The 144179-nt window shown below is 34.9% G+C and overlaps 12 protein-coding genes and 1 long non-coding RNA gene across 21 annotated transcripts; 9 read left to right on the top strand and 4 right to left on the bottom strand.

Moving 5' to 3' along the window:
• Positions 1–13097: 13097 nt before the first annotated feature.
• Positions 13098–14140, bottom strand: NFD2 (Ribonuclease III family protein). The gene is made up of 3 exons (XM_086442263.1): positions 13974–14140; positions 13813–13886; positions 13098–13728 (listed from the first exon to the last, which is right to left on the bottom strand). Exons 1-3 carry the CDS (start codon positions 14025–14027, stop codon positions 13317–13319), a joined length of 540 nt encoding a protein of 179 aa, XP_086298389.1. The 5' UTR covers positions 14028–14140; the 3' UTR covers positions 13098–13316.
• A 3890-nt stretch (positions 14141–18030) lies between these two features.
• Positions 18031–23515, top strand: LOC147401116 (NHL domain-containing protein). The gene is given in 7 exon segments (XM_086441670.1): positions 18031–18100; positions 18205–18272; positions 18275–18377; positions 18469–18633; positions 19794–19994; positions 22721–22815; positions 22891–23515. Coding segments are annotated over 7 exon segments (1221 nt in total). The 3' UTR covers positions 23410–23515.
• Positions 23516–24741: 1226 nt separating this feature from the next.
• LOC147401115 (NHL domain-containing protein) lies at positions 24742–29011 on the bottom strand. Its single transcript, XM_086442261.1, has 7 exons — positions 28644–29011; positions 28463–28543; positions 28195–28371; positions 27394–27564; positions 26537–26749; positions 25832–25920; positions 24742–25728 (listed from the first exon to the last, which is right to left on the bottom strand). The coding sequence occupies exons 1-7, from the start codon at positions 28726–28728 to the stop codon at positions 25048–25050; spliced, it is 1497 nt and encodes a 498-aa protein (XP_086298387.1). The 5' UTR covers positions 28729–29011; the 3' UTR covers positions 24742–25047.
• Positions 29012–34507: 5496 nt separating this feature from the next.
• Positions 34508–48515, top strand: LOC147401114 (Transducin/WD40 repeat-like superfamily protein). The gene is made up of 16 exons (XM_086442259.1): positions 34508–34885; positions 34966–35151; positions 35655–35825; positions 37351–37756; positions 38513–38631; positions 38768–38845; positions 39112–39252; positions 40803–40847; positions 41266–41432; positions 41522–41600; positions 41686–41771; positions 43779–43908; positions 44268–44400; positions 46628–46794; positions 47501–47699; positions 47892–48515. Exons 1-16 carry the CDS (start codon positions 34766–34768, stop codon positions 48092–48094), a joined length of 2430 nt encoding a protein of 809 aa, XP_086298385.1. The 5' UTR covers positions 34508–34765; the 3' UTR covers positions 48095–48515.
• A 1165-nt stretch (positions 48516–49680) lies between these two features.
• On the bottom strand, positions 49681–57824 carry LOC147401113 (potassium transporter 6-like). Its single transcript, XM_086442260.1, has 8 exons — positions 57406–57824; positions 56832–57318; positions 56677–56730; positions 53384–53644; positions 53238–53290; positions 51751–51874; positions 51406–51660; positions 49681–50841 (listed from the first exon to the last, which is right to left on the bottom strand). The coding sequence occupies exons 1-8, from the start codon at positions 57442–57444 to the stop codon at positions 49787–49789; spliced, it is 2328 nt and encodes a 775-aa protein (XP_086298386.1). The 5' UTR covers positions 57445–57824; the 3' UTR covers positions 49681–49786.
• Positions 57825–69886: 12062 nt separating this feature from the next.
• On the top strand, positions 69887–76803 carry LOC147401112 (serine/arginine-rich splicing factor RSZ22A-like). Of its 4 annotated transcripts, XR_015178343.1 has the most exons (7): positions 69887–70044; positions 70235–70343; positions 72752–72840; positions 74421–74655; positions 75487–75615; positions 75760–75974; positions 76144–76803. XR_015178343.1 is itself a non-coding variant. In XM_086442258.1 (6 exons), exons 2-6 carry the CDS (start codon positions 70255–70257, stop codon positions 75779–75781), a joined length of 558 nt encoding a protein of 185 aa, XP_086298384.1. In that variant the 5' UTR covers positions 69887–70044; positions 70235–70254; the 3' UTR covers positions 75782–76803. The 4 variants fall into 4 exon arrangements, 3 of the variants coding, with proteins under 3 accessions (XP_086298384.1, XP_086298382.1, XP_086298383.1); XM_086442258.1 differs by having other exon boundaries at positions 75493–75615; positions 75760–76803; XM_086442256.1 differs by having other exon boundaries at positions 75760–76803.
• Positions 76804–78275: 1472 nt separating this feature from the next.
• Positions 78276–78854, top strand: LOC147401111 (uncharacterized). Its single transcript, XM_086441669.1, has 2 exons — positions 78276–78368; positions 78489–78854. Exons 1-2 carry the CDS (start codon positions 78276–78278, stop codon positions 78852–78854), a joined length of 459 nt encoding a protein of 152 aa, XP_086297795.1.
• Positions 78855–80946: 2092 nt separating this feature from the next.
• LOC147401110 (uncharacterized) lies at positions 80947–81687 on the top strand. The gene has a single exon (XM_086441668.1). The coding sequence runs from the start codon at positions 80947–80949 to the stop codon at positions 81685–81687; it is 741 nt and encodes a 246-aa protein (XP_086297794.1).
• A 3272-nt stretch (positions 81688–84959) lies between these two features.
• On the bottom strand, positions 84960–95017 carry LOC147401108 (uncharacterized). The gene is made up of 5 exons (XR_015178342.1): positions 94742–95017; positions 92992–93104; positions 91806–92739; positions 91498–91631; positions 84960–85404 (listed from the first exon to the last, which is right to left on the bottom strand). It is a non-coding gene; the product is annotated as an uncharacterized LOC147401108 (long non-coding RNA).
• Positions 89908–91159, top strand: LOC147401109 (uncharacterized). The gene has a single exon (XM_086442255.1). The coding sequence runs from the start codon at positions 89957–89959 to the stop codon at positions 90953–90955; it is 999 nt and encodes a 332-aa protein (XP_086298381.1). The 5' UTR covers positions 89908–89956; the 3' UTR covers positions 90956–91159.
• A 6970-nt stretch (positions 95018–101987) lies between the features above and the next one.
• Positions 101988–109088, top strand: EMB1220 (pre-mRNA processing ribonucleoprotein binding region-containing protein). Of its 6 annotated transcripts, XR_015178341.1 has the most exons (10): positions 101989–102081; positions 102599–102659; positions 102793–102858; positions 102979–103116; positions 103763–104655; positions 105171–105241; positions 105742–105844; positions 105969–106044; positions 108330–108508; positions 108598–109088. XR_015178341.1 is itself a non-coding variant. In XM_086442254.1 (9 exons), the coding sequence occupies exons 2-9, from the start codon at positions 102657–102659 to the stop codon at positions 108335–108337; spliced, it is 1377 nt and encodes a 458-aa protein (XP_086298380.1). In that variant the 5' UTR covers positions 101988–102081; positions 102599–102656; the 3' UTR covers positions 108338–108578. The 6 variants fall into 6 exon arrangements, 5 of the variants coding, with proteins under 5 accessions (XP_086298380.1, XP_086298376.1, XP_086298378.1 ...); XM_086442254.1 differs by lacking the exon at positions 108598–109088 and having other exon boundaries at positions 101988–102081; positions 105950–106044; positions 108330–108578; XM_086442250.1 differs by lacking the exon at positions 108598–109088 and having other exon boundaries at positions 108330–108578.
• Positions 109089–111188: 2100 nt separating this feature from the next.
• On the top strand, positions 111189–117873 carry LOC147401106 (ubiquitin-NEDD8-like protein RUB2). Its single transcript, XM_086442249.1, has 3 exons — positions 111189–111347; positions 114929–115188; positions 117564–117873. Exons 1-3 carry the CDS (start codon positions 111255–111257, stop codon positions 117673–117675), a joined length of 465 nt encoding a protein of 154 aa, XP_086298375.1. The 5' UTR covers positions 111189–111254; the 3' UTR covers positions 117676–117873.
• A 10567-nt stretch (positions 117874–128440) lies between these two features.
• LOC147401105 (F-box protein At1g30790-like) lies at positions 128441–132179 on the top strand. Its single transcript, XM_086442248.1, has one exon. The coding sequence runs from the start codon at positions 128774–128776 to the stop codon at positions 129668–129670; it is 897 nt and encodes a 298-aa protein (XP_086298374.1). The 5' UTR covers positions 128441–128773; the 3' UTR covers positions 129671–132179.
• The last annotated feature ends 12000 nt before the right edge of the window (positions 132180–144179 follow it).

Below are 144179 nucleotides of genomic sequence, written 5' to 3'. Positions count from 1 at the left end.
CTAGGACTAATTCGTTTGGGGCACGTGCTAAAAACAATTATTCCTAACCATTGAATTATGAAAAAAAATATATTTATCGAAATGCTCATAAGCGAAATAAAACACTGATTGCAACTTGCATTTCTTATCCGCCCGCACCATTCTCTTAATAATCAACCCCACCAACAATTCGAAGCCAAGATGCGCCCATTTCGCATCCTAGCTCAAGTTAGCATAAGCGGCGCATATAATCCAGCGGCTCATCTCTCAATCTTCTAGTTTTCAAGTGGAACTGGAATCGACGCGTATCGAGGAGAGACGTCCACCAATCGTCAAAATGTCAATTTAGCCCTGACCCTTCTTTGTAGGATTCGGATCCTCTAGTATAGGAGTTAGGCGTTACCCAACTATAGGTATCCTGGCTGTCAATGAAATGGGTCCGGATCGAATTGGGTTTTATTTGGTACCGATCCAATAAGGATCGGATCCAAGAAGTATTGGATCGGATTTATACTTGGAACTTAATATTGAGACCTAGATCCGATCCATTAACAATCAGATCAGGTCCGGATCGGGTTAAATCTGATTTTATATGCAAAATCTAAATAAATTCCATATATCTCAACAAATATATGATGTAATTTATATAGTTTCTAACATATTATCAGATGATCGGTACTTAACGGATAGGGACATGATTGATCCAGATCTGATCTAATAAGATATTGGATTGAAACCTTATTAGAATCCAAAACACCCATTCAAACCTGAAGTTATTGGATTGGAACGGACCAGATTTTGACTAGGATCTGATATATTGACAGCCCTAGGTGTCCCATTGACCCATGGACTTCAGACCTTGCATCAATGGATGTGATTGATGAATTTCAGGCATAATGAAAAAAATCACAATTTTAATAATTATCTTAGAATATAGGAAATATATTTTTTATATTAAAAAATATATATTTTTCCTGATTTAATGACCAGTTGGGCAGCTTTCCTTTGCCAAATTATTCCTAAACCCGACTTTGTCACTATGATTTTAGGCGTAAGTGTAGATTTTCTTCCAACTTCAATCTCCAATCTTTCAGTTCGATAGTGAATCCTAATTTTCAATCTATAGTTTAGCTAATCTTTTAATCGTACTTTAATGATCAAGTCCGTAAAATTTTGATTGAATAGTTAAATATCTTACAGTAAAATGTCATACATTTATCTTTATTACCCACTTTATATAATGGGAAACAGTACACTTATTTTTACGCAATCACCCAAAAGTTATTCATTTTTTTAATATTTTATGCAACACTGTTAAATATCGTTGAATCTTGTTAAATGGATGGCATCTGAGAGATGTAAAAATAGTTATCACTTGTAGGTACCCTCCTAACGAAGCAACCCTTATATAATATTTGCAAATCTTTGATAATATCATGTTTCGGCCTACTTACATCATTCTGATTGAAGATTTTAATATGTTTTTTAAAATTTTATAAAGATTCTACTTTCATGATGGATATGCGTCGATCGTTATCAAATATAATATTATTTTCTTTCAGATAATATTACAACTTATATAAAATAGAAAGACTTTAACAACTTTATCTCTTCTCTTACCTGTTTTTCGAATGTGGTTGCTATGAAATGTTTTCTTGCGGGACACTTGGTTTCGGTCCATAAAGTCAATGATAAATCACCTAATTCTTTGATAATGTGAGTCAAATATTGATGGATTCAGCATTAGTTGACTTGAAGGGAAAAATGTACACCACGTGGCATCAAGGGAGATGGGTGTCGATGTAACTGTTGCGTAATTGATGTGCTAATGGGGAACAGCTGTGGGCTAATGTCGTAAGCAGATCCATTTTTAAGGTTTTTTTTTCTTATTATTATAATAATAGTATACTTCACAATTTTATTTGATTTTGTCTATATCTTTTATTTATAGTCACTATTTGGTGGGACTGGCATATGCATTTGCAAATGAGTTATAAAAATAAAAAAAATTAATTTATGAGATTATTTTAGTAATTTTATTAAATAAAATAATTTCATTTAATAATGTTTTGTGTTATTTAATTTAGGCACATATCATTGTTAGAATTTTAAAAAAATTAAATGGATTTATAGTTCATTAGAGGGCGAGGGGGCAAAAATTGGAGCGAGACGTGGGAATAGGGATAACAAGGTCAAATCAAACATGTCAATGGTTCAAAATGCAGGGATATCTCAAATTTAAGCATAAATTCAAGAATATCTAAAATACCTAAAAAAATTGGGCGGGGACAATTGCCCTCAATGTCTCCTTACTAGCTCCACCTTGTGCTCACCCTTATTTCATTATAATAATAATAAATATCAATTGAGAAGGAAATTGTGAATTTGAAGAGTGAGAGAGAGAGAGAGAGAGAGAGAGAGAGATATTTTGATTAATTAATTTTTTATTATAATATTTGGGATCAACAATTGAACTATTATAGAAAGAGAAACATAATATGCAAATTCCACTAATATAAAGATTTTTTAATAGTACAGTAATAATCTGACACTCTTTTTTTTAGATGCCCCTTTATGCTCCCTAACGTGATAATTACATAACCATAAATCTTTTTTCTTATGTATCCTGAAGAAAAAGATTTACGATTCTGTGATGGGGTGTCTAAACAAAAAGAGCATCAAATTATCACAACTCTTTCTAAAATCATGGGTTTTTTAATCTTGAACATTTTGTTACTTAGAACATTTTTTTTTTTAAATTATATTTTATCTTATTTACTTTATTTTTTATGATGATGGGGGCCTACGAACCTGAGGCCTAAGCAAGGCAACTTGGCTCTTATTGCTTCATATCTCGTCCAAATCTTCGAAATACATACAACACCCCCACAAACCACACATACCAAATAAGGCGAGGGGGCTTGAACTCAAGACCTCTCCATTTTTTGAGGGAGGCACGGCCACTAAACCCAACACTCATTACTTTTAAATGGTTTATTTTCAATGTTCACATTTTAGAGAGATTCTATTGCCACACCAATTTTTGCTAATACCACCCTAATTTATATGTAATCAACAAAGATTAGCAAATCTTGGGTGGCGTTAGCAAAAGTTGGTCTAACAATAGAAGCTCTCATGTTTTATCCATTTTGATAATATTTTAATTTATAATAATCATTTAAGGAAAATCTCAATCAATAATACTCATTGTTCTTTGATTATGACAACATAGATAAGAAGAGAACTCGTCAATCCACTCAGTCCGTTGATGTATAGAGAACGTAATATTTTCGTTCCACTAAATCCTTGATATATATAATTTTTTTTTTGGTTAAGAAGCGTATCTAGGCTAGCTTGCGCCCACCAATTATTCCCTCCTCCCCGAACAAAGCTTTCGAAGCAGGGCTTTTAACCCTACAGTTCGTGGTCACCAAATATTAGTAATCAGTGAAAATCGAACTTGTGAGCAAAGAGGGAGCAAACCCCGAAGTGCTACCACTCAGCCACCCATCTAGTGGTTAAATCCTTGATATATATGTAGAGCGTGATCGGTTCAAATTCTAAAATACAATTCTTGCACCACAAACCGATCCTAGAAATCAATGTTACATTTGGTCCTAATTCAAAAATTGACTCAAAGTAGAGATGAGATTGAACCATTTTTCGTGTTTAGGTATATCTAATATTATATGTTTTAAGCAGGGGCGGACCTAGGATTTTGTCTTTGCTGTGGCAAAATTCAAACACGAGGCATTGTTGATATACAAAATTCAAACACGCATGGGGAAAAAGTCTTTAAAGATCCTAAAAAATATATAATTTTTAAATAGAAACTTCAAAATTTCAAAAGCATCTATGGTTATTTACACACCTCCACATCAAAAATGTAAAAATCATAGTAAATCCAATGTCACCCTCTGCACAACTCAAAAACTATTTGTATTAGAGTGCTGACTTTGTAATTCAATTTGACAGGATAACTCAAAAACTCATTGAAGTGGCAAGAGCAAGAATTGTAAATTTTTTTTGTTCAAAATACACAACTGCACATGTTTTATGTGGATGTCCAATTGTGTATCCGGAGAGGAAAAATCTACGAATCTTTTAGGGTACGCGTCAGTTGAGTTTTTTGAGTTACCCTGTCTGGTTGACTTACAAATTCATTACATTTTGTATTATAACTCTTGTAAAAAGAGGAAAATGGTGAAGTAACATTGAAAGAAACATGATTGACATTGCTGACGTGGATGTGTTTATAGAATCATAAATGATTTTCATCGAGATATGAGTGAGAAGCATCTATGGTTCTGTGCACACTAATATCTCAAACGATGTCAATTTCAATGTTACTCCAACACAATTCTATAATAATAAAAATGCCAATTAGTCACTATTCTTATTATATATGAGAACATGAAACCGTTATCAATCCTCATTCTTTTTTGAGTCAAATAATCTGACTTAGGCATGTGGCATACTCATTCGACTTACTTGACGTGATAGTCTTGGAAACCGCACCTTTTTATGGGATAATTACAGTTTTGCATCTCGAGGAGAGTAGAATTACGATTTCTGAGCCTGTCACATTAGGTAGGTTGATTGAGTATGCTACATGCCTGAGTCAGATTATCAGTAGTGTTCTTTTTTTAATAATTTATTCGAGACATTGTAGAGTAGAGTATTTTTCAATAATTTATTATTATTATTATTATTATTATTATTAAAATCTTGTAATGGTAGAAATTTATTCCAAATTTTCTTTTAATAAACCCTTAGTAGGTTGTAAGTTGAAATTGGAAAGTTATTTTTAAAAAATAAAAATATAAAATAGATGATAATATAAAATTTGTTAGTTTCTAAAATAATAACAAACTCTTTAGATGCTTAACCCATTAAAAATATCAAGTTGAAGTTCGAAAACAAAAAAATCTATAAATATAGAATATTTAAAAATACTCTAAATTTAAAATAAACTATAAAAAAAATAGATAAAAAGTTACAAAATAGAAAAATCAATTAAATTATATATATATAAAACTTTAATTGATTTTTCTTTCTTTATTGTCTATTTTAATCCCCCTAAATTCATGTGTGCGGCAATGCTAATAATGAGAAACACCTATTAAAATAAAAGAATTATTTTAGCGAAAGAAAATTAAAAAATATCCATTATTGTCATTTATAATAAAACATGCAAAGGTTTTTTTTAATTGTATATTTGGATTTTAAAATAGTTTTTTTATTTAACTAATTACTAATTTCCTTTTTAAACATCTTTTTCATTTTTAAAACTTGAATATAAAATTTTAAATTTAGTTAGTAATTTTACATCTAAAATACGAGAATTGGTAAACTAGATTGAAGGGGATCCTTAGATTTCATCTCTATAAATAGATGAAAAATCGCATTCAAAACGTACGTTTTTTTTCCCTTACTGTTACTCTGCCATTTTTTGTATTGAACCTGACTTGAACGTTAGAGAGGTTACGTTACAAGATAAAAACCTAGAAATTTAAAGTTGTAGATTTCAAGCAATTCGTAGGAATCTCGAGCTAGTGCAAATTTTTTCATCTACAATATACTATATTTGTCCCAACAAATCCCTAATATATATGTAGAAGGTGTTTAGTTCAAATTGTAAAATCCAATTCTTGCACCCACAATCTAACCCTAAAAATCGATGTTATGTTTGGTGCATGATTCGAAAATTGACTAAAATTAAAAATGAGATAGAACCATTTTCAGGTTTAGGTGCATATTGTCATGGTTTCAAATCACATCCGTGACCGAGATGTATCGCAAGAATCATATAAGTATCATTCACTAACAATACATATTCTCATCGTGTCTCAACTGAGACGACTGGGATTATATATATTTTTTACTAAAATAGTTATTTTTTATAACTTAAATATTTATTATCTAAATAAAAATATATGAAACAATGCATATTATAGTTAAAATAGATTCTAGAAATCAGTTTTCATAATCTGCTTCCCTGAATCCAAAATCAGACGCAAACTATAAAAATAAAATAAAATAAAGGAAAAAAAATATATATTCTGAGCGTCAAATAATCAAATGGAACTATTTAATTCATACTTGTGATATAAATAAGAACTTGAAAACTCCCAAGATTCAATGTTCTATAAGATACCATGAATATCATTGCCCTTTAAACTTAAAAGAACCAATACTCATTTTAATGTGCATCATTGACAATATATAAAACAACTAAATAAACAAATTTTTGGCTTCGATACAAATTGGATATCGATCACGATCATAATAATTTATGCATGTTACAAATTGGATATCGATCACGATCATAATAATTTATGCATGATGTTGGCTGGTCAATAATGGTGGGTTCATATGTTCCGCACGTCTAAATATTATGTTTGATATCAAACAAGTCATGATAATATGACTCCCCCATGTAACATACTCAATCGATTCCCCTGATGTGGGGGTGTGTCAGAACCATAGACTTTATGGTGGGTTCATATGTTCCGCACATCTAAATATTATGTTCGATATCAAACAAGAGTCATGATAATATAACTCCCCCATGTAACATACTCAATCGATTCCCTGATGTGAGGGTGTGTCAGAACCATAAACTTTATGCCTCGAGATGCACAACTCCATATACACAATTATATAGATTTATGGGGATGTGTGATTGTGTATCCCGAAGCATAAAGTCTATGGTTCTGGCACACCCCCATATCAGGGAGTCGGTTGAATATGCCAAGTGGAGGAGTCATATTATCACCACTCTATCAAACAAATTTCAATCGACATGTACGTGTGTAAAACAAGAAGAAGAAAACAACTCTTCTTCATCGTATGTGCGGATTTAGTGGCCTATTGATCTAACGTATAAGAGGAAAACAATAAATACTTATGTACTGATCCTCCTTGCAGCCTTGTTGGTTGATTCACTGTGGTGGTATCCATGAGGTCAAAGGTTCAAGGACCAGTGAGAGATGTTGGTGAGAGAAAGTAATAAGAGGTATTCTAAAATACCTCAAATTTTGTCCACTATCATTCATTAAATTTAAATGGAGATGGATACTAATTTTTAATATTTTGTGGGATCATTAGCAACTTTTACAAGTAAATGATCCTAAAAACTTTCATTATTTTATTTTGTAGTCTAAAAAATATAGATGCTATTGTCTTTTTCTTTTCTTTTTTTAATGACAGAGTGTCTGAACTTACGTCCGACTAATGAGATTAGAAGAGCCAGAGCTAAAGACTGAGCCAAGGCACATGGGTCCCTTCTCCTTTTGCTCATATCTGGATTGTATCTTCATCCAATTATATTTTATGGAATTAAATGTTGGAGGTAAAGTTTTTTTCAATTTCATAAAAAAAAATTTCTTTAAAATACTTAGGTCCTGTATGGATACACCTCTCTGCATAAGAGCAAAAGCTCAATCTCTCCCCGTAAGAGCAAAAAATATCTTCGCGAAAGAGCAGACTCTTAGAACTTCTCAACAAAGAGCAAAAACATCTTCTTACAAGAGTAAAAATCTCTCTGGACAAAAATAAAAACCTATCCAAACGTTTGCTAACTCCCCGCAGGAGCATAAATCGTCAAGAAACTCTATCCAAATGCATAATAAATTTCAGGGTTTTTCAAAAAGAATTTTCAATTTTCTAAGAGAAAAATAGATTGAGATTTCTAGGTTGAAAAAGAAAAAACCTAGATATTGAAGAGGAGAGGTATCGTTGATTCACCGACTTAATTAGCTGGTCCCTTAATTGAAGAATTTTTTCCAAATTTTTTATTATAGGCAATTGGCATGGCATGTGTTGATTACCATGAATTGGAATTACTGATAGTAATAGTATATATCCTTGAGCCACCATTCAAAGGTTGAACAGACTTTTAAGTGAGTTAAGAGGAAATATTAATGACGTGTACCAAGACCCTGGTCCAACTATTGAGGGTTGGTTGATCAACTTAATTAGAAACTTAAAACAGCTTCTTTCTTTGCTTAGTTTTAAATATTATAATATTAGTTACTGTTGTTGTCATGGTGATTACATGGTTGAAGCGTTCAATCTTTTAGATATCTAACAGCCCAACACGAGATACAGCCTCCATTGACTAAAGATCTTTCAAGTCAAAGTCAAATATTTGATCATACATAAATTTGTTGAACAGGTAGGTCGAATATATATATATATATGGAAAATGCTGAAATGATAAACGGAGACACAAAAAAATGATGTGGTGGCACACACGTAATCGTAGATATTTTTTACTCGTATCTCGTGAAAAAGTATCTACGATAATGTGCACAACACCACGAGTTTTTCTCACCCTTGTGTCTCCCTTTGTGTCACTCCATATATATATATATATATATTTTGGCAGTAATTAGTCAAGGCATGGTTTTAAAACTTGCAAGTTGAGTCAGATGACTCAAGTAAAGATATATTAATTACATAAACAGTTTAAAATTATTATTTTTATTTAAATAACATAATTTTTTATTTTTTTAGTATTTTTTTTTTCTTCACTATCATATTATAAGCAAATAACTGTGTAAAGTTTCTCATTCCACTCGATGCATTTTTTTAGTTGGCTCAGATATTTTTTGAGTTGACTCGATTTGCCGAGTTTTAAAACTATTATTTTCGTGATGATCCAATGGGGAACATTTGCTTATTAATGTTTGAGGCTCTCCATCAATCATGCTGAGATGGGAAAAAAAAACGTTTCCCCAAAAATGGGTACTTTTTTCTAAGATTCGATTTCATTGAAAAACACACAAGTTTTGTGCAACCCATTTTTCGTTTGATTTCGATTTCGATCATCAAAGAGGTGGGTCCACCAAATAAATGGTCTAGATTGACATATTAGTAAGAAGGATTGCACCATGTGCACCATAATAACCTACATAGTGTCAGCAGCACCCATGTTTTGTACATGAAGATGCAATATAAATGTGAAAACATGATAGTAAATGAAGTCCTCAAAAATGACTTAATAAAGTAGGAAAAACTGGTCAAAGAAAAATTCAAAAATGGAAAATCAAATTCCATGGTCTTTGTTCCCTCACTCTTCAAAGCTTGCATGGTAGACGACCCCAAAATTCAAAAACTATTCTCCAAGTTTCCACCCCAAAACACATTTTTTCTTTTTCTTCTCTCCACCCAAAACCTTCAAACACGGATCTCTCTCTCCAGATGAATCTCCCAGGATGGTTCATCACACTAACTCTCACGTGTTTGAACAGGCATTCTTCCTAGGTTTCATAGTCAAACAAAAACGTCATCTACTACTATAAATACAAACCCAACCCAACCATCTTTGTATCCTAACTTCTCCACAGAAAAAGAGAGCATTTTTAAGGCTACAAACCATACTATATTCATGGCTAGAGTACTCAACTCTGTCAACTTCTTACTCTTTCTTTTCTTCTTGAATTCCATCTTGTTCTTCTCATCCCTACAAGCCCGCCCGATAAATATTTTGAAGGGTGAGAGACTTTTAGGAGGAGATATTTATGAATTCGATCTATCTCTAGGAGCGATCATGAAGTCGGGACCAAGCCCCGGAGGAAAGGGTCATGGGGCCGGCCAAGTTCACACTATTGGTGGAATCAAGAACTCTGGCCCGAGCCCTGGAGAGGGACATTCAGTCATCACTGGCAATCACCACTGATGACTCTAGTCATGCTCGCCGGATTCTTTGAGATTTAGACTGCTGCCTATAGTGCAATACAAATATGTTACATGATACAATACTCAATTTTCAGGCATCCTTCTCATTGAAAAAAGTATAGAGGAAAGGATGCTTAAATGTAAATCATAAAAAAACAATTCATATAGTTCTTTGTGATGTAGATCGTCGATATTAAATTTTATATGATTCAATCGGATTATTTTTTTTGTTTTGTTAGAATTTTTTTTTTTTTTTTTTGCTCTAAACATGGTTATTTATTTTCTAATCATTGTTGTCGTTGTCATCATTAATTGTCAATTGTCAATATTTTCCTCTATGCCTTATCCCAAAGATGAAGGTTGGCAACATAAATCCAAATTGAATATCAATTTCTAACTAATTCTTGTCTTTTTAGAGCCTTCAATTTATATTAAACTGTTTCATTGTGCATTTTAAAAGTCTACTCTCATTCTTTTTCCATAAAAATTGCTTGCATTGTAATTGTGCAGTTGAAATTTAAAACTTACCTACCATTATTCCTTTATAAAAATTGACTGCAATTTAAATTTAAAACTTTGCTTGCTTTCTTTTCTTTCCTTATATTTTTTTATAATTAAAGTTTGGTAACCCAACATTTTAAGACTTATAAAAAAGGCATATTTCTTTAGCACAAAACATTAACATTTTTATAAAAATAATTTAAATCTAAAACAAGATGGCCAATCGAAATTAGATTAAACATTATCAAATGCATATCCAATAAGGCCTTCCTACCACAACCTTTCTTCTCTCTGTTCAACTAATTGATTTTATTTCCATCAATCAATCTCCTTCGGCCTTTATTTATTCTTCATCCCCTATTCTCTCATCTCCATCTTTTTTTTCTTTTTTCTTTTTTTGACGGGGTGTCCGAACTTACATCCAACTAGGGGGACCGGTGGCCTCGAGGAAATACCACTCATACTGGGTATCAAAGTCACAACCTACCGACTCTCACTGCTTATTGGATCCAAAATTACCATTGAGCCACCCCCTCGGGGTTCCTATTCTCTCCTTTAATTTCTCATATTTATCCATCTACCAAACTACAAAAGAGAAGAGAAGGTTTTGTCTATAAATTCATGGAAGAGTGACCATTCATGAAAAAAAAAATTGTAATTTTCTTGTTCAAAACAGTCCTAGCTGTCCTTCATTCACAAATGCAAGAATCAGATTCTTGTTGATGAAAGGGAGAAAGATTATGCCGTAATGGTTTTTATGGACTAAGCATTTTTGTGGATGGTTCGATTCTTGGTATTTTAAACATGGGATGAGTTCATGGTAATAACAGCAAACCAGAGGGATCTTATCATATAATTCAATTTTATAGGGTGTATTATTAGACAGTTTTTACCCAAAACTGACAATCTATATGTAGTGATTGCAAGAAAATTACATAGATCATCTAATCTACAGATGAATCATGAATGTAAATACATAATAGTTCTTCATTGAGGGTAAATATGCATAGATCATCTAATCCACAAATGAATCATGAATGTAAATGCACTTGTGAGGTAACAACCTCAGGCTTCAGGTTGGTGGGAATACTAAAAAATTTCAAATATATTGTTCGATTCATCTGTGGTTCTGTGCACACCTCTACGACAGCGCAGTGTGAATCGCAGTGTGTAACACACATTTGCCAAGTAAGACACATTACATTGTCTAATTGATAACTGACTTAATTATTGAAATGTTTTCAGGTGTCCCCTAACAGTCAATGGTCGCGTATTTCAGGGTGTGGGGAAGGACCCAATCTTCCCCACAATAAGCATTTGAAATTAAAAATATAGAAACCAATCCTCTATAAATGCCTTATTTACTTGAGTCCCATTAAATCATGAACATTTTGTCCAAGAAACATTAGATTTGAGCACCTAGCCATTGGATTTGATCACTCTTTTGATAAGGGAGGAAAAAATAAAAAACATGGGCCAATGAACCAATTAAGTTTAGAAACCAAAGCCCAACTTAGGTAGAGTTGGTCCAAGCCCAAACATTGTTCAAGTTGGTTTCTAACCTTTGGATTTGATCACTCTTCTGATAGAGGAGAATAAAAGGCCATGGGACTGCATCCTGACCCAACTCTAGAACACACAGACAACAAAGCTCAGAATTCTCATCAACCTCTACACTCGCATGTCGATTAAAGGTTGGTACATTGTTTTTATAATGTATAGTCTAACTATTAATTTGTGGGTGTGTCTAACTATCAATGGGATGAGACCATGCGTCCACTAATGCATGAGAAAAGTGAGCCAAACGAACACGTATAGTGCTAAGAGTTAGTGTAGTTCAATTGATGGATGAGTTATCCCAGCCGAGAACCCCATTTATTAGCTCCCTGAGTTCAAAATAGGACTCAAGTATAGTGACACATGGCAGTGTTAAATCACTCGGCTAAATATGGCCGAGTGATCTTTATAGTTACAGAAAGATAAAGAAATGACAATGGATTAATGCGAGAACCTTGATAGAAGAATCCCTAGTTTGATCAAGAAACTCATTACGATGGTATTCCCTGATTAAGATTGAAAGTAAAAGAAATAAAACAGAGTTACAATTCTATATGAATTAAGATGATAAAGATAGAAGGATCCTAAGGAAATTAAAATTCTCCTCACTATAAATATGGGGGGGAAAGGGGGGAAAAGGGCACAAGTAAACTACTTTTCAATTTATTCTTCCAAATTTGATCATCAGATGGTCTTGATCTGAGAAAACCTCCCAAATTTGAAACTTTTTGCAAGAATCAAAGACAGGGGTAATCTTTTTTTCCCTACATAATTATATATTAATTTTAATTTATATTTAAGAATTAGTTATAGTTATATAACAAATTAACAATGGATCCTAGATATTATATTTAATTTAGACGATGAGTTCCATGCTCCGGATTGTCCACCAAATATGCCATAATACAAAACAATTGGAAAAAAATCCAAAAAAACTCGGATTCAGTCACTCTTTTGGGTACAACCAAATGGTCACTGTAGAAGTCCATGGGCCTAACTCATCCTCACAAAACTGGCTTGTAAGGTGAGGATTGCCTCAAGTTTATATATAGCCCAAGGTCAGGATACTCAGGCGATGTGGGACTAGATGTGGTACCATCGCTCACATTCCCCCTCAAGTGTAACGTGTCTCCTACATCCCTATGGTTACCCGCTTTGATACCATGTAGAAGCCCATGGGCCTAACTCATCCTTACAAAATCAGCTTGTAGGGTGAGAATTGCCATGGGTTTATATAGAGCCCAAGGTCATGATACCCAAGTGATGTGGGACTATCGCTCACAATTACGAATCACCAATCAAGCAGATTTTTAATCTAGGATCACCAAGAGGTTAATGGATTTTACTTTGACAAGCAATGCCACATAACATGAATATACTAGTAAACAAAAATTCCAATTAGGTAGTAAATCCTATCCTGTACAAGAATGCTATTATCTGTCATAAATTTGTTCTAATTAGATGGTAAGAAAGCAAGCACCCAGAAAATAGTCTAATTAAGGACACACTAATCCATAGTTCCACACAGAATATAAACAAAACCAGTTTAAGTATCAGGAAAAAAAACCTTTCCGTGTAGCCAAACAACCACCTATTTACAGGTAAAAAGCTCTGTCCCCGCCTTTGCTGCCACCATGACTGACCTTCCAAAACACAGTTCCTGCATCATCGATTTTACCAGTATCGAGAGCAATAGCGCCAAATATTGCCCGAAAAGCACTGCAAACAACAGCTGGAGTCGTAGAATTCATCTTAGCAGAAACCCTAACAACCTTCTCCAACCCTAATCGCAACGCATCCACAGCACAGGAATCGACTTCAGAAACCTTCTTGATCCAACGGTTCAGATCTTTAGGTGAAATCTCGATGTTTTGTTCGAGACAGCTGAGGGAGACTGAAGTTTCGATTACGTTTAAGCCTAAAATGCTCAAAACTCTATTGTTCTCACCAGAAAAAGAGGAGTGAGTCATGGCGCGACGAAGAAGGCCAATGTTCTGGAAATCATAACTACAAAGAAGAAATACAAAGGGTAAGGAATTAGGGATAGGGTTAGGGATTCTATGAGATTGAGATGCAAAGAAGAAGACTTACCCGATTAGATTCTGAAGAGTTTCGAGAGCGATTGAGAACGGAGACGATGTTTTGGAGAGCTCATCGCCTAATCCCTGCACACACTCACACAAACGCGCAGAGAGAGATTAGGGCTAGGGTTTCGAGAGTGTGAAGGAGATGAGGGGATGCTATTAATTTACCTGAGAAAGAAGGGAGGCAATTGCAAAAACGAACAATAGTAACCGAAGCCTCATGTTTTTGGTTCGATATTAGAGACTAGCTATGGCGATCACCAAACTCACTCTCGAAAGTGGAGAGTGGAGAGTGGAGAGTGGAGAGTGTTAAAGAGTGAAGAAGGTAATAATGCAGTGCAGGAGACAGGAAAGATTCAACTCATCTTGTCTATTAGCGAACTCCGTGACCTATAGGGCCCACTTAGAAAAAAGTTTGATTTTGATGCATTTTCAAATCAATCCCACTTCCTAGGTTTCTTAGGGACTAAGAAACAAGGGCTTTTTAGGGTTCTGCCAACTCTAATAATAAATGAAATAGTGAGAGATTCTATTGCCACACTAACTTTTGCTAACGCTACCCCAATTGTGTGTAATTCTTTGATCATTTACACGAGAGTTGGTGAGGCAATAACTAAGGTAGGGGTGTCAATGGATAGCCGAAATCCGAATTCAATTTCGAATTCGAAAAATCGAATATTATCCGAAATTTTCGGATTCGGATGTCATTTTAACATTCGAATGAGTTTCGGATACGAATTCGGATATCGCAATATCCGAATCGATAATATCCGCTCCGATAATAATACATATATTATATATTTATGTTTTACAACAAAACCTTATATATGTAAATATATAGTCTATGTATTCGTGTTATACAACAAAACGTGTTTCAAATCTTTATCTTCTTAAAACGACATTCATCTCTAAACACCAGACGACGTTAATGGTGGTGGGTTTCCATTTGATTGAACTCCGTTAGCACAATTTTCTCCGGCCGGTGAGCATTAGGTACCTACTATCTCTCTCTCTCCCCGATTTGAACCAATCGGAGTGGTTTTTTGAAGGAAATATGTGGGTTTCAAGTTCAACTGTGCAAACTCCGACACGTCTACTCCGACCGGCGAGCATTCAGGTACATACTCTCTCTCTCTCTCTCTCTCTCTCTCTCTCTCTCTCTCTCTCTCTCTCTCTCTCTCTCTCTCTCTCTCTCTCTCTCTACGATCTAAACCCTCCGGAGTGATTTTTCAGATGAAATCCGTGGGTTTTGACTGTGCGAATTTCGATCGATCGAATATTATCGGATATCCGATATATATTTTCGGATTCGAATTCGAATGTTTGATAGAGATATCCGATCGGATTCGAATTCGAATTCGGATAGTACTTTTTTTTTCGAATTCGAATTCGGATATAGCAGTATCCAATCGGATACCTATCCGTTGATAGCCCTAAACTAAGGTTGACGTGGTAATAGCATCTCATTTTTTTTTTTTTCGGTTGTGGCGATTTTTTAAAGAGTTGCTATTGCCACATCAACTCTTACTAATGCCACACGAAGTTCTATAAAAATCATACAAGAAATACACATAGTTGGTGTGGCGTTGGTAAAAATTAGAGTGGCAATAGCAACTCTCTTTTTCAATCCCTCTCTAAATGATTTTTTTTTAGCATCATTTTCTCTTTTCGTTTTTAAATGTAGTATATTTTGTTTTTGATCAAAGAATTATTTTAAATCTAATCATGTGTTTGATAACATTTTTGCAATCCTAATATTAGGTTTACCTTCTTGCAAAATACAATATTAAGTTTATCCTCCTAACCGTAAGTCAAAGATGCTTTTTCTCGATGATTAAATTATGAATTTTTGATTTTTTTTAAACATTAATCTAATAATTTAATTATTTAAAGAGCATTTTGATATAAAATCAAAATTTGATCAAGAAAACACAACCTTAACGTACAATCAAGGAGTAACCTAATCATACATCTAAGGGGGTAAACCTAATATTACCAATTGAATAATGTTAAAGTGACCTCACACTAGAACCTCTTGACATGAAAGTGGACGGAATCATAGATGTTTTTTTTTTAACTTTCATGTCAAGAATTGCGATATGAGGTTTGAGGTCACTCCATCACGATCGCACATAATGATGTGAAAATGTGTAGGAACCATAGATGTTTTTCATCGTGATACAAGTCAAAAAGCATTTATGATTCCTAAGAACTTTCACCTCAAGTTGTGATACGAGGAACAATTGAGTCACTCTAGGACGACTCATTTTTTTAATGCTACTTTGGTGGTGACTTTGCTGGCAAGTAAAATACCTAATGAGAGGATGTGGAGAGAATCATCAGATTCTAGCCTCTTTTTTTTTTTTTTCCTTTGAAACAAAGTATCGAAATAAATTCGCTGTAGTGGGACCCACATTAAGGATTGTTTAGTTGTGGGCCACCTCTTGCATTAGCACAGTTTTGTTCTTGATTAACGGTCTGCACCAATTGATATAAACCATCACACACACTGAGTTACATCAAAACTTCTCTATTCCCCAATTGATTTTCTTACGCCTCTACATTTTTGTGAATATTTGAGACATCCATCCCTTTTCTTTCAAAATGATACATGCCCCCCTTGACCTCGGTCTTCTACAAATAGACTAAAGATAATGACCTAAATACCACGATGTTCAACATGTTTCAAAAAAAGCCTTGATTATTCTTTCCAAAACCTATCATCATCAACCTCTGTGGTACATATTTTTGTGTCCTCTTCCAACCTATTAAACAAGATACAATTTTCTAAGGAGTTAAAGATTGACAAAGTTTTATGTTTAAAAAAAATCAAGATAATTTTTTTATATTATGAAGGATTAAAGTGTTGTTGGAAAGAATAGATTACATGCTTCCAATCCCACACAACAAGTGACCTTTTTACCCATGTGGGTGCAAAATGTTATCTTGCTTTATTATTACGAAGCAATAATAACTTGCTCATGTTGCTTTAGCGATGCTTATTCACCTTTTCTTCGCTCTGGGCAGGAACATCAATGGACATAAGGAGAGAGTAGGCGAAGGGTATTGTTCATAATAAAAAGAAAAATACTACTACTTCTCTTTGTTGGATCGTTGACGCAAACACAATGGTCTCTAATGAGGACCATGAATCAATTCTAAGTTGGAACATGACATGTTAGTGATTTTTAGCCATAGTCATTTTACCAGAAAGTTGGTACTCTTAAGATAAAATAGATTAGAAAATAATTTACCATGGAGGTTGAAGAACTTAAAGTAGACAAATTATTGGTAGAATAAATAAAATCCTCCTAGTCGTACTAAGTTAGTAAGAATTTTACCCCCACTAAGGGTCCTTGGGCTAATCTCTTGGTATCCAAAAACATGACTCAATTCTTCAGGGTTGTAGAGGATGAAATTCTCTAATTTTTTTTTTTTTTTTTTATAAAAAAAAGTTTTTTCCTCTTGATGAATTTCATTTTTAAGTTTGAGAGTTATGTGGAAGTTCGGTACCCATCCATTTTCAAAACCTTGGGATCTAATCCAAAGATTTTTTTTTTTAATTTTTTAAATCTGAGTTTTTTCGATCGAACTTAAAGGGTTGTGGTGTTGGACTTCTGATGTGGTAATCCATTTGAGCAAAATGACTCTTAGTAAGACTCAAATTCTTATTTTGTTGGTAAGGAAAGGGTTTGACTTGTACTTATTAGACACTAATTTCTTAAATTATTTATCACATCCCAATTAAAGATTAAAATACACCATTGATCTCAACCTTAAAAAACATTATAACACTTGGTTCAAGGAATTTCAGTTGTAGTTTACAACTATTATTAGGCTCATGTAAAATCTTAAATCCAAAAAATAAAAATCTAGCTAAATACGAGAGAGATCCACTATTGGCACCCCCCAACTTTTATTTATTCTCAAACATTTACTTATTTTCTTTATTTTTAATTGGAATGTAATAAGTAAAAGTTGGAGTGCCAATAGCAGCTCTCAAAATAAAAGGTTCTTGAATAGATGTTTAATAACGGGGCATTTAGGTAATTTTTCATTAATTTATAAGAAAGACCAAGTTCAAGGGGGCCATGTCATCAATTTGAAAAACATAGGGGCACCTCAAATATTCCCTAATCTAAATCACCCTTTAATAAAAAGAGAAGTCACCCCTCACTCAGTCCCTCACACGAACACACCAGTCTCCACTGCGAAGTTCATTTCCATGGCGTTTTCACTCTCATCTTTCCTTCTCTTTCTCTTTCTCAATCTCTATTCTTCAACGCAACTTAAAGGTAAGTTACCATAGAAAAAACTAAAACCAGAGCTTCTCCTTACTTTCACATAAATTTCCAAAAAAAAAAAAAAAACTCAACTCTTTCATGTATTTTCCTTCCAGTCTCAGCCGAGCTTCTAATGGAGGAAGGGTACACAGTGTCCACAGTACTCGATGGAAACAAGTTAAACGACCCTATAAACCCATCATCTCTCCTACCTCGACTCGGTGGGACTTTCTGATCCTCGATTCTCCCAACAGTATCTTCTACGCCATCTCCTTCCCCATCTCCCAAGGTAGTATTTTAATCCAAGTTTCCAAACAGACCCAATATATTTTTAGGGTTTCTTTTTTTTGTTGAAAAGGGTTTGTTTGTTTTTGGTACAGATAGCGAGATAAATCGGATTTCTGGCAATGGCACTGCTGGATTTTCCGATGGAGATTTGGGTTCTGCCATGTTTCATAATCCGCGAAGCTTTGCTGTCGATCTGAAAGGGAATATTTACGTTGCGGATAAAAGTAATCATGCTATAAGGAAGATCAGCAAGTCAGGTATAAATTTTTGTTTTTTTTTTAATTAATGAAATTTGATCGTTGAAGTGCGAATTGTATATTGGTTTTTTTTTTTTTTTGAGTGAAGAAATTAAGTAGCTTTGTTACAATTTGGGTAATTTTCCTTGGTTTTAAAACAAAATTGTTTAACTCGGTTTTAAATTATTTATTATTACATTTATACCTCATAATTATAATTTTTCCTTATTAAAAGGGGGTTAGAATTTAGAAATTATCATTCTATTTAAATAATTAAAAAATTATTTATTTTATAGAATAATAATATTTTCAAGTCAATGTGAGTTGGATGACTCACCCGAGTCATCTCTGCCTTGAACGTGTTTTTAAACCATATTTCTATAAGCCATCTCTAACCAGAGACAACATCCATGGCCATTCATCCGGAATACCATCTCTGGGCAAATAATCTAATATTTGCATTGGACTATATCAATAAATAAAAATGATTAAATGTTAATTTATTCTGCCAATTTGAGATTATTGTTATTTTTTATAAGGAATTTAAGATTATTTTTTTAAATGTATGCAAAATTAACATTTGGAAAAACTGTTATAATGGCTGTTATATTCAAAACAATGGTCTTTATGATAACTGTTTATATATATCTAGATATATTAGCGGTAGTGGGACTGGTTCAATCTGGATTAATGGGTATGTTTGCTGATGGGATTAGTAGCTAAACTGATGCAGCATTTTTTATGGAGCAGAATTTCATCCCTTGTCCAATTCTATACGTGGTTTTAAAACTCATTTTAACATCTCGTCTCATCCATGAACGAGACCGAGTCGTCTTGGATGAGTTTTCCAATACGTTTGAGTCATCTTGTTCAACAATGAGACAAAATGAACCATGGTTTTAAATCTCGTCTGACATGTTGGACTTGTCTATCCGTCTCGTTGGTGGATGGTACCGAGACGCATCCAACGAGTCATCTCGGTCGAGATTTAAAACCATGATTCTATAGGGTAATTCTTTTCTTCTTCGTTTTCTATGATTTATTTTTCTTACTTGGTGAGGTTTTGGTTGAAAAGAATCAGCCTTAAAGAATCTAAGATCATCTTCTGGTTAGGTGCATGACACGCACTTGTACTTGTACGTAACTTTTGAGTCTTTTTTTTATTGTTAATATATGTTTAGGTGTGACCACAATTGCTGGAGGCAACTCACGTAAGATAGGCAATGTCGATGGGCCTGCACAAAATGCATCATTTTCAGGGGATTTTGAACTTGTCTTTGTTCCTGAAGTATGTGCCTTGTTAATTTCTGACCGTGGCAATAGATTGGTCCGTCAGATGAATCTGAAAGCACAGGACTGTGCTAGTCATTCTTCTCAACCACGTAAGCTTTTATTATATGTTGCTGCAGTATTAATATGTTAAATTATAATCTTTCAGTTTTATATAAAATGGCAATTTTAGCATAAAAATTATTTGAATTTTCCTTGTACCTTTATTTGGTATGGATGCTCTTTGAAGTCTATCAAAAAGAAGAAACAGGAACACTTCATCCATGACATGCCTGCAGCCTCTGTTCAATGATTAAAGACTTGACTTCAAAGTGAAAGTCTCATAGTTTATTGAAGAATTTGTTTCTGAATGATCTGATTTGGGTGAATAAGGAAACTTTTTACTGCAATAAGGACAAACAGTGTAGTTACGGGTGAAAGGCGCAAAGGTCTCCTAGTGCCTGAGGCGCAAGGTGAGGCACACGCTTGAGTAAAGTAAGGCACAATAAAATTATATATTAAAAAATTAAATAGTAAAAGGTGGGTTCTAGATATTTACAATTATAACATGTATAAATGTGAATTTTCACAAACAAGTTAAAGAATTCAACACTCCAAGAAGAAGAACGATAAATAGTAGAGGAAAAAGCAGAGAGGAATAAGGAGAATAAGAAGTGAAAGTAGAAGTATGCCAACAACATGTATTGTTGTTGCTACGACAGAACAACAACTAACGCTATCAATGGGTGAGTTCAGGTCAAGCTTGGTTGAGCCCTAACCAAATCCTAAAAAGGTGGGCTCTACCTTATACTAGCCCTATACTCTTATAGGGCCTAAGTCAACTAAAAGTCCTAATGGGTTTGGGCCGAGTAAAAATCACCAAATGTAAAATTCAATATTTTTAATGGTAAAAATTTGAACTTTACAAATAAATCTTATTTTTTATGTAAAAGATTGTAAAATCAAATATGAAACTAGTGTCTTATTTAAACAAATTAATTCATTTTTAGTGAGGTGCACGCCTGGTGTACCTTGGGCCTTGACTGAGGTGTAGTCAAGGCACACGCCTTGGTGCGTCCCACTTAAACTGCATCGCCTCACATGCATTAAGGCTCCTTCAGTCCACCCCTAGGCTTACCTTGACTACACTGAGGACAACAAAACCATATCAAAAAACTAAGAGGGAAAGGCTAGTGGTATAGCCTAACCAAAGGTAATGGGACCAAAAAAGTGTTTACTAACACTCCTTCCATCTAAATACAATTATAGAAGCAAATAAAATTTGTTTAAAAGAGAAGCCCATTTGCATAGAATAGACTTAATCTTCAGAAGAAACTCCAATTCAGAAAGGCTCCATCTTTCTCTGAAATACCCGTATAGCATTGAAAATGGGAAAAACCTTGACAAAGTGGTCGAGATCTTTTAGAACCTTCAGCTTCGTTAAAGTAGTGGCTGTGACTTGCGAAGGAAAGCCTTAACTACCCTAGTACTGGTACTGGGTTTTTAACCAGCACTGAATTCACATCTGCTGATTATGAAATTCGATCTACTGTTTCCTTTCAGACTTTCGGATTGAATGCATTGGTAGGCACTTAGAAACTCAAATCAGCCCACACCTCTCTAGCAAATTCACAATGGATTTGAAGGTGCTCGACAGCCTCCTCTGCTCCCTCTTCTACATGTTCAAGATTCTGAAACCCCTACTCATGAGCTGTTATTAAGATCTTATTCTTATCTAGCACAGCCGTCCAAACAAAAAATGCAACCTGGATTGGACTTGGTTCTCCACAAGACCTTCACTGGAAATGGAGAGGTGTAGTTGTTCCTAACAATGACAGATTTTTTTTTATAGGTGAAGAGTTAGTGGTCAGAAAGGTGAAGGTGAGTTCAAGAGGGTTTGAACCTAGGATGTGGGAACAACACTCCTCACCTCTTACCCACTTACCTAGGTTTGGTACTTCTTCATCGACAACTTACCATCAAATTCCATCACCACACAAATCAGCTTGTGATATGAATTCACATTGTTGAGCTATATATTTCCCAATCATTCATTTTTTCTGAAACCCGAATTCCAGGAAATTGGCATTTGGTCTTGACTGATGGATTATAGTAGCCTCTTATGAGTGGGCAAGGCATAAGTAGAAGAGAAATCCCTGCGCACAAAAATCCTTCCAGAATCTGGAGCTTGATTTCTAATGAAAAATGAATGATTGGACCCTTCTACTCACCCATGTCATGCATAATTTCATCATATTAGAAAATCACCCATGGCCAGAGCTTCCAAACATCAATAATCTCTCTCCAAAAGTTGTCTCCCCCCCCCCCCCCCACCCCATACATCCACATAGAAACCAAGTTATCCCAGTCTCGTTTTATATTTTGATGATGCTGGTGAATTTCAGTAATTTTATAAACTTTATTGTTGTGAATAGGTATTTATTGGTCCATTTGCTAGAAGCATTGCAATTGACGTACATTCAGAACTTGACAGTTCCAACAGTCACCAATGATCCATGAAAATGATATAAATGAGATTTACAACCTTCCAAGCCTACTTTGTTGAGATAGCAATTTCATTTGCATAAAATTACATGTCTTTTGTTGAATAACCTCAAATAATTGGGCTTAAGACCCATAGCTCGGTTGGTTTGACACATTGCAAAGCAACTTTGAGTCTGTGGGTTCAAGTCCAGCTTACCCATAAAATAAAATAAAAATCAAATAGTTTATTTAATTTCTGTGGGTCGTCAACTTGGTCGATCAAGACCATTGTTTTTTAGTCTTATTTTACATGCTAAAGGAAAATACTATTGTATTTATTTTGATTTGTTTCCAGAGCTAGGATCGACCGGAGCATCTTTGTTGGGAATCTCATGCTTAGTCCTTGGCTTGGTCATTGGGTTCGCAGCTCGTCCATCTATAGTCTCTTGTGTAAGTATCTCTTGTTTCTCTATGTTCATAAGAAAATGGGTCTACTTACACCTAGTCAAAAAACTGTGTAGACAGGAAGTCTCCGGCGACCACAGGTTCAGCAAGACGTGGAAGCATTGCCAAATCAATCTGGGGAGACAAGTGCCGATAGTCTACTCCGACATCAGAAGCGCAATTGCTAACTCAACAACTTACTCACTCATGGATAGGCTTTTTAGGATGAGCCTATCTCATCTATCTATTATGCTTAGGATCTATAAAGTAGAAAATCGGAGTTTGCACAAGGAACCTTTTTCTTTACTTGATTCAGATAGCACTAGTAACCATGAGACAACCAAAGAACAGATATTTGCTGACCAATTGAAGGATTTGTTATCTTTTGATGGGGATCTAAATGCATCAGAAGTGACGAGTAAAGATTTCAAGCAAGGGAACAATTATGAGATGAATGATGTTTCGACTTGTAGCCGTGGAAGAATAGATGGTTTGATACAAGCTAACATTTTGGGTTTCACCGAACTTCAATTGGCTACACAGAGACACCCATTGGAGGGATCTTTGATGGGTTGTTCAGGTTTAGTCAAGAGAAAATGATAAGTTAGGCAAGAAGACTTCTTTCCATGTTGACTCAGCTTCTTTTATCTATTTGTAGGTGAATGGTGTATGTAAGTACAAATAATGGGTAAAAATTGGTTTATCATTCTCGAGTTTGTGTGTGATTTATCACTGCACTGCCCAGTGACTGTTTTGCAGATTGACTCTTCCAATACCTTGAGATGCAGCCCAATCAATGAGGGTATTTTAGTCATCTTCCCCGATTTCTTGGGAAAATGAATTCCCAAGGAAAATGATTTTTTTTCCCATAAGTTCGCACCTTGGAAAATGTCAAATAAGTTAGATTTTAGTTTTGGGTATGGGAGTCACTGAGAAAATAGCATTAGGAGGCTAGAAAACCATTTTCCTAGGGGCCGGTGGGAAAATGTTTTTCCTCTCAAGGATGAAATTTCCTTGGGAAGGAATTTGTTTTTGAGGAAAATATGCAATTATATATATCTAAAATTCATATTTTTCCAGGAAAGTCGTTTTCTGATGATTTTCCATGGGCAAAATCATACATGGTCTGTATTCTGGTGATGACCAGCTCCTGTTCTGTTTAATCATGATTTTTATCAATGTTGGGTTGGGGCCACCCACTATTTTATCAAAGATTCAGAGGTGATGCTCCCAATGAATGAGGCAGAGGAGGATTGAATAACAGAGGATAAGTTTGCAATTTTCAGACCATCAAAAGATGCACAAGGCTGTATGGTTTTTGTTTATGTCTGCATTTCTCTTGTTTGGATTGTCAAAGTGGGGGAGAGAAGAGAAGAGAAAAATGATGAATTTTCTCTCTCCAAAAGTGGAGAGATTTGGAGAGAAAACGTTCCAAAATATTTTATAATTTCAACTGTCCCTAAATCTCTTTTAAGACATTTTAAAATTTCAAAGTTATCTTTTATAATTTCTTTCCTGTCAATCCAAACACGTGGAGAGAAACTGAATTCCTCCTCTTCTCTCAATCGAAACAAAGTGTAAATCAATAATTGTTACTTTTATTACTGTAAGGCTGAATCATAGGTAAGAACATTGCATCTATGACCCTGGCTATGACATCAGTGAAAATTTGTTTTTTTTTTTCCTTAGAAAATGCGACTTGCCTAGAATTCATTTATTTTCCGAAGCAATTTTCCACCCAAGGAGGAAAAATGTTATTTCATCCACAATTTTGCCATCTCCTAACCTAAAGTTACTCACAGAACCATTCCCATCCATCCCCAAAATCAAAAATCAAGTTTTGAAACTATGTTTTCTAGGTGCAATCGATCAAACAGTGGAAATCTGAAATCACATGGACACCAAAAGTTATATTATGAGGTAGTGAGAACATATATGAACATACTTGACTAAACAAAAGACATGGTTCTATACAGAATCGAATGGAGGAATAAGATTCATACAGTTGATCTAGAATTAACGTTTCGATGACAATAAAATGCTAGAGGGAGAGAAATGAAGAGAGACTTTAATGGAGAATACACATCCATTCAATCTAACAACCAAAAACCAGCACTAAAACTGCTTCCCTACAAACACCCATATTTATACCTCCCCTACTCTGAATTTTAAAGGCTAGTTAACACGAGGAAAAGAAAAAAGAAAAAAAAAATTATCTTCCATACACAATAACGATCATCAATAGCCATGATGAGAATAACCCATATAATTGATTCGAGAGCGAATGTTGTGATGATCATACTTTGGATCTCCATAGTCAACAGCCTTTATCACCACAGCTTCTCGCCGCCCAACCTGTTCTTGAACTGCCCCAAAGACAATCTCGTTAGTTGTCTCAGAATTCTGCTCGTAGTACGTGTTTGCTCCAGATGAATAATGCCGTTGATGATGTTGTTGCTGTTGTTGATGCTGAAAATCACCATCCCACCCACTATAATAAGCTCGACTTTGACTTTGACTTTGTCGGAAATGGTGGGTCTTCTCTGGGTCTTTGGCCATAAACGCATAAGTCTTCCGTGGGGTTGGAGTTCGGGTTTCTATAGTGGGGGGCTCATCTTCATCCGGTATCACAAAGCTTTCTTGCAATGGCCAAGAATCTGGCCGCTTCTGTTGTTGGGGGTAGAGGTTCTGATGTTGATGGTTCACTGGCCTTTTTGTAAAACCAAACAATCCTCCAATGATTTCTGCTGTTGCTGCTCCCGTGTTGTAGAAAAGCCTCCCTAATGAATAAAATAAGCTTTCTTCTTGCCTCCCTTGTTCGTCGTCTTCAGTTGGGATTAGTGGTGGCCTTACCGATGATTTCATTGGCTTCTGATATGGATTGAATGAAACCTCGGCTTTTCTAGGAGCTCTCGGACCCTATAAGAGCACATGGACAATAGAATCTTTAATGTTTCATGATCTTCAATAGAATTCGTTGACTTTAACTCAAATGGGAGTAAGAGCAAGACTGGGTACTCACACTTTGGGAAGACAATATTGAACCCACTCGGCGTTGCAGCAATGCTAGCATGTAACCGAAGAAACCAGCTGCGGCAAGCACTGCAATCCCTGAAGTTGGAGTAACACATTACTTATCCAATCCCATAGTCATCAAGTAGGGATTCGGGAATAAGTCGACAAGGGAAAAATTCGGAAATTTCGGTAAAATTGGGGGGGAAAAATCGGGATAAGTTTGTGTAATTGTTCATACTAGGAGGTGTACTCATATTATATAACCAAATCTCATATTAAACCACACAAAAAAATCACCAAATTTCCATATAGATATAATCCTTGCATCCACAAGCAACCACAAGTCCACAACACATCAAGATTTGTATTATTCAAGATATAAAAATATTCAATGTCATCCTCATTTGCGTCCTTTTATATAAAGTTTCATCAATAAAATGGTCACCATCATATTCATGAAGTCGTCTTCTCTTACTAGTGCTACAATTTCATCTTTTGTTTTAAGCGATTTAATTGCAAAGTTTGCGATCATGAAGTTCGTAAAATTCATGATTTACAGAAACTGTCGTGATTAGATTGGGACGGAAAAAAGTCATGATTTAATCATGACCCTTTCAGTAAGTGGGAGAATTTGTTGACTATGTCCGATTCATCTCCAATATTGCAAATAAAATCTATGAAAAGGAAAAAATTTAGGACAAATTTGGTTTACCGAGAGGGAAACCAGATCCATATTGGTATGCACAATCGTCGAATTGGAGCTGGATCTCTCGGATTGCTTGGTTTCCTCTGTCTATGACGAGGAGGGAACAGCTGCTTCCTACAAAAAATACATCAAAATCAGTTGAAAACTTTGCGTCTTCGCTTGGCCCATCGATATGTCCCCCTCCTCGTCCCCACTTCCCTCCTGCAATTGTTGTAACTCCTACAAAAAGCAAACTTGATACATATCAACACTCAGATCTATTGCCACAACAACAACAAAAAATAAAAAATGGGAACTCCATTATGATCTCTTATCTGAGAGATGCAAACATAAGATGGCTAAGATGTGTTGAGTGTACATTTTCCTCCACTCTCGGGTGTGTCATACCCCAGTTAAGCCCCGTGACCCTCTTATATTCAAAGTTCTCTCCCTCTCCAACAGATCGGTCTTTCGGGGTAGTTGGTTGGTTGGTTAAGGTATCAGAGCGCTAGGTTAGAATAGGTGACGGATTTGATTCCTTCCACCTTTATGGGTGAAGGGGAGTGTTGAGCGTATATTTTCCTCCACTCTTGGGTATGCCATACCCCAGCTAAGCCCCATGACCCTCTTATATTCATATTTCTCCCTCTCTCTAACAGATCAGTCTTTTGGAGTAGTTGGTTGATTAACAAGATGATAGAGTCAAGATTCTAAGGGTGTTGTCAAAACCAATCTCCACTTGAAACTCAGGTAAAAAAAGTACGGGGAAAGGAAAAGAGAGAGAAAACAAGTAGATCCTATACATTCTAGGTTTCTAACACATTGACATGCAAGGAAAGTTTTCTTCTTTTGGGATGTGAATGTTGAATACCAATTGGATTTACCTGCATCACTGATCTTCCTGATAACCATGTTCATGGTGTCTGCAATGTAAATATTTCCTTTGTCATCCATTGTGAGCCCCTTTGGGTGGTTCATCCTTGCTTCTCTTGGCTTCCCATCCACATGTCCTGAGTATCCTTCAGGTGAACCAGCAACCAGCTTCGGTCTGCTATCTGCATTTTTAGCCTTGCATTTCAATCAGCAATAACTAGGCAATGCTTTTAAAATAAAATAAAAAAATAAAATTGGGAGACTCTGCAATCGGGGTCAGGTTTCAGTAGAAATTCAAAGGACCACAAATTTGGGAGAAATAAAATTGGTTATTAGCTACAAATGAACAAGAAGACCATATCTCCTATAAGATTATATACATTAGAAAAGAAAAAAAAAAGATCATAAATTGAAGAAAAAATTAAGTTGGTGACTTGAGAATCTTGGCTTCAAAAGAAAAGTACCAAAATAAAATAAAAAAAGATCACAAACTTCAAAAAAGATGGAGTGGGGTTTCACAGAAACTTAACTAAAAGGCACAATGTACTTTCAAAAGAAGATTTGATATTCTCCTAAACAAAAGCAAATCAGGATCTCAAGTTCAAAAATTGAAGTAGAGATCTTGGTTAATCCAAAAACCAAAACCAAAATGTCAAATTTCAGGAAATTTTGAAGCTCATAACTACAACCCAGAACACAGATATTTCAGTATAACACTTGAACAATCAGCAAAACAGCCAAAAAGTGAGAATTTAAGCAGAAATGAGACCCAATTAAGTAAGATTCACAACTGTTATAATGGACCCACTTACATAGAGATAAAGGAGAAGAGATCTTATAAATGTTACTGTTAACTGAATCCAAAACCAGAAGCTCCCCACTTGGCGAAACCTCAACCGAATACGGTTCGATCCCAAGCTTACTTCCATCAAAAACCGTCTCCACAGTGTATCCACTCTCAAATTTCATCATGGGACGACCAGAAATAGCTGCAAAACCAAACCCATTAAACCCTTTAATCAAAACCACTAACAAACTGAAAAAAGATAGATAATGTGGAATCAATCTACGATCTTTTACCTGTTTTGGTTGTAGTTTTCATTGACCAGAGCCATTTGAGTAGTGCAGCGAGTGCATTGGAGAAAACCCCACGAACAATTCCTGCAAAAAAATTGGATTTTTGGGTTGTAATTAAAGGGATCTTGAAGCTCATAATAAGAAAAAAATAAAAATTCAAGCTTGAAAAGTGCATAACACTTACTTGCAGGAGGACTAGCTGAAGCTGATGAGAAACCACCAAAGAGAACCATAAAGATGAGAAGTAAAACAAACCCATTCTTCCCCATCACTCTTTTACTCAAGAGTACAGCAAAATAGTCTTAGATGAGCAGATTCAAGATATACATTTTCAAAGAAACCCTATGAACAAATCTGGTTTTTTTCTTTTTTCTTTTTTCTTTTTTTAATTCAATAAGACCCTTTTTCAGTGAGTGAGGATAGATGGGTGTGAGTGTGAAGCTGAAAGAGACAAAGAGGTTTGAGTATTATAGAAGCTTAAATGAACTTAAAGAGAAAAGAAGAAAAAGAGTAGGAGAGAGAGAGAGGAATCATATGCTCTGGTTATGTCTTAAAGTAGTTGGTTTATTTTATGTAATTGCCCACATTCTTATACTCTTTAATGCAGTTTTGGTCTTTATGGTTGGAAGATTAGAAATTTGGGAAAGTAGGGAATTTTCTCATTTTGACCACAAGTTCAAAGGATGAGAGTTGGTTCCACTGTTCCACTGCTTTTCACACACCCATCTTTCCCATTTCCATAACTGTTCTCTGTTTTCTTGAGGTTTCTTATTGAGAGATTCTATAGGCAAATCAACTTTACTTATGACACACCAATCTTTTGAAATTATATCAATATTTATCATATAGATTGGCGTGTTATAACTAAAAGTTGGTGTCTTAATAGAATCTCTCTTCTTATTTCTAGTTTCAAAGCTTTAACTCTTTTTTTTTTTTTTACTTCTTTATGTTGTATGCATGGTTTTTAAACTCGGTAGTACGTCTCGTTCGATATTGAGACAATGATTTTTAATTATTTAAAAAATCTGAAAAAATTCATAAATAACTCTTATAAACAAAAAAATTCAAAAAAATATAAAATTAAAAAAAAAAATCGATTTAGGAATGAAAAAATTGAGGGTTGAGACTTTAACTCATTTGTATCGATTAACTCGGATGAGATTTTGAAAATCTCATCCGATATGCCTCGTTTAATTCGCGAGTTTAAACATTACTGCGCTGTCTCGTTAGTATCGCCCGAGATAATCGAAAATATCGTCTGAGATGACTCACTTATCTCATGATACGCGGTCGTCTCATAACACTTTATGAGTTGGTCTTGTTGGACTCCGAGACCGAGTTAACTCGGACGATACGTCTCGGTCTCGGACGAGTTTATGTCTTTCACCTTATTATGTGGGTCTCATATATTATTCATAATTTACATGGTAATTTATTTTGATTTTTACATCCTAATTAGGGCTTATATGGTGTGCATAAAAAGGGCAGCAAAAACACTCAAGTTAGGTCCTACAATCAATCTGAGCTGATGATCACAGTTACCCATGAAAAATTTATTTCTGTTTCACTAGCCATTATCTTTTAGCCATCCAACACAATGCAACACTATTGATGGTTACTGTTCAATTGCATTGACCTTTCATTATTGATGAAGATCTCATATGTGAGACCCCACCACATATGAGATCCACATTGGTGGGCTCTCACCACATTTTCCCATGATTAGGTTTTATAGATTGTATTTAGGATCTAGAAGAATAGTATTTTAAAATTCGCATAGAGGAATGATGATGGTGTGAAAGGATTTGTCAAAGATTTGATGAGATTCCTAATCCTTTTATTTGTTTTATCATACTAAAGAGAAGTCCTCAACAGTGATTCCATCTCATATCTTCTTTTTGGGTATGTCTTTGCATCTATTTCACTTAGGGTTCCATAGAACATATTCTCCCAACCCTAATAATGATCCAACTAAAGACGAGCCAAGTATTTGGTTTAGCTTTAGCATCTAAAAGCAACCTTAAAGTCAAACATATTGGACGCTATTTAAAATGACAGTTCATTTATCTCATTATATTGAATAAGACAGCTTAAACATATCGGAAAATTTGTTTGAGATGACTCGGTCTTAGTCATGAAAGAGATGAGATGTCAAAACAAGTTTTAAAACTATGTCCCTACTTGTTGGCTATTAATAGTAAGTGTATTTAAGCACGACCGTGAGGAATTGAGTCCTATCTCACAGATTTAATGATAGAATGTGTGTTCTACAAAATCTATTTGTGTTCTATCTTCTTGAGATCATCTTGTTGGTGATAATTTTCTGTGTACTTCTCAGGAGTATTGTGATCGCATTCCAGTGATCAAGTAAATTTAATTTATGTAGATTGCACGTATGATTTCAAATGGGCTTGCCTTCTTTTTATAGGATTTTATTTGAGAGTTACTATTGGCACTCCAACTTTTACTTTTTACACTCCAATTAAAATAAAATAAATCAATAGTTAAGAATAAGTAAAAGTTGGGGTGCCAATAAAAATCCTCTCTCTTGATTTCTATTTGCTAGATTTACGGTCCTAATTGTAAACAAATGCGGAAGTTGTTTGAATGTGTTATAATGCTTTGCAATGTTGAGGTGTAATAAGTAAAATTTGGGGTACCGATATAAGCTCTCTTTTATTTTGGCTAGTATTATCTATGGTGTCCTACCCACTTTCAAGTTTTCTGAATAACATGTAGGCATGTGTTGGCAAGATGTTAAGAGTCCATCTAAGTAGTCCTTACATGTATTTGTTTGGAGAATGCGTTAGAGCAACTCCAATATAAAGAAGCATATTTGATAGACATTTTATTGTGGAGAGTCATTTTGCCTATTCAAAGGGTCTTCACTCCAATCATACTAATCAAAATGATTCTTTACGAATTCAGATACACTAAAATGTTTCACAATTGCTATCATTTTTATCGTTAACAGGTAGAGAGAGAGATAAACTCACTCTCTTCTTTTGTCTTTTCCAGTTTCTCTCTCCAAAATATTTAGAAGTAGAGAGCTCCATCCCGAGTGCATTTGAGTACTTTCGAAGGATTTTGACTCTGTAGAATAACAATTGGGAGATGATATAGAGTCAGAGTCAGAGTGCATTGGAGTTGCTCTTAGAATAGTTCATTCTATAATTATATGATCTTGGAGATTGGCAATTTTCTCAGATACTAATGGTCAAATAGTTTCTAGAATCACAAATGAATTTTCCTTGCTCTAAAGAATGTATTTCATATGATGTATATAGATAATACATATCATGCACCCATGATACACCGTAATCTTGATCTTCATCGAAGTGTGATATAATGTTTCTAATATGTTCTGATTATTACAATATAACTCGTCACTCAAAAGTCAATCAGATCATATGATTCTAATCAATTAATTTTCTTTTTTTAAATGAAAAAAGTTGGATATGGGACCTGATTTTGGTTAGATCGAAACTTGTTCAATCCGTCAGAAGTTTTAAAACTCTTGACCGAGTAAACCAATTTGAATTGATTCAATGTTTTTTTTTCCTTCTCAATGTTTATTTTCATCGATAGAGAGATTTTGTGATTATTCTGACTAGTCTCATCTACCATCTTGTTTTATGCATCTCAAAGTCTTGTTTTTCGCATCTCAAAGTCTTTTTTTGATGGTGGCTGAGGCTTAGTAAGGCTGTTTTTTTTTTTTTTTCTTTTTTATCCTCACTATCATAGTAAAGAAACGATTTTATTTTATTATTAATTTTATTTTATTTTATTTTTTATATAATTATTATTATTATTTTTTGGGGTAGACATTTTGAAGTTGAGGTGACCCACTAGTGTGTGGCAAATTCCAACCTAATAAACCTGATCGTGCGAAAGCAGGCAGAGATGTTACGATACTTTTTGGTTGGTGGTTAGGAGTGTGACATGGACAAGAACAGGTAATCCATGTGGGGTGGTCCTAGGACATGGATTGACAGGAGCTCGACTTTGAAGTGGGCACGCTACTTCAAAATTTTGATGAAACCCTCATTGTTGCAAGACATGTGGCTTTTTGAATTTATTTCATGTCCTGATATTTCTATCAAAATTTGAGATATCTCTTTGAAAATGTCACGTGTAATCCAATGGAGAGGGTTTCTTCAAAATTTTGAAGTGGTTTGCCCGCTTCAAAGTTTTATTCGATTACTGGAATCATTAGGGCTCATTAGCAAGTACATCTGGACTGAATTTTGATTTTGCCCGCTCTTTTAGGGGTGGAACTTGGTTTGGTTAGAGGTCAAATTGAAACCGACCTGACATAGGTCGTTTCCTCTAAATAAGAATTTGAACCGAACCAAATTCCAATGGAAGCAAATCAACTCAAACTGAACTAAAGTCGGTTTGGTTCAGTTCTATGGGTTGCCAATATTCTATAAAAAAATATTTTTTAATGAAAAAATAAACATAAAATTTCATACAATAATATCATTAAGTTTTTCATAAAAAACATTAGTTTATCTATAAAAGATCGTTAATCTATGTCCTAACTCCAAAAGTAATTCATAATAATTATTATATACATATATAATAATGTATATTATTTTATAAAAACAATATTATATAAAAAATTTCTTATTCTTTTAGAAACTCAAATAAGTTTAAAACTACTTTATCTTCATTAAAAGTTAAAAGTTGCACTACCACTTCTTTTCTTGAAATGTATAAGCATGCAAGTACAAATATTTATTGAGAGAGAAATATAAATAAATAAATAAAAAGATATATATTTTTTATGGTTGAAATGTAACAATTCACTTTTGATTTGCAAGTAAAATCCCTTTATTTTATTTTTATACAGTGGTATTCCCATGGACAATGGGTCCTAATATCGTATTTGGGCTTGTATCCAGTCTATAGACCATTGGGCCTTATTCATCAGACTAGTACACTGGGCATTGGTCTGACCCACACAACCCTTTTGCCAGGTAAGTCAGAAGGCTTTGGAGGTTCAAACACACGATCAGGGGCAAGCCTTGCTAGTGTCTTACCATCTCACCACACCCCTGGTGGGTAAAATCCCTTTATTTTATTAGTTATGAATCATGATTAATTTTGATTAAATTTTTAAAAATTCTTAATATCATATACTTTTATAAAAAAAATATATCGGAAACCCAATGTTATCCATTAAGAAAAAAAAGCCTAGTATGATCGGTCTCCACTTTTAATGTTTCCTTCTAGAAACTAAGGAAATACTTAACATACTCTTTAAGGGAGGAGGTTGCTTGAGGGTTGGACATGGGCATTGCTAAGTCAAGCCATGGGCAAGCACGTGGACATGCCATCCACTCGGCCATTGAGCAGGCCATTCGCTCCGCCATGGGGCAAGCCATCCTCTCGGCCATTGGACAGGCCATCCGATCGGCCAAAGCTCTAGATAGTGTAGATACTCTATTCATACGTGATATCGAGATTAACATCTCAACAATTGATATAAGAGTTTAGGATAGAATTTTGTTTCTCAATTAAAATTGAATAATAGGGATTGTTTTGATTATTTCCATGAAAATATATTGAATTTTTTTGTTGACCCATTGCCAATAAGCATCTCCGGATCTCGTTGGTCATCCTGATCGACACCCCATTAATCTTCTCAATTGTTCTCAGGGTTGAGAATCCCCATAAATCCAAGGGAACTTAATTATAAAACCTCTAGGCTTAAAGGCCCAGTCCAAATTCCTTGGACTAGACCAAATCAGGTAAATGGACTTAGATTAACCAATGCCCATTAAATCGAAGACCCAACCCATAGCCCATTAAACCTACGACTCAACCACAAGCAGGTCTGTGGGAGTTAGGACTCATGATCGGTCTAAGTTGAGCACTATTAAACCATAGTCGCAGCAGAATTTAAAGGGCTGATGTCTTATTAGACATGCCCTACCTTGGATCGGGCTAACGGTTCAATGGGCCCAATTGATTGCCTTCTCATTTGTTTTCAAATGATTCGTTGGATGCTTTCCCTGTCCAACGAATGGTAACAACTAACATATATGAATCATGTCTGCTAGGGATATAGGGTTTAGGGTTTTGCATCCCGTCCCCCAAATTTCTCTTTCAAAGACAATCGCCATTAAGATCTAGGGTTTAGCTGTTCATCACTGTGATTACGTCTCTGCATCGCCATCACTGATTTTGTTAGTTTTTCTTCCTCATTATCTCAAAGAACATCAAACAAATTAAACCAATACAACTGTTGGAAAAACCCTAGAACCCCCAATTTCCCCTTTTTTTCTCTCTCTAGAAGCCATGATCACAGGAGGGAAAACCTTCGTTTCTTCTCCTCCTGCTTTTTCCAGCGATGGAAAGAAACTGCTTATCTGTACGGGCAACACTGTCTCAATATTTAGCACCTCAACAGGCTTACAGGTAGTTCTAATTTTTATGATTTATTTACTAGTTTTAGGGTTACAAATAATGGACTTGTTCAATTATTTTTTCTGTAACAGATAATGGAGTTGGAGGGTCACACAGCTTTGGTTTCATCTGTTATTGTTGTACCAGCTTCTACTCCTGCAAGTAAAGTGTTGTCTTACTGTTGGACCTCATCACTTGATGGAACTATTTGTTATTGGGATTTTTCTATCCCAGAATTGATTAAGAAGGTCGATGTTCGGCTGCCCATTCATTCGATGGTAAGACAGATTTAATGATTTGTTTTAGTTATAAGTTCTTCATTAGATACTGGGCATTTTGATTTTATTCAATATGTCTTTATTTTGTTCAATTGACACTGAATTAATATATGAAAATGATTTTTAACATTACCCTTCAATTTATCGGTTAAGAGAGTGAAGGATGGATTACTAAAAGTGTTGGTTTTATAACCATTTGATGACCCTTTGCTTATCTCTAGTACTAAATGGTAGAAGGTTTTAATGGCTTGTTTTCATTACAAGTTCTTCATTAGATATTGCGGCAGTTTCGGTTTTATTCCCTCTGTTGTTATTTTGTTCAATTGATGTTGAATTAATATGTGGAAATGATTTTTAACATTACCCTTTAATTTATCAGTTAAGAGAGTGAAGGATGGATTACTAAAAGTGTTAGCTTTATAATTATTTGATGACCCTTCGTTTATCTCTAGCACTAAATGGATTCAAGCTTGATTTTTTCAATTTGTTTCATGTGTTTTCAGGTGATTCCAAGTATATTGGCTCCACCAGTTGATAGCAATGGGAAGCCTTCTGATCTTTTCGCATTTATCTCTGTTAAAGATATAAATAAACCGAGCAACCAATTACTTGGACAAATCTGGAAGTGTAACTTAACAAAGGCTTCTCTAGTTAGTGGTGGAATTTTGGCAAAGGTGCACTTAGATTGCTCTTTTATGCTATTTTCTTCTTTGCTGCTGATATTCTGGAAGGACATTATCTTGTGGAACAGTGTTGCTTTTGTGTGTGTGCATTTGACGTGTTTAAGTATGCTTCAGGAAAACATTCGTGTGCTCTGAAACATTTGATTTTTGACATGTTTAAGTATGCTTCAGGAAAACATTCATGCGCTCTGAAACATTTGATTTTAGTACAAGTCTTACTGTATGTATAGAGATGGTTTGGTACAGTTCACAAAATGTACCGAAACATTCGAAATTTTGCAATATTCTGTTCCAGTATGTCAGAAAAAAAAAAAACTGAAATGTTCATCTGAAGCATTCCAAACGGATCAGAACTTTGAGCCATGTAATTGGGTGTACTTCATGTGCAAACATTATTATCGTTAGTGCCTTAACCCTATTTTTGGTTATGGTTAAAACGAATCTTGTTTAAATTCTATGTAGATATCTTTCTCAATTTTATGCAATCATAAGTGAAATTCATATTTAAATGTTTATTACTTAAATATAAATCATAGAATGATGAACACACATTGGAAGATAAGATAAATCTCAAGTAAATCATAAACAGTTAATTTAATGACTATCAAAATGTGCTTCCTGAGTGTTATGTGACTGATAAGTACCAAACTAACTAATTTTTATTTTTATTTTTGATAGGCTACGAAATAATTCTTTTTTATAAGATGACAGTAAAACGGGTTTATGCTTGTTAGAATGTTAGAACTGAAGTTCCGTCAATCAAGAAACAACATGTTCATAGGATTAGGTTTTAGATATGCACGAGTGGAAAGACTTCTAAAGATAAAATTTTGAAATGAGTGCATTCAAGAGAATATAGGAAAAGCTGAATTCATGTTAAGTTAAAGAAGACTCAATTGAGATGGATCAATCATGTACAATGAAGACTAATGATAGCACTAGAGTCTAGAGGAGGAATGTGCAAGTTGAAGGCTACAAAGGACATGCAGTAAAGTCAGGAGAAAGATTTGGAGATTCTTTCCATAATAGAAGACATGGATTAGAGTCGGATGGAGGAATAGCAATCGTGGATGCATATAGTTGGGGTAAGGTTTCTGGTGGTGATGAGTAATTCATTGATGAATTTTTTTTTGAAAGAACCAGAAATGATGTAAATATGTTATACAAATACAATATAAAATTATGAAGGATTTTATTTAACTATACATATTTAAAATCATTACTTAAGCATATGAACGGGCTAATTGATAAAACTAGGAAAATGAGAAAAAAAATTAAAGTAACAGTAGTCTAACACTTTTATTCGACAAGACATCAATTGAAACTTAGAGAAGGATTCGTTTCAGTACTACTCTTTTTTTGTAGACTGTTAGATAATTCATTATTCTTGTTATTTAATAGTATCAGATATATATGTGTGTGTGTGTGTGTACATTTCTTTTTTATCATTTTAATGTATTTGAGATTTCTTAACAATTAATTTATATGCTTAAACTTGGATTGTCTTGTCTTTCAGACTCGTCACCCAGAGTTCATCACCATAAGTACGTACGGGGAGTTTTTTGGCATCCGAAACAAGCGCAAGCTTCATGTATGGAAGATCCTTGGAAAAAACTCACAATGTGATGTCAAGAAGATAAAGTTGCATCATACAAAGGACCTAACTGTTCTTGCTTTCCATCCGAATGAAAGAATAGTTGCTGCAGGTGATAAAACTGGGAGGATTTTGATTTGGAGAGGTTTTGGAAATAGAACATTCTCAGAAAGGGAAGGACCCTTGAATCAAAGAGTGGTAGAGAATGTAGAAGAAAGGCCTGGGGTAAGGGGAGATGATGATGCTGACTCATGCACAACATGGCATTGGCATCCAGCTGAAGTAAAGGTTCTCTCTTTCTCCTCAGATGGAGCTTATCTATATTCAGGTAAAGAAAACACCGTTCTAGCAATAGCAAATCTTGTGTTTGAATCACCCCTTAGGGGCCAGCCTTGGGGATTTTTCCCATAAATTTCTTGGTGAGTGTGGGGGGAGGGGACTGCACGAGCCGAGGATTACTTGGGGGCTCTAGGAGGCCTGGACACCTTGATTACCCCAAAAAAAAAAAACGAAAGAAAAAAAATCTATGGTACCCTGTTGTGGACTTTAAGGATGCATGCCTGTGCAAATTTGGCACAAGCATTAGGTTAGGGGCTAGATGGGGTTACACAACATTCAATAGGTTTACCTTGGAGATCTCCCACAATCTAATTGAGGTGTTCACAAGCCTTGGATCCATCCACAGAATTTCTTTTGGTAAAAAAATTGTTCTAGTATTCCTGCAAAAAAATCTATGGGAAGGATGGTTGCGATTCACAAAAAGTGCGATATTGGATGCCTCCTAGGCGAGAGCCATTGAATGAGGTTCCGTGTCCTTGCATGTCCGCTGCCTATACACTACAGTTTTTTTTGACATTTTGCTCGATGTGTTCCATTTGAGCTTCATGGAATTTTTTTTTCTTTAGGTGTTAATTGCAATATTTTCATGAATTATCCAGTCTGTGACCAGTTTCTGATGGAAACCCATTTGATGGGTGGGGGTGGTTATTAAAGAATATTTGATTCTAATGTTTATATCTATCTATCCATATATATATATATATTACATTCCTCCTCACCTTATCAATGTTTTACACGTACATAGGTGGAAAGGAAGGAGTTCTTGTGGTTTGGCAGCTAGATACTGGGAAGAAGAAATTTCTGCCACGTATTGGAGCTCCACTTTTATACTTTACATTTTCTCTTGATCCTTCACTCTCCTCTGTAAGAACTCATTTTTTACTCCAATTTAAGATATTCTAATGAACTTTAAATATGTCTGTCAGAATGAAAGTAGTTGGTTTTTGCTGTAAAAGAGAACGTTGTTGATTTTAGTGGTACTAAAGTAGTTCATGATCAGATTTCTTGTGCAGATAATCAAATTCATCTGCTGAAAATGCCTTCGATGGAAATTTTGAAGTCCATTTCTGGGATCAAGGTGTGCCATCCATAGTTTTGCTATATTTATTATTTTTTTATACAGTAAATATAAGATAAACTTTAACAGGTGGTATAGGGTTTCCCCTGGAGGTTCCCCAAGGGTAAAAAATTCCCATATTTTTGTCCAAAAGAGTGCAACAGAATGTGTGGTTATGTTAATCGAATTGAGTTGATTCTTGGCATTGGAGCTTGACTTTCTTCCTTCAATTTTGCTAAGATTGTAGTACATGTACTTAAATAAATTCTCACTCAATGTCGATTCAGCTTCCGTTTTCATTTCCAGAGATCTATGAGGGCTTATGCAGTGGGTTCACCTTTGATCACAATGCTGGTTTAGTTGCTATACCGACGGAATCCTATTGCATACAATTCTACAGTTTGTTTGACAATCGTGAAGTTTCACAGGTAGGAAAGTTTAGTTCCAAAAGTTCGCATCACATTCATCGGCTTGTGTTAAATTTTCCATATTTATTTGTTTGCCTAGTTGTCTCATACTTGAAATGAGCATTTTTCTCCGATCTTCTCATTCATGTTTAGAGTGGTGTTTTGGATGCATAACTACAGATGAAACCTGAGATTTTCTTGAGAGAACGGGAGTTTGTGTCTTCTCTATCCCTGTTTAGTACATATGGGGCACATGCGGGAATCGGGATGGTGGTGGTGGATGTGGGGTTTGGTATGGACCCACCATTCAATACATCACTCACCCAGAGATTTTCTTATAATAAAACCAAAACAAAGAGGTCATACTGCACAAAATTTCAGACTGGGCAGATGCTGGATATTACACATACATATACATACACATTGGTATGTGTGTGTGCATGTATGCAATCACTGTATTTTCTTACTTTAAGAGAATATGGTATGTTGGATTCCATCTGACTGTTCAATTCCATTCCTTTGAGTCGTTAGATGGTTTGGACAGAGTAATGGTATTTCTGGATTGTGAAGATTCAAATGGCATTTCATTATCACAATCTGTGCTTTCTGACTTCTAAGTTCTGACCAGGTACATTAGGGTATTATGTTCTTAGAATATACGGTTTGGTGGTTTTAAACTAAAATGTGTTTAGGGTTTACTAAATATTGCTTCTTCTTTTTTTTGATAAGTACAAAATGTGGGTTCTTGTATGGGAAGTTTTAGTAATGGTATTTAGGGCACATTACCCTTATTTTTTCATTAGATCATCCTTGGTTTATTGTGGGTTCAAACTAAAAAGTTGTGTAAGGTGTTAACTAAATAAGGCTTGGAAGTTTTAATAATGGTATTCTGGGGGAAGTTTAAAATCTTGTTTTGATGCAATGTTTCGATCAGGAGAAAAACCAAAATGATAAAACATTCTGAGACATTCCCAAATAAGTTCAGACATTAAGAGACAATCTGAAACACTCAGTGTTTTGGGATCACTGTTTCTCTCCGGTCTCAGCTGAAACGTGAATGATCTGCTGAAACATTTAGAAAGGCATGACACTCTGAACCATAATTCTGGAGGAACCTTGTCCTCATTTTCTTATTAGGAATGGGACGTAATATTAAATTCAGTAACTGAACACACTTTCTTTGTTTTGTTGTGGAAATTTGTTGAGGCTAGAAGCTCCAAATTTGTGTTTGACTCTCAGGCTTATACATAGACATAAAGGCTTGTTTTACTCTGCTGATAATATCATTCCAGTAATTTGTTTTGAGATATTTGGTTTTATGGTGTGTTGAAATCTTCATCATATCGAAGTTAGCTACTTGCCTCATGCATATTAGGTTGATTTTTCAACCTGGTCCAGGCTGGGAGCCGGGGGGACCTATTGAATGCTGTGGGACTTGTTGAATGGTGTTCTTAAACTTCCTGCATGCGTGCCATGGTTAGAGAGGACTGGAGTTCCTACTCTCCCAAGAAGTTTAGTTTTCCTCTTTACATATTTCTGAAAATATAATGAGTTTACTATGCTTTTTTCAGGTTCAAATTTGTGAAAGAAACCATCAGCCCGATGCTGACATCACGGTATACAAGTTTTCTTAGTTTTTTTTCCTTCTTTGTCACAGGGGGTTCATCCCATTTTTTAATTTCTTTCTTTTCTTAATATGTTGCTATTTCTCAGCAAAATTGACGGTTTTATTGAGAAAAGTTGATATTTTTTTCATTTTGGTCTTTGCATGCCTTTAGCTTCCATGTAATGCAGACATTATCTTTGTCATCATTAAAGGGATATATGCCAGAGACATATATTTTTCCGTCCATATTGAATGTTTTGAGATTGTCTTGTCTTGGATTTTATCGGTTGACCAAAACAATGCCTCATGATGAGACTGTAAATATTGTTTATGTGAATTTATATTTATGTAATTAGACATGTTGAAGTTTGTTTGGTTGATAATTACTATGAAACAAGGTTAGAGATTGTACTCTTTGTTGGTTGCAGTTAGTTGTGACTTTATTAGCTCTCTCCATGGATGGCTCCAACCTCAGTACTGTCGAAGTTAAGCTTGCTGAAGAGGGAATTGGTGGTCTTGTTTGTCTCAAGTTTTGGGCTTCTGGTTCTCGTAAGGGAGACTTCACATTGTCTACCATCATCTATGAGCCTCATAGGTTTCATCTTGGCCATTCATCTAGAATTTTGCGTGGTTGAATATTCTGATATTATTTTACTGAAATTTATCTTCTTTTGTAATTATTAGTGATGCTGGAATTTCTGCTCTGGCATTTCATCCTACCCGTGATATGGCTGTGAGTTCTTCTTATGGTGGAGACTTTAAGGTAATCTTTGCTCCCCCACCTAAAATTTTGAGTATTCTCTATGCACTTTAGGAAATCTGGTGATTGATGGATTTCCATTTCTCAGATTTGGGGTCAGAGTAACAACCTGCATCAGAAAGATCAAATGCCTGAGAAATCTGGTTGGAGATGCCACTCTGTTGGTTCATACAAGTATGGTCCTTTTGTGTGCTTTATTCTTTTTTCGAAGGTTATTACAGTTCATTTTTTAAAATAGGAAATTCATTGTGTCACTCTGGTCAGGAATAATTTTTTTCCCCTCATAATGTATTGGATACATACATGTGGCGTTTAAAGGGGTGAAATTTGATTATCCCAAATGGGATAACTCCTATGCCCAGAATCAAAACCTGATTAAGTGATCTTAACCATCACAGTGTTGAAGAAATGATATTCAAATATTCTATTTTTTGAAATCCAAACCATTCATCAAACCATGAAAGTGTTAATGATAGATAAATTTCTTAGATCACTTAATTTCAGCTTTCCTCTCACCCTTTTAGAAAACCTCAGGTTGTACCAACCACTCTTTTCTCACTAATGTTGTCATTGGTCTTCGTTGTACACGCCCTAACCATCTCAATTACACTTTCCTTGTTCTTTTGTCTCTATTCTTATATTCCTCTAGATTTCATTTCTTATTCTCTTTCCTAGTCCTACCACTCATTTCAACATCCCTGTCATTATGCTCATTTTTTTTATAGGTCAAGAAATTTATTAATATATGTAAAAAAAATAAAAAAGGAGGACAAGAGGCCTGCCTTTGAACAGAACAACGACCACGAAAATAACCTCAAAACTTGCAAAGCGATTTCCATCTAAAAATGAAATCCTTAAAAAAAACAAAAACAACCTCCAAAGTCCAGATACAATTTTGACCAATAAAAGATGAATCCCACAATGTTGATTATGATATCCTTGCATGTGAGTCTTCCCATCAAATTTCTTTCCTTCCAAATACCCCAAATACTGCAAAAGGGATAATAGACCATACATCATTCCTTTATGCCTTGATGATTTGATTTTCCAACAATGAAAGAGAGGCTCCTTCCATAAACTTACCTAGTTTTATTGCTCTCTTGGAGGCTCCATCCCTTTGCTTGAGGCATATAGAAAGAGAGGAATCTTAGGGTGCTCGTGGGGAAGGAGGAGGTGCAAGTAGCTATACTTGGAATTGAGGCCCTTTGGTACAAATGGTCCTTGGTGTTCAACGAGTTTAGAAGGCTTTGATAATTTTATATTTATATGCGATTAATTTGTAATGGAAAGAGGTTCTTTTTTGGTTCCCTTCTTTGCTCTAAGCAGGTTTCAATCGTAACCTCTACAAATTTTTTTGGATTCCTCCCTTTTGGTATGATCATCCTTATTCCCACTACCCACCCCAACCCCCATCCCCTTTCCAATCCCTGACAAAAAGAAAAAGAAGAAAAGAAAATCAGCTTGATTGGTTGTTGGCCACATAAGATTTCTGTACCGTATCTCCTCATTATCAACCGGTCACTGATCCTACGTTAACATCATCACTAATCTCTTCATTATGGATAATAGAATCTAGCATCAAATGGAGAAATCTCAACCATTAGTTTTTCATGGGAAATCAGACTATAAACCTCATACTCTAAGCACTAAGAGAGGCGAAATGCTACATAACACTAGTGCCAATCGACTGACTCCTCACCTTGACATGCTTCAAATCAAGAGACATTTATTTCCCTATCTTACCGATCAAAAAAAAATTTATTTCCCTATCTGAGGAGCCCAATATCTCTCCCACACGCTTACAAACCATAGAAATCGCACATCATCCAGCATTGAAGTAAGGAGTGTTGCAGCTCCATGAAAGATACAGGCCACCACTCATAATAAGAAAAATAAAGAGTTTTAGAATGAATTGAATTGGTCTGGTACCATGTTACAACTTAAGAAAATTGAAGAAGGCAGAGGAGAGAGAGAGAGAGTTAGGCTACTATTACTTACTGATTCATCATGTAAAAAAGAAATATATATATTTCATATCATCTTAGTTAGCAACCGAGCATTCATTAATGCAAGTATAAAAACAGAACATGCAGCTGAATGCAATTGGGGAAATTGCAAAGTTTAATATACCTTTCACCATATCCTCTTGTCAGATGTGATAAAATATGGTTTGTCATGCAGGAAAAGGCCCATGACTGCTGCTGCATTTTCTGCCGATGGCTCCATCCTGGCTGTGGCTGCAGATACCGTTGTCACATTGTGGGACCCAGACAAAAATGTTCTTGTTGCTGTAATAGGAGAGACGCTTACGGTGATCCTATCTATCTTTTTACCAAAATCTGTTTTAAGCCATTCTTTGAAGGTGTCACCTCAGTGAGGTGCTAAAGTCACTATGTGGTAATACCACAGACCTTTGATCGAAACACCCATCAAATAAAAAGATGTAGTTTTTTTTTTTCTGAGCTATGCTTGTGAATAGAAAGCCTAAACTGTTTCATAATGGCCCATTGAGAGGTGGTCTAATTGATGAATAATGTGCCGTGTGCAAGGTGTTTGATATCCAACACAGCCAATCCCTTTGATGCAGGCATCAACATATATTTTTTCTTCTTTTGTGTGTACAGGGCATTAATATTCACAACCTCATTCTCTTATTATTATTTTTTTCAGAGCATGGTGGCACTATCTTTTGTTGGAAAGTCGGAATATCTCGTGTCAGTATCCCAAGGACCAAAGCCACATTTATCTATTTGGAGCATGTCAAAGCTTTCTTTATCTTGGTCATATAAACTTCTCGTAGAAGGTGCGCAGTTTCTTTTTTCATTGTTTTTAGCTCACAAAGAAGGTTGGGAATTTATATTAGTTAAAAATAGATAGTTGACAATTGGCCTGCTATAGATATGCATGTGATCAATCAAGCTACTCAAATTAATGGACCAAATTTTGGATGGGGCATGAGCCCAAAATCCTTGGAAGACTGACAAGCTTTCTGTATTGAACTGCTGCTTGACATAAGTAACAAATACATGGACATGTGTGTAGGTGTCCACTTCAAATACAAGGTGTCTAATTATTTGTGAAATCGAAAGTATTCTTTTCTAAAAATGGAGAAAAAAATCATACTCCATGGACTTTTCAAGGACCTTATAAATGTAAGTAGATTTATATATGGAAGACTATCAGACAACTTACTACTATAGCTCTCTCTCTAAATAAATAAAAGAATCTGCCCTTGAATAAAAACTGGAAAGCCTCTCTCAAGGGTCTGCCACCGGACCATTTATCTTTTTTTTTTTTCCAATAAGTACCACTGCACCATTCCCAAAATCTCACCTTATCTCCTCCCCAGTTGTAAAGGAATTTTCTCCAATAAAATTCCGGTGAACTTCCTTAATGCCTTTCCACACCCACACCTGAAGGGAGGCTTAGGAATTCCACTCTCAAGACCCATCTGTTATAATACCCATATTTCCAGACACTCCTTGTCGAAATGCCGTCACCACTCCCCAAGGACAGCCCTGTTCGTTCTCCTGATATTTCTCAGGCCTAAGCCACCTTCAGCATTTGGATGGTAATTCACATGCGTTGTTGTGCGTTGGGACAGGGTGTGTGCATTGCAACGAGACTAGCTCGGGGGTCAAGCTTTGTTTTTCCTTTTCTTTTGTCTTGTCGTTTTCTTTTGTCTTGTAGTTTGCTTTGTTTTTGGGCTGGTCATCTCTACCCCCTCATTTTCTTCTCAATAAATTATCTTTATCAATCAAAAAAAAAAAAAATTCTCATTCTCTCTTTGGAATCATATTTTGATGTAAAAATCGAAGTAAAGTGTGCGTTGTTATGTGTCTTAACTGTATGTGTATTGGAAAGTGTATCTTTGTCGATATTGTATGGAGTATGGACGATGCAAAAAAATGGTAAGTATCGTGTCATTGTTGCTTTGTTGCAAATCAAACTCTTGGACAAATCAATTTTTTTGGAGTCATCCTTTTTGCCCATCAGTTATACTTTTTAGATTGTACTAGTTGGATATATAGTAGTTGATTTATCTATAAAATAAAATAGTTGATTATATCATGTACTGAATGAGTTTTCAATAAATGGTAGAAAACTCATACAGGGGTTTATTGTTGTATCAACTGTGTTTCATTTCAATAAAGATGTTTGACTTATCAAAAAAAAAAAAGGTTTAAAATGATTGTTCTTTATATGTATATGCAAATTTATTGATGCAGTGAAATAAAAGAAATAGGGAGGGAGTTTCCTGAGAAATGGGACCCTTTGCATCTCTTGTCAATACTGGCATTCTCTTTAGCTCCGAGTTCTGTCACTACAACAATACAAACCTTAGCAAGAAAATTTATGAGCTTCCAAGGGCCTCCTCTGTTCCTCAAGTCAAAGTGATTTTACAAGAGTCTTCCTCTGAGACAACCAGTCCTTGAAAAGGATTGGTTGATGTAAATCTCTCTAAAGGGCTAAAATGTCTTCCTCTGGTCATTTTCATCTATTTGCCTGGAAAATGCACGAACTATCTTGCCTTCTTTATCTCGGACTCGGAGAACTCTGCTAATACTTGGTCAATTGAAATTATAGTAAGATTACCATTGTAGTCATTATATTTTATCCTTCTATGATTACTCTCCAAATTATCATAGTTTTAGATTTCTTGATGCTAAATATAATCTCCATCCAGCATCTCTCATCATCCCGCACTTCAAAATTCTATCTTACACTCTAGCATCTGTTGATCTCACCACGCACTACACTGGCATTCTCTTTCTACAAAATGATACAAAATTTGTAGGAACTTATCCTTCGTTCATAGCAACCAAATGCACCATTTATTAAATGTCTGAAGGTATAATTTCCTCACAAGTCCTAAGAATGTTCCATTGACCCTATTTGTTAATACCTCAGAGGGGCACCCCTTTTTTATCAGATGTGAATGTCTACTCATTGCAATGTTTATGCTATGTGAGGCTTCGATGGTCATACCTCTATGTAGCATCTCAATTAGAGTTTTCCGTTTTTTGCAGCCGTAGCCTGTTCGATGGATGATTCTTGTTTTGCTGTTCTAGCCCTTATTCCTACATCAACTAAGAGGGTGGAACCTGATGAGATCACATTGCAAGACAGAGATGGGGTTATCTTATTATTCAATGTTGAAGACCCAATTCCTGTGGCTACTTGGTCTGTAAAGAAGGTATGCTTTGGTCTGGATCCTCTCTTCTGTACTATCATTATGGACTTACATGATGCAGTGTCATGAAATTTCATCTCTTAATTGATTTAAAATGAGAGCTGCTATTGGCACCCCAACTTTTGCTTATTACACCCCCAATTTCTTAAATTATTTATCACACTCCAATTAAAGATTAAGACACACTCTTCAGACATTACAAAGGTTTGGCTCAAATTATAATCTCAACCTTACAAAACATATGACACTCGTTCGAACAATTTCAGTAATCGTTTACAATTATGATTAGGCTCGTATAAAATCCTAAACTCAAAAAATAAAATAAATAAATAAATAGAAATCTAGCAAAAAAAGAAAAAAGAAAGAAAGATAGTTCTTTTATCGGAACCCCAAGTTTTACTTATTCTCAACCATTCACTTATTTTCTTTATTTTTAATTGGGTGTAATAAGTAAAAGTTGGGGTTCCAATAGCAACGCTTTAAAATTAGAAGCTGGAAACCATGTTCAAATTACTTTTCCAAGGCATCTGGCTTGTTTTGGGGTATGACCAGTGGAGTCATTCTCTGTTTCTAGGTGCCTACAAGTGGTAGTGTGCATCATTGCCAATGCATGAGGATGCTTTGTATACATCCTCTTGTCAACTTTTAAAGAATACTGAATTAAGATACCATCATCAACATTTCTTATCTCTTAATGTTCCAATCTCAGGCAAAGGGAGGAGGAATTTCTTTTCTTCAACCGGATCCTTCTTTGTTTGATGAGAAATTTTCAGATGGAAAAGCACCTCCTGCGATGCTTGTATATATAAATGGTGATCACGAATACATCATCTTTGATCCATACAGCAAAGAAGACCATAAGATTAGCAGGAATCGTAGGAAGAGTCCTGTTCCGCTCGAGGAAACAGGTGAATCCTATTGGCTTCTGTTTGTCCTTTATTTTTATTATTGGCTCATTGCTTTAAATCTGATTCATGTTTCATAAATCTTTTGAAGAGAATCTATGAGTTCTAATGTTACATATCTGAAATTGTCTGAAACAGTATCTTCTGCATTCCTGAGCGTCGTCTTTCATTTAACTTATTTTTCTCTGTTTGTAGGAAATTTTGGGTATGCATCTATCTACGGGGAGCTCCCCAAGTTTGACATTCTTGATCAGACTCTATCAGTCCCATTTGCACCATCAGCAAAGCCTTGGGAAACCATATTCAGTGGATCATCACATGTTCTTCCTCCACTCACAAAATTGTGTTTCACATTCATGGAATCCTTGCTTGAAAGGATACCAACGGTTCAGGATTAATTCTGTAGGTTTAAGTTTAAAGCTCTTTTAAGATTCGTTATGTGGTGGGGTTTCCTTTTGTCCAAAATTTATGCCACACTGGTGGCATGTTTATCACTGATGGGGAGGGAGAGAGCAGATTTACCAAAGATGACTAAGTGCGTCAATGTGGTGAAGTGGCAATGTATCTTCTGAGTTGGTCTGGTGAAATTAAAGGCTGTTACAGTTTTGGGTTGAGTTTATTTTTGGGATGAATGTATCCGTTGCTTTTTATACAACGTATTAGATGGGAAAGTATATTAGTGAAATAGAATTAAGTCTCTTTATTACTTTTTGGTTTTTAATTTAGTTATCTTGTAAAAGGGTTTTTCTCCCAGATTTTTTTTCTGTTTTGGGGATTGGTGATTGGTCATTACTTCCATTGATGAGATTATTCTGTTCATGTTTTTGTCTTTTTAACGCAATCTAGACGAAGCAGAGTTGGGTGAGCTTTTGATGGTTTGGCGTATTTTACTAATGGATCAGAAAAACAGTGAACTGGTATTTCACATTTCAGTGCTCTTTGCTTTGGCCAATTTTAATATCTCTTGTCAAATTTAGGTGATCCAGAGGTTTCTGCAAAAATATTTGGTAATCTGAAATCAAAATGAATTGTTGCTCAACAATTGAATCTGTTAATACAAGCTGGCTATACCTCCCCAAGACTGGCACTAAAGGGTTAGGTGCAAGTTGATTTTTTATTTTTATTTTTAAGGCTTCAAAAAGTTATAAATTCACCAAATTTCTGAATTCGTTTAGAGCCATTGAAACTAGCTTTCATCAATTAAGGGTCCAAATCTCCCATCTTTCCTGAATAACGGCTGGAGATAGAATAAATTTGTTATTTTTCAAGTTCTGTTTTATTTGTTTGTGAAAATATCATATATTAAACTATGTACAAAGATTTTTCAATATATGAGTAAGAAGTATTAGAATGGGTTGATTTTTTGTGAGGATGATCTTCGCTGAAACTTCTTACCTATATATTGAAAAATGTTTGGCTCTCTTTAGAGCTTCTCTCATAATAAGATATGTAAAATATATTAGTTAATTGGGTTCAGGCAGGCCCAGACCAGACTGGGTTGGGCACGCTAAGCCCTAATTCAGCCCAGATTTAATGGGCTGAATTTATTTTTTTTCCCCAATTCTACTGTCGTGGGTTGAGAACAAGGCCCAAAGCCTTGTTTTTCTAATAGGCGGCCTGCGAACTCATATAAATGGGCTAACCCTGGAGTGCAGTCAGTGGAGGGTTGATGGCCATCCGATCATAAGGTTGCCGCCACTTGATTCTGATGGTGAAATAAACTTAAACCATAGGGGACTTGATCACAATCATGGAGTGTAGCCATTTTAGTACAATTTCATTCAGTTATTTGAACTACATTCTTATACTGTGTAAGCAGTACTGGGTTTCGTAAATCAAACTCACCATTCAATCAATATTCTCAAAAATTGTATCAAAAGCTGTGAAGTTTATGAATTCCTCGACCATTTCGCCCCACCAGGATAAAATCGTTCGTTGTTTGTCATGCATGATTCAACCCATGTGATCCATGTCTAACCCAACAGAAAAAAATCACGCTGAAGCTCTTTCTCTATCTTTAATGGTGGTTGCGGGTAATGATACATGATTACAAATACAAAAAAGAGAGATAATTCTAAAAAGAACCAAAATTAAACATGATAGACCATTCCCACCTCAAGAGTAGAAGCATGGGGGATGTTCAATGCATAGGAAGGACCCCTAGAGTTCCTCCTCAAGAAATCATACCCAACATCAATCACAAGCCTTCTTATCAGACTTGAACCTCGCTTTGCCCTCATGTATGCATGACCAAGTATGAATGCCATCCCTGCCTCCCTCGCTTCCATCAGGTCTCGCAGCTCCTCACGCACACCCACATCCATCTCCGGACTCTCGGGCATCACAAACCTCACTCTTTTTCTTGGGCACACTGGAGATTGTATCTCTCTCATCTCTATTTGGCCTGAAGTTTTAGTGGGATGATCACCATCCTCACAAATCTGGATCCCTTCTGTATGTGTCGACGATGTTCCAACCACCACCATTTTCCCGTTGGCCTTCTCCGAGTCTTCTGTTCCACCATTAGATTCTGACTTTCCTGACCTTATAAATTCTGCTATACTATAAACAAGATCCTTTTCGAACTCCAAATCATCCTGATGAATATCATGGTACCCATACCGTACAATGCACCTATAGATTCTATCCCCTTTTGGGCCAATACGACCCACAAGAAACCGTTCCTTGGGCCGAATATGTGGCACCGGAACGGATTTAATGCAGAGGAAGACTAGAACTTGGTGGAAAGCAGGGAGGTTGGTAACAAAGTGGGAGAAGATTGCCGGGATCCCAGAGACAAGTTCAGTGTGTATGAGGCCAATTCCCCTCACACGAACGATGCCTAGACTGGGACCGAGGCTTAGAAGCCAATTGATGGAGACCTTGTTTTGGAGATCAAACTCATATTTCTTGATTGTTCCGTAGTGCCATATGTACATGACGATAAGGAATACTAAAGCAAGGGCTATGGGCACCCATGCTCCTTCAAGGAACTTGATGAGGGAGGCAGAGAAGAAGAGTGCTTCTATGGTCCCAAAAAAGAATATGAAGCAAATAGCAAGGAAGACACTCCGATGCCAGCATAGTACTATAACTAGGGACATCAGGCAGGTGGTGACCAGCATGACAGTTATAACCGCCAACCCTGTTTTCAAAGAAAGAGTAAGCAGTAGGTTAGGTATGAAGGAGAGTGAGAAATTGAAAAGTCCTAATTCTTTTGGAGAGCTTCTATTGCCACACCAACATATACTAAGGGCACCCCAGGATGTATGCTAATTCTTTGATGTTTTACATGTGAATTGGGGTGCTCTGAGCAAAAGTAGGTGTGGCAATAGAATATCTCTATATTTGTAAGACTTTCTATTGCCACACTGATGAGCACCCACCCCAAGATGTGTGCTAATTCTTTGGTGATTTAAAATATGGATTTGGGTGCTCTTAGCAAAAGTTGGCGTGGCAATAGAATCTCTCTTCTTTAGAAATCGTAACTACTCAATCCTCCTATTTAATTTTGTTCCATACACGAAGTTCCAAAAAATGAAAAACAATTAAAGATTGTGTTCCTACGACCAAAAACATAAATAATGACGCCCTCAAGTCACTATTAATCAGGATAACCATTACCATACTTAGTGTTTAAGATTGAACTTAAGGATAAAATTGGATACTAAGAATGATAAATTTTCTTTATGTCTAGTCGTAATCATACCTGATGCATTACCCATGCGTTTTGTATCTCGGAAACCAATTGTAACAGCCAAGCATAAAACCATTAAAATCCAATTAATCTCTGGAATGTAAATCTGTCCGTGTATTTTAGACGATGTATGGATTATCTTGACCCTTGGGAAGCAGCCTAATGCGGAACACTGTTTGATGATAGAGAAAGTTCCGGTTATGATAGCTTGGCTTCCCACAACAGCTGCAAGTATGGCTATTACCAGAACTGGCCATCTTATGCTCTCTGACAAATCAAAATCATTCACAGTTAGCTGAATCCTATTTGGTTATATTCCAATCATTTGTCCACAAAAAGAAAAACTATGGTAACTACCTGGTACAGATACATAGAATCCGATTGGGTTGTCATTTTCAATAATGTGATGCTTTGATAGATAAGCTGCTTGTCCCATATAAGCGAGAATCAAGGATGGATAAACCACGGAAGTGAATGCAATCTGCAGATATGAATGCAAATTCAGTACCCATAGTTTTGAAGGATTAATAATGAGGTTGTGGATGAATCTACCGAGCCAGAATTAAAATAATTTTTTTTGTGCGAATTCCTGTGTTTGTCCAGATGAGGAAGACTTAAAAAGATCAAAAAACTTCTTATCACATCATTTGACATATGCACAAAAGGATGAAAGGAAACCATCTTGAGCATGATAGCTAGTGGGAAGGACCTTGTTCATCTCCTAAAATCGAAGAATACTTTTGTCGTCTAAGATTTCATTAAATGTATCCTAAAGAGAACAGTGGTCTTCGCCAATCTAGAATTCTCTATAAAATTCACCCTACTTGAAATATTTTTTTGAAATTTGTTAGTAAATATTGACCTACATACAGAGGTGCCAAGTAGTAACGGTCACCAAGCTAAACAGTGCAGCAATTACCAATTTGGGAACAAAAAAAGCTATTATAAACTAAAACAGCTAGAGGGATGAATGAGAGAAAAGCCCCAAGAAATATAAATAAATAATATAGTAGTGTTTAATCTGAGCCACACTATGGGCTTACTGCTATATTTATATTTAAATAATAGTATAAATATTTTTATTAGATTCAATTAGAACTATTTTTTTTTTATATATTTTATATCTTGGGATAAATGGGTTTTTGAAAAGTTGAATGGGCATTATTGTTTTTGGTATACCAAGTTAGGAAACAAGAATCCCCCTGGGAACATATAGGATCTCATGCTTATCCACTTTAATTGTTTTAAGTGAGAGAAACTACGCTACGGTGCTAGGCAGTGAAACTGCCATGTTCACATTCACACATGTGCTTGCGAGTGTGGTTAGGAGCTTTTGAGGCACACTTTGGTGAATGAAGGTTATGACCTTTAACATTGACTTAAAGGCTGTGTTTTACCACTCTTAGGTCATTAGATTGAATCTAAACTGATCCAGACCATCCAAATTGTGACTATTGGGACAAACAATCATAGTGACTATTTGGATAAACATGTTATGATCTATAAAAAAGGATCTGATACTTGCCCAGGTTGAGTAATCTGGGAAATTCTCATCTTTACAAGACAACAAATTGTGATCAAGAGACTGGGCTTGTTGTATCCTAGAAACTTGTTGTTGCAGCCCTAATGCAAACTTGAGTTCATACTCAAGTAGGAAGTGAATAACATTTTAAAGGCAACAATTAAATGTCTCGAGTTCAACCTCTCTTGGAGCATATTCTCTTTTCCAACTAATTTTTGGATTCTTGAGCCATTATCTTCCAACTATGTCAACTAAATGACAAATGACTATGTAGAAGGAAAACATCCACAAATTTGTAACTCATGTTACTAGAATTCAATACCTTGATTGATAACTGTGAAAAGTGTCCAAGATCCGCAAACATAGCTTCTGAACCTGCAAGAATGGAAAAAGAGTATTAAAAGGAAACCAATGTTAATTGGTAAATTACATGGAAACCATAGTTCATTTAAAAAAACCTTCTCATACCTGTGATACACAATAGTATGCCACCTAATGACATCCAACCTCCGCTTTGTGTCTTCTTCAAAAATGTGTACATGTAATATGGAGATAGAGCTCGATATACATGGGGATTCCAGTGGAAGATATTATACACACCAATTGTGCTAATGCACAAAAGCCATGTTATGACAACTGGTGCGAACATAAATCCTACTCGGTGAGTCCCGTAATGTTGGAGAGCAAACAAACACACCAGTATGATACACGCAACTGGAACCTCTACATCTGCAAAATTTCTTAACTTTGAGGAGAAAGAATACCGACTAGAAAACTTTTAATCTGTTGAAATACTACAAAAAATGAGCAAACAAGTGGCAACTCTATTACACACATGAAACTAACATGATTAAATAATAGAAGATGAAGAACTTGAGCTAGCATCCCATGATGAACAACATTAACTTTCGGTCTTAGGATCAAGGTTCTGAAAATTCAATCTGGCCTTCAAACCTAACAATATTCATTCAAATCAAAGATAGGTTTACCATCGGAAAAGTAGAAGTGTTTATAAGAGTAGAAGAGAAAACCAAAAAAAAAAAACTTCGATTTTGATTTTTTTAGGTGTTCAGATACTAAAATATAATAATTTTTCATGGAAACTTGATAAATCTTTGAAATATTTAAACAATCATTTATGGCCGTTGATTATTATTGGTGGCTGAATTGAGAGTGCTAGGTATAAAAAACTATAAAAAAAAAAAAAAGGTCCTAATTAGCAGTTATAAATAGTGTCCAAGACTAATAAGAAAAGTAAACTAACACACATGATTGAAGTTTAATAACTCAGAGCACATCTCAACGTCTACATTGGCAATTCAAGTCAAAATGCATTGGTAAACCAAAGATTAATGCAATCTTGAATCATGATATCCCTGTCTTTCGCAGTTACTTCCTATTCAAAATTCTCCTTCTCTGTTTCAAGTGCTTACACATATCAAGATTCCGCTTCTCATGGATGCTTCTACTTTTTATAATAGTTATCTATCAAGAATGGTAGAAGAGTCCTTGGATTTCTCAAAACTACCAAATTTCTCAAATATTTCACCACATTCTGGAATAGCATTTTCATGTCCCAATCCTATATTAAAGAGAATTATGTCAATTAGACAGTCGGTGTTAAATTTTGTCATACCCTTTCAAGAATCCAGATCCATTTTTCAAGCCCATGCTAGGGTTTGCCTTGGAAATTGTTGTTAGGAATAATAAATTATTACCCCTAACAGAAATTAGGGGTGCAACTTGGTTCGGTTTAAGGTCAAATTGGAACCGAACCGACATAGGTCAGTTCCACTAAATAAGAACCAAAACCGAACCAAATTCGATTGGAACCAAACCAAACCAAATTAAAGTCGGTTCGGTTCGGTTCTACGGATTGCCAATATTCTATAAATTGTAAGTAATATTTTTTAATGAAAAAACAAACATAAATTTTCATACAATAAATCACAAATCTATCCATAAAAAGTCATTAGTTTATTCATAAAAGATGACTAATCTATGTCCTAACTCCTAAAATAATTTATAATAATTATTATATACATATATATTTATTTATTGCATAGGGGTTCGGTTTTATACAAGCTTGATCCGAGAACCGAACCAAATTGATCGGTTCTCCATTTTCGTAATCCGGAACCGAACCGCAACTTGTTCCAAACCGAACCAAACCACCCTAAAGCTATCAATTTGCTTCGGTTCTCGGTTTGAACCGGACCAAGTTGCACCCCTAACAGAAATGACGTGTTCCATCAACACCCACTTGTAGTGGAACCTAGGCAAGGGCAGGCTATGGCATCCTTAGAAGTGATAAGCTGCAAAGACACCTGGTTGCGGTGAATAGGCAAGGGTTCCCAAACAAATTGAACCGAGTGCAGTTGAAGAACTTAGCTCAACAGAATACGATTTTGATTGCTAATTCAATTTTGAAAAAAATTTATCCCCCCATCCAAAAAACTAAAGAAAAGAAAAAGAGAAACTCATGGAAAATCCACTCAAAACATAAGTTTCTAAATACGTAATTATCTTGAATATATCAACCCTTCTTTATTTTTTGACCGTCTGGAAGGGACAAAAGAAACATCTTGTTGTTTCTTCACCACTTTCTCATGAACATACAAAAGGCTAATTGGACAATGCAAAACGCCCAATTTGATAGATAAGACATCGGTGTCAAAACAGGCCATAAAGCTTCTCAACAAGCTCATACAAAATTGTTATGTGGTTTGGGTTTCAGCTAGTCTGAGAACCCCCAAAATCAAGCGCCCACAATCTACCCAACTGATACAAGCCCTTTTTTTTTTCTTTTCCTGAGGACGAGCTACTTGTCCATCTTACCTCCTAGTAATGACTTGGTTTCCGTATTCCACTCACTACATTGCAGTGGGTGATTAACAATTAATGGGTTGATAACTATCATGTCGTTCTTCTGCAAATGCCGAACCATTTCATAGTCATGGTCATTATAGCATCAGAGGGGTTTGGATCATAAGCGAACTCAATCCAACTTCTCTAACAGTGTCTATTGCTTCAAACTATCTTCATTTAATCATCAAGTTTATCACAAACTATTGGATTTTGGCTTGTAAATATAAAATAGGGACTATCCACGATAGCTTACATACCCAAGGGACGCGAACGGATTAATAATCTGGAAAACAGTTACATCCTTCTACACTTGTCATTGTCAATAAATGATTAGTGAAACAAATAAGCAAAAAGAAAGAATGAACGAACAAATGAAATTAGTAATAAAATATTCCAAACAAAAATGGGAAACCCTCTAAAATCTCTAATGATAAAACCAAGATTAGGATGTCAAATTATGATTTGCTTCAATTCAAATCAATTATAAGTTACCAAAAATTGTTTCCTAATGCTTCAAGCGAGTTCAATTGGTTATAAGCTCTATGGGCTAAACCATCTACGGTATTAAACCTTCTAAGTTTTCCCTCCTAATAACCTAAAAACATTGGATTCTGATCCCCACCTTTGTGAGAATATGGTTGCAGACTCTTAACTAATATAACTAGAGTGGTCTAATATATTAAAAGAGATCTCCTTTACTTACAAATCTTAAACTTGCTGATCTATGAAAAATTTGTATGACTATCAGTCTCCATCAAGAAGAAATTATGATTGTTAGTGCTTATAATTTCCTACTACACCCAACATGATTCACAAACATATAAGAATTTTCAAGTTGATGCCTTAAAACACATATCAACAAAGTATAAGGAAAAAAATGATGAGGATCTTACACTTGTGATGCTCTTTGGACATTGAGAGTTCGAGACCCGAAATCGCAGAAAAAACTGCACAAATGACCATAATCAAGTACGTAAAATTTAAGCCCCAAACTCCTAAGTCCAACTAACAACTACAATTTCAAAGAAAAAAAAGGCACCCAAAGTACCAGAAATTGCTGGTGAGAGGATCCCATCACCAATAACCATACAAGTCCCAATCAAAGCCAGAACAAGCAACACTCTCTGCAACACCCTATACTTCTCAAAGGATGATTTTAGCCTCGACCCAATGCTCGTGTTAGGTCGATCAATGCCGTCCTTCTTGTAATCCGATAATTCCTCGTCGGCCACTTGACAATTGGGTAAGAAGTTCACCTTGGCATGTCGACACAGCTTCGAATACAAAGCGAAAGTTCCGCCTTCGCCATTATCGTCGGCCCCGAGCACGATAAAGACATATTTGAGAAGGGGCACAAGAGTGAGAGTCCAGAATACGAAAGACAGAACCCCATATATCTCCTCATTTGTTTCCGAGTGCTTGATGTCCTCAGCAAAGGTGCTCTTGTAAACATACAGAGGTGAAGTACTCAAATCACCATAGACAACACCCAAGCTTTGATAAGCCAAGGTCAAGATTGTCTTCCATGATTCCTTCTGAACCAACAAATAACACCACCACCCATGATTAGAAAAATAAAAATAAAAATAAAATTAGAGAGATGGAGAGAAGACCCATCTTACCTTGATAGGATTTCTGTAAATCCCATCTTCCAGATCCATATTGGGATCAATAAAAATCCCAATAAAATCACTTGAACTTCAAGATTTGGAGATTTAAAGAAGACCCTAATAGAGAATCGTCCTCTGGACTGAGAAATTGTAAGAGAAACAGAGAGTTATTTGTCTACAAGTATAACAGCAGTTCAACAACTATAAATAAATCTCTCTCTCTATATCTAAAGGACAAACAAGAAAAAAAAAAAAGCTTAACAATACAGGAATTAAAGAGTTGAAAAGTGGGGAGTGGTTGAAATCTGAAGGAGAAGATCAGAATGTTCTTAAGAGAGAGAGAGAGAGTTTTGTAGGCGATTTTTCCACTTGTCTCTCTCCCTGGAAAAGAAACAATTGAGGTGGCGACGTGGGTCTCTCAAACCAAGCTGACGGTTTCCTAAACCTTTTTTCTCTCTCTCTCTCTTTTATTTTTTTATTTTTATTTTTATTTTTTGAAAAAAAAAAAAGACGTTGATCTGTTGTCGGTTGAGAATTTACAAGAGTGAACTCAATGACTCGGAAGAGTCGACTCAATATAGTATGGCTACAGTTTACAATTGCAACCCACATGTGTTATATAACGTATAATTTTGACAAAAGAGTTGTGCTGCAGTAACGTCGAAAATGACATCGTCTCACACATTCGTGTGCACAAAATCATAGATACTTCTCACTTGTAATGAAAAGCATTTATGGTTTTGTATGCACATTAAGTTAGTAATGTGTGAAATGATGTTATTTTCAAGGTTACTTCGACATTTTTCTTTGACAAAATCCACCTAATAGTAACCTAAAAAATAAGTGTTTTAGACGCAAGTCTTTGATAGCTACTTCTTCTATAAGTCCAACACTTTTACTTTTCAACTCATCCAATGTTGAAATTCAAACTATTGATCTTGGAAAAGACCTTAGGGTTTATTGGAGGCCACTCCGTACACTCCATTGGGTTGGTTATGAAAATCAAATCTTATATATCTGGATTTATGACTAACTTTTGAGAGTAATTAGTCCTTATCATCATCTATGCCTTAGAATCATGATAATTTGATTTACCTATGTGACATACTCAACTGACACCCTGATGTGACATGTTTGAAAATCGTAGATTTACACTCCTTGGGATACAGAACTGTACTTTCCTATAAAAAGTGTAGTTTTGTATCCCGAGAAGTGCAGATCTATGGTTCTCGAATATGTCAGAGGTGTTGTTTGAATATGTCATGTGGGTTAGTCAAATCATCACGATTCTATGCCTTATTCAAATTAATATTGAGTGCAAATAGTATTCAAATTTTTTTTCCCTCACTAATTTTTTTCTCACCAAATCCGGGATCCACCAATCACATGAATCTGCGTGAGGACATCCCCAATTTACAAAACTATACACGTTTATGGGGATGTATAGTTGTGCATCCCGAGAAAATAAACTTACGATTCTATCATATGTCACGTCGAGAGAGTAGAGGGGAGTATGTCAAAGGGGGGAATCAGAAAATCATTATTCAAAGGAAAATTATGGTAGAGTGGTAGGAGATTCAAGTGGTACCCGCATGCGTATCTATTTCTCACTCGAATTGCGATCTTCACTATAAATCTTATTTTACCATTTAATCATAATAACCATTTTATATACAAAAGTATATAGTATATATCCATGAAGTAGGGTTACAATCCCAGTCTCACACCTCAAATCTTGTCACATAGATGTTAAATAATCTACACATATACATTTAATGAGCGATCTAAATGGTAAGACATGAGATATGTGAGTGGAGTTGGGTTTTAACCATCCTCCCCGAGTGTATACGATTTAGATTCTATATCACATAAGAAAATATTGGATAGATAATGTTTTAATTATGTGTTGCCACACTATCAATTTCTATTTTACTTGTTGGAAAGTTTATCTCTTCTAGATCAAATTCAATAAGCTAATTTGCCTTTCAACTCTTACGTAATTTAAGCGTAATTTAATTATACCCCCTACAAAATTAATTATAGTAGGTTTACCCTCTTGTAAAATGCAAGATTTGATTTACCTCCTATCGAAATTCAAGATTGATTTTTGTTGATGATTTAACCATGGATTTATTTTATTTTATTTTTTTTGAAATTTTGATTTAGAAATTTAAGATTTTAATGGATATTTTGAAAAATAATAAAACAAAATTTCATCATCAAATATGTAAAAATATATGATCCACCTTGAGATACAAGAAATTGGTTGAAGATCATCAAGTTCAAAGCTTCAAAGTATCTCTACACCAAGCTCTTTAATGCACAAGTCAATCCAAAAGTTAAATCTTTATGAGTTTTATTTATATGTAGGTAGTTGGTTAGGATCTTGACATACTTATTAAAAATTTAGTTTTATTAGAAGTTTTTCCATCCAGAGATTTTCCTTCCTTTTTTAGCTCAACAAAATCTTAATTAAGATAGGATTCTGATCCTCCACATAACCTTATCCTTGATTTCTTGGGACTTGTCATGATCACGATCATACAAATTGCTTAGATGGATTCCTTATCTTCAGAGCTTCTAATTCCCTTCATCGGTTTTTAAGAACTGATACCCAAGAAAATTTGCTCTGCTTGCTTAGAATTGGTCGATGCAACACAAATCCCTATGTAACATGTGTCAATTTGTCATATCATGGTATTTTTTCCTCGACGACCATCAAATCATTAACAAAAAGCAATATTGACTTTTAGTAAGAGTAAACCTAATCTTGCTTGTTGCCGTGCTATTACTAAAGAGAGTTATTATTGTCGCACCAACTTTTACTAATGCCACACCAATTCTTATATAAATCATCAAAGAATTGCACACAATTGGTGTGGCATTAGTAAAAACAAATATTTTGCTAAATTACCATTAAAATGTCTTATAGAGAATTACCTTTCCAACATATGAATTGTCTAATTTGAGGTATGAAAGTTAAACAAAATCTTATCATCATCATTTAAGTTTATTCTAAAAAATTTGAATTGGTGAAACATAAGAAGTTTGAATCATCAAGTGAGTTAACTCTGCCAAATCTTAAAAAAAGATTAATAATAATTTGTTGACTCATGAGAACGGTTGAATGACCATTTATTTACGATTTACCCTTAAAATAATAATTATCTTTCCTTGTTAGGTAATAATGGGACCCACCAGAATCCAATAAGGGCCCAGTGTTCTTTCCCATGGCCCAATTACTAATTAGCCTACCATCAAAAGTCATTTTGAATAAAATAAAATTAAAAAAATGACGAGTTTATGAAAAACTGATTGTGTTAACTCAGTCTCATATTGTTCGACTCGTTTGACTGCCGTCTTTATTAGACACATGTCCAAACTCACTCTACAAGAAAGAAGCCTCTGGAAGTATTTTAGTGTCCTACTGAGCAATACGTCCACCTTAGGTCCGCACTCCACTCTTTGATGGTCAGCAAAATCTAGCAAAATTATGTCGATTGGTGATTTGATGACGTGTGGGACCATTGATGAAGATACAGCCTTAGACAACAAGTGTCTACAATACCTAGGACATCTGGGAATCACCATTTAATGGGTCCCACTCAATTGTCGATGAGATTTAAAGTTGTCACGGTCCAAGAACTTAGGTGCCACCGTTCAATGGGCCTTACTCGTGAAGGCCTACCTTTTCTATGGTCCCACCCAATGCATCCATTAGAATGGCATCTTTAAATATATAAAAAATAATAATAATAAATAAAAATACATAACCAAAGATTGAGAATATTTAAATATTTCAATTCTGATTCCATTAATTAGAAAAACAAAATTGATGGAAACTAAAATTGAGAAAATTTAACTATTTTGATTAGATTAAGGAGTCAAAACCGAGTCTTTAATACTTTGCTATCTTCACTATTATAATGAGAGAAGGCGGAGTTGAAGTATAATATTTGAAAAATTATTAATTAATATTTTAAATTATAAATAAGTCCTTTTGATAAATGTGTGATTGCACATACCACCTTTTAGTGATGTGTAAAGAAGGTTTGCTAATGAGAGATGACTCTTAGAGCAACTTCAACCTATATCTATATCTCTAAATATAGAGGCAGAGATCTCCGAACCTAATTCTGATCGGTCTTTATATTTCTGATAAGTCCTTTATTTCACTATTCACATCTCTAGATTTTGATATGAAGTCGAAATTTAGAGATGGTCTGTGAGTCACTATTCTTCACATGTTAATACAATTTGTATCCTTACTTTTTTTTACATAAATGTCATTCTTGACTTTGATTTTTTAATAAAAATAACATTGGAGTGTAACAAGTAAAGTTGGTTTGTTAATAACAAGTTGTTCGATGTAGATTATCAATAAAATAATGAATAAAATAAATCTTGGTAAGGAAGGGGTCGATCCACAGAGACAACGTTGATCTGACAATTTTTTAATTCAAAACCAACTAAGATTGAAGGTAATCAAATTAAAACAGTTTTAGGAAATAGTGTCACTAATTAACTAAGAGCAAAATAAGAAATAAAATGTAATGTAAATCTTAGATCGGTCAAATCCACCTGAGCAAATCCTCTCTTTAAATTAATTTGTCATTTACTTGTCTCAATCCTCTTAACAAAATTAATGTTAATAGGTCGAAAAATTGAATGGTTAAATCCAAAATGAAATTTCAATGTTTGTGAATAAATTGATAAGATGAAATTAAATGATTTGTATTTGATGTTCTTGATGAAACATGATTTAACTTAAACTGATCTAAGAATAAACCATCAAAATTAAGAAATCAAATACTTATCTAAGAATAAACCATCAAACTTATCTAAGAATAAACCATCAAAATTAAGAAATCAAATGAAAACTATGAAACATAAGGTAAAGGGTAAATTAACTATGAGAGAAAATATTGCTCAGGTTTCATTAACCTCTATAATAGAGGGTCTAACCGATAATCATTACAAGAAACAACAAATAAAAAAATAAAATACAGATGAAAGATGAGAAAAATGAAAGGTCTTTTTCATTGATCTTGAGTCTGAACATTAACTGGATCATTCTTCATTACAAAGTTTCAAATTAAAAGTCTAAGCAAAACTAAAATTAAAACTAAAAAAAATAGAAGAAAACTAGAGAAGATGATCTAGGAAGAGATGAGATCATTTGACTCTGGTTTGGTCTTTTATTTATATAAAGACCAGAATATGATTTATAGGGTTCGAAAACCTTTTGTAAACACAATAATTTTGAAACCCTACTTCAATACGAAGTATCTTTAGCCGCCAACACATTGTACTAACCTTGAGGAATTCCATGTTCTGTTCACCGCGCCGCCCTACCCAACTTGGGCGTTATGGTTCATATGTGCCCAATTGGTCTGGGTCTTGGTCAGTTGACTTTGTTTGGATCCGTGATCGTAGTGAATGCTTTAGATTTTTTTGATTTATTTTCAAAATTTTGTAATTTTTTTCCATTACATAAAAATAACTATAATTAGTTCTAAAATACACCATTTTATTGAAATCAATAATTATTACGAACTAACAATGAATTATATCTAATAAGGGGATTTACCATATAATTTACCTGTAAAATCTATGTAATTAAGATTCTAGAAATCACTTTTTAGACTTTGATCACAAATTTATTATTTTTTAATTATATGAACAGTGAAAAGTGATTCAGAGAGTGGTATTTATTGGAGTCCAATTTGATTCGAAGGAGTTCATCTTTTCTAAAATCAGAGAAGATGCCAATATAGAGACAAAAAGTATAAATTTGCATTGAAGTACTTGCTCTTAAGAGTATTAGCATTTTCTCACCAAACAACGCAACATCGTGGAAAAAAAAGTTCCAAGTTCTTAATTATTGTTCAACATTATCTTAAAACAATCGACACTACTTGGTCAATCTTGTGGAATAAGTATTAGTGTCTATTACAAATTATAAAGGGGTGTGTCTGGGCATTAGGGGATTGGACCCACCATTCTTATCTTGGCGAAATGAAGTAAATGGTTAGAAACAAATTAGTCCATTTTTTAACCTATCAGATTAAGTCATTTTTTTTTCTTTTTTTCTTTTTGATGTATTTGGATTTTGGATTGTGTGGTTGATGACTTATATCGGTCGATTGGGTCCAATAGAGCTAGAATGCAAAATTGCAACTAAGGGGTAAGTTTACCTAATTGGACATCTACCTAAATAATAATATTCTTGATAGGTACTTCTATACTCCTTACAAGCCCAATATTTATGGCATTTCAACTTGACCAATGTTTAAATTCAAACCATCATTCTTGAGAAGACGTTTGGATTTACTAGACGTATTCCATGGATCACTTTTGATTAGGTATGAGTCTAAGGTGATACATGTTCAAGTTTATGACTCAATTGTCTTTAATAGTAACATGTAGTCATCATCATCTATGCCTTATTTGAAATTTGGGTGCAAATGGTACCCCTTGGTCATCCTAGTTGCACAACATGGCATGCACAGACACTATTGGACTCTCCTATGCACTATGCCACACCAGCTAAGTATAATGTGACACCTTCGACGTTGTTATCCCGAGCTCGAGGTGTGCTAAAAATTTTATATTTGCAAAAGAGACTTGGGAGAGAATCCTAAGTTGCTCCAGCTATGCTAAATGAGTGGTCGGTTGGGGCTGCGAGCTATCGTGGATATTTTCGATGTTTATTTAATGGGTCGATCTCGCTTTAGATTCAGATTGAGAAACCTATAATAAATAGGTTGTAATTATTCTCAACTTTAGTAAGAACTCTCTCATCTTTTACCCCATGGACATAGGGTGGTCCAACCACATAAATCTTGTATTTTTATTTTTTTGGTGTACATATCTCTAGATCTAAAGATTCACATTCACACCATACCAATCAATATGGATTATGTAATTTAATGTACGAAATTTAGGAATCGTCATATTCAAAATTTGAGCATGTGAAACAACAACAAATTCCGTTAAGAAATTCAATCGAGTTTACTCTACCCAATCTTAAACAAGATTATTGCTTTGTATTTTTCTAAATAATTTGCTAACTCATATGAAGGATTTAAGATCTTTCACGTGATAGCTTCAATTTACACACACACACAAAAATACTAAAACAGAGAACTTTTCTAATTAATTTACCAAAACAGAGTACTATACTTTTATTTTTGAAAATGGTAAATTACTGTTTTCAAATATAAGATCTAAAGTTCGCCGTTTTGATAAATAATCGATATGTCGTGCATATTTTAATAAATTTATCACATTAAAAAAAAAAAAAAAAAAATTTGAAATGGCCAACATTGAATGACCGTTGCCTCTTACCAATGGCCTAATAAGTCTAACTTACATGACATGCAATATTGACTTCAAAAGCTATTTTGAAAAAGAAAAATAGAAAATGATCACGAATTTATGTACCTTTGACTGTGTTGACTCAGTCTTGTCTTAGTCGACTCATTTCACTGTGGACTATTATAAAGAATGAAACCAATACAGTATTTTGGTTTTCTTCACAATGAGCAGCACTCATAGTGCCAAAAGTCAGAAAAACATTGGATAATTCAAAAATAAAAATATATTTTTTAAAATATAAAAAATATAATATGATAAATGATGAAATAACACTTTAAAATATTAAAAATAAAAATAATCTATGATTTTTTTCAAATAAAATTTTTATTTAATTATATTGATGTTTATTTACAAGATTTTATTTGTCATGGTTGTATTACACTTTGTTCTATCGTATCACTCTTAAAATATTGACATATGCCGATTAAATATTAGAGAAATGTCACGGTCTATCTAATCATTCGTTCGTAATCATTCTATTTACAAGATCGAGAGTGGACACCTGACAACAATTTCATCTTCAAATTTATTTGATTTTTTCTGACGATGGCCTGTCAATTAATGCACTTGCCAAACTTTAGAGTTTAAATTATTTTTGTTAAATCCCACATGAAATGTAAAGTCAAAAATGACAAATATCGATTTGATTGATGGTTTGTGTCATCTGAATTCGATATTTTAAAAAAATGACCAACACATTAATAGATAAGTTGAGCTAATAGTGTGCAACGTCACGTTTGTAGCTCGTGGGACCATTGATTATGATGACCACGTTAAACAGAAAAGTATCCAAAATATCGAAAGCTCCAAACATTTGGGACCATTTAATGGCCCCACTCAATAGTCAATGAGGTATGGATCATCACATTCCCAAGGACTCGAAATTCTCTCTACGCTTACGCAACAACTTCACAATGTTTTTTTTCTCTATTTATCTTTACTTGCATCGAGCGTAACTTTTTGTGGTTTTTAAAGGTTCCCCAATATATGACGATTGTTACTATAATAGTCTTGTGCACATGAATAGGAACCTCGTTGGTTAAGGAAAGAATACATTTTTTTAAGAACATTTCGAGATAAAATTGGATTTGATTAGACAATGTATGAGTGGTAAACATGGGTTGATTTTTAAGAAAATTGTGAAATGTATCTTCAAATATGCAATATGATTCAAAACATTTATTTTCGTTCAAGTAACCTATTTTAATCAATTTAAAGGATCTTATGATCAGTTTAGATATCATTTTGATTCCATTAGTAATGAACAAGGCCGACTCGATACAATTTGAGACCTAGAGTGAAACCCCAATGCGAGGCTTATTTTTATATTTATTATTTTACTATAAATATTAACAATTGTCTATTTAAATTTAAAAAAAAAAGAACATATTTAACATTTACTTTACTTTTTTTTTTTTGCAATTGTTCATTATTAATTTTTTCTTCATCTAATAAATTTTTATTTAAAATATTTTTTGTATTTATTTTATTTGAGTAACAAATTATCTATGACTCTTCTTTGAGATTGAATTAATTTTTCTACTTTTTTTTTATAAAAAAATTTCATAACCATGCAAGATTCATTTTTTTAGTGGTAATGTTTCTAATTAAAAAAATCCTTGCAAATTAACACAACCACTTCAACAGACCACTAAATAAAATAAAAATAAACTAAAATATAAATTTTAAAGAGAGAATTGATGAATCTCACTAGCCATCATTCATCAACGATCTTTAAAATAAAATCACAAATCCATAATCCACCAATGATTTGTTAAGAGAAATATTGGGATGGATTATAAGAGAGAAAAAGAATAAGAGGGAGATTTGAGAGTGTCAGAGAAAGATAAGAGTCTTGTAGAGAGATGTGTGGTGAAAATGTAAAAAGGAAGTTTGTAAATGTTATTATTATTATTATTATTTTTTATTCTTTAAAATGAATTTTATAAAAATTTATTTCTTTGTTTCTTTATTTTAAAATTTCTAACTACAAGAGTTTGAAATAATGGTAGATAGGACAGTTTAATATTTTGTTTTGGGAAGTGTTCAACGTGGGTGGGTGGGCTTCATTTATTTATTTATTTTTGTTTAAAGTTTAATTGAAAAAATTAGAAACGTGTAAGATAGAAGACATATAGGTTATTAATTATTTTTTAGAAATTAATTAAGAAATCATAGGAAACTAGTAGATTTCAGTGGTCTTTTTTTGTTATTATTTTTTATTTTCAAACACCTATTTCCAACTTGCAAGGTATTGACTAAGTCAACAATTTTTTTATTTTTATATTTTTTTTTGGAATAACCCTCCAAAATTGCAACGTGTACCCTATTTTAAAGGGTTAAAATTATTGTTATTTATTTATTTTTCATAATAATAATAATAATAATAATTATTATTATTATTATATTATTATTATTATTATTATTTTTTTTTTTTTTGGGAGGGGGGGGGGGGGGGGCTTATGCTCGGTCACGGACAGGGGTGGAGCATGAATTGGTGTTTTGGACTAGTTTGAACCACCCAAGTATGTGAGCGAGGGCACTGACTTAATGATTAATCGGGTGTGGTGTGTGTGAAGGGTGTGTCAATTTGCACCGACCCAAATCATGACTTCGAGGGACACATTAAGATCTATAAATATTGATGCGACTAGGTTCCAAGGTATGCTAAGTAACAAATTAACTGCATCAATTTGAATTTTATGAGATGGATCTCCACTCTAAGGTTTGCTAGGTAACAAATTTCATAAAGTTGGAGCTTTTATAATAAAAATGCACAGTTAGATCCGTCGAGTAAATCTCTCTTTTTTAAAAATGAAAATCGATGATTAGCCCCCTCAATTTTTATTGATATTAGATATACTCCTTTTTTGTTTTTCACCCTAACCACATACATATTCCTTGCAAAGCCATTCAATTTTATTTTAAAAAAATGGTGATTTAGACTCTCATGTTTTGAGCGCTATAAGAGAGACCCTTGTGCTTTTCAAACTCACGATATGTTACCCTGGCCTCGATCTCCTATGACTATATCGATGAAAAATTACTTGAGTACCCTCACCTTCAACCTCTATTCAAATTTTTGAAAAAGATATAGTGATCCCCACCCCCACCCCCACCTCATGTTTGATCGATATTAGATATGCCCATGTGTTTGCATCCCTTATAGAGAACTCTACTGAAGTCTTTTTTTTTTTTTTAAAATAAAAAATTGGTGATTTATCTCCCCACACTGTGATATACATTAAAGATGCTCGTATTTTTCAATATGATGATCTACATCCATTGGCATCGATCTTCCTAAACTAAGAAAATGACTTAAGAGACCTCACCTTCAACCATTATTCAATCTCAGGAACATATATTAACAAAGTTCAACTTTATTAATTATTCAAAGGAGAATCAATTTTGGTTCATTCGAATAAATTAAAAAAAGCTCCATAAAAAAAGAATGTCAAGAAAATTTTAAGGAATATAAAAATAACGTTTTTGAGTTTTTTTTCAAAATCCATCCCTTCACCTCCTTAAAAATCTTTTCCTATTCTTAAGATTTTAATGTCGAAGAAAAATAAAATTTGAGATATCAAGCCTAAGCCAAGGTTTTCTTATTTATTTTTATACAAACCCTAGAATTTAGTTTTAGTGAGAATATTCAGTCATTCTCATGGAGATTATTGGCCAACCATCATTTGCTGTGACGACCCGACATTTGCATAGAAGGAAACCAAGTTTATTTGATAACAATTGTTCGCACTTAGCACCACTAACAAAAAATCTTGACTACTCCCTTGATTACAACCAAGGGCGGATTTACATTGGGGGCAGTGGGAGGCACTTGCCCCCACAAAAATTCTCAAAGTTTACGAGTACACATGAATTATTGCGACAGATAATAATGGTGAATGAGAAAATACGTCGTTATTGCCTCCACATAAAATTTCCTCTACTAGTTGCCCCCACTAAAAAAAAAATTGCGCTTAGTTGCCCCCAAGAGAGTAAGATCCTGGCTCCGCCCCTGATTACAACCCTCTAAAATTCATGCCTATACCAGATTTAAAATAAATAAAATAAAAATATTAATTGGCTTGATCCATGCTCTGAAAATTATATTTTCATTTTTTTTTTTTAATTCTTAAAATCTTGTAATCAACATCCATTTGACATTGGATCCTGTTTTTAAAGTTGAAGTAACCTGATTTTGGGAAGAAACCACAATTTTTTTTTTACTATTTTCATATTTACATATAATCAAATTGACTTACGAATTGGATTGCGTTTGATTGACTTGATCAATTATATGGGTCAATGATTGGTTAGGTTTTTAGAACATTGATCTAGACTTCATGGTATCCTATAAATATTTTCGTCTTACATCCTTTATTCGGTAATTTATGCCAAGAAGTCTAAATAATATCTTCTTATCTTTTTCTTATAGGGTGTCAATTGAGCTCACTAACCTGGTCCAGCCGCCTGACAAAACAAGAGTTAAGACCTTCATATTGAGACGGCGAGGGGAGACGGCGAGGGTAGGGCCAGGCTCAATAAATTTCAACCCGTCAAATCTAGGTTGGGCTAGGGCCTCGTAGTCCGACACGTTATTATATCTTTTAAAGATACTAATAATATTTTTAGTTAGATAAATATTTTTCTAATAAAAATACATTATATTGTATAATCATTATTTAACTCTCATTTATAACACTGATAGGTTAATAAGACATTAAATGCAATCTCGATTGAATAATCTTCAAACACACACAAAATATATTTAAAAATACACTTTTTAATAATAATAAAAAAAAAGATCTTTAGTCATTTTATTCGGCCTCAATCCAACACGAGTCAAGCCCGAGTCTGTTAGGGCCTGGGCTAAGGCTTAGTCGACTTAGGACCGATAGGAGCGTTGGGCAGGTTTGGGTAGAACCCACGTCTTTTGAGCCGGGTTATAGATCAACAGAGTCCTATCCGAACCCGCCCATTGATAACCGTATCTTTTCCTTCCATATCTCCGATCATATAAATCACAACACTTATGACTGGGTCGGATCGGGTTATCGGTCTAAAATACCCAATTTGCATGAATATGGATCGGATTTGGAGGGGATGCGCATCACGCACCCAAAACACGAATTTCTCGCAGTGATAGAATCATTAGTACTCGTCATCCAACGGATCGAGTTCTTCTGCGAAACTCTTCAAAGCTCTCAACTCCGTATCTCGAATTCCCGATCGAATCATTAGGGATTCCGAAAACCCTAGTTATTTCTCAAGGTAAGCTTTAAATTTTTTTTTTTTTTTTTTTTTTTTAATATTTCAAGAAAAAAAACCCTAATTATTTTTTAATCAGGAGTTGAGCTCACCGAAAAAGCCCTAATTTTTTTCCTTGTTCATTGCATGTGCTATCATGCGTGGGTCTGTATATACGATTCACACTGTTTTTTTTTTTTTTTTAATTAATAAGGTTGAAATCGGAGTCCAATAATGTCTCGAGTTTATGTTGGAAACTTGGATCCACGAGTTACAGAGAGGGAACTCGAAGACGAATTTCGAGTCTACGGTGTTATTCGAAGGTGAAAGTTATAAACTTTTTATTGTCTTTTTATTATTTTCGTTATTTCATTTATTGTTTGTTTAATGTTCCCAGAGGGGATCAAAAACCCTTTTGTTTTTTATCTTAGAAAAACCCTAACAATTCGCAAACGAGATCGATCTACACAGTTATCAATTTCGATTTAAAGGAAATGTAATTTCAGACGTGAAATAGAGAAAATTAGATTTGGGAAAACCCAAAATAGAAAATTTAGCTAATCCACAGCTATAGGTAACAGGTTTCTTAACAAATGAGAGTTGAGCAGTGTTCACTGGTGCCCACACGTGTTGCCACATCAGCATCTTCCCACACACAAAATTTCAGGCAAATACCACCCTGGAAAAAATGCGTCTTGCATAATTTAAATTTTTTAAAATCTTATTCCAATGAAATCGAAAACCCAAAATAGGAATGGTAATTAACCCCTTGTTGGCCATCCCCTGGTGCTTTAAGATGTCAATACACTTGGCACATGTTGGAAGGGGTGAGTCATGTGTCCATGGGAATAGTTGGACTAAGTCTGGATACCCATGTATATATATATACACATCAAGGGACATATGTAAAAACAATCATTTTTCAAAATATGGGTTAGAAGTTTCGTATTGAGTTGATTTTTTGTGAGGGTGATCTTCTCATCATAGTGATCATCCTCACAAAAAATCAGCCCATTCCGAAACTTCTAACCCTAGTTTACAAGTTAAAGAATCGTGGACTGTCCAATTTTTGTAAACCACTTTTGATGGGGTTAGAAGTTGTGGAATGGGCTGATTTTTAGTGAGGACAAAGATCATCCTCATCCTCACCAAAAATCAGCTCATTCCAAAACTTCTAACCCATACATTAAAAAAATGTTTGGCTTTCTCTAGGGCCTCCAAAAGCCACCCATATATGTATAAAACAGAAATGGTAATATATTGCACATGGAGCTCCTTTTCTTTAAAGATGTGGCTATTTCCCTCTTTCAAGATCCCCCAAGCAAAGGAACTTATATAATAAAAGGTGCAAACGAAAAGAATGGAAATATGCTTCTTTTTGCCAGGGTGGAGTATTATTTGGATGGAATTTGTGTGTGGGAAGATGCAGCTGTGGTCTTAGTCACCAAATTCTCCGACTTATTGAAAAAATACGATTAAATCATACTCTTTTTTTTTTTTTTCCCCACTGCCTTAATCATGATTTTTTCAATAAGTCACGACTTTTACAAACTTCACAATTAGATCGCTAACTTTGTGATTAAATCTTGAGTAACGAAAGATGATCTTGATGCACTAGCAAGTGAAGATGACCTTGACGAGGTAACCATTTTACCAATGAAGCACCAGATGATGAGGATGCAAATGTGGATGACATTGGTTTTGAGTTGTTGATAAATCCTAACAATGAATTCATGATTATGATCTTTTTATATTTTATGCTATATAAACATTGAATTGGTTGTGGACATGAGGTTACTTGTTTGGATGAATGGATGATAGAAACATGGAATTTGGTGATTTATTATTGTAGTTTAATACGAGATTTGATGATACAATACTAGAACACCACCTAGTAGGAACAATTTTTTTTCTTTATTTTATCATTTTTTTTCCTTTTTGACTTATTCTCGAACCCCGATTTGGTGATTATGATGTGGTAACATGTGTAGCTCTCTTTGGCCAGTGGCCACTGCTCAGCTGTCATTTTTTAAGAAACTTGTTGCCTACAACTATTGATTAGCTAAATCTTCTGAAGCATATGTTTTGTATTGTGCATGAAATCTCGAGGAACTCTCAGATTCTTTGTTCTTAACTTGATTTATATTACTTTGCATTTATGAATATGATCTTTTGCTAAACTTGAGTGATACATGGCATATTGTGATATTTTCATTAAACAAACTCAGTTTACATCCATAGAAAGAAATGAATGTAAGTATATGTGACAACTAGAATTTTCCGGCATGGGCATCCTCTTTGGGGTTAAAGGGATAAAAGAAGAAAGATGGTAAACTTAGGAGGGCATTATTAAAAAAGGGGGTAAAAGAGGAAAGATGGTAAAGTTAGAGAGGCATTATTGAAAAAGGGGTTAAAGAGGAAGGATAGTAAAATTGGAGGGATATTATTGGGGGGGGGAGGAAAGTTCATAAAGTGGGTAGTGTGAACCTCACCCCACTATAGTTTGAGGGGACGTTTATACCCCATAACCGTAGGCTGGAGTGGGACCCATCTTTGTGTTTTATTTTATAGATTTATTGATTCCAAACTTCTTGTTCTAACCCTGTTCCTCACTGTTTGCACGTATCCATTAAAGTTCAGTTTTTCAGATTTTGCTTTAGTTTGTTCTGTTAAAGATTGTCATTTCTTAATTGTCTCTTACTGTCTTACATTTTTAAGGAATTAATTGCAGTGTCTGGGTTGCACGAAAGCCACCAGGTTATGCATTTGTTGAGTTTGATGATCGTAGAGACGCATTAGATGCAATCCGTACATTGGATGGTAAGTAAGTTTGTAAATTATCGAGTTTATCATTTTTCTGCTTCCTTAATTACACTTTTACGTTTCCATGCTTTCTTTTATCTGTACTTCAGTGTGCAGTTTTTCTTCCTATGTACCCTGTATTTCCAAGTAGTTTTCATCTGATCATGTTGCTTTCTGAATTTCCATTAATGTTTCTCAATAGTGAAAATATCTTTCTCTTGTATGATTGTTATGTTTTCTTTATGGCACTAACCTTTAAAATCCTTCTTGTTGATTCTGCTTAGTGCAAACTGGCATGCCTCTTTTTTTTCCCTTCAAAACTCTGTATCCGTAATTGGTTCTCTGTCGTAGTGCCTATGCTGAAATAATTTTTTGGGTGAAGCCTGTAGCACATTGGTAGTATCAAGTGCTCTTAGAAGGGGGCAATCCTTTAAAGTGTTTCTCTTTCTTTTTTGATATTAAAACAGGTCTGTTGAGAAGGATGGAGAAACTGTTTATATGGTCTTACCCCAAGTCATAGTTTACTTCTACATCTCTTGGAAGATTTAACTTTCTTTGGAGATTTTAGATGAGTTGATGAAGTCATTAACTTTGATGGATCTGGGGAGGGGGGAGAAGATTTTGGATTTACCCTGATTAGTATTGGATGTCGTGCTAAGCCAATGTACTTGGGGATAGGAGATGATTCATCATGATAAGTTTTCAGACCATTGTAATGTGCTGTGCCCCAATATTTTTTGGGATTATGGGTGATACCGCTGCAAAATTCTTTGATCTGAGATTTTTATTTATTCACTAGTCTGTTGGTTGTGCATTAAAGGTTTTGGACTAAATATCATTTGATTGTCCAGATGAATTTTTGTTACTTTGTGAAAGCAAATTCCATGAAATGCTTATTGATTAGAGCCTGCTAATAGTTTGGAAGAATGCCAAATCAGCTATGTTTGCTATAATAACATACTTTATCAAGGATTATGGTATATACATGTGTTTTGTTTTCCTTTCACCTACATGGGGAATCTATTGGTGTCTCTGAAAGTGAAACTTCAGTCTGTGCTTACCATAGAACCTTTGCAGTTGCTTGAATTACAGTTTTTAATCTAAGAAACATGTTAGATTTGTCAGGAAGGCTTGTCTGTTTATTTATTTTTTTGCTTGCTTTGATATGCATGCTATTATGTTACTAATGAAAATAATGTGTCCCTTTGTTTACTTGTAAGGTTTTGTTTTTTTACTTTATTTTTTCTTCTGGCCATTTTGATTTATCTTGGGGAGTATTATCTGAAATGACTCTTAAGATGATTTGGAGAACTTGACTGAATGCAGTTGCCATGTAAATCATCTGTTTGACAAGTTTCTTTTGTTTAGTATTCTATTAAGTATTATGGGTTCTTCTGTCAAAATCAGGAGAAACTATTGCATGTTCACCATTAATTGTATTTGATTGCGTATTTTTACAGCTCGTTTGTTGGGTTGCATTCCAGGGTTTTGCTAGACGGCATTATTTTATGATCAAAATTTTAAAGTGGAAGCTCTTTTTGTGTTCTTTATCATCTAAATGACAAAAAGTTCTACTTATTCATGATTTGATTAAACAGGGAAGAATGGTTGGCGTGTGGAGCTTTCTCATAATTCTAAGGGCAGCAGTGGTGGGCGTGGTGGTGGTGGTGGCCGTGGGCGTGGTGGAGGTGACGACTTGAAGTGTTACGAATGTGGTGAGCCCGGTCATTTTGCTCGTGAATGTCGCTTACGTATTGGTTCACGAGGCATGGGTAGTGGACGACGTCGAAGCCCCAGTCCTCGTTTCCGTAGAAGCCCAAGTTATGGGCGCAGGTGTGTTTCAAGTTTTCTCCATTGCCTATGTTGCATTAATCACAGATGTGTGTTTGTTTAAGGCTTCTATCAGTATTATATTAGCATCTGTACTTTGAAATTACTGGTTCATAGTGACCTTCCTTGTCTTGTAAGACTTAGTTGAATCATACAGCCAACCTTAGATCAAATTTTTTGAGTCTTTCTTCACATCGATTGCTTGGTAAACTGGAGCTTAACCTCTTTGAGAACTACTTGTGTTGGATGGAAAATGGGGAGGAAGCTTCCAAACATGTACCATAATAGTGGCACACTTATGAAAAGGTGGACTGGTATTGATTATTAAGTTGGCCCGTGATGAAGATATTCCAGATCTGTTAGGCCTAACCCTAACAGATGATTCTAACCCACTATCTATATTTTCTCCCTTCGGTGGAGAATTGGCTTTTTCTACGATCGAATGGAATAATGGGTAGCTTGACTAACTTAGATCATCTGTTTGTCTCGACTTCCTAGGCTTCCTTTCTAAGTTTGTATGATATCTCTATGGTGGCTTCTGACCACTGCATGTGTGCCATAGGTGGGTAGAATGGTTTTGTCTTATCCAATTTTCTTGCCTCAATATTCCTCATTTTTTCCGTAGAAATGAATTGCTAATATTTTATTTCGTACCATAGTTCCTATTTGAACTAAACCTTGATTTATCATTTATTTTACCATTTTTTGGTTTTGCTTTGACATCAAGCCCTCTTGGTTCTGTATTACCTGTAAATGCCTGCATATGTTCGTGAGTGCTTGATAATGTTGGTATGTTGATTTGTGCATCATCACAAAACATACGTCTTGTGGCAGGAGTAGTTACAGCCCTGCCAGGAGAAGATCTCCACGACGACGTACTCCATCACCACGCCGTGGTCGCAGCTTGAGCAGGTCACCACCACCCTATCGTCATGCTCGTCGTGATTCGCCTTACGCAAATGGGTATGTTTTGGTTTGTTTTTTTTTTTCCACGTGCCATTGCCTCTCATACACTCATGTTAGTCTCCCATGGGACAAGTCCCTGTGAGCATTAAACTATTTTCTAATCTTGTACATTAGCGCTGATTGTGCCAGTTTTTTTGCCAGAGATCTTCGGGGTCGGAGCTGAAGCAGACTGTTGCACTATAACAACTGAGAAGATATCCACAATATTCTAGTACTAATAGGATTGATTCAACAGACACGAATCTTGTTATTTCTGTTCACTGCATGGATCTTGGATTTGTTAGTTTCTGCCAAAAGCGATGGTTTGGATGGGTCACCTTCTGGACCTACTCTCCTCAGCATGGGTACTTGGAGAGGTTATTTTCCTACTTTATATTGCCATCATCCTATTTATATTTATTGATGTCAACTTTTTTTATTCTTTATTTTTTTAACTCTTAAAGACAACAAGTAGTTCGGGATTAGAGGATTCTGAAAAAAAAAAGAAAATCTTACACGGACCTGTACGTTTGTGTTTGTTTTGAGGTGCGGTTCTCCTAAAATGGCACTTTCGGAACTTACTGCTCCTTACTGCACGCGGGTTTCTTTGCATATCTGCTTCACTCCATCTACTTGTTGCAACTTGTGTTTCCCGGCTAGAATCACATGTCGGATTACACATGGGTTTCTCAACATCTCTCTGTTCACTTCATCTACTTGTCGCAACTTGTATTTTCTGTGTAGTCAAATGTCAAAACTGCACATGGGTTTCTCTGCATCTCCGTTGCACACCATCTAATTGTTGTGACTTGTTACCTGGCAAGAATCACTCGTTGAAACTGCACATGGGTTTCTCTGCATCTCCGCTGCACTCTGTCTAATTGTCGCCACATTGTTACCTGGCTAGAATCACATGTCAAACTGCACATGGGTAACACTGCTTTGTACCAGCTACCTGTTGCTCTTTGTGCTTTCCAAGCTTGAATCTCATGTTTGAACTGCGAAGTTCAGAAGCTTCTGTGTGCTACTTTATTAGGTGTGCACCATTCTGCGACAAAACCTTCCGGTGCTTTGCCCTAGACCTTGAATCCCGTTAGCTGATTCAACAAGAAGCTCTTTAAGGTTCTTCATTCATATAGAAAATGTTAAAATATTACTGGATCATGGTTTTAAATCTCAGTTTTGTGTTGTCTGGTTCACAAACAATTCTCAGTAGTTCCTCCCCTACCTTCCCCCCCCCCCCCCCCCCCCCCAAGATTTGCAAACTAGAAAGGAGATGGAGATGCATATTTAGGTTATGACATCTTTGTCTCATTCATTCATGAAACCTAGACGGTTATGTTGGACCATTTTTAAAATTATGTATCAGATTGAATTGCATTCAAATCACTCTTCAACCATTTACTTGTTAGACAAATCCTTTTGATTGGAATGAGTAAACAGTCATCTTTTGACAGTTTCTGATTGAGGATGAATCAAGATAATTTTGTAGGGGACTTTTTGTTCCTCATCTATGACAGCTTGGTCATGATGCCCAAGCTTGAGAAGAGATGCCAATACTTAATCCTCACCAAGTATGGCACAAGATTGAAATCTCAGAGCTAGTGAACGCATTGTCTGTAGGGGCAATGAGTTATAGCCCACTTACACTTGTTTTATTTTCACCTTTTATTTTTCCCACAAAGCACTTTTTAGTGCTCTTGGTCATAAATACCAAGTTTGGATTCAGCAATTATTCGTTGGGGATCAGTTTGGTTAACTCAGATGAATCCAAGAAAGTTTCAAAAAATAAAAATAAAAAAAATTCAGGAATTATACAAATGTGTCTTTTGGTTTCTTCCCCAAAACCCATCAGCTTCAACCTTCCTAAAATCCTTATCTTCTTGAGATTTGACTCCGAAGTTTCTTTTCTTCTTGAGATTTGAAGGTTGAAGAAGGTAAAATGTTGAGATTGAACGGTGAAATTTTACTCTATCCAGTGATTAGTTTGTTGATTCCTGATTTAATCAGCTCATCTTTACGAAGTTGTTGAAAAAATTGGAGAATTTTGTGCAAGTTCTTCTACAAATATAAAATTATGTCAAGCTGGCAATGCCAATTTATTAAATCCTTGGGGAGCAAATCTCCTTAAGACCTTAAGTAGTATAAAATTATACAAATTAGCAACCACCAGGAAGTAGTCTGCTTAAGACCTTAGTAGCATAAAATTATCCAAATTAGCAGCCACCAGGAAGGAGGCTTAATATTATTTGCTTAGTTAGAAATGCTCCATTTTATGGAAGTCTGAGGAAAATCACTGCAAGGGCATGGAGATGGAGAAGAACCCAGTTGTGTCAATGGAGTAGTTATGCTTCCTAGGCACCTTTGGGATACTCAAAGAAGCCATAAGAATCCCTCTCAAAAATCCCAACTTCATCATCTTCACCCTACTCTCTTCCCTCCCTAAGTTTTTCACCTTGTTAGTCCATGAACTCATCCTCAAACAGATATCAACACAAACATCATCACATCCAATACAAATTCCCATCGACACCAACACTACAAGATTGATCCATGAAATGTTCATTAGTCTTCTAAAACTTAATCTCCTCTACACTGTTCCCTAACATCTCCTCAACCTCTTAATAGCCATCACAATCGTATATTCGGCATCGATGATCTATGCAGGAGGGAGAGTAATGAAGCTGAAGGAGATGTTACAAAGACCCATCACCACAGCTAGGTGGAAAGGACCTTTAATTACATTCACCTATGGTTCCTTTGTGTACTTTGTTAGTTATTTTGTTATAGTGATTTGGGGTGTAGTAGGTCCATTTGTGGCATCAAGGAATGTTTTCTCTATGGTTTTGTATGTGGTAAGTCTGATTGCAGCTTTACTGAAATGGTTGTAGTACAGTGCCATATGGAACATTGGTGTTGTCATTTCAATTCTGGAGGAAAAACATGGGTTTGAAGCCTTGTCGATCGCAGCCTATCTTAGCAAAGGTAGTCGGATACGCGGCTTTTCTTTGATGTTGTTTCATTTTATTTGGTGCTTTGGTTTAAGCATTTCAAGCCTCTTTATGGGAGGGAATAAGAGAGGAGTTTTTCATGGTGGATTTATAGCTGCATTGGTGCAAATAGGCTTGATCATAGGGAAGGTGATGAAATGGTTGTTTTGCATGATTTACTACTACGACTGCAAGAGACGCCTTAAAGAGAAGATTGACATCGAGGATGATGAAGATGGTGAGGTTCTTAATGCAGCTTTGCCATGAAAAAGTAGTGTTGAAGTGTTTGTGTATACAATACAGCCTATTACTTCTCTTCTATTGCACCCTTCGTTCTTTTTCCCAAAACAAATTCAAATTGAGAAGATTAATGTCCAAAAACAAGGCACTGTTACGCAATTATAAACAATGCAGTCTAACTGTTTAGGTATCCAATTATCTGATTTCATGATGTTTTCGAAACCATTTAGTTGACTTTGAGTCTACCATCATGGACCTGATTATTTTGTTCGGAGAGAGTCAGCGTAGTAGCACTTAAAAGAAGAGATCTTCTATTGCCACACCAACTTTTACTAAGAACACTAATTCTTCCTAAGCATCACGTGAATTGGTGTGGCAAATTGGCAATAGAATCTCTCTTAAAGAATCATGTCTCTTCCTGAGTACCCTAGCAAAATTGACAACAGGAGGGTTGTGGACCTAAACCAATATGCTTTAAGGTCTAAACGCTATTGGAATGTGTCAAGTTTAAGCCCTTAATCACTTGGCCATGGAACCGACGTGGCTTTCACTTTGGACGGGACACTTCTCTGAGCTTATCTTAGGGATTTTTTTTCCGTAATCCGTATCCCTAGGGCGTTTCTCGGGGTTTTCCCATTGCCCATAGTAGTACCAGTAGCCTTTTCCGTGACTTGAACTCGAGATGTTAGGTTGGTCTTCTTGACTCCCAAGTTGTCCTCAATGGCTCTTCCACATACAATTTCTTGGAAATTTCTACCTAGTCAATGAGCTTCTAATAATACAATGAAGAAGTCAATTGAAGCAACTTCAAAGAAGGTTGTGTGGTGATATTTTATGTGAATATTTGAGATACCCACCTATGTTTTTAAATTGACGATATACACCACGTTGACCTCAGTCTTCTCTAGCGTTACTAGTAGAAAATGATCTAAATGCCCTCATCTTTAATCTCTAGCCAAAAAACATTTATTTTTCTCCCTAATCATCACCAACATCTTCCTTAAAAATTTTACCATCATTTTCAACCTTAAGATTCTTTCTCCTCCAACTTTCAAACCTCAAGAACCATATTGGAATTTTGGGAAAGTAAAGGACAAATAATTTTTATATAGAAAAATTAAGGGCCATTTTTTATTATTCATCAAGAATAGACTGTGGTCAAGGAGTACATCAATTTGAAAACAGAGGGGATGTCTCAAACATTAGCCAAATGTTGAAGGGGTACGTCTAAATCGTCTCATCTACCAATACTGGCGTGTATTGGGGATGTGGGAGGAGAGTTTCAATCCTCCACCCTGGGTACATATGATCCACACTCTTCTTTATTTGAGATTAACTAGAAGGCGGCATGTGCAAATGCACGTGTATCAAAAGGCCTTATCTGTAATTTAAAACATTGATCGAAGGGTGTGAATATTAGATAGTAAAAAGGTTTTCTTCTGTAATTTTGAAAACTCACGAGCATGATTGAATAGGGGTGCACACTGGATCGGGTAAATCCAAAAATCAAATCAAACCGAAGTCTTTTGGATTGGATTGGTTCGGATTGAGCATGATTTGGTTCGGGTACAGATTGTAAAAGAAACTGATTGATTTGGTTCGATTCCGGATTAGGGGTATAATAGAACTGAACCAATCCGAGAATCGAACAAATTTTTATGTTTATTATATATAAAAATAAACCCAAACCATGTGCACCCTTATGATTGAGGGATGTGCAATGTAATTTTCTATTTTTCCTGGTTGTTGTCCAAAATAACCTTCGATTATACCGAGTTTAAAAGCCAAGATGGGAACATTTTCTACTTTGCCTTCTCTCTTTATAATAGTAAAGATAATCCATATCTAGGCTAAGAGAATACAAGCCAAGGAGATGGAGAATAACCAAATTATGCTAATGGAGAAACTTGGGGTCATTGAGATACTCAAAGAATCCCTCAAAATCCCTCACAAATGTCCCAAATTCATCATCTTCACCTTTCTCACCTCTCTCCCTCTATACTTCACCATGGTACTCTATGAGCTCATCCTTCTACAAACTTTTATTGAAACAAAAACATATATAAAACGACCCTCTCCTAATCATATTCATATCTTCTTAAACTCTAACCACATTGAAATGGAACAAGTTTCCATTACAAATCCCACACTTGAATTCATTCAGAAAATTTCTCATAGAATCCCTCAACTGGCTTTCCTTTACTTATTTCCCCTCCACTTCCTAGACCTTCTCAACATGATCACGACTGTCGATTCGGTATCGATGATCTATGCAGGAGAGAGATCAATGGGTCTTAAGGAGATGTTACAAAGATCCATAAATAAAACAAGGTTCAAAGGTCCTCTTATCACATCTTTGTATGTTCTCCCATTGAATTTGCTTGCTTCTTTTGGTTTGACTTGGGCAGTAACAACTTCCTTTGTTCTATCTTATGGTACCTTCTTCATGGTGTCTTATGGGATGGGTTCTATTTTACTTTTAGTGAAATGGTCTGATTGGAGTGCTATATGGAATATGGGTGTGATTATATCAATCTTGGAGGAGAGATGTGGGATTGAAGCCTTGGGGGGTTCGGCGTATTTTAGCAGAGGTAGTAGGCAACGTGGACTTATTCTGATGTTGGTTTTCTTTGTTTGGAGGTTTGGTTTAAGGCTTTCATGTCTCTATATGAAAGAGAATGAGATTTGGGGTGGTTTTTGGGTCATATCTGGGCTTGTTAGCTTGGCTTGCTTTGGGAATTTGATGAAGTGGGTTGTTTGTTTGGTTTATTTCTATGATTGCAAGAAGCGTATTTTAGAGAAGAAAGTTGATGTTGAGGAAGGTAAAGAAGTTACAATTCTTCAAACAAATTTGAGTTGAAGTGTTGATTTACTGTATGTGTACTTGAATTATATGGCTAGAAATCACTAATCGGTTTGATGTGATGTTGCGTGTTTAGGTCCAACATGGGCCAAGTGATTTTGATAAAGATTAAAGTCTTCTATTTGGTGTTATACATTTTTGTTGATATACATTTTTGTTGATTGCTCTGATCACGAGGAAAAAAAGTTGTTTATAACGTTTTGTTTTTGTCTTCGTGCTAGGCAAGTAAGAATAGTGATCGTAAATTAGTAGGTGAAGGCGTGTTTTGAATCCAGACCATGATATTGACTCACAAGACGTACTTTAACCACTTAGCAAATTAGCACTGTCATAGGTTTTTCTTCTTTATTTTCTTATCGTGGGTATCCCCACCCTTCGGGTGAGATTAATCTCACGGTCACACGCATTGCCCCCTCGAAAAGTCCTACATGCAATTGGTTGAATCGAGGGTCAACTGGATCCTAGAAGGTGGCCTCAAGGAATTCATTTCTTTGTGAGATTTTGAACACTTGACCTAACCATCCTGAAGAGCTTATCAAGGCTTTCGGCTTGCCACTAAGCCAACCCCTTGGGGTTAGCACTTTCGTAGCTTATATGTCCCTAAAAAAAATTAAATTTAAAATCACTTATTTGAATATATTGGTATCTATGTAATGAATATAACTTGCACATGAGAAGTGACTCCTAAAAATATGTAACGGATGATGTGACCTTAATCTCTACCTAACTTGATGGTTATTCGGACATCGTCGTTAATTACGATGTTAAGAAAAAAAACTTTCAACATGTTCCCTCACTTGAAAGAACAATTCATTTTGTCATGTTGATGTGCCCTCTACAAAGCATCCGATTTCTTTTTGATAAGAGCTTCAACTGGTCATGGCTTCCAAATCTCCACCTCCAACTATCCCCCATGACATAATGATGTACACTCTTATATACATAATGATGTACACTCTTATATAGTGCAACTAGGTGGGGAAGGTTAGGTGTACAAGGCCACAGAGGTTAAAAAATGGAACCAAACCAATGGTCCAACAAGGTTCAATCAGATCTTTTAGTAAAATCGGTTTGCTTAGTGAATCATTGATTTTTGTTAATGTAATTTTTTTAAAAAAAATATAAAGATGATTTAGAATCCAACCACTATGATACATTTTCGATTTAATCATTGATTCAGTTTTTAAAACATTGACATGAGGTTCTTTGCCCGATCGTTGCATGGCATCTTCATGGACATGACACCATCCAAAAGATCCGATCCAAACCCCCTAAGGCTCAAATGTTGTGTGGCATCTTCGTGGACATAACACAATCCAAAAGTCCTGATCCAAACACCCTAAGGTTCATGCTGGTAGGACTTCGACTCAATCTATAATCTTGCATATTAAATAACAAATATTACTCCAACCTAGAAGGCTGGAATTAGGGGTGCAACTTTGTTCGGTTTGATGTCAAATTGGAACTGAACCGATATAAGTTGGTTCCACTAAATAAGAATCAAAACCGAACCAAATTAATCCAACCCAAACCGAACTAAAATCAGTTTGAGTTGGTTTAGTTCCAGGGGTTGCCAATATTCTATAAATTGTAAGTAATATTTTTTAATGAAAAAACAAACATAATAAAAAATCATTAGTTTATCTATAAAAAAAATCATTAATATAGTCTTAATTCTTAAAATAATTCATAATAATTAATAGAGTATTCAAATGACTCCATGACGTGACAAGTTCGAGTACCATAGATTTATACATCCCGGATACACACGATTGCACTTCCCCATAAAAAGTGTATCCCGGGGTGTGCTTCCCTAAATTGTTTAGGTGAGTCATTTGAGTATGCCACCTGGTGAGTCATATTATTGGGACTCTAATTAATATATATATATATATATATATATATATATATATAGGGGGCGGTTCAAGGGCCATATGAGAAAACATATGAAAAAAACTTTCGTTTTTCAAAATAAGAGTTAGAGGTTTTGGATTGAGCTGATTTTTTGCAAGGATGGTCACTATGATGAAAAGATCATCCTCACAAAAAATCAGCTCAATCAAAAATTTCTAAATCCATCAAAAGTGATTTACAAATTAGTGATAAAAATTGGTAAAAAATCGACGGTCCACATTCTAAATCACTTTTAATGGGGTTAGAAGTTTCAGATTGGGCTGATTTTTTTTTTTTTTTGGATGATCTTCCCATCATAAAGATCATTCTCACAAAAAATCAGTTCAATCCAAAATTTCTAACCCATATTTTAAAATTTTATTAAAAATGAAAGTTTTTACATATGTTTTCTCATATGGCCCTTGAACCTGACCCATATATATATATATATATGGTTGTCGATTCTATACAAGCTTGATTCGAGAATCAAACTAGATAGATCGATTCTTCATTTTCGTAATCCGAAACCTAATCACAACTTATTCCAAATCGAACCAAACCACCTCAAAGCTATCAATTTAGTTTGGTTCTCGGTTTGAACCGGACCAAGTTGCACCCTTAGTTGGAATCAATAATATCGAATGAGATCAGTTCGGGTTATTGGGTGGACCTGAAACCTGATTCGTAGAAAGTAATCATAAACAATTACGCATAAGTAGGTGAGTGGGCCGTCTTGACTCCAAAGTCTCCTTCGCTGTGGAAATTTCTAACAAGTCTAACGATAGTATAATTCGCACTACAGAAATCCACGCCACTTGTTTTAGATCATGATGCTATGATCAACTAATTCAACGGCTTGGATCCACTCAAAAATTAACACATACCATACTCCTGAACCAGGGCATCAGAGTGCTCTAGATAATGCACTTATTGGTTGGAACAATTCAACTAAGAAGACTTTCTCCAGTGATAATTCCAGGTATATATAGACGGTTCGACAGACATCTTAGAAACCGAATGAGAAACCCATGTTCCTCGTTCGTTGGATTAGAAAACAACGGCTTTCCAAATTAAATACCAAGTTTTATAAGTTTTTATAAAAACTCCTTCGTTTTTTGTTTTTTTTAAATTAAACCCAATAACTCTCTGTTTCTATTTTAATCTTCTCTCTCGACAGAAAACCCAATGAACTTCTCTCTCGACAGAAAATCCAACGAACTTCTCTCTCGATCGACTAATCTTAAATCCAAAACAAGAAGTCAGGCGACGACTCCCCCACCATTTCAAAGTGGAGATGACCACAAAGAAGAAGGAAGAGTTTTTACATGATATTTGATCTCATCGGTCAACTTTAAGTACCAATCACAACCACATCATACACACTCCAAACCAAGATAATTTATATAACACAAGGGTAATAGCACATCCCCTTAATATGGAATCTCAAGTGCAATTTTGAGTGCTCTGAGACTGCCCAAAGAAAAAAAAAAGAATATCAAGCACACTCTTCTACAAAGGTTTCTCTTTCTTTCTTTCTGCATTTGTAGAGTAGTAAAAAAAAACTGTGGCCACTATAGAGACCAACCATGAAGTTAGAGAGAGGGGAGTATTCTCTAGCAACAATTACAGCAGCAAAGGTAGAGTCCTTACCCCACTCAGCAGACTCGTTAGCAGAGAAAAAGAAGAAAAGCAAGAACAAGAGGAGGTTCACTGATGAACATATCAAATCGTTGGAGTCCATGTTTGAGTGAGAAACGAAACTCGAACCCAGAGTGAAGATTCAACTGGCAAGAGAGCTTGGCTTGCATCCTCGTCAGATTCCTATATGGTTCCAGAACATAAGAGCTAGATGTAAATCAAAGGAGCTCGAGCGAGATTATACCAAACTAAAAGCCAATTATGATACTTTAACTTCTCAATTCGAAATTTTGAAGAAAGAGAAGCAATCTTTACTGATACAGGTACTCTTTTTAACTTTTTCTACTTTTTTTATTTTAATCCTTGTCGATCTCTGGAGATCGAGTGATATTCGTTCTCTTAAGATCAGTCGATCGAGAGAGAAGTTCGTTGAGTTTTCTGTCGAGAAAGAGAAGATTAATAGAACAGAGAGTTATTGGGTTTGATCTAAAAAAAACAAAAAACGAGGGAGTTTTTATAAAAACTTATAAAACTTGGTATTTAATTTGGATTGACGTCTGACACGTTCTCGGTAGTTGTTTAATGAGAAACATAGGTTTCTCATTCGATTTCCAAGATGATCTACGGTGAGGAGATCATCCTCAACAAAAATCAGTCCACTCCAAAAATTTTAGTCCCATATTTATAAATTGAAAAATCGTAGATCGTCAATTTTTGTAAATCATTTTTGATGAGGTTAGAAGTTTTGGAATGGACTGATTTTTGGTGATGATGATCTCCTCATTGTAGAGATCATCCTCACCAAAAATCAGCTTGTGATAATATGATGTCCTCCCTTTCTGACACACGCCCCCCACAATAGAATTGTAGATCATTTGTCTAAGGATATATAAGAAAAATATTTATGATTATGTGTATCTCGAAGTAAATGATCTACAATTATGTGATGGAACGTGTGTCTTGGAGGGGCGTTTGAAAATCATTAAAAAAAAAAAAAAAAAATTACATTACAACTAATACAAGTAAAGCAAAAGCAACACAGTGGATTTTTGATTTACCTGGCAATATCACTACCAAGACTTTGTCTTACTTCTTTTTTTCCTCTACTTAAGAACTCTCCATCTTCATGTTTGTGAAGAAGGGCTTAAGGAATACAAGATATGGAGAAGGAGAACAACCAAATTATGATCAAGGAGAAACTTGGGGTCTTTGAGATGCTCAAAGAAGCCTTAAAAATCCCTTACAAATGCCCCAAATTCATCGTCTTAACTTTCTTCACCTCCCTCCCTTTGTTTGTTACGATGGTACTCCATGAATTTCTCCTCCACAAAACCATGATTGAAGCAAAAAAATTTCTTAAACCACCACCAACTAATTCCTTCTTCAATGACCCCTCCTACATCTCTTATTATTGGGAACCTATGGAGACTACAATAAAATTGTTTGAAGCCATATTTCCTAGATTACTTCAGTTGAGTCTCCTTTATTTGATCCCCCTCCATCTCCTAGACCTCATCAACACCATCACAACCGTCGATTTAGCATCAGCCATCTATGCAGTAGAGAGACCAATAAGTCTTAAAGAGATGCTTGATAGATTACTCATCAAGAAAACAAGGTTTAAAGGGCCTTTGATCACATCTATCCATATTCTTTGTTTGAATTCTCCTTTTATACTAGGATTGATTTGGTCAGTAGTAAACTTCATAATCCCACCATTAGGTAGCTTCTTTGTGGTCTTTTTTGGGTTATCTTCTATACTACTCTTGGTAAAATGGATGGATTTTAGTGCTATTTGGAACATGAGTATTGTATTTTCGATTCTTGAAGAGAGACATGGGCTTCAAGCTTTGGGGGCCTCGGCATACTTTAGCAGAGGAAACCGGAATCGTGGGCTTTATTTGATGCTTGTTTTCTTTGTTTGGAGGATTGTTTCAAGGTTGTCATGCTTATATATGGGAGGACATGAGAAGTGGGAAGGACTTATAGCTACATCAATCTTGAGTTGTGTAGGCAATGTGATGAAATGGATGGTTTGGTTGATTTATTACTATGATTGCAAGAAACGCGTCATGGAGAAGAAGGTCGATGTGGAAGAAGGTGGGAAACTTGATGTTCCAAACATGCCATCAAAATAAAAATGCAGTTTTGATAAATGTTATTGTGCATATGGTAGAGTTTTTTTTTTTTTTTGCCCGAGATACGACGAGGGGAATCCATGACCCATATCACTCACTAGAAGACTACATTTAGAGATGTTTGGTGTAGATTCCTTTTATATTTTGTTCAAACAATAAAGCTTGTAAGATTTTTCCTTAAGCAAAATAAGGGTGCTTGCCGTTTTCTTTTAGTTCTATTTCTACAAATAGACTTTTTTGCCTTAATTCATTGTGATATATGGGGTCTCTTTATTCGAATGGTTCTCGTTATTTTTTAACCATCGTTGATGATTTTAATCGATGCACTTCAATTTATGTTATGCACGTTAAGTCCGAGACCAAAAATATTTTGCAATCTTTTTTTTCCCCATGGTTGGGACTCAAGTCTATTCTCGCATACACTCTCTTTATTCAGGTAGTAGCGCTAATTTTTTACCTATACAAAGGGTTCAGTCAGACAATAGTTATGACCTTCTATTCAATGATATGCAACAATTTTTTTTCCAACCATGGTGTCATTTATCAACAAAGTTGTGTCGCAACTCCTCGGTAAAATGGTGTCGTAGAGCACAAGCATCGCTACCTTCTTGAGGATGTTCGTGCTCTTCATTTTCAAGCATACTTACCCTTAAAATTCTGAGACAAATGTGTTCTCACAATAACATGCCTCATCAATAAAATGCCAACTACTATTTATCTGGAAAATCTCTACTTGAAATTTTGTTCAACTCAAACGAAATCGGATTATTCCCATTTGCGTGTCTTTGGTAGCTTATGTTTCGCTAACAACCAAAATATTAAACACAAATTTGATCGAAGAGCCAAACCTAGTGTTTTTATTGGTTACCCTTATGCTCAAACGGGTTATTAGAGTTTCGACATTGAAATTAAAACGATTTTTACTTTTCATGATGCCATATTCCATGAAGGATTTTTTCCTTTTCATGATTTTCCTTTGACCTTGACTGGCAACCCAAGTTTTGACTTTGACGCATGTTAGGCTCCTTCTCTCATTGTCGCACCTGTAGTTGATACAACCATACCACCTACCGTTGCCCTTAATGACCCTGAAATTCCTGTGGTTGAATGAAATCACATCCTTCCCCTCATTGATAGAACGCCAATTGCCAGGCCTAGTCGCAATCGGTGCCTAACACCTTAAATGGCCGATTGTTGTTGCTCCACCACTCATGAATGTCCACCTTCTCCATCAGATTCTGAGTGTTGACAAGTACACCCTACCCACTTCATCACTACATCTCCACTACTTCTAATTTTTTGTCGGCATGAAGGGCTTCTTTCTACCATGTGTTCCACAGATGAACTTAGAAGTTTCTCTCAAACTGTGAAGTCACCATAGTGGCAGGTTGCTATGGAAAAAGAAATAAAAGCTCTTGAAAAAAGGGGAAAAAAAAACTTGGAACCTTACATCTCTTTCACCCAACAATGACCCCATTGGCTGTAAATGGGTGTACAGAATTAAATATCGATTGGATAGTACAAAGCATCATAAAACCCATTTAGCTGAAAAGGGCTCCACTTAAATCGAAGGTCTAGATTACCATGATACATTTGCACCAGTTGCAAAGTTGGTAACTGTTTGTGCCTTACTCTACATTACTTCTGTCAAGCGATGGGTGCTTTACCAACTTGACGTTAATAATGTTTTTTTACAAGGCGATCTTGACAAAGACGTATATATACACTTCCGCCTAGGTTTGCAAGACAGGAAGAAACATATATTTGTAAACTGAACAAATCCATCTATAGGTTGAAGCAAACATCACGGCAATTGTTTGCCACGTTTTCGTCTACTCTCTCCAAATTTGATTACTCGCTGTTCATTAATCACCAAGGTGAGTCTTCAACTTTTGCTTTGGTCCATGTTGATGATATCCTCATTACTGACAATGCTGACTTAGCTATTAAATGTCTTAATATCTAGGGTTGAAGATGTGCCTCATCATTAATAAGGTTACATCAAATGGCTTAAATTTAAGAGCCTAATAACATTCCATTTTCAACCCTTGATCTGAGCTAAAGAAAAATAAATAGTTTTTCAAATCTGATTTAAACCATGAGCACAAGAGGACTGAGTTGTTATTTTACGAAATTAAAATTGAGCATAGGTGGGGTAGGTGACCAGGTCTTCTTGACTCCAAAGTCCAAGTCTCCTCTTTGTGGAAATTTCTAACGAGTCGAATGGAACTATACCCCCAGTAGTGCGTACTACAGAAGTCCATGCCACTTGTTTTAAATCAAGATGATATGGTCAACTATACCAACGGTTTGGATCTCTCCGCAACTCAGTACTTACCAATTATCATACTCCTGAACCAGGACATCAGAGTGCTCCAGATGATGAAATTAAGTGGTAGGGAACAAGTCAACTGAAGCAACAACAACGAAGAAGCCATTCTCTAGTGATAATTCCAGGTATATATTATGATATTGCCAGGTATAGCAAATGCATTACAAGTAAAGCAAAATCAGCAGTGGGTTTTGCTTTACCTGGCAATATCACTAGCAAGACTTTCTCTTGTATGTGAATAACAACTCTCCCTCTCCATGACTCCATGTATGTGAATAAGAGCTTAAAGAATATGGAGATGGAGAACAACCAAATTATGCTCATGGAGAAACTTGGGGTCCTTGAGATACTCAAAGAAGCCTTCAAAATCCCTTACAAATGTCCTAAATTCATCATCTTAACCTTCTTCACCTCCCTCCCTTTGTTTATTACTATGGTACTCCATGAAAATCTCCTCCAAAAAACCATGATTGAAACAAAAACATTTCTTCAACCACCACCAACTGATCCCTACTTCTATGAACTCTCTTACACTTCTTTGTGGGAACCAATGGAGACAACAATAAGATTGCTTCAAGCCATATCTCCTAGATTACTTCAGTTGGGTCTCCTTTATTTGATCCCCCTCCATCTCCTAGACCTCATCAACACTGTCACAACCGTCGATTTAGTGTCAGCCATCAATGCAGCAGAGAGACCAATGAGTCTTAAGGAGATGCTTTACATACCCATCAAGAAAACAAGGTTTAAAGGGCCTTTGATCACATCTATCTATGTTCTCTGGTTGAATTTTATCTTTATGTTTGGACTGATTTGGGCAGTAGGAAACTTCATAATTTCACCATTTGGTAGCTTCTTTGTGGTCTTATATGGGTTGTGTTCTATACTATTATTGGTGAAATGGATGGATTTGAGTGCTATATGGAACATGAGTATTGTATTTTCGATTCTTGAAGAGAGACATGGGCTTCAAGCCTTGGGGGCTTCGGCATACTTTAGCAGAGGAAACAGAAAACGTGGGCTTTATTTGATGCTTATTTTCTTTGTTTGGAGGATTGGGTTAAGGTTTTCATGCTTATACATGGGAGGACATGAGAAGTGGGAAGGACTTGTAGCTACATCAATCTTGAGTTGTATAGGCAATGTGATGAAATGGGTGGTTTGCTTGGTTTATTACTACGATTGCAAGAAACGCGTCTTGGAGAAGAAGGTTGATGTGGAAGATGGTGGGAAAGTTGATGTTGCAAACATGGTGTCAACATAAAAATACACTTTCGATACATGTTATATAGCGCACGTGTTGAAGAGTTTTTTATGCATGAGTGATAAGGGGAATCCATGACCCGTATGTACGATGCCTCAAGAGAAGCATCTAGAGATGTTTGTCTAGCAATGTATTTCTAAGAGAAGTTAAGTTGCCCTGTCAAATCAGAGATTTAAATGATCAATAAATATAAATTTCCATTTATGAGAGAATTGTTTATAATGTTCAATACTGATTTTATCCAAACTGTAAAGCTGCACCTCTCTTCCCCATTCAATCCATACACTCCTGAGAGAATAGTTTAAATGTCAACTTATTCAACCACTGATGATTCCCAAGTTACTACAGCTAAATGTGTCTTTGATGCTCATGGAACCTTTTTCACTTAGTTTTGGAATTTTCATTGATCACCTTCTTTGCAAAAGATGGCAAACAGAATGCAGCTGAATGTATATGAAAAAAGGACCACATCAAGTAACAAACAAAAAACTAGTAAATGATCACCAAAAAAGAATCAGTGAGGGAAAGGAAGAGAGAATTGCCTCTTGAGTTGTAGAATTTCAAAGGTCCTTTTGCTTTACTATGACTCTTCCATTCTAATCTCTGCGAGGTTCACCGATACTTGAAATCGACTATTGGCCCCTTAGTGGAGCAAAGCATGAAACCAATCACCCCACTGCAACAAGATCAACTGATAACATTAATAGACACAGTTATCACTTCTCTTGTGAATAAAAACTAGAATGTGGCATGTCCAAACGCAAATCTCTGAAGGGCTTATTTGTAATCTAAAATATTAATCAACGGATGATTTTGAAGATTATGTAGTGTAGAGGCGATTTTGTGTTACCTTTTACAACTCAGCTCCCTTTGATCGTCTTGTGTCCCTTGCTCCCTTCGATCTGTGATGGTGATACCGGTGTGGTACCTGTCAAAAACTCTCCAATGATAAAGTTAGCTCCATAGTTAATCAGTATGGACTCTCTGATCTTTCGAAGCCTTCCCTTTTGAGTCTCCTTCACTATTTATAGCTTTTTTCTGATAGATCTCTTTGAATAAGGAATCTCCTCGAGATCCTTGATCATCAGAGATCTCCAACAGGGATTCCTTACCTTTAGGAGAGGATACTGATAAGGGAAAGATTCTCTCGGACTCCGTTATCCACTCCCTTGATTTCTGAGATCTTTTCTCAAATCATGGGATCTTAGTTGATTCGAAGACCACTTAGAAGTCTACCCTGCTCGGATTATATACTGGGCAGAGCTATCATTCGAGTTGGGCGTCCTAAGTACCACTTAGGAGAAAAATGGTCAGTTCTGATCCCTTACTTTTCTAATATCTGGACATGCGTAGGGTCCAAATGCCTTACAAAATTGACCCTATACACATAGTAAAAAGGATAGTTTAGTAATTTAGAAAACTGACCAACATGATTTTAGTGACGTAGGGTTGCAATTTTCTTGGTTTTTGACCAAAATAACGTTGATTATATTAAGTTTAAATGTTAGGGTGAGGGCATTTTTGGAATCCAATTTTTGGTGTCATACCACTTCTACTCTGCCTTCTCTCATCATAAAAGTAAAGATAATAATAATAATAGCAATAGTAGTAGTAAAAAATGACAACTATCTTAAATAAAATGCGATATCCCAAGATATGTATGCCTTGGATAGTTAGGAACCATTGTCCATGTGAAGCCATGTTTGCAACAATATTTTTGACGATAGGCATGCGAAGCCATGTTCTCACAAAACACCACCATCTCCTCCTCCAATAACCAATACCTGAAGAAGTATTAAAACCAATTAGACAAAGAATCCTTCCAATACCAGGTTATATTACCTCTAATTAGAAGAAACTATAATAACAAAAACTGAGTTTTATTTGGTGCTAAGCCCTGACTCATCCTGTTTTAAGAGTTTTAGTCTTTCATCTTTGTTAACTCCAAGTTCCAATGCCTGTAATTTTATATTGATCAGTCTATGTTATGCATGCATGTATCATGCTCACTAGTTCTACAAGGATCAATAGAAAACCTTCTTAGGGTCAGGAATGGAGCAAAGTGGAAGGTGAGTAATCATCTTTTGGTATGCACATTAATCCCTCTTTGAGTCTCTGTCACTTGTATCAGTCCATCCAAGGCGAGAATCTTGCCATATGTTGATGTCAAACAAGAAACAAAACCAAATACATAAACCTCTGGCTTTAAGATTATAAATATGATTTATAACGAACTAAAATGCGTGCATTTACACAATAGAAGATAGAAATGCGACAAACTAAAATGCTTGAGCTGCTAAAACTTTCAATTGAACCGCACACGCACACAAAGTCACGTGCACACAGAGTAGATGATGTGAAAAAATCGCAAGGGCAAAGATAACACAATCACACAAAACACAAGGTTTTATGTGGTTCAGTAGTGTGCTTATGTCCACGGAACATAACAAGAACAATCACTATTTTTTCTCTTAAGTTTTACAGCTCTAGAGATCTCTATTTATATAACTGAGAGTTACCAAAACAAGTAAAACTCCCCAAAACAGAAACCCCCTAAAATAGAAAACCCCTTAAGAAAATAGAACATGATTGCCCTTTTCATACTCCTTAAAAAATTCAGAACGGGGGCTCTGCCCCCACAGCTCTATGTAGCGCAACAGAATACAAGACATTTACATAACAGATGAAGCAGCTTGAATGAACTCAACAAACTTCATAAACTTGCTTGCCACGTGCTAGGATTCTCAGATTTGAGATAGAGAATGCAAAAAATAATGAACAAATAAAATAAAATTATCATAATGGGGAAAATAGCTCAAAATAAAGTACCACTCAAATAGAAATGCACCTGACTACATTGAGCTAATCTCAAAGAATTACCAGCAGTAATGCAAACCATGATTTAAGGTCAAAGAAGTAAAACCATGGTTTTAAAACTCGTTTTGATGTCTCGTCTCGTCCGTGAACGAGATCGAGTCTTCTCGGATGAGTTTTCCAATACGTTTGAGACGTCTCGTTCAACAATGAGAAAATGAACGTGGGTTTTAAATCTCATCCTATACATTGACTTGTCTATCTGTCTCGATGGTGGACGAAACCGAGATGTATTGGATGAGTCATCTCGGTCTCAGACGAGATTTAAAACCATGAGAAAAACACAACTAGTAATCTGAGAGAATCAGACCGGCATAAAGAAGGGTAAAATCAAGATCCCTGAGCAACCCATACCTTAAATACTAATGAAATAAGAGATCAGTAACAATAAATCAAAATAGGTCTGCAAAAACTTATAAGATAATTCAACAGTAAAACAAACCCACATTTAAAACTTTAACTATTGAAAATATTACCCTGGAAGAAGTAAAAATTAACAACAAAAAAAAAGGGCATAAAAATAAGAAACATTAAACAACCCACATATATAATTTAAAAAAAAAGGTCAGATCCTAAGAGAACCTCCCCTGCCCTTATAGAGCAAACTCCAGAAAACCACTCAAGAGTAACAAAAACCCATGATTTTTAACTTGAACACACAAGAAAACAACTATCACAGATAATCTGAAGATTCTAGGAGAAACCCATATCTCAAAACCTCTACAAAAAATAAATAATAGAGGTCATAACTCATAACTGAAAGAAAAAAAAATCTAGATATTTTTAAGGTTCAATTCTAATAAAATTACAACTATCGGGTTAGCTTCAGAAACCTAGTCTATAGAACTTCAAACAATCAAACAAGCATAAGAGCATGAGAATCTGATATTCTAACTTCTAAGAGAAACTCACCTGGCCACATTGGGCTAATCTCTGAAAATCACCCAGGAATCACAGAAGAGATGTATTCCAGTTCTTTCCCGATGTCCATCTCAACAGCAACTGATGAATCAAAGACACCATTCTCTTCGTTTTTCTCTCTCACAACTTCATCTTCCCTAGACTGTTTAACACGTAAATCAGAAGCCCCAACACTGTCCCCAACCATGGTTTCTCTCTTTCTCCCACTCTCACAAATCTTTTCTATCTATTTTTAAGAGAAGGGTGGTTCCATTTGCACTCACCGATATGGCCAATTGGAGTGATTGTTTGCTCACAACCCACACCATTTTTTGACATGTGGCGCTGATGACATTAGCAATAATGAGAGAATTTTTCTCTTCTCTGACCATGGTAAAAAGCCGAAATTTTCTAGAAGTTCACCTCGTGGTTTTAAAAAACATGATCCAATGCAATAGAGTACTTTACGATGAAATTATATGAATTTATCTTTTATCATTATATTTTTATTTTACATTTAGGTGCTAGGCAGCTATCCATTTTCAACATCATGCTTGAAAAACGTTATTTTTTTTAGTAGTGATACTTTAACTACCCACGTGGCGTAGTCAATCAACTACCTGATGTGATAAGTTCGGCCACCTTAAATCTGTGCTCCTGGGGATACACAATTCTCTCAAGATACACTTTTTTATGGAGACATGCAGCCATACATCTCGAGGAGTGCAGATCAACGATTCTCCTACTTGGCACGTGGGATAGTTAATTGAGTTTGCCACATGGGGTAGACAGATTATCACAATTCTTTTTTTTTTACCACAATCTTTTTTATGAAATCTAGAAGATTGTAGTGTTTGATTGCCATTATGATAGTCCAGGTGGATCTCACTATACTTTTTAAGATTTGAAAACTAAGAATTAAGATTTTTGGGCAGTGGATCCCACGATACTCTCTTATCACTTACGTCATCAATGCCACATGTCAAAATAATGTTGGGTTGTGAGCAAACAACCACTCGACTAATTGTATCCACTTAAAAAAGTGAAAAATGTAAGACTAGCTAGGTGGCATACTCAATTGACTCCCTAACATGACAAATTCGGGAATCGTAGATATGTACACCTCGGGATACATGAATGCACTTCCCCAAAAAAGTGCATCTCGAGGGAATCATGTATCCCAAGACATACAGATCTATGGCTCCCAAACTTGTCCACGTCAGGGAGTCAATTGAGTATACCACCTAGCGAGTCATATTATCAAGACTCAAAAGAAAATTTACATGTGTACCCATTTGTATTTACTCATTGCATCCACCACATTCTAACGAACAAAAATCCTAGTTTTCTTCTTCTCTCTTTTCATATTCATCTCCATTTAAGTTTTGTGAGATGTTGAATCAATGGAAATTAGATTCTAGGGGTTTTTTTTGAAGTTATCTTATTTCGTTTAATTTTTATTATTGTTGTTTTTTTTTCCCCATTTAACCATTAAGAAAAATGGAAACCCCACTATTAAAATCTCCAAAACAATGATTTTGAATCAAAGAACGTAGAGATTTTTTGACAGATTTCGTTCAGTAAAATCATATCAAACCTGTTTTAACAAATTTATAAACACCCATTAAATAGTATTGAACATATTCAATAGATACCTAATGAACATAACTTTCAACTAAACATTACATAATCGATTCAATAGGTACCTATCGAACATTACAAAACAGATTCGGAAAGTGTGTATCGAACATAAATTTCTCATGTGAATGACTTCGAATTGATGTAAGGCATTAGGGTTAGTTAAAAAAGTGTGATCAAGGCTTAAAACCCTTATTGATACCTTTCTAGATGCAAATAAAAAAAGAAATGTGTGTGTGTGAGAGAGAAGAAATGATTGGGGTGTAATGTTCAATACTTTTAGTGGGTGCAATGATCAATAAAGGTTAAAATGAATTTATTAGGTGTGTCTAATTGCTAGTTAATTATTTTCACGTTCTGGTGAGAGTTGAAAGAAAGTTGGTACAATAAGACATTTTGGTGTGTGCAAGTAGAGCTACTCTTTACAGAGAAATATGTATCAATTTATAACAATAGGGAGAACCAAAAAGGTAAAAGACCAATAAATGTCATGATTCATGCACAAAAAATGTGAGTTGTAAAAAGGGAGATGACGAATCCCATAAAATGCATAATTACCTCATTACCATTCAAGGAAAACATTAAATTATAGAAACTCTTAGTTTTGGGAACCTTTTGGTGTGGCAATATTAGGATATCTTGTGATTCACTTATACAGATTAAATGAGATTATTGTGGAGAGATTTTTAGGCCCTTCCACTACTCAAGATGATCTTTGATGTTGATGATGATGATGGTTTTGACTTCATTGTTGATCTATGACCAATCTTCTTTTAATTGATTTTCTTTTGCTTCTCGTGATCGGAGATGATTGATGGACGTTTAAATCCTCGGTGCGAGGTCTACCAACACTCCTTCGAAGATCTTGTTAGTATAATCTTACGAAAGATTGAAAAAACCTATGAACGTAAGGACGATGATGAATAATATAGTTGCAAAGTCTTATGTTCTCTTTTATTTTTCTCTCACTCACTTCCCGTAGTTGTAGTTAATCAGCTAACCTCCTAACTAATGTCTTCAACTTAGTGTATATAGATGGATTCTATAGACAAATGTCACCATATGGCTGATCTAGGTGTTTAGATGAGCTGTTGAACTGAGGTACACTTGAGTGCTTTGGGAGATAAACCTATTACTTGTCAATAAGATTGAACTTGATGTGTAAGTGTTGCAGTTTATTAAATATGAAGTAAAATATCTCTGACACATGGTGTTCCATCAGTCTAATTCTGATTTTTTATATCTTATTTAAAGTGAACGGATATACTTGAATTTAAATACGAGTTAATGATCATATACCAATTTGAGACTAGGTCAGATATGAGTTAGGGATTAGATACAAGCTCAGGCTTATGTCAAATATGAGCTCAGTTTACTATCATATATAAACCGAAGTCACTGTCAAATATGAGTTCGGATCTTATTTTGTTTTGTGAGAATAATAATATTTTTTGGGGGTATGTGTCACAATCTTAAGTTGGGACAAAAGTGGTTATCACAATTACCCCATTTTTGCTAGCTCGACATACCGAGGTGGCAAAAATAACTCCAATTCAGGATTTAACGTGTAGCTAAGCCCAATTCCTTCAAACGTTTGAGTTATTTTTAGAAATTCGAGGTGTTTAGAAACAACCCTCATGTAGTTCTTATAAATTATGAATGTGGAGTATATATAACTAGGGATTACCTTAGAGTACGTTTAATGATTTCAGCTTTACTTTGTCTTCGAGTACTTTTGAGCGACTTTGGTCTTACTTGCCGCGAGTGCTTTTGAGTGACTTTGGTCTTACTTTTTCTCGACTGCTTTTGAGTGACGTTGGTCTTACTTTCTTGCAAATGCTTTTGAGTAACCTTGGTCGTACTTGCCGTTAAGTGTTTTTGAGTGACTTCAGTCGTACTTTCCCTCGACTACTTTTGAGTGACGTCAATCTATAAACTTCATTTATTTTCACTTACATAAATATTCGAATATTTTCAAGCCAGCTTGGTACATGGACTTCCTTACTTTCGACTTACGTAAATATTCAAGTGTTTTTAAGTGGGCTCGATACATGAACTTCCTCACTTTCAACTTACATAAATATTCGAGTGCTTTTAAGCAAGCTCGGTACATGAAATTCCTTACTTTCAACTTATATACATAAACAAGTACATTTAACGACCCTTAGCATATATACTTTCTTACCTTCTAACACAAGGGCCGTTGTGGCACCTCGGCCTTACTTATTTTTTTGATTGCATATAATGACCTCAACCGTACTTGCATGCCTCCCAAGTGTGTATAGCAACCTCGATCTTACTTATCCCCCGAGGTTTCAAAATGACCTTCGTGTCTAGGTGGAAAGTCTGAGGTGCTGAAAACGACCCTTATGTCTAGATGATTTGCCCAAGGTGTCATAGCGACTCTCGTCCTAGGTGAACAACTACTCGAGGTGTCCTAACGACTATCGTCCTAAGTGAACTGCCCGAGGTGTCAGAATGACCCTCATTTTTTGACTTAACTAGATTTAACTTACTCGGATTTATACGAGTGAGTTTTAAGAGACCTCCGTATTAGGACTATCTCAGGTCCGTTCCCATGGATGACGCCAAAAGTGTGGAGAGGTTTTTAGGCCCTTCCACTCATCGAGATGATCTTTGCTGTTGATGATGATGATGGTCTTGCCTTCACCATTGATCTTTGACCAAGCGTCTTCTAATTGATTTTCTTTTGCTTCTAGTGATCAAAGGTGATTGACGGACATCTGAATCCTCGATGGTCTGTCAACGCTTTTTCGACATTTTTGTTAGTATAATCTAACGAAAGATGAACAAAATTATGAATGTAAGGAAAATGATGAATAGTATAGTTGTAGAATCTTATATTCTCTTTTCTTTTTTTCTTACTAATTTCCCCTCATCTTAGTTAATCAGCAAACCTCCTACCTAATGCCTTCAACTTAGTATATATAGATGAATTCTACGGACAAGTGTCACCATATAGCTGACCCAGGTGTTTAGATGAGCTGTTGAACTGAGGTACACTTGAGTGCTTTGGGAGATGAACCCAATTACTTGTTAGAAGGATTGAACTTGATGGGTAAGTGTTGTAGTTTATTAAATGTGAAGTAAAATATCTCTGACACATAATGTCCCATCAATCTGATTTAGATCTTTTTGTATCTTATTTAAAGTGAACGAGTTAGAGATCATATACGAGTTTGGGTCTAGGTTAGATATAAGATTGGGTCCCAGTCAGATATGAGTTAGAGTTCGGTTAATGTCAAATATAAGCTCGGGTAATGATCAGGTATGAGCTCGGGTCACAGTCAGATATGAGCTCGAGTCTTATCTTGTTTCATGAGAATAATAAAAAAAAATTGTGGGGGTGGGGGTACGTGTCACAATCTTAGGTTGGGACAAAAGTGGTTTCCACAATTATAATTTTTAAATATAGATAGAGAATTTATCCTTATTATGATTTATTATATTATTTTCTATATAAACTTCTACACGATTCCTATAATCATTATCCAAAATTTATTAATAAACTCATTTCCTTTTAATAGTATAGAGTATAAACTCTCTTGAGACAGTGCTCTTACTAGTCCACCTTCAGTCTTTGGCGTCTAATAATAATAATAATTATTATTTTGTGATTTTGGTATTTCATCAAATATTTAGGTATTATTTTAAAAGAAAATTTGAGAGCTTGGTAACAAATATGCCCTATGTATTAGACATTAATCCTCCATTGGGTATTCACCTTCATTTTTTAAAGTGATGATGTATTCTCAAGTGCCAAGATTAATGTTTCTAATATGAGGTTCAAATTTTTTGATTTTTGATTTTTGATTTTTCAACCTTGACATTGATGGATATTCCCAAAGTACCCAAAATGCATAGATTATAATGGCCAAAGAGATATACGGATCAAATATTATGATTAAATCTTCAAAATTATGAGTAATATGACGTCCTCCATTCATCATTTCTTTTCACAAATTGTCAAAACATACTAAAATTTATATCTATAATTTTAAAATTACGAATACATCATTCTCCATTCCTCCTTCATTGTCATTGGAAAACTTAGGTTGTTTAAAGAGATGAGAAAATTGCATTTTGTTCTCCCATTTGATAAAGAAATCTTTTTTTCCTAATATTAGGATCATTGTAGCCAAAAAGACATTCATCTAATTACTTTGGAAGTAAATCGTGTCGCTGATTATTCTATTCTTATAAAACTTTTTCTTAAAAAGTGGAGAGAAATCCTTTTAAAATATTTTATAATTCTAACTCTACCCCTAGCTCTTTTAAGATATTTTAAAATTCCAAAGTTTCCTCAATTTCTCTTTGTCCATCCGAACATAGTGGAGAGAAATTAAGTTTCTCTTCATTTCTCTTAATGGGGTTCTCTTCTCTCAATCTGAACAAAGGGTAAATGAGCAAGAAATAATTATTTTTCATAAAAAGTTAATAAATCAAGACGAATTTAATACACTCGATCGAGATTTGAAGCTATTGACTAAGTCATCTTGGCTTTGAAATGTGTGGTGATTCACGTTAAATATTTCTCGTTCTTGAATGATCTTCTATAGCTTTTTATGCGTTTAACTCACATAGACCTCATCAGGTCGATTTACATAGGATTGGCAATGATCCAACTTTTATCTGATAATCGAACTGGAATGATTCGAAAAAATAGGATTTGGTTATGGATTTTGTATATTCGGACTGGATTTGGATTATAAACTTGAAGACCCGATAAATTTCGGATCGATTTTGGGTTAATATTGACCCAATCCGTTAGATATCTGAACCGATTTTTTTAAATAAAAGGGTGATATAGACATGCCCCCTACATTTTATTGAATATTAAAGATGCCCCCCTATGTTTTGATATTGATGACATCCATCCCTTAACCTTAGTCTTCTAAATAAACTAAGGGAAAAAGACTCAAATGCCCTCATCTTCAACCTCTAGCCAAAAACCCAGATTTTTCTTCTTATAACTAGTCATCTTCAAATTCTTCAACTTTCATGGTATATCTACTCATCTTAATCTTTAATTCATCATTTTCTACCAATAACTAACCATTTACATAAAATCCTAAATTTTTTTTACCCAAAATATCATTATTTTCAATTTAAAAAAAAATCTTATTTGTTTTTTATTCTCAAAATGAATCATCTTAAAGCTCTTCAACCTCTAGGGTAACTTTAACCTATTCAACCTTATTTTAATCCATTATTTTCTACTTTTATTTCTTTGTAGAAAATCCTAGATTTTTCAATCCAAAATTTCATTATATTCCTTTTTTACCTTCAATAAAATAAAAATTATATTTTGCCTTGAGATTTGAAGATTTGAAGTAGATAAAATCTTAAGATGGTTGACAAGGGTTAAATTTTTTATCCAAAGAGGTTGAAGATGCATGATTGGTTTTTAGAAGAAAAATATGGATTTTTGACTAGAGGTTGAAGATGAGGGCATTTGTGTCTTTCCTCTTAGTCTATCTAGAAGACTGAGGTCAAGGGATTCATGTCATCATGTTCAAAACATAGGCGGTATCTCTAATATTTAGCAAAACATAGGGAGCATATCTAAATCACCCTTAATAAAACATTCATTTTAATTTTAACCCCATCGTCCCCTCCTTTTACAATTTTCTCTTTTATGTTTATTAAAACACACGCATCGAAATTGTTAGGGTTTGCATCTCTCTCGACTGGTTAGGGTTTGTTTTCGTAAAAAATTCACAGTTTATGTTTTCTTACCTCTCAGTTTCTGTATGATATAGTGATACAAAGAACTCAACTATGTTCGAGTTCTTATTGACGCTTTTGATTCTAAATTGTAATAATTTTTTTTTCTCTATTAAAATTCGCTTAAAATTAGGTAGGAGGTGATTGTTCAGATTTTATTTATTTATTTTGAAAATTTTCCTTGATGTTCAGAACTTGTGGATAAATTTTTAATTATTGTTGCAAAATCTGTTTGATAATTCGACCTTTTCGTTGTAATCGGTTAGGTTGGTATTGTTTTTTCTATCTTCCCCTTGTCTTTGATTCAATCCAATTTTTTTGATACCCGATGGAAAGATTTTGAGGAAAAATAAGATTTCACCTTGTAGTTCGAAACTTCGGTTTCAAAATTTTAGGGCTATTTAGAATGTATTTGAAGTTCTTAATATTCGTATTTTAGTTATATATGGATATCTGATTCTAGATTAGGTTGTTCGTGTTCAGGGAATCGTTTGCTTTCACCCTTAGTTTCTGCACTTGAATTCGGCCTTCTTCAGTAGATATGGTTAGTTTCTTAAACTCTTTTGTCACCTATGTTCTTAAAACCTCAAGATTTTCATTGGAAAGCTAAACTCCAGAAACAATCTATTAATTATTCTTTTCTGGGTATTTTGTTTTTGCACTTTTCCCCATTTCAGGCAACTCTTGCTGATTCTTTTTTAGCAGACCTTGATGATTTATCAGATAATGAAGAAAATCTTATTGTGAGTTCTTTCAATCACCCTCTTTATTTTTTATCTCAGGTTTTAGTTATTATGTTTGCATTGTCGATTTTTTAAATGTCACTAACTCTTCGTTGTAATTTTTACTATTTTTTCCTTTAGGATGAGGATGAAGGGGATGCAGGGGACATGGAAGAAGATGTCGATGGTGATTTGGCAGACATAGAAGCTCTAAACTATGATGATTTGGACAGTGTTTCAAAACTGCAAAAAACACAACGTTACGTTGACATAATGCAGGTTTATTCCAACCTTAACTTTTTCTCTTTATGTTGTTCTACTTGAAATATGCCTCATATATTGGCCTCAAGATTGTGTGTTCTGTGTTTTCACTTAGCTTCGCTCATTATGGTGTTAGGATGTTAATCTTTATGTGTCTCACGGACATAGTAACAAAGTTCGGATTTTGTAGTTTTTCGTCGGGACTTCAATTCGGTTAATTTGCATATATTCATAAAACTTTCGTCAAAAAGTGAGGAAAGTTTTGGAAAATGTAAAATAATGTCCTTGGATTTCTAACCAAAATCCATCATCTTCAACTCCTGGAAGAACTCTATCTTGTTCTTGAGATTTGAATGTTCAAGAAAATAAACTTTTGAGGTTGAAGGGTAAACTTTTTACCTTACTTTGTGATCAATTGATTAATTTCTCGATTCACCAAAGTAAATTGCTAGTCCCTTATTCAGAGACTTTTACATTTTTTCGGAAAAATTTGGAGAATTTTGTTACTATGCTCATGGATACCATTTTATTTTACTTTATTAAGACTGTAATGGCAAATTCATGATTACTATGGTAGCTAGGCTTGTAATTTGGTAGTTATATATTTGTTTTAATTGCATTTTTGACTTAGTTGATGTGTATAATTTTATATGTGGATTTTCAGAAAGTTGAAGATGCACTTGTGAAAGGATCCGATATGTCAAATCAAGGACTGGTTATGGAGGATGATCCCGAATATCAACTAATCGTTGATTGTAATGCATTATCAGTTGATATTGAGAACGAGATCGTAATCATCCACAACTTTATCCGGGACAACTACCGTTTGAAATTTCCTGAGCTTGAATCACTAGTACATCACCCAATCGATTATGCTCGAGTTGTGAAGAAGATTGGAAATGAAATAGATTTAACCCTTGTTGATCTCGAAGGGCTTCTACCATCAGCCATCATTATGGTTGTTTCTGTTACGGCATCAACTACTAGCGGCAAACCACTTCCAGAAGAGAACCTTAAGAAGACAATTGATGCTTGTGATCGGGCACTTACTCTCGATTTGGCAAAGAAGAAAGTTCTTGATTTTGTGGAGAGTAGGATGGGATATATTGCACCGAATCTTTCTGCTATTGTTGGGAGTGCTGTTGCGGCAAAACTGATGGGGACTGCTGGCGGTCTGTCGGCATTAGCAAAGATGCCGGCTTGTAACGTTCAACTTCTTGGTGCAAAGAGAAAGAATCTGGCAGGATTTTCGACTGCAACCTCTCAATTTCGTGTTGGATATGTTGAGCAAACGGAGATTTTTCAAAGCACACCCCCATCTTTGAGGATGCGTGCTTGCCGACTTTTGGCTGCAAAATCAACACTTGCAGCTCGAGTAGATTCAACGAGAGGGGATCCAACGGGGAAGATTGGAAGGACTCTGCGGGAAGATATTCGTAAGAAGATTGAAAAATGGCAGGAGCCACCCCCTGCAAAGCAGCCTAAACCCCTTCCTGTGCCAGATTCTGAACCTAAAAAGAAGAGGGGTGGTCGTCGTCTAAGGAAGATGAAGGAAAGGTAGTACAACTTAGGGGTGCAACTCTAGTTGGTTTGGTTAGGGCCAAATTGAAACCAAACCGACCTAGGTTGGTTCCACCATACTAGAACCAGAATCGAACCGAATTGACTATGGAATCGAACCAAACCAAACTATGGTTGGTTTGGTTCTCTGGTTGAATAAACATTATCCCTTCTCTCCTTTTCTATTTCAGCGAAATTACTATTTACACATACATAATTACAAATAACGATCAACTCTCTTAGGTCTTAATTATTTAATTTATTATATCTGTAATATAATTATCTATTTTATAATGATTCGGTTTGGTTTGGTTCTGTACTAGTCTTGAATCAGTAATAGACCCGAATTAATCGGGTCTGTTCTTTTTTACCGACTGGTTTGTTCGGTTTTCGGTTTGAACCGAATCAAGTTGCACCCCTATTACAACTTCTCTTATTTGGGTTAAGTAATGTGAGTTATACTTTATTTATTGAGATTTTCCTTATGCATTTGTTACCTTCACTCTTTTCAGGTATGCAATAACAGATATGAGGAAGCTAGCTAACAGGATGCAGTTTGGAGTACCAGAAGAGAGCTCCTTAGGTAATTATAAGTGTTTCTGTCTTTCTTGGGAAGTGAATTAATTGTAAATGTCTTTTGCTTTTTTGGGAACCGAAGTTACTATGCTTTTTCTTATAGCTTGTTCTTATCATTACTCCCGTGATGTTAATAATTTTTTCTTTAAAGCTCCTCGGATGGATGTAATTTTCGCTAGGGCTATATTAATCCTGTTATGCTAATAATTTTCTTGTACCTTGTCATAGAAGATCTCAATGGCTTCTCTATGAGGAGTTTGTGGGGTCGTTTTCTGATGAAAAATTAAACCAATTTGCCATTATCTTCTCCACGATATTTAATGAAAGTTTCCTATAATTTTATTAATCCCCTATTGTCTTTCAAAACATGTTTGATGAGGAATTTAAGAAATATACTTATAAAGACTAAGGAGACAAATCTTCTTATATTCTAATTCACTTTGGTGGTGCATGAACTAACACTTCATAGTTCTTTTCTGATTACTGTTAATTTTCTCCTTGATACAGGGGATGGACTGGGTGAAGGGTATGGTATGCTTGGTCAGGCTGGGAATGGGAAGTTGCGTGTATCGGTTGGTCAGAGCAAACTTGCTGCAAAGGTTGCAAAGAAGTAAGTTCTTTGAAAAACCTCCCAGTTATTTTGTTTGATAGAAATATACACTAGAGAGGGTTAGTGGTTGGTAGTTTGTGGGCTAAGGCATGTTTTTGAACCTAGGCCATCCATCTCTTTTCAGGTTCAAGGAGAAGAACTATGGAAGCAGTGGTGCTACCTCTGGATTGACTTCAAGTCTGGCATTTACACCTGTTCAGGTTAGTGGCTAGATGACCATTGTGTTATTGTTAATTGTTTTCTCTTCTTATCTAGTCTTTGAACAAGTCCATTCCAATAATTTTTTTTTCTTGTTGAAACATTGTTTTAATCGTCATCATGATGCTGTGACATGTTCGACTGATACATGTACTGGTGTAGTTCTACATGGATATGTACTGTCAGACTTAATATTGTTATTTCTTTTGATTGGCAACTTCACTGAGTTGAATTTGATGATGGGAATGACAAAAAAATTACAAGAAAATGGTGCCTGGGTTAGAAAGGATCTGATCCCAACTGCCTAAAAGTATGTGAAAGTCACTGTAGACCATGTTATAGATCAGCCCAATTGAAAACAAAACCTTAAAAGTTCAAACTACAGCCCTAAACTCTGGTAACATCCTAGTCTAGAAATACTTCAGTTGCATTGGTTGTTATATGAAGATAAGACATTGATTTCTCTCCTTATATAGGAAATCAAATTGCAAAGAGGATCAACTTCCAAAGAGCATGCCATCTACGGCTGGATGCTTTTTAAGTTTTAATGACCAGCATCTCTACAACACTCACTATGTTTTGGGCTGGTCATCTTGACATCCCTTTGCCTCTTCTCTCAATTGAATTTTAATTATAAAATAAAATAAAATAAAAATTATGGAAAAGAAAAAACTTATTGGGATTATTTCTGAAATCTTGAGTTCTTGAAATAAATAGTTCTGTATCAATATTGCTAAATGAATATGTAGAAGCAAGTGATCAACAGACTCACCACTAGCTTTACACCATAAGCAAAAGTTGGGAATAAGCTTGCTACTGATGATATGGTCCATTGAGACATGTGGAGTGTTGTTCCCGCACCCTAGGTTCAAACCCCTTAGAACCTAATTTCACTTTGCTAACCTCTAATCCTTTACTTCTCAAAAAAAGAAAAAAGAAAAATCAATGATAGCTGTTACCATAAAGAATGCCACTTTGGACAATTTTAGCTCTCCATACAATGAATATTGGGAACTTTCCAAAAGCAATGAAAAATTCTATTAAAAGTTGATTCACTAAAAATTATCTCCCTAATTCCATATCCTCAAGTCTGTTGTCTTCTACCATCTACCACCTCAAATCTTCTAAGCTCCTCCAATAGTTTGCACAAATTTCCAACTTCCTGTCGTTATTTCTCCTAAAACCTAGGTTTTATGAATGATTTGATCACCTGAACTTTCTTTTAAAACCCATTTGATTTTTGAAATACCATAGAAGGAAGGGAAAGCTGTCTGAGGAGAACCTTCTGGCACCATGTGTTTTCCCAAATTTTTTGGTCAGTATTATATTTTGAAATGCAAATAGACATTTGAGTTAGTGGCTAGGTAGTGGTTCTTATACTTGCCAAAAACGGAAAAGAATAGATAGCAGTTCTTATGTGGAAGGCTATGGCATGAGTTACGAGACGCTTAAAAGCATGGAGAAAGGGGTGGGACCCTAGATACCTTCTCTACTGGATGGATGTTTCTTGATGGATATCCGAGTAAGTGGTCGTGAGTTGATTTATGAGGATAGGAAATGAAACATGCATATGTTGAGCAAATCCATGACCAACTGATTGGATTAGCTTAACCAAAGTTAGCTTCATTCATTATGTATTGAACAAAGGCGATAGCCTCAAGAGCATCCGTAGTCATAGCAAACCCCATACCATTATTAAAATATCAAGTAACCGTAGTTCTTCCTAGACAAGAAAATGTATTAGACATGAGTAGGATCATATTTACTAATAATATTATTTGCAATTGCTCGAACATTAGAAACTTTCTGAGAATATGGCAATTTCATCCTACTTCTCAAGTAGAAATCACCCAAATACTCGAGGCAACCTCTATGCAATTTTTTTTCCTCTAAATCTCCTGATTCTCTCTTATCTGAAAATATTAAAGACCAAAAGTCATAATAATGCTATAATATCAAGTCAACTAATTCTTATCGATGGTCATTATGGTTCTTTTAGACATAATTTACGCCTCTACATCCATCAGAGGTTAGGGAGCGATTCTTTGTGACTTGGGTATTCCTTCTAATAGAAGTAGTAAGACAATAAAAAGATTATGCTCTTGGGGGTTTGTTGTTGTGATTTTTTTTCTTTGGCCTTTTGACGTCTTTTCTCGCCCTAATTTCTGTGTGATCACTGATCATCTCATTGAGTAATAAACTTTGGACGTTTTGTTGATTTGGTTTCTATATTTTTGACCTTGTATTCCTTGCTCATGTCTACAATGAATCGTCACTACTTGTGCAGGGAATTGAACTCACAAACCCACAGGCTCATGCGAATCAGCTTGGCAGCGGAACTCAAAGTACTTACTTCTCCGAGATAGGAACATTTTCAAAGATCAAGAGGACTTGAATTACGCTAGGGACTCTGCTTTTGTACCCCGTAAACAAAATCTTTTCAGTCATGTGACCCTTCTAATTTAAGTAAGTGAAATTTGTGGGGGAGAATCTGAGTTACCCAGATTACCTAATTAAATGCACTTCTCATTTGACCTTTTATGCTGTTATATTAGCTTCCTCGGCAGAGGAAGCTCTGCAGGATTGGTCTATGAAAACGGGTTATTGGTCAAAGCCCAAAAACAATCATGCAATATGAGGTATTTGTTCTTTGAAGTATAATTGTGAAGGCCCTTCACAAAATTACCCATCATGGACAGAGAGGAAAATGAGTCCTTGAAGTATCATATAAGGAGTCTCCATTTAGAAGGGAATACCGCCAATAATAAGGCTATGATACCAGATGATGTTGTAGGGAGTAACTGTCGACGGTAAATATGAAGTTGGGGATTGGAGGAACCCAAAGTAAGAAAGAGAGTCTCCTGTTCTTCAAACTCTCATCTTCTATCTTCACAAATATTAATGTAAGAACTCCCGTTCTTACGAAGTTAGGGTTTGCATGGGCAGCCCAATAACTCAAAAGTTCTTGCAAAATGTAATGGTTTATGGAATTCTTATACTGAAGAAGGAAAACTTCTTAAGTTGCAATCTTTAACAAATTTTTCTACTAGGATTCTTATATTTCTTGCCATGATCTCAAATTACAATATTTATAACCATGTCTGTCAACTTGTCTCATCATTGGGTGATATCGAGACAAGTCGGATGAGTCATCTCAGTCTTGGACGAGATTTATAACCATGATTTGTGATAGTGTCAAAATACCGCTAGATAAGTTGGTTGGTTAGGTTTGTGGGTGTTGATACTGCAGACATAGGTTCAAAACCCACTTTCACCCACTAATTACAAACATGTCAAGGAACTGCTAAAGGTTTGTGTGGAGGATATTTTGTGGAGAGAACGGACTCGAAGTCTATCAATGGTTATGTATGCATATAGGTGATTCTTCCAAAGAGGCAAAGACTTGAGCCGGTTTGCTCAAATGGATAACCACCTCAGCAATCTAACATCGTGACCTTTAAGTTGCTTTGAAAAACTCAGATAAAAAGACAATCAATTATTTTTTTGTTTTTTTGTTTTTTGTTTTTTATACTTGATCCAAGCAATTCAATGGTGAAATTCTTTTTGACATTTTTTTCCTTCGAAGTTCATAGAATTTTATCCTCTACAATCCTGGAGCATTGGATTATGTTTTTGGATGCCACAAGTTGAGCGCAAGGACCCTTAGTGAGGGTGAAATCCTTATTAACTTAGTAATGCTAGTCAGACTTGTCTTCTTCGACCTAAATATTAAAATCAGTTTAAATTGGGTTGGGAGACCTTGACTTGTCATAATTAGACCATATCTAGGATTCGTTTCTGCTTCTTATTGAGTGTCCCATACAATCATGATTTTAAATCTCGTTCGATACATCTCAGTATCGTCCATAAATGGATTGATAGACAAGTCAAACTATCGAAAGAGATTTAAAACCATGGTTCATTTTTGTCATTGTTGAATGAAACAACTCGGTCTCCATGATTAAGACAAGACGGCAAAACGAGTTTTAAAATCATGCCTACAAGGCACTTTTAAAGGAAGGAACATCAAATAATTTAGAGTCGTGATAATATGATGCCCTCTCTGACACATGCCCCCTACACCCAATCATATAACCGTAGATCATTTTCTTGGTATACACAAGGCCCTCTCTGACACATGCCCCCTACACCCAATCATATAACCGTAGATCATTTTCTTGGTATACACAAGAATAAGATTTATGACCATGAGTATCCTGAGCAAATCATTACACAATTATTTATAGGGTGATTTAGACATAGCCCCCTATGCTTTGCTAAATATTTGAGACCCCCTCTATGTTTTGAAACTGATGACATACATCGCTTGACTTGGTCTTTTAAATAGATTAAGGAAAAAAAAAAAAAACCCAAATACCCTCAAATTTAATTTATAGTCAAAAACTCAGATTTTTCTTCTCCAAGATCATCTTCAAGCACTTCAACCTTTGAGATAATTTTAATTTGTTTAACCTTATTTTCATCCGTCATTTTCTATCTTGCCTTCTTTGTAAAATATCCTAAATTTTTATATCCAAAATTTCATCATTTTATATTTCTTTAAAAATTGTATCTTACTTTGAGATTTGAATGTTGAACACTTAAAATAGATGATGAGGATTACAGTTTTTATCCAAAGAGATTGAAGATGATTGATTTTTGGAGAAAGATTAATCTGAATTTTTGGCTAGAGATTAAAGATAAAGGGCATTTTTTCCCCCTTTGTCTAATTAAAAGACTGAGGTCAAGGGATGCATGTCATTATTTTCAAAATATAAGGGTATCAGTAATATTCATCAAAACATAGAGGGTTATGTCTAAATCACCCTTATTTATATTTATATACAAAAGAAAATAGTAAAATTCATGACGCTTTGTACTTCGCATCATACTCGAACTCCAACTCTCCACAATAACTTTTTGAGAAATGATATTCTAACGAAAACGAAAAAGTCATCACTCGGTTGATGTGGTAGGGTCACAGAACCGTAGATCTGTTTCCTCGGGTACACAACAGCGCATATTTTATAGATTTACATAAATCTATGGTTTCATGATCGTTCCACGTCATCCGAGTATTTACTAGACTTTTTTCTTTTTATTTTCTATTAATACGGAGAATTTTTTTTGTTGCTATCCGCGCTAAAATTTTCTTCTCTCTCTGTCTCTGTCTCGCTCTATCTCGCTCGCACGCTCATTCGGACGACCAAAGATGCAGATCTTCGTAAAAACCCTAACTGGAAAGACTATTACTCTCGAAGTCGAGAGCAGCGACACCATTGACAATGTCAAGGCCAAAATTCAGGCAATTTTTCTTTACTAGCGTTCCAATTCTGTTTTTCTTCATATTTAGGTACAAGGGTTTCGTCTCTGCATGAGTTTTTTTCTTTTTTTCTAGGGTTTAATTGTTAGACCGATCATACTTGTTTGAAATACTACTACTCTTTGACTTGTTTTAATTGTTTTTTTTTTTTTTTTCTCGAAATCTAGGGTTTGTTTGCATACCTCTTTCTCCGAATTTGTTTCTCCGCGAAACTTTGCTTTGATTTGTTTTTTATTATTTTTTATTATTCATGTTAATTCCTAACTTACTCTCTAATATCCCTTCAGATTTTATTTTACTTTTAATTTTTGATTGATCGAGGACTGGTTGGAGTTCAAAATTTTTTTTTTTTTTTTTTCAAAATTGCATCTTTTTTCGAATTTGAAGGCGTTTTCCCCTCTAAACAGGGTTGAACTCCAACCATTCCCTTCAAATAAACATCTTCTTCACCTTTATTGGTGGGACATAAAAGAAATGAAAAATAAATTAGGGGATTGTGCTGGAATTTTAGAGGACAAAAATGGCATTTAAGAAAAGTTGAATGAAAAGAAAAGGACAAAAATGAAAGTTAGAGAAAGTGAATAGATGGACCATTATAATTACTCTCCACTTCTATATTTGAAGAAGTGAATAGTGAGATATGGCCTCCCTCCTGCAAATTTAGAGACCGCTTGAGTCCAGTTGGAGGTGCTGTAGTTGCTAATCTTATCACCTTCCATAAGAACGTCTATAGTTCTATACTTCTACCATGGTTTCAAATCTCATCTCAAGTCATCGAGATGGATTTGCATGTCTCCGGACTCGCACATCTCACGAGATAAATGAGATGACTTGGATGATATTTTTAAAATTTTGCTTGAGTCCGTAAACTTGGCCGAGTCAACCAGGATTTTGTATCTTTAAATTAAAATAATTAATTTTTTAGAATTTAAATATTTGTTATATAAATAAAGTATGATTTTATAACTAAATATTGTTACGTACCTGGATATTAATAATTGATAATTGGGAGTATAATAATATAATAGGTCATGCTACACAATTATGATTAGGATTTGGATTAAGATAAGCTTAGGGATTTATTAGATTTTGATTAGGATGAATTTTAAAATAAAATCTAGTTAGTTATTGTCTTTTTTTATTCTGATTTGGAAATCAACGAGAAAATTAATCAAAATCCTTTTGTGTTTAGGAGATTGTCCATCTCGAATTGCTCAAAAGGTTCGATCTACCCATCGGATCACTCTTTCATCTTCTTCACTTTTTTTTTTCTTCTTATTTTGTGGTTTGATTGTCAAGTTACGATCTAGGGTTGTAACAAATATCTTCAAATCTACATTATTTTGTAAAAATATTATAATTATTTTTACATAACTGTATATGAATAAATAATTGTAAACCAAGTTAAATGCTTTATCTCATTCGATATGAGTTGACTCGTCTGAGACAACTCGGTCTTGTCCATGAATGAGACGAGATGTTAAACTGAGATTTGAAACCATGACTTCTACTAATCAATTCCAACTTAGCTAAGTTGGTAAGGCTTGTGGAGTGTGATCCCATGACCTGGTTTCAAAACCCATTGTGCCCATCCTCACCTCAGTTAACTTCTAATCCTTTATTGCCTAAAAAAAATAATTCAAACTTACGAATTGAAATCAAGGTATTATATGGACTTCAAATTTCTTGCCTATTCATTGTTGTCAAATGTGATCGCATATTCACATACTCGCATATGCTATTTTCAAAGTGAAAATCGCATATGCTATAGCTGCATACCCCAAATTATGCTACCTGCCAATATGTGATGGCATATTTTTTTGCATTTTTTTTTGCTACATATGCCACTGCATATGCAGTGTGCGAAATCGCATATGCGAACAGCATGCGCTGATGGCACGTAGTTGCATATGCTATTTAACAACATTGTGCCTATTATGTATCTTAAATTTGCTATCACTGCACGAGGGAATTCATAGAATTTGTTCGTTGAGAGCTTTGGACATAACGAGAACATCCATACAAACAAAGACGCTTTGAACTTCTGTTTTGTTTGGCCTACTCTCCTAAGGAGATCATTGCATTGAGTTAGTCAGTCTTTTTTTTTTTTGATCAGTAGTTAGTCACAGTCTATATATGATGCAACAAACAAAATTTGTTAATACATGGGGAACCCTTGGAACTTCCTTCAGTTTTTTGTGTAACATGCTAACTTTTATTTGTTGCTACTCGATGCATCTTATTTGTTTCTTTCTTTTTGTCACATTTCTCTGATGTGTTTTTAAATAGCATATGCGGTGATGTGTGAAAAAACAAACGTGATCACACAGTAGCATATGTTGTTGCATATCACTCAATTTTTTATTTTTTTTAATAAAATAAGAAAAAGATAAAAAATGGTGAAATTTTCAATGATTACAATAATTCTAAGAATAATAATTTTCTGATGCCCCCTTTGACACACGCCCCCATACGCCTCCTGATGTGGCATGTGCTAGAACCATAGTTTCTTTTCCTCGGGATACACAACTGCACATATTTATCGGGATGTACAGTTGTGTATCCTGAGGGAAAAATCTGTGGTTCTAGCCCATGCCACGTCAGGGGGCGTGTGTCAGAGGGGGCATCAGAAAATCATGACTCTAATTCTATATATATATATATATATATATATATGCATTTTGTATTTTCAATTTTATTATAATTATAGTTTTCTAGGTTTCATATGTATGTAAGATTAAGAATGCGTAGACTCAAAAAATTTGGAAAAAAAAAAAGTGAAATTTTGCTTCATGGATTTTGAGTTCTTGAATATTGCAAAAATTCTTCTATGTTGCTTATTAAATCTTGATTTCTTGCTATTCAAGCTTGATGCATATGATTTGGGAAGTAAAAGATGTGGTAGACTATAGTTAGATTGTTAAAAAAATAGAAGTTAGAAGGGAGCTAAAATGAGAGTAAAGTGAGTAAAATGAAAAAAAAGAGAGTTAAGAGTGTTATAGGAATGGGAGACAGGTAATAATGATATATTTATATATAAAAAAGGTAAGTTTCCATCCAACAGTCAAATATTGACTATTGGAAAAATATGCGCCATTGTATGTGCTATCTCATACTTATGTATGCGATGGAATAACAACACAATCGCATATGCTAGCATGGCATATGCAATTTTGTTTTCCAAGTTGGCTTATGCAATCGCATATGGCAACACTGTTTTCAGGATGTCAATTATCTAATACCTCGTATGGTTGTTCATCTGTGTCATAGGGTTCATGACCCCTAATTTTGTTTTTTGGTGAGGGGTGTATCCACGGGCCACACCTGTTAGTGGTTCCAAAAAATGGAAGAGATCATTTTCTCCCCCATCAAGTTAGGAAAACAATTTCGTCTTATATACATAGTTTCCTTCTCAGGATTTCCTCCACCTCCAAAACCAGAAATGAGCTCTCATATGATACTTTTTCATTTGCAATTAAATAACATAAATTTCATTGACAACCATTTTTTCGAGAATCCCCTTAAGTTATGGCTAACATGAAGGTGGATGAATGTATTTCTAGGATAAGGAGGGCATTCCTCCCGATCAACAAAGATTGATTTTTGCGGGTAAACAATTGGAAGATGGCCGTACTCTTGCAGATTACAACATCCAGAAAGAGTCAACCCTTCACTTGGTTTTGCGACTTAGGGGTGGAACAATGATCAAAGTGAAGACACTCACTGGAAAGGAAATTGAAATTGATATTGAACCAAATGATACCATTGATCGGATCAAGGAGCGTGTCGAGGAGAAGGAAGGTATTCCTCCAGTGCAACAAAGGTATTTTCTTCTTCGTTATTATTATTATTATTTTAATAAAGTGAAGGATTCAAACTGTTTCTTGCAAGTTACACCTTGGTCTTTTCTCAGTATGTAACACACATATCGGAAGCCAAGAACAGTCTCAGAGCAAGGCCGAGATGATGAGGACCTTAATTGTTATTTGCATGTGTATTTATTTATACAAATGTTGAATAGTTATTCAAGTCGAATAGTATAAATAGAAACAATAAAAAAAATCTATTTATTGTACAATCCATGTGATTTTTTTTACTTGTTTCCATTATTTAGTATTCACCAAGTTATTGTGTTGCTTTCTTATTACTTATAATCATGGGTATAATAGATTTTGGTTCTATGATCTTATTTTTAAAATACCTTTTAGTACTGATACTGATTGATCTATTAGTTTTTTCTACTTGGAAAAATCTATCAATTTCCCTCTTTCTTTTAAATCCGTCATGTCAATGACATGTTTGTATCTACAGTTTTCTTGGAATGTAGTTATACATTTCTTCTGTGTTTGGTAATACCACAGACACGTGTATCAGTACTAGGCTCTGATACGAGGTATTAAACACGGATTCCCACAAATACAATTCTGTAAAATATTTGAGTTCATATTATCATGTAAGTTTATATTATTGAAAAAACACATTCAAATAAGTTGGTACATCAAAATAGATAAATAATAGCTGCAAACAAAATATTTGTATAAAATTGAGCTATATTTGAAGAGATGGACATCAATACATGTAAGAAAGACAGTATTTGGCATGGCCAGTTAGTTTGCATTTGACACAGCTTATTATTATTAGGAGTCAAATCTTTAGGGCTGTTAGTTTTGCATGCTGGCATGCTAACCGGACCCAGCCTGCCCAACAAAATTGGGGCATTGATCTTGAGCCCACAAAATTAGGGTCAGGGTCAGGCCAGGCTGAGCCTAACAATGCCCAGTTGGCGCTAGGCCTAGAAATGCCCAAGCCTGACCCAGACCGCTACTAAATTGAATATATGCATATTATATACACTTGTGATATTTTGTAACAAAAAGTAGCTAAAACATGTCTTCTAATAACAAGTTTACTCTGACCTCATAATCATTTTTCTACTAGGGTGCAGATTGAACTTTTGTTTCTGAAAATAGCATCAAAGGGCTTGAAAGGTGCATGGATTTTATATTTTTATGAAGCCCGGCAGTCAACCCAAGCCCGGCTTCAACCTATTAGGTTCGAACTTAATCAAATTAGGCCCGATAGGGTTTAGGGCTGATCCAATGCACAGTTAACTTCTTTAGGGGGGTGGGTTAGGTAGGGCTCATCCAAGCCTGGACCAAACTCTCCCATTACAGTCCTAAAAATATTGTTTGGTAAATGTTTTCTACTTTTGATTCCCACAAAAGCCAAAAGCCAAAAGTGGTTCAAAAACCGAAGCTAGGAACCCACTTTTGGCTTTAACTAGTATCTACTAAAGGGAACATGAAAAGTTTGGGGCTCAATGTCCCAATTGATGATACTTATTTACTACAATTACCCCCTTTTCATCCCTCATACAGCTCATTAAAGGGTGCTATGGTCGGTAAAAAACAATCAAGTATGCAGAAGCTGCTTTTTATCAACCAGAGAACTTTTGGGTGTGTTTCTAAATCCCAAAAAAACACTTCTTGAACACTGTATCCAAACAATTGATGTTACAATCACTATTCTTATGGAAGGGATTCAGAGAGAAGTGGTTCCGTAGAAACACTACAGTTGAAAGAAGAGTTGCCCAAAATGAGCCCTGAGTGTAATTGTTATGTAGGTTCGGTCATCTCCATTTTCTTGATTTTACAATGTGAACTTTTGACAAGTTATATTGTTTCATGACTTTGGGCCAACCAAAAAAAAATTGTTTCATGACTTGGGTGATTTCAATTCCAAATAATTTAGTTCCTAATGTGAATCTTTAATAAATCTAGGAAGAGCTAGCCTCCAACATGCCAGATTCGGGAATGTGGTGAACCCAATGTAGAAGAATCTGGCTTTAAAGGCACACCCAATAACTTATAATTTTATGGTAGGTCGCACACACATAATAACCGTGTTCTTAGTATGTACTTGCACATTTGGTATGGTCATGCTTAAGGTAGTACAGTACCAATGATGATGCTGAGTTCAATGGGGGAGTATATTGATTTTCTTTATGCCTTGGAAGCATTATTTATAGCTTCCCCCCTAATATGCTTTCATCTCTTAATCCCAAGGTTTATTATTATATGTTGATAAATAATCCTCAATGTGAGAAAAGTTTAAAGAAATCCATGCCAAATTTCTTTAAATCCCATTTTTATTCATGTATTTATTCTCTTTTAATGGACATGATATCACTGGTTTCAGGCTTATTTATGCTGGTAAGCAGCTTGCGGATGACAAAACTGCTCGGGACTACAACATTGAGGGTGGGTCTGTTCTTCATCTAGTTCTTGCACTCAGGGGTGGTGGTATTTGATCTTTACCTTTCATTTGGTTACTCAGCCATTTCTTTCAAACTTGATACGAGATGATGGCCCAAAAATTATGTGTACTGTAGGGAAGAAACCCGAAAAATCATTATACGAAATCGTATTCCATCAGGCTCTATTTGACTCTTAATCTTGCCTTTAATTTGATATTCCTTCTATTTGATATGAAAAATCGTATTCCATCAGGCTCTATTTGATCTATAATTGTTCTTTGTTTATTAATTCGTTTCAAAGTAAATATTTGTTTTGTGTTAGCTTATATACAAGCAATTTCCTTGTAACAATTATGTGACTGAAAGTTTAGTTTCTTCAATATCATCAAGGATTACGTGCTCAAGACTTGGGGGTCATCTGTCTGAGACTTGGGGCCTGTTTGGATTGACTTCTCCAAGTGCTTCTGGCTCTGGCGGGGAGTCAGAAGCACTTATTCTATCGTTTGGACATCCAATGCTTTGGAAAAGCAACTTTTTAAAAGAGTCAAAACAGTATTTTTATGAGAAGTACCGAAATTGGTGCTCCGCAATTTCGTTTTTGCGGAGAGCAATTTTTCCGTCATTTTATTGTGCGGTTCCAATGTTGCCCTCAGAGTAAAAACCCTTTTTTTGTATTTTTTTAATTTTATCCAAACCTCAAAACAGAAACAGAGAGAGAAACCACACCACGAAACAGAGGAGAAAGTAGGGCAAAAGAGTCTTCGAAGAACAGATCTACCCTTGCAGCCCTTCATGATATCTCACTCGATTTCTTATGCACACAGGTAGATCTCTTCTTCTAACCTTCTTTCAGAATTTTCATGTCGAAATTTGATCTCGTCTTTCTTGTTTTTTATACTATTTCAATCTATCTGTCTAGGGTTTCCTTTAAATTTTGTTCATCTCCTTGTTTTTCTTGGCTGAAAGTTTGGGTTTTGTAGTTTTAGTTCATGGACTTTCTTATTCTTCTTCTTTAAATCTAACTGCTGAGGATCTCGGCTGCGCCTTTGTATTTGGTGACAACTTCAGGTGAAGTGAGATCCAACTCTTTCTCCTCTTTGATTTCGTCGTCAGACACCTTTGAGACTAAATCAAGTTCTTCGTGCTCCTCTTTCTGCAATCGAGAATCGAAGAAAAAAAATCAGAGATTGAAGTGAACTTCAATTTATGTTCTGAAACAGAGAGATCATAACTTTAAATGTAGGATTAAAATAAAAAACAGAATCAAGTAAGATCAAGAACTGACCTACAGAAATTGATGAAAGATGGTTGGATCGAATCTAGGGTTTTCGGAAGAAGGGTTTAAGTCTGAGTCGCTGAAACAGTAAAACAAGAGAGAGGGTTGAGCTCGGAAGTTAGGGTAACACGTGTCTTCTCTTGTTTATATAGAAGATAAACTAGTATTACCGAAGGATTTGTTGGCACTGTTTTATATATATATATATATATATATATATATAGGGAAATGTTCAGCACCCTAAGTTTTACCACACATTTTAACAAACGTTTTTTGTCCTACATGGGTTAAAAGTTTTGGAATGAGCTGATTTTTGGTGAGGATGATCTCTATGATTAGAAGATCATCCTTCCCAAAAATCAGCCCATTCCGAAATGTTTAGCCCCATGTTTACACGTTGAAAAATCGTGGACCGTCCATTTTTTGTAAATCAATTTTGATGGGGTTAGAAGTTTTGGAATGAGCTGATTTTTGGTGAGGATGATCTCCTCACCATAGAGATCATTCTCACCAAAAATCAGCTCATTCCGAAACTTCTAACCCATGTAAGACAAAACGCGTTTGTTAAAGTGTGTGGTAAAACTAAGGGTGGCGAACGGGACCCATATATATATATATATGGGTTCCGTTCAATGGCTAACTTTTTGGCAAAACATTTTTCAAAACACGAGTTAGAAGTTTTGGAATGGGCTGAATTTTGGTGAGGATGATCTCTACAGTGAGGAGATCATCATCACCCAAAATCAGCCCATTCCAAAACTTCTAACCCCATCAAAAATAGTTTACAAAAAAAGGACGGTCCACGATTTTTCAACTTGTAAACATGGGTTAGAAGTTTTGGAATGGGCTGATTTTTGGTGACGATGATCTCCTCATCGTAGAGATCATCCTTATAAAAAATCAGCCCATTCCAAAACTTCTAACTCATGTTTTGAAAAATGTTTTGTCAAAAAGTTTGCCATTGAACGCTACCCTATATATATACATATAGGGTGGGGTTCTTATGACACACATTGTGACACTGTTTTTGTCTTATATGGGCAAAAATGTGAATGGGCTGATTTTTTGTGAGGATGATCTCTGTGATGAGGGGATCATCCTTGCAAAAAATCATCCCATTCCAAAACTTCTAACCCCATCAAAATTGATTTACAAAAATTGGAGGGTCTAAAATTTTTCAACTTGTAAACATGGGGCTAGAAGTTTCATAATGAGCTGATTTTTGACAAGGATGATCTCCTCACCATAGAGATCATCCTCACAAAAAATCAGCCCATTCCAAACATTTTTACCCATATAAGACAAAACATTGTGTCGCAATGTGTGTCGTAGGAAACCCACCCATATATATATATATATATAGGGTAGCGTTCAATGGCAAACATTTTGGCAAACACATTTTTCAAAACATGGGTTAGAAGTTTTGGAATGGGCTGATTTTTGGTGAGGATGATCTCTACGGTGAGGAGATCATCATCACCAAAAATCAGCCCATTCCAAAACTTCTAACCCCGTCAAAACTGATTTACAAAAAATGGACGGTCCACGATTTTTCAACTTGTAAACTGGGGCTAGAAGTTTTGGAATGAGCTGATTTTTGGTGAGGATGATCTCCTCACCGTAGAGATCATCCTTATCAAAAATCAGCCCATTCCAAGACCTCTAACCCATGTTTTGAAAAAGTGTTTGCCATTGAACGGGACCCATATATATATATATAGGGGGGCGTTCAATGGCCAACTTTTTAGCAAACTTTTTGGCAAAACATTTTTCAAAACATGAGTTAGAGGTTTTGGAATGGGCTGATTTTTGGTGAGGATGATCTCTACAGTGAGGAGATCATCCTCACCAAAAATCAGCCCATTCCAAAACTTCTAACCCCATCAAAAACAGTTTACAAAAAATGGACGGTCCACGATTTTTCAGCTGGTAAACATGGGTTAGAAGTTTTGGAATGGGCTGATTTTTGGTGAGGATGATCTACTCACCGTAGAGATCATCCTCACCAAAAATCAGCCCATTCCAAAACCTCTAACCTATGTTTTGAAAAATGTTTTGCCAAAAAGTTTGCTAAAAAGTTTGCCCTTGAACGCTACCCATATATATATATATATATATATATATATATGGGTGGGGTTCCGTAGACACATAAAGCTACTCATAAAGCTACAACATTTTTGTCTTATATGGTTAAAAAGGTTCGGAATGAGCTGATTTTTTATGAGGATGATCTCTGTGGTAAGGGAATCATCCTTGCAAAAAATCATTCCATTCCAAAACTTCTAACCCCATCAAAAGTGATTTACAAAAATTGGATGGCTTAAAATTTTTCAACTTGTAAACATGGGGTTAGAAGTTTCATAATGGGTTGATTTTTGGCAAGGATGATCTCCTCACCATAGAGATCATCCTCACAAAAAATCAACCCATTCCAAACATTTTTGTCCATATAAGACAAAACACGTTGTAGCTTTATGAGTAGCGTTATGTGTATATGGATCCTAATCCTATATATATATATATATTTATTTTATTTATTTATTTTTATTTATTGTGCTTTTTTTTCTTTTTTACTTGTGTTTTTTTTAAGAGAACTTCTATTAGATCATTAGGGGTGTATGGGTATACAAATTCATACCTCTTCATGAGTAGTATTAATCCAAGGATGAAAAGGCAAGAGATGAAGCCTGAGAAGTCCCTTAATAGAGTTTCAATTTTTCTCTTTTTTTGTTTTCTTTTTTGAATACTTATAAAGATTATGGAGATATGCTTATGAACAATAATACATGGTTAGATTATATATATAAAGATCTTAGATAGATTCTATGTGGGACTTGTGAAATTTTTTTTTTTTTTGAGGTTATTATTATAAGAGAATGTGGGATGCTACATAATACAAAACATCATGAAAAGGTGATTACAAAAATCATAATCATAAATTTGATAATATGTTCCTTGTTGATTTATTTATGTTTTTCTTTAACACATGATTAATATGTTCCTTATTTATTTATTTATTTAGGAGCATAATTTGTTGAGTTATAATGTTAAAAATACCAACCCTTACATATAAAGGCATTTTGATCATTTTAACATAAGTCAAAATAATTCTCAAATATAAAATTCTGTTAGAAGTACTTCTAACAATACTTCTCAGAACTTGCATCCAAACATACAACACGTATCCAACTACTTCAAACAGTACTTTTGGCAGTACTTATGAACTTTCGACTCTTATTTCCTCATGGGCCCTTGGTTTTTCTTTCTTACATCTTAGGGAGATTTAACTAGTCTTTCCTCAAGTGAGTCACAAATTTAGAATTTTATAAAATTTCATCAATTAACACACATCATTCTCAGCAAGTGAGTCACAAATTTTTTATAGGTCGAACTGTGGAAGATACATTAAAATCAGTTAAAAGAATACTCGCATAATACACATTTTTTGAATCAATTTACCCAATTTAAAAACAAGGAGAAAGAAGGGAAAAATAGGTTTCCTGTATTTTTTTGAGTTGCACTTGGCCCAACAATATTTGATTATAAGAAGTGCCACTCAGCTAAGTGGTAAGATGTGTGGAAAGTTGATCCTACATCTTAATTCAAATCCCATTGAACTCATATATACATCTTGAGTCCTGTTCAACACCCTACGCTTTACCCTACGTGTTTTGTCCTACATGGGTTAGAAGTTTTGGAATAGGCTGATTTTTGGTGAGGATGATCTCACCATAGAGATCATCCTCACCAAAAATCAGCCCATTCCAAAACTTCTAACCCTATAAAAAATGGTTTACAAAAAATGGACGGTCAACGATTTTTCAACTTGTAAACATGGGGCTAGAAATTTCGGAATGGGTGAGGAGGATCTTCTAACCATAAAGATCATCCTCACCAAAAATCAGCCTATTCTAAAACTTCTAACCCATGTAGGACAAAACACATTTGGTAAAATGTAGGGTGTTGAACATTTCCCATACATCTTTACTTATATATATAAAGTATGAGTAGCGTTCAATGGCCAACAGTTTGGCAAACATTTTGGCAAACACATTTTTCAAAACATGGGTTAGAGGTCTTGGAATGGGCTGATTTTTGGTGAGGATGATCTCTATGGTGAGGAGATCATCATCACCAAAAATCAGCCCATTCCAAAACTTTTAACCTCATCAAAAATGGTTTACAAAAAATGGACGGTTCACGATTTTTCAACTTGTAAAATGGGGCTAGAAGTTTTGGAATGAGCTGATTTTTGGTGAGGATGATCTCCTCACCGTAGAGATCATCCTCACCAAAAATCAGCCCATTCCAAGACCTCTAACCCATGTTTTGAAAAAGTGTTTGCCAAAATGTTTGCCAAACTGTTGGCCACGGATAGGGACCCATAAAGTATATTTGGTTATTAGGTCATACTTGAACAACATGTTGGATAGTTCAATATCCTCACCATATATATAATGATAAATGTAGAATAAAAGAGAGGCGTGGCTCACCATATATATAATGATAAATGTAGAATAAAAGAGAGGAGTGGCTAGAACATTCTTGTTTGCATAAAAAGGAAATATTACTGTTACGATTACGATTCAAGTGGAAGATTCATACTTTGTTGATCTCCACCTAACCAGATACTGAACTGGTATACCATCTGGTGCTATCTTCATCCTTGTTTCTTTCCATTCCAATGATCTATAGGTGCTAGGGGTGCAACTTAATTCAGTTCAAACCAAGAACCGAACCAAACCGTAGAATTTAGATTGTTTTGGTTCGGTTTGGACTTATACTAGTTCAGTTTTGGGTTTAAAAAATGAAGAACCGATGAATTCGGTTTGGTTCTCGGTTCAGATAATATAAAAAATTGAACCAATATTGATTTAAAATAAAATATTAAATATATATTTGATTTTTAATTTTTTTAAAACCCAACCCTCATCTCTCTCTCGTCTCTACGACCTGTTGCCAGCGGTTGCTAGCTTGCCACCAACTGATCACTTTCTCTCCCGTCTCTGTGACCTGTTGCCAGCTTGTCACCGGTTGATCTCTCTCTCTCTCTCTCTCTCTCTCTCGTTTTTGCGATCTGCTATCAGTTTGCCATCGGCTGATCTCTCTCTTTTGTCTCTGCGACTTACTGCCAGCCTGCCATCGGTTGATTTCTCTCTCTGCGGCTGCAACTTGTGACCTGCAGTTGCGTCCTGCAATCTGCGACTATGACCTGTGGCTGTGACCTGCGACAGGTTCATATATATATATATATCTTTCTCTCTGCGGCTGCGACTGCGATTTACGACCAAACCATAAATCTCTTAGCAGAAATGAAGGAATCTCTTGGTAACCCATGGAATCGAATCGAACCAAACCGAATTAAGGTCGGTTTGGGTTGGTTCGATTCTAAAACAATTTTGTTCGGTTTTGATTCTCATATGATGGAACCGATCTTGATTGGTTCAGTTCTGATTTTGCTCTTACCCGAATCAAGTTGCACCCCTAATAGGTGCAGAAAATCTTCTTAGCGTCACGCAGGGCATTGTTAGGCATACCTTTTATATGATTTCTCTCACCTTAATGGGTTATTATACTGTGAAGGCATTAATGGTGTTCACGATTACCCTTCCCCACTTTTCAAGTGATGAACTTTTCCCCTCATTATCATCATATATTTGATATTGGATTTGATCCTAAAAAGAAGAAATATAGGCTGTGCTTTGTAGCTACAATTGAACTCGGCGTGTAGGCTAATTCTTGGATATCCTACATGTTCCCTACAATAGGTGCTAATTCATGGAGAAACGTCATGGAACCTTCACCGTATTTCCCAAAGGAATTTAAGAGTGTTTATGTTTAATGGAGCCATAAATTGGCTGAATACAGATTGTAATGATGATGATCTTTCTTTTCTTTTAGGTTGATCAGTAAGCTGGGGCTATGAAGGGCCCCACCCTTTACATTCATGGTGGCTAAAGCCGGATAAAATTACAAGAAAGATCCTCTAATAATAATACGGACAAATCGAAAGGAAAACTCTCTTGATCAAAATACAGCGATAAACTCTTGACATAGAAACTCTCTTTTAGCAAAAGCCAATTCCTAAACTCTTGACATAGAAACTCTCTTTTAGCAAAAGCCAATTCGCAACTTTATTAGCTTCTCGCCAAACAAATTCAAAAGATATCGAGTGAAACTCATTGGCAACATCTTTGGTCGCTCTCAAAATGGAAATGTATCTCCACGACCCATCCAAAACCCTATTTAAGCAATGGACAGCGTACAAGGAATCTGCATTAACCACAACTCTTATCAAAACCCTGGCTTCTAGCTGCCTTTAATCCATGGAGAATCACCTCCAACTCGATAGAAGGCACGTCTCTAAAATTCGAAGCACTCATCCCCGCAAAACACGACTTTCCCAGGTGATCACGACCAATAAAATAATAACCACCACCAAGTTTGTTAAGGAACCATCTGAATTCAGCTTAATTACCCCTGCTGGAGGTGGAACCCACCTAATAGGACATTTGAATGTAGTAAGAAACTACGACAAGATATTGGAAATGTGGGTATTAAAAGGGTTGAAGTATGGTTAAAAAACAATTAAGTCCGATAAGTATGTGTGTGTTTTTTAGTCGGTCCAAGGTAATTTAGGTTGGACTTGTAACTTATGTAAGTGGCCCAGTTATGTGATAAGCGTAAAAGGGTTTTTTATTTTTTGGTAAATCTAATTTCAAGTCCAAGTTTTTTCAAGAGAGGAGAGGTTGAAAGGTTTGGCAAGATTGAGATCTAGAAGAATATGAAGCTAAGTGAGAAAGGGAGTCTTTGTATCGATTTGCCATGTTTTCTTCATTGTGAAATTGAACTCCAACGCTTATACCTCCGTAGGCGTAGTCTTTTGAGTGAGTCACTTAAAATCTCGTATCGTGGGTATTGTATTCTTACTCTTTCTTTGTGTAGTTATTTATCTTCTTTGCATTTGCTACTATTAGTTTGGTTTATCCTTCATTGTCATTATCAAACAAGGTCTTGGAAGGTGTTGCGTACAAGGTGTTTGGTGAAATACCTAATAGGTGTTTGATCAAACTAAGTAAGTTTCACAAATGTATTTACACATATAACAAGAAGACTATTGGAAATTGGTATGATGTGAACGGGAGAAATCATATTTCAACCCTTTATTTATTCAAACTCAAACTTGTGTGGCTTCCTTGTTATAAATTTATAATGAGAAGAAGAGTTTCAGGGAGGTTGTTATAGTTGAGTTTCCAACCGAGTTGGATATGTCTGAGTGGCCTTATATTGGACACACTTTGGTCCATAGTTATGTCCCAAGCCTTTACTCCATCTAAAATAAATAGATAGAAAGTTTTATATTTTTAAATTGTTTTGTTTGGTTTTTGATCAAACAATATATGAGACTTGGAAGGTAATATATACCAAAGAGAAGCATTTAGTTTTAGTAATTGAAGTGTTTCTTTTACTTTTTGGTTTGACGACGATGCTTTTGTTTAAAGTTTATTCTATGAAATGCTGAGATATTTGAGAATATGTTTTAAGTAAAGGTTGAGGTGGAAGTAGTGTTTTAAAATCTGGATCAAACCCATCATCGGACGATGTTTGACTGATTTTTTTTATAAATAAAATTGGTTTCGTTAATAATCCATTGGTTTTTGTGAGTGTTATCTACAATGAATATACATATAAAAGTATTTTTAGATAATTGTATACATTTAGTTTCATTTGATCAAATTGAACTATGGTCCTAAAGAACAATACAACAGTTTTTTGGTTTCCAATTTCAGTTTACTAGCTAGATTGTTTCATTATACAATAAATAGACTTGTTACATTAGAAAGACACCAACAGTTACAAGAAATGGGTACTCATTTGAGTTCTTACATAAGAGAACAAAATCCTGGATCGACCAATAATATGAATTGACGGCATCCCCAATTTATGAAACTAACCTCACTAGACTTCATGACAAGACAATGGATGAGTACGACTCATAATTGAAGGATTAGTGAATCACTATATTGAGAAAAAACAAAACTAAACAAAACAAACAAAAAAAAAAAAAAAACAACGTACACAAGGATTTGCATGATTTGGCAGTGTGCCTATGTCCATGAGTCAGAATAAGAACAAGCACCATTTTCTTATTAGTTTTACTGTTCTAGAGATTTCTATTTAAAAAATCGAGAGTTACTAAAACATGTCAGGTTCAAGGGACATATGAGAAAACATATGTAAAAACAATGTAACATTAATAAACTTTCAAAATATGGGTTAGAAGTTACGGATTGAGCTGATTTTTTGTGAGGGTGATCTCTATGATGGGAAGATCATCTGGAAAAAAAAAATCAATCAATTCTGAAACTTCTAACCCATTAAAAGTGATTTAGAATGTGGACCGTCGATTTTTTGCCAATTTTTGTCAATAATTTGTAAATCACTTTTAATGGATTTAGAAGTTTCTGATTGTGCTGATTTTTTGTGAGGATGATCTTCTCATCATAGTGATCATTCTTGCAAAAAATCAGCTCAATCCAAAACCTCTAACCCATATTTTGAAAAACCATTGTTTTTTCATATGTTTTTACATATGGCCCTTGAACTGCCCCCAACATGTAAATCTCTCCAAATAAGAAACCCCTAACAATGAAAAACCCTTAAAAAAATTATTAAAAGATTGCACTTTTCTTAGTTTTAAAAAAGACCACTTTAATCTAAAAATAGATGACAAATAGAAGACCAATAGGTGTGGGTGCTGCACCCTCGCAACTCTGATAAGCGCAACAACATACAAGACAGCTCATACACAACAATGCGGTTGTCCTTTGTGTGTAGTCTCCTTAATTGATTGATGATGATTGTGAAGTGTTAATGGACTGATTAAAAAAATGATAGTCAAATTTCATATGGTAGAGGAGTGGGCCATTGTGGTCTGCTTTTTTGCACTCCATGAGATGAGTCCAACTGGCCTTACTAAGTAAGGGTTTCACCCTTACTAACTAAGAGCAACTCCAAGTCTCCAATACAGCACCCTGCCCGTACCCATAAATGAGTACTGTGAGTAGTAATTATGGGTGTCCATGTGATATGCATTCCAATGGTGCTACCCATAAATTGTTTAATAGTTTTTTAAGCTTCCCTCTAAAAAAGATAGGTAACGAGGTGAGAGTACTTTTTTTTGTATAAAAATGTCAAGAATGAAAAATGGTGAGGGATGGGTCTTGGGTTAGAGACACTATTTTTGGACTATACCACCCTTAAAAACAGTTGGGAGGGGATGGGTATTGTGTTGGAATTGCTCTAAGGGTCTTTGGCCTCACCTTGTGACATAATTAAAAAAAAAACATGATCGAGGGTTGTAGAAGACAAAATTTTATGAACTTTGAAAAAAAAATAAAAAAAATTATTTTTCACAGTTGAATTTAAATTTAAATTGTAGAGTTTGGTGAAAGTTCAGTAATCATCCATTTTGGAAATCTTGGGTCAAGTCCAAAAAAATTGTTTTTGAAATTTTAAGCACTTGCCCGAGTCGTCCTTATATCTCCTTCAAACCTAAAAATATATTTTTTTTATCTGAGTTTTTCCATGAAATCAGGAGCGCCCTGGATTGTATTGAGATTTGAAATCTTACTAAGTTAGTCAGCATAGCTTGCCTCTTTAATTAATCACAATCAAAACTAACATACTGATATCACGAGAAACCAGCAATTTTGGCGTAACAAGTGCAAAATTTTCAGGTTTTCGATACGATCCTCACTCAACTAACATATCCATCTTACGAGAAACCAGCAATTTTGTGGTGTAAATCTAGAATGTTGATAGTTTATACTTTATATAAGTAACCAAAAAATAAACAGGAGAACAAAAAAAAAAATGGAGAAGAGGATGAGTGATGGATCATCACGTTGTGAACCAATCATCAATCTCCCTCATGAATTAATCGTTGAAGATATATTAACCAGACTTCCAGTAGAATCTCTCTTACGATTCAAGTGCGTGTGTAAACATTGGAACTCCTCAATTAAAGACCCACACTTTGTAGAACTCCATCTAAAGATATCAAAAACTAGGTGTTGTTGGCCTTTTGGTACCAGTTTCCTTGTTACTTACCCTTCCCAAAATTTAATGGAGGAGAATGTCTTCATGACGATCATCTATGGTGGAAAAGTCATCCCATTGATGCGTTCGATTGTTCCTTTGAGTTTGTCTCATCTTAATGGCTTGGTATATTACCTAGACGTTAATTGTCGTCACGTCGTCCTCAACATCAGTACCCGACAAGTTATTACCCTTCCAAAAATCTTAGGCCAACCAATATATGATCCCCATCTCTATCGACAAAGATGTGAAATTGGATTCAATCTTTGTACGAAGAAACATAAGGTGTTGTACCTATGTTTCATAGAGGACATTGATTCATGGGTATACTACAAGATCCTTACACTTGGTGGGAATGAGAGATGGAGAAATCTTAAGGAGCCTCCACCATTTTTCATGCTTGTTTGTGGTGTTTATGTTAATGGAGCCAATCATTGGCTGAATATAGATCGAAACAACGCTCCTAGAGACCAAGTTATAGTGGCATTTGATTTTGGAAAAGAGAGATTTAGGACGATCCCGTTCCCGGATTCTCTATACTCTTCTGCGGAGAAGAGGCCATTATGCATGGAGATGCGAGAATTCTATATTAGAAGTGGAAGGACGTCTGATGGTGATAAAAAGTTATTTGTTGGAATTGGAATGGGAAATGTGGATATTAGAAGACTATGATAAACAAATTTGGAGAAAAGAGATTATTGAGTTTTGTTCAGATATGAATAGAAGGTATATCCCAATGGGTACGATTTGGACTGGAGAAATCGTATTTAAACCATTTTGTTTTTCAAATGAATTATGGCTTCGATGTTATGATTGGAAAAAGAAGAGTTTCACTAAGGTGATTCTTATCGAGGGGTTTCCAACTGAGGTGAAAAGCTATGATTTTGAATGGGGTGGATACATTTTGATCGATTACATCCAAAGTCTTTACTCTCCATTTCCAATTAATAGATTAGTAGATGATGTTTGTGGAACATCAGGTTTTGGTGGTCAATAATGAATTTGTTTCGCGGGTGGTCCACATACTATGTTAGGGTATTTATTATAATAATTTTCTAATGAAGAAATATTGTAACTTGTTTTTGTCCTTTGAGCATAATGGAATGGATGTGTTTGATTTAGGATTTTCATTTAAATAATCACTTATAAATGATTTTTGTGTTTGTTGCTTTCTTGTTTCGTTTTCTTCAATATTTAAGCTTGGAGTTCTTTTTCAAGAGTTGTAATTAAGCCCATCAATTGAAATTTTCGTTTAAGTGATGATATGTTTATTTATTTCATTGTAGTTTATAATATATCCATAGCGCAAACTACATTGAGAAATTTGTTTGATTCCCTGCAGTCCAGGAATGGGTTCTTGGGAGTATAGTCTGCCAAGTGAAACTGTCTCCTTTAAGCTCCCAAGTTGTCCTCTTCCGTGTTACCAATATTACAATAGAGGGTCTTGTTGTCAACTCCTTACTTTGGAAGGCATCCAATATGAAGATAAGAAAATTTTTATGCTCGTGAAAGGCAATCTGGGATTTCACATAATCCATTTTCAAAAGATTATTATCGATTTTCAAATTTAATTTGATGTAAAAAAAATTGAATTTTCTTCCACATGATTTACATTAATTTGAAGGAAAAATTACTTAATAGATCATAAAGGAGGGGTTTCTTTCTAAATAGTTTGTAACTTTATTTAAGTCAACTTTTTATATCGGAATGGTCACTCAACCTCAAATCTCCTTATAATATTTTTGGAGTACTCAAACCACTCTTCCTTCATCTATTTCATAATTATGTTTTTAACTGCAATTGCAATCATTTCTGACTATTTTTTATCGTAAATGACGAATTGAACATATACTCTTAATTTTGAACAATAAAATGTAAATTTTGATTTATTTCGAAATGGCAAATGAAATTGGAATTTTAAAATCTTTGAAGATTTCTTCGTAACCACCATTTCACAACTGTAATATATCCATTTTGTATATTTTGAGAAAATTTATTCGAGGTTGAGAAAACCCAAAAAAATAAAAAAATTGAATAACATTTACAATGTCAATTTCACCATTTTTATTGTTAAGTACAGCAATTTTATCATGGAGATCAATATTTTTATTGCTTTGAGATCAAAATTTTTTTTTTTTTTTAAATGTTGATCTCGACAATAAAATTGTCAAAACTAAACAATAAAAATGTTATTTCTAAAAGGAATATAAGTGTTTATGTTAATGGAGCCATAATACGTGCATATATCCTAGCAAAACACAACTTCCCCGAGTGATCACGACCAATAAAACCATAACCACCACCATGTTTGTTAAGGAACCATCCGAATTCAACTTAATTACCCCTGCTGGTGGTGGAACCCACCTAATAGGACATCTGACTGTAGTAAGAAACTATGCAAGATATTGGAAATGTGGGTATTATAACGGTTGAAGTATGGTTAAAAAACAAATTAGGCCCGATCCAAGTATGTGTGTGTTTTTTGGTTGGTCGAAGGTAACTTGGGTTAGACTTGTAACTTATATAAGTACTTCTAAAAGAGGTTTTGTTTTCTTTTGTTATAAGTTTAACTTTTAAGTCGGAATTTTTTCAAGAGAAGTGAGTAAAGAAAGAGAGAAAATCCAAGAGAGGAGAGGTTGAGAGGTTCGGGAAGATTGAGATTTAGAATATGAATCTAAGTGATAAAGGGAATACTTGTATTGATTTGTCCCGTTTTCTTCATTGTGAAATTGAGTTCCAACACTCATACTTTTGTGGACGTAGTCTTTTGGGTGAACCACATAAATCTCGTATTGTGAGTATTGTATTCTTACTCTTTCTTTACGTGATTGTTTATCTTTTTTGCATTTGCTACTATTAGTTTGGTTTATCCTTCATTGCTATTATCAAACAAGGTCTTGGAAGGTGTTGCGTACAATATGTTTGGTGAAATACCTAATAGGTATGTGATCAAATTACTAAGTGAGCTTCACAAATGTATTCACACATACAACAAGAAGACTATTGGAAATCGGTATGATGTGGACGGGAGAAATCATATTTCAACCCTTTATTTATTCAAAATCAAACTTGTGTGGCTTCCTTGTTATAAATTTATAATGAGAAGAAGAAGAGTTTCTGGGAGGTTGTTATAGTTAGTTCCAACCGAGTTGGATATGTCTGAGTAGCCTTATATCGGACACACTTTCAAGCCTTTACTCCGTCTCAAATAAATAGATAAAAGTGTTATATTTTTACATTGTTTTGTTTGGTTTTTGATCAAACAATATATGAGACTGGGAAGGTAATATACACCAAAGAGAAGCATTTAGTTTTAGTAATTGAAGTGTTTCTTTTACTTTTTGGTTTGACGATGATGCTTTTGCTTAAAGTCTATTCTATGCACTGCTGAAATATTTGAGAACATGCATGTTTTAAGTATGGATTGAGGTGGAAGTAGTGTTTTAAAATCTGGAACAAACCCATTGTCGGAAGATGTTTCACTCAAATTTTTTAATAAAATTGATTTGGTTAATAATCCATTGGTTTTTGCGAGTGTTATCTACAATGAATATACATATAAAAGTATTTTTAGATAATTATATACATTTCGTTTCATTTGATCAAATTGAACTATGGTCCTAAAGAACAATACAACAGTTTTGGTTTTCAATTTCAGTTTACTAGATTGTTTTATCATACAATAAATAGAGTTGTTACATCAGGAAAGACACCAGTAGTTACAAGAAATGGGTACTCATTTGAGTTCTTACGTAAGAGAACAAAATCCTGGATCGACCAATAACATGAGCTCGTGTGTTGAAGGCATCCCCAATTTACGAAATTAACCTCACTAGACTTCATGACAATATGATGGATGAGTACGACTCATAATTGAAGGATTAGTGACTCACTATATTGAGAAAAAAAAAAAAAAAACAACAAAGTGAAAAGAAAAAAAAAACATACCCAAGGATTTGTGTGATTTGGCAGTGTGCCTATGTCCACAGGTCAGAACAAGAACAATCACCATTTTCTCGTTAGTTTTACATTCCCCAATGAGAAACTCCCGAAAATAGAAAACCCTTAAAAAGATTATTATAAGATTGTGTTTTTCTTAATCTAAGAAAAGAAGACTACTTTAATCTAAAAATAGATGACAAATATCCATATTTTTTGAACTTCTTAAGAAAAATCCGTATTTTTAAGTCCTCAACCTCTATGATTTCATCTCACTCAAGTATCTGACCTCTATTGTGAATTCCTCTTAATCTATTTAGCCTTATTTTTAATAAATGTTTTCAACCTTTCCTTGATCCTTAGAAGAAATCCATGGAATTTTTTTTACAACAAAAATTCCATTTTTTTTACAACAAAAATTCCATTTTTTTTTCTTTAATACCTCAATGGGTCCTTCAACTTTTTCAACAAGTATGCATCAAAGATTTTGGAGTTCTTCTAGACTGAACCCACTGTTGAGGCTCTTCACCAAACATACGGTTGGGATTAACAAAAAAAAAAAAGATTTCCTTCGAGATAAACATTTTTTCTTACAGTTGAAATCTCCTTGGGGGAATCCTTAACATCTCAATCGTCTGTTTGGGTTTTAACTTCAAAAATATGGTTCAAACATTGGATCTGAATCATTTTTGTCATGGACCAAATTGTTGGGGAAAATAAACATGCTGAAAGTTATTAAAACGTAATTGCTAAGTTTTGTTGGATACTTTGATTTTGAAACCAAGCTATAAAGGTTGCAAAATCTATGTTTAATCTAAAGCTCATCTCGAGTCCATTTGGTATAAACTTGCACTCCTGATATTCTAGTAATTGAATTCTAATATTATTTAGTGGATGAGTGTGTATCATGATTTGAAAAAAATTACTCGAATCTAAATGTCTATTTAAGAATTTTTTTATATTATAAAAAAGATGAAAAAAAGAAGATAATCTCGGCTATGAAATGGTATTTTAATTTTAATATATTTGTTTCACAGATGGAACCTCCAGGAAATGATGATCCGAATGAAGGTGATATCGATAAGATTTAAATGTCTTTATTTGAATATTACCCCCATGCTCATGTATATATTGAGATTAGTTCCACTTCTTATTACATTTTTTCATTTGTTATTTGAATTATAATATTAGACATTTTGAATAAGAATCGTGATAATCTGACTATCCCACATGTGACAAACTCAATCGATTATCTTGACGTGACAACTTTGAAAATCATAGATCTCTGCTCCATGGGATACACGGTTGAACTTCCCCATAAAAATGTGTATCTCAAGGGAACCATGGATCCCGAGGAGCACAGATCTACGGTTCCCTAACTTGTCACGTCAGGTAGTCAATTGAATTTGTCAGGTGGGGTAGTCAAAGTATTACGACTCTTTGAATAATGATAAAATGACTTACCACCACTTCTTCAAAAAGAGTTCATTCATACAAATGATCCCTAAAATTGATAGGTCGCTAAGACCACGGCAAAGGCATCATGGAGAAGGATGATGGTGATGATGATTATGATCCCATGTTTATAGGTAAGAGATGTGCGATTTCTCGTTTATTTTTCCTGAAAGTTACAGTTGATTTTTACAAGTGATGCTTTAATATGACCACTTGAAATGGCTCGATAGACATAGGACCCCTACTTTGCTACCGTGTTTTAATTTAGTTTACTTTTGCATCAATTTAAAAACTTTTGAATCTCTAGTTTATAACTATTATTATTATAGAATTTGACATACACCATATAATTTAAAGGGTGCTAATGGTGTTTTGCCAATGTGGGAATCCATGTGGTCCCAAAAACCTTATTAAGTTAGAAAAAATAATCACTAATAATTTTTGAACTTAACCTGACAGCCGGACTTAAAACTCGCCAATGTGTCATGTATAAAGAATCATAGATTATTTTGCTTGGGATACACAACTGTACTGGGATACACAACTGCAGATGGCACATCGGTTGTGTATCCTAAGAGAGAAAATCTACGATTCTTTGTCCATGCCACGTCAGTGAGCTTTTGAGTTTCCCTGTCTGGTTGAGTTCAAAAACCAGCACTTAAAAAAATTTGCTTACAAAGTTGACAGAAATCCGAGATCCACAAATCAGCCGAACCCTTGTGTATTGAATGAGATTCTTAATTTACAAAATTACCCTTATTAGTTACAAAAGTACGTTTGGATACTTGACATGGCACGCACAGAGTAACGTGAGCAAAAAAAAATCAGTCAATTGAGCTAGCCTAACTTACGAAAATGACAGGTGGGAAGGAAACAAGTGGAATTGTAATAAACGAACCAACAGAAGAATATACAACCCACGTTCTGGTAAGAGATAACCAATGGCTAATTTTTTTTTTTTTTCAAGTAGTCACATAATTTAGTTTATGTGACTTCATACAAATGATTTTTTGAAAATGACAGGCCAACATGGAAAATCACTAATGTCAGAATCGGATTTGGGTAAGAGAGATTCTCTGAGTCGTGATTTTTGGAATCGGTTTTTTCACACGATACTCTACTCGGTTGACATGGCAAAGCACAAACCATAAATCGATTTGTTCTGGATACACAAGGAAACCAATTTATGATTCTGTGTCCGTGACACATCAGTCAAATAGAGGAACGAGTGAAAAAGCGAGCCTGAAAATCATTAGCCATAATCTATTGCTAATTTATTTACTTTTTAAAAATCTCATCATTTGCTAGATATGACTTCATACCAGTTGATAGTTGATACTGGAAAATGACCACCCAAAAATGGTTTGATAGACATAGAACACACGTACTCCTGTGATTTGCAATATTAGATTACTTTGCAACAAACATGTGGAACTCTAGTCCACCATATAATCTAATTATTGTGAAAAGTGTACTGATTACTACTAGCTTTTGCACAAAAAATCTTTAGTTTTTTATTTTCAGTATTGTATTATGTACAATAGGGAAGCAGCTCCCTTATTTTACAAATCTGAAAGATGGCATACAATCTTCTTAATTTTTATGGGAAGCTTGGATTGTTAGAAGCAAAATCATCTTTGATGGAGAAAAACTCACTCCAAATGAGGTTTCTATATGCATTCCTTGTGGGCTGAAAGAGTTATGCCCCTGTTAATACTTTCAGATAAATGAATAATTGAATCTTTGAGTTTGATGGGAATGTTTGCAATTCAATTGATGCGAGGAACTGTTTCAGTAGTGAATTGGTTAAATCTCTTGAGGGATGGATCAAGTTAAATGTGGATGGGTCGAGCTATGGGAATTCCTATGAATTAGGTGGAGGTAGCATCGTTAGAGATAGTTTGGGTCAAATCATTTTAGCAGTCTTTTACTCTTGATCCCTTTGTTTGCAACATTGAACGGCACCTTACTTTGGTTTTCCATTACAAAAATCTTGCAAAATTCTATTTGACATGTTCTAATACCCTTCAACAATTGTCGTCAGTGTAACTCTTGTATTGCTCTTTTACTCATATGGTAAAATTTTAAATACCAAAGTTGAGTTTCATTCATGCTAGAATTTTCCTCCATGGATATTGGAACTTCACTTAAGAATTGTATCCCTAAAGCTTAGATGCTTTAACACCGTTTAACAATTGTCGTCAGTGTAACTCTTGTATTACTATTTCACTCATATGGCCGAGTCTTAAATTTCAAAGTTGAGTTTCATCTTTATTAGAATTTTCCTCCGTGGATATTGCAACTCTACTTAGAATTGTGGTATTTGAAAGCTTGTATAGGTTATTTGCAAGTTTTACACCTCTCATTATTAGTATGGCTCTCCTAAACAACTCGAGTACTCCATCATTTGCCAAGAATGAACACCCATTTGAGTCGAGTGTGCCCAAGAATATCAAATTCTTCTTGAGTGTCGACACATGCATCACACTATTCAAGATTCTAACAACCCCATCATACATTCTCATGGTACTTATTCCAATGACTTTGCATGTTGTATTATTACCCACTAAAACATCACCATCATAGAGTTCATTGGAGTCAAACCAATTTCGATTGGAACACATATGAAAAATACACCAAGAATCTAAAATCCAAGGGTTGGAGGTGAGATTACCCGAAGATACTACTAAGAGCTCTCCATCACTTTCCGATGCTATGCTTGATGTTGAGCTTGACTCGACTTTCTTTCCTTTTACCTTCATTTTGTACTTTATACAATATTTTTTTGTATGTCCCTTCTTCCTACAATAGTAACATTCCACTTCTTTTTTTACTTCTAGATTTGGATCTAGAATGTTTTTCTTTTAATTTTCCTTTTTTTTTATTCGTCCTCACTCACTTGAACCCTTTTCAATGAGTCATTCTCCTTGATAAGTTGAGATTAAATCAGATTTAATGTGTGCAATCATAATCGTTCATTCTCTAAAACCAATAATGGTGAAAAGCAACGCAATAAATATTCGGATCTATTTTGACACTTACCACTAACTTACTTGATTGTCAAGGTTTTTATTTTTTTCCCAAATTGGAATATCAAAATTTATTTTTGTGATCCAATTATGATGAAAAACAACATATTAAATACGTATAACTGTTTTAGAAGCATTAGCACTGTGAGATTTTGAACTGGCATTCAACTCACAAGATCAGAGAGAAAAGAAAACTTCATTTTCTTTAAATATATTTTAAAAAAATATTTTGCTTTTCCATATTACTCCTTGTAAAGAGCTTATAGTTTCTAGTGCTAAAAGGGATAAATTAATTTTGCAATTTTTTCTCTCTAACTTACTTTTCTTGGACATTTGAATTTTAGAGTCCTATGAAAGAAATGTGAAGCAAAGACAGGATGCTAACCCAACGCTAGTTTATCAGGATATAGCTGGAATGCCAGAGTTTCCCTGCCATTTATTTTCAATTCCAAATAATCAACTACTACGAAAGTTATTACGTAAACTCCGAACCCAAAGTGAGACCAGTAACTTGAGAATTGTTGGAGATAATAAGGACTACTTTTTAAAGGATTGGAAATCACATCATAGTCCCAATGAAGTTGTTGTGTTCCTGGTAAATGCAATGTTGAAGTTAATATAACTTGGAAACAGAAGGGAAGGGTTACCTTTCTTGTACATAAATTTTTAAATGTGATAAACACCTCTTTAAAGTAAGCTAATATATCAACGTCTACTATTCTTAGTGCATAAATGCACATGGTTTTGAAGAGCTAAACGTATTTCTTGTGCCTGAAGCACAAGCTCAATAGCCTGTCCTAGCACAATGGTAGTGAAAAAGTGCTCAAATATTGGTAGGTAAGTAATTATGAATTTCTTTTCTATTCTTCTAATGCTTCTTAATTATATATTTTGATATTTCTGATATCAGAGTCTGTTATGTGTCATTTCAATAAGAAATTATATTAGACGTTCTTACGTGTTATAATTCAATTAGAACATATAATATAATTTCTTATTTAAATGACACATAACAGACTATGTTTTCAGAAATACCAACATATATAATTAAGAAGCATTAGAATAATAATAAAAAAAGTTCACAGTTACTTACTTACCAATATTTGAGCACTTTTTCACTGCCTTGTGCTTGGGTAGGCTGTTGAGCTTGTGCTTCAGGCATAAGAAATACATTTAGCTTTTCAAAACCTGCATTTATGCTCCAACAATAGTAGACGTTGATATATTGGCCTACTAGAAAGAGGTCTTTATAACGATTAAAAATTTCGTTACAAGAAAGGTAACCATTCCCATCTGATGTCTTACTTATATTAACTTCAACATTACTTTTACCATGAACTTAAACAACAGCTTCATTGGGATTATGATGTGATTCCCAATCCTTTAAAAAGTAGTCCTTATTTTCTCTAACAATTTTCAATTTATTAGTCTCACTTTGGGTTCCACGTTTACGTAATAACTTCTGTACTAGTTGATTATTTGGACTCGAAAATAAATGGTAGGGAAACTCTGGCATTGCGGCTATATCATGATAAACTGTCGATGGGTTAGCATCCTGTCTTTGCTTCACGTTTCTTTCATAGGACTCTAAAATTCAGATGTCCAAGAAAAGTAAATTATAGAGAAAAAATTGCAAAATTAATTTATCCCTTTTATAACTAGAAGCTATAAGCTCTTTGGAAGGAGTAATATGGAAAAACAAAATATTTTTTTAAAATACATTTAAAGGAAATGAAGTTTTCTTTTCTCTCAGATCTTGTGAATTGAATGTCAGTTCAAAAACATTCTAAATCCAAATCTAGAAGTAAAAAAGAAGTGGAGTGTTACTATTGCAGGAAAAATGGACATTACAAAAAAAAATTGTATAAAGTACAAAACGGAGGTAAAAGCGAAGAAAGCTAAGTCAAAGTCAACATCAAACATAGCATTGGAAAGCGATATAGAGCTCTTGGCAGCATCTTCGGGTGATCTTACCTCTAACTCTTAGATTTTAGATTTCGGGTGTATTTTCCATATGTGTTCCAATTGAGATTGATTTGACTCTAATGAATCCCATGACGATGGAGATGTTCTAATTACTAGCAACATATCATGCAAAATCATTAGAATGGGTACCGTGAAGATAATAATGTATGATGAGGTTGTTAGAATCTTGGGTAGTGTGACGCATGTGTCGACATTCAAGAAGAATTTGATATTCTTGGGCACATTCAACTCAAATGGGTGTTCATTCTTGGCAAATGTTGGAGTACTCGAGGTGTTTAGGGGAGTCATGTTAATAATGAGAGTTTAAAGCTTGCAAATAACCTGTACAAGTTTTCGAGGAACACAATTCTAAGTGGAGTTGCAATATCCACGGAGAAAAATTCTAACAAGGATGAAACTCAACTTTAAAACTTAAGACTTGACCATATGAGTGAAAGAGTAATACAAGAGTTACATTGACGACAATTGTTGAACGATGTTAAAGCATCCAAACTTTAAGGGAACACAATTCTAAGTGGAATTGCAATATCCACGGATGAAAATTCTAGCAATAATGAAACTCAACTTTGGCACTTAAGACTTGGCTATATGAGTGAAACAACAATACAAGAGTTATACTGATGGCAAGAGTTATACTGATGACAATTGTTGAAGGGTGTTAGAGCATGCAAAATAGAATTTTACAATTTTTTTTGTGATGGGAAACCAAAGTAAGGTGTCATACAATGTTACAAACAAAGGCATCAAGAGTAAGAGATTGCTAAACAACATTCATTCCGATGTGTGGGAGCCCGCACATACTAAATCAAAAGGTGAAGTTCGCTACTTTCTCACTTTCATGTATGATTTTTCAAAAAAGATTTATGTCTACTTTATGAAGGAGAAATTCGATGTCTTTGCCAAGTTTATGGAATAGAAGGCCGAAGTAGAAAATCAAATGGGAAGAAAAATCAAATAATTGAGAAGCGATAATGGGGGTGAGTACAAAGATGACAAGTTCTTGAAATTTTACAAAGAATAATGCATCACAAGGCATTTCACCGTGAAGAAAAATCCTCAACAAAATGGTGCGGTCGAGAGGATGAATCGAACTCTCATGGAAAGAGAGAAATGCATGAGGCTACATCAGGGTTGCTTAAACCATTTTGGACATAATCAATTAACATGTTTGTTATTTAGTTAATCAGTCACCATCAAAGTTACTAGAATTTAAATGTACCGAAGAGGTATGGACGGAAAAAGAAGTAGACTACTCTACATTAAAGATGGTCGGATGTAAGGCATATTTTCTTATTCCTAGTGATTAGAGAAATAAGTTACAATCAAAATCACTCGAGTGCATCTTTCTCGGATTTGAGAAAGGAATGGAGGAATTCAAACTTTGAGATATGGTAATCAAGAAGAAAATCTTTAGTAGAGATGTGGTATTTGGTAACGGTTTCATGAAAAAGGAGAATTTAAGAAAGATGGTGGTGAGAAGTCGGTTATTGGAAACAAGGTAGTTGCTATCGAAATTCTTATTAGCATGAAGAAGACTACAAGGGATGAATCTCAAATTCAATTTGAGGAGGGTAGCACATCTGGTGAGTAAAAACAACAACAAGAGAGGGTTCATGATGAGCCTTCTATCATATCACGTGAAAGGTCAAGAAGGAACATCATACCACCTCAAAGGTTTTTGGATGGGAGGATGAAGTCCACTTTGCATTAGTAGTAAGTGAGAGAGATCTCACTAAGTCGGTTACAAGGGACAAGTTCAAGCATTGCTTGAATTTGCTTAATCTCATTGCTTGTTGAGATTGAAGGACACATCTCCACTTGAGATGCATAGAGATGAGATGTTTCTCATCAAGGTGGAAGTGTTATAAACACATCGAGGTTCCAACGTTTATAAGGGTTGAAGAGTTTTTTTTTGCCAAGATGGAGATTGTTGAAGTATAGTTTAAAATAATTAGGCTTGATCTAAATATGTGTTTTATTGGGTCAGTCAAAGGTAATTTGGGTTGAACTTGTAACTTATGTAAGTGACCCATTTATGTGGTGCTTTTAAGAAGGGGTTAATTGATTTTTTTTTTTTTTAAAGTCTAACTCTAAGTCTAAGTATTTTCTACATAAGAGAGTAAAAAAAAAAGAAAGGAAACCAAAAGAGGAGAGGTTAAGAGGTTTGGAAAGATTAAGATCTAGAAGAAGGTGAAGCTAAGTGATAGAGGTGTTTCCTTATATCGATTTGCCCTTCTTTCTTCATGGTGAAATCGATCTCCAACACTCATACCTCCGTGAATGTAGTCTTTGGGCGAACCACGTAAAATCTCATGTTATGGGTATTGTGTTTTTACTCTTTATTTGTGTGATTATTTATCTTTTGTGCATTTGTTATCTTTCATTGTCATTATCAAAAAAGGTCTTGAAAATGTTTGACATATAAGGTGTTTTGTGAAATACCCCATAGGTGTTTGATCAAATTACTAAGTGAGCTTCACAAAGATGTTTACATACACAACAATCTCAATCACGAAATTGAAAGTTACACCAAAACACTAGAATCAAACTACTAAAATGATTTGACCCAAACTATCTCTAACGATGCTACCTCCACCTGATTCATAGGAATTCTCATAGTACGACCCATCCACATTTAACTTGATCCATCCCTCAAGAGATTTAAACCAATGCACTAATGAAACGGTTCCTCGTATCAATTGGATTGCAAACATTCCCATCAAACTCAAAGATTCAATGATTCCTTTATCTGAAAGTATTAATAGGGACATAACTCTTTCAGCCCACAAAGAATGCATATAGAAATCTCATTTGGAGAGAGTTTTTCTCCATCAAAGATGGTTTTGTTTCTAACAATTCAAACTTCCCATAAAAATTAAGAAGATTGTATGGCACTCATCGCTAGAGTTTGATGGAGATAAATTAAGTCTGCCATCTTTCAGATTTGTAAAATAAGGGAGCTGCTTCCCTATTGTTCACTACTTTGTTTCATTAATACAATACTACCACTTAGAAAGGAAAAACAAAAAAACAAAAAAACTAAAGATTTTTTTGTGCAAGAGCTAATAGTAGTCAATACACTTTTCACAATAATTAGATTATATGGTGGACTAGAGATCCACATGTTTGTTGCAAAGTTTAGATTGATGCAAATTAATCTAGTATTGCAAATCACAGGAGTATGTATGTTCTATGTCTATCAAACCATTTTTGGGTGGTCATTTTCTAGTATCAATTAGGGGTGTAACTTGGTTTGGTTTGAGGTCAAATTGGAACCGAACTGACATAGGTTGATTCCACTAAATAAGAACTAGAACCAACCCAAATTCCATTGGAACTAACCCAAACTGAATTAAAGTCAGTTTGGTTCTATGGATTGCCAATATTCTATAAATTGTAAATAATATTTTTTAATGAAAAAAAAACATAAAATTTCATACAATAAATCACAAATCTATCTATAAAAAGTCATTAGTTTGTTCATAAAAGATCACTAATCTATGTCCCAACTCCTAAAATAATTTATAATAATTATTATATACTTATATATTTATTTATTACATAGGGGTTTGGTTCGGTTCTATACAAGTTTGATCTGATAATCGAACCAAATTGATCGGTTTTCCATTTTCGTAATCTGGAACCGAACCGCAACTAGTTCCTAACCAAATCACCCCAAAACTATCGGTTTGGTTCAATTCTCGGTTTGAACCGGACCAAATTGCACCCCTAGTATCAATTGATATGAAGTCATCTCTAGCAAATGATGTAATTTTTAAAAAATAAATAAATTAGAAATAGAATATGATTAATGATTTTCGGACTCGATTTTTCACTCGTTCCTATACTTGACTGACGTTGTCAAGAACACATAACCATAGATCGGTTTCCTTGTGTATCTCGAGCAAAGCGATTTATGGTTATGTGCCTTTGCCACGTCAGTCGAGTAGAGGATTAGGTGAAAAAATCGAGTCCAAAAATCACGACTCAGATAATATATATTCTGACATTAGTGATTTTCCCTGTTGGCCTGTCATTTTCAGAAATCATTTGTTTGAAATCATATAAACTAAATTATGTGACTACTTGAAAAAGAAAATTAGCCATTGATTATTTCTTACCAGAATGTGGTCGACGGTATATTCCTATGTTGGTTCATTAATTACAATTCCACTCCTTTTCTTCCCACCTGTCATTTTCGCAAGAGTTAGGCTAGCTCAATTGACTGATTTTTTTTGCTCACATTACTTAATGTGTGCCACGTCAAGCATCCAAAGGTCAGTAATTTTGTAAATTAGGGATGTAATTCAATATACAAGGGCTCATGTTTGTAGATCTCGGATTTCTGTCAACTTTGTAAGCAAAATTCTATCATCAAATTTTTTTGAGTGCTGATTTTTTAACTCAAACATAACGGGGAAACTCAAAACTCACTGACGTGGCATGGACGAAGAATAGTAGATTCTGTCCCTTGGGATATACAACCAACCTGCCATCTGTAGTTGTGTATCCTAAGGGTATAGTTGTGTATTCCGAGTAAAAAAATCTAGGATTCTTTGCGCATGATACGTCGATGAGTTTTGAATCCGACTGGCAGGTTGAGTTTTTCTAACTTAATAAGATTGTTGGGACGGCATGGATTCCCACGTTGGCAAAGCAACATTAGCACCCTTTAAATTACATGGTGTAGATCAAATTCAATTATAAGAATAATAATAATAATAATTATTATTATTATTGAGCATGCATAATCAAAGATTTTAAAAATGGTC

The sequence above is a fragment of the Akebia trifoliata genome, chromosome 5, assembly GCF_017979445.1.
Source record: "Akebia trifoliata isolate Shusen 1 chromosome 5, ASM1797944v1, whole genome shotgun sequence".
Taxonomy (NCBI): domain Eukaryota; kingdom Viridiplantae; phylum Streptophyta; class Magnoliopsida; order Ranunculales; family Lardizabalaceae; genus Akebia; species Akebia trifoliata.
The sequence above is the reverse complement of the archived record's forward strand: the minus strand, read 5'-3'. Positions and strand labels throughout refer to the sequence as shown.

Coding starts and splice junctions, on each gene's coding strand:
- LOC147401111 (XM_086441669.1), top strand. CDS start 78,276: ATGAAGCTGAAGGAGATGTTACAAAGACCCATCACCACAGCTAGGTGG. Junction 78,369..78,488: donor ATGGTTCCTTTGTGTACTTT/GTTAGTTATTTT, acceptor AAATGGTTGTAG/TACAGTGCCATATGGAACAT.
- LOC147401112 (XM_086442256.1), top strand. CDS start 70,255: ATGTCTCGAGTTTATGTTGGAAACTTGGATCCACGAGTTACAGAGAGG. Junction 72,841..74,420: donor TGCAATCCGTACATTGGATG/GTAAGTAAGTTT, acceptor TTGATTAAACAG/GGAAGAATGGTTGGCGTGTG. Junction 74,656..75,486: donor AGCCCAAGTTATGGGCGCAG/GTGTGTTTCAAG, acceptor GTCTTGTGGCAG/GAGTAGTTACAGCCCTGCCA.
- LOC147401109 (XM_086442255.1), top strand. CDS start 89,957: ATGTATGTGAATAAGAGCTTAAAGAATATGGAGATGGAGAACAACCAA.
- NFD2 (XM_086442263.1), bottom strand. CDS start 14,027: ATGAGGCTTCGGTTACTATTGTTCGTTTTTGCAATTGCCTCCCTTCTT. Junction 13,887..13,973: donor TTGCCTCCCTTCTTTCTCAG/GTAAATTAATAG, acceptor GAGTGTGTGCAG/GGATTAGGCGATGAGCTCTC. Junction 13,729..13,812: donor ACTCTTCAGAATCTAATCGG/GTAAGTCTTCTT, acceptor TCTTCTTTGTAG/TTATGATTTCCAGAACATTG.
- LOC147401114 (XM_086442259.1), top strand. CDS start 34,766: ATGATCACAGGAGGGAAAACCTTCGTTTCTTCTCCTCCTGCTTTTTCC. Junction 34,886..34,965: donor GCACCTCAACAGGCTTACAG/GTAGTTCTAATT, acceptor TTTCTGTAACAG/ATAATGGAGTTGGAGGGTCA. Junction 35,152..35,654: donor GGCTGCCCATTCATTCGATG/GTAAGACAGATT, acceptor ATGTGTTTTCAG/GTGATTCCAAGTATATTGGC.
- LOC147401110 (XM_086441668.1), top strand. CDS start 80,947: ATGGAACAAGTTTCCATTACAAATCCCACACTTGAATTCATTCAGAAA.
- LOC147401113 (XM_086442260.1), bottom strand. CDS start 57,444: ATGGATCTGGAAGATGGGATTTACAGAAATCCTATCAAG. Junction 51,875..53,237: donor TTTCACAGTTATCAATCAAG/GTATTGAATTCT, acceptor TCATATCTGCAG/ATTGCATTCACTTCCGTGGT. Junction 50,842..51,405: donor ACGCATGGGTAATGCATCAG/GTATGATTACGA, acceptor CTTTGAAAACAG/GGTTGGCGGTTATAACTGTC.
- LOC147401106 (XM_086442249.1), top strand. CDS start 111,255: ATGCAGATCTTCGTAAAAACCCTAACTGGAAAGACTATTACTCTCGAA. Junction 111,348..114,928: donor ATGTCAAGGCCAAAATTCAG/GCAATTTTTCTT, acceptor ATGTATTTCTAG/GATAAGGAGGGCATTCCTCC. Junction 115,189..117,563: donor ATTCCTCCAGTGCAACAAAG/GTATTTTCTTCT, acceptor CACTGGTTTCAG/GCTTATTTATGCTGGTAAGC.
- LOC147401105 (XM_086442248.1), top strand. CDS start 128,774: ATGGAGAAGAGGATGAGTGATGGATCATCACGTTGTGAACCAATCATC.
- EMB1220 (XM_086442250.1), top strand. Junction 105,845..105,968: donor GCTGCAAAGGTTGCAAAGAA/GTAAGTTCTTTG, acceptor ATCTCTTTTCAG/GTTCAAGGAGAAGAACTATG. Junction 106,045..108,329: donor TGGCATTTACACCTGTTCAG/GTTAGTGGCTAG, acceptor CTACTTGTGCAG/GGAATTGAACTCACAAACCC.
- LOC147401115 (XM_086442261.1), bottom strand. CDS start 28,728: ATGGGGAAGAATGGGTTTGTTTTACTTCTCATCTTTATGGTTCTCTTT. Junction 28,372..28,462: donor GAAAACTACAACCAAAACAG/GTAAAAGATCGT, acceptor TTGGTTTTGCAG/CTATTTCTGGTCGTCCCATG. Junction 25,921..26,536: donor TGGATCTGGTTTCCCTCTCG/GTAAACCAAATT, acceptor CTCCAACTTCAG/GGATTGCAGTGCTTGCCGCA.